The sequence below is a fragment of the Salmo salar genome, chromosome 11 (genome assembly GCF_965601325.2).
Source record: "Salmo salar chromosome 11, fSalSal1, whole genome shotgun sequence".
Lineage (NCBI taxonomy): Eukaryota > Metazoa > Chordata > Actinopteri > Salmoniformes > Salmonidae > Salmo > Salmo salar.
This window is the reverse complement of record NC_138301.1, coordinates 5125845-5262824: the sequence shown is the minus strand read 5'-3', so window position 1 is coordinate 5262824 and position 136980 is coordinate 5125845. Positions and strand designations below refer to the sequence as shown.

The window sequence follows — 136980 nt, the reverse complement described above, 5'->3', positions numbered from 1 at the left end:
GGAACAGTATGTAATTTCAACAATTGAGTAATATTTATTTGAGACATTGATCAATGAGGGTACAACATATTCACCCACTCAAAAAGGCAGGCAAACATTTGATGGATTCCAAATGTGTTATCACTATGCTTTCAACATCTAAAAGCACAACCAAATTCCAATGGAAAAACAATGTCTGAATTTTGGTTAAGTGGTCACCTAAAGTTCAAAATGTGAATACAATAGCAGAAATTTGGTTTATTTATACAATTTAATGTTTTCACTGTGCTTTCTCATATCACAACCAAATGACCTGGATTGCAGTTGAGATTACATGGGTCAAGTGATAAATGTCATTTGAGATTCTGGGCAGATTTATATCAATTGTGAAGATCTCCACAGACCTGCTATCTTAAGCATGCACGCTTTCTATGATTACATTTTATAGTTACACATCCATGGCCAAATTGAGGTTACTGTAACTCGTTTTAAGAATTGGCATTCTGCCCCCTGAACAAGGCAGTTAACCCACCGGTAGGCTGTCATTGTAAATAAGAATTTGTTCTGAACTGACTTGCCTAGTTAAAATAAAATGTTTTAACCTTTTATTTAAGGTTGAAGAAAAACCGTTACATTAGTTTGTAAGAGGCTATTTACTCGATTTACAAAAGTAATATTGAATTGCGTTTGGTTGATAACACAACCAAATATCAACATTTTTAAAGATATCTACTGCTTGGACAGTTCCATCTGAGCCACTAGCTTAATCTTTTATTTTTTTAGCTTTAATTTTTGGTTATGTTGGAGACGTAAATCCAACATACAGTATAATTTGTTAACCTAAGTGGAGATCTCAATTATTCTTGCTATAGTGCATTGCTAATAGTCAGTGACAAATAAAGCTAAGCAGGGCTGGGAGGAAGGACGTGAGCGTTGCGCTACAGCTGAAACCTTGTCCCGACTGAGTCCGAACACAACACCAGGCTCCAGAGCATCAAAGCTATAAAAAAGGAAAATGGACAAGAATTGAGAAAACATTACAACTTTACATCAATTGACCTCCCAAGTTTAGATAAGAATAACTTCATAAAATGCAATTAAAAATGCTAGAGGCGTCACTACAAACACCCTGGTTCGAATCCAGGCTGTAACACAACCGGCCGTGATTGGGAGTCACATAGGGCGGCACACAATTGGCCCAGCGCTGTCTGAGTTTGACCGGTGTAGGCCGTCATTGTAAATAAGAATTTCTTCTTAACTGACTTGTCTAGTTACATAAAGGTTCAATAAAAAAAAAGGATACTGCACCTGCAAACAACATCAGTGAAAGACACGTGCCTGCTTCCCATTTATTTATATATATATATATATATATATATATATATACATACATACATACATACATACATACAAACACAATAATATAATAATAGTGAAGACAACTATGAAATAGCACATATAGAATCATGTAGTAACCAAAAAAAAGTGTTAAAAAAATCAAAATATATTTTAGATTCTTCAAAGTAGCCACCTTTGCCTTGATGACAGCTTTGCACACTCTTAGCATTCTCTCAACCAGCTTCACCTGGAATGCTTTTCCAACAGTCTTGAAGGAGTTCCCACATATGCTGAGCACTTGTTGGCTGCTTTTCCTTCACTCTGCGGTCCAACCCATCCCAAACCATCTCAATTGGGTTGAGGTCGGGTGATTGTGGAAGCCAGGTGATAAGATGCAGCACTCCATCACTCTCCTTATTGGTCAAATAGCCCTTACACAGCCTGGAGGTGTGTTGGGTCATTGTCCTGTTGAAAACAAATGATAGTCCCACTAAGCGCAAACTAAGATAATCCATTCACCTACTCTGGGTCTCACAAAGACACGGCGGTTGGAACCAAAAATCTAAAATTTAGACTCATCAGACCAAAGGACAGACTTCCACCAGTCTAATGTCCATTCCTTGTGTTTCTTGGCCCAAGCATGTCTCTTATTATTATTATTATTATTATTAGTGTCCTTTAGTAGTGGTTTCTTTGCAGCAATTTGACCATCAAGGCCTGATTCACACAGTCTCCTCTGAACAGTTAATGTTGAGATGTCTGTTACTTGAACTGTTTCTGAGGCTGGTAACTCTAATATACTTATCCTCTGCAGCAGAGGTAACTCTGGGTCTTCCTTTCCTGTGGTGGTCCATCAGAGCTAGTTTCCTCATAGCGCTTGATGGTTTTTGCGACTGCACTTGAAGAAACTTTGAAAGTTCTTAATGTTCCGCATTGACTGACATTCATGTCTTAAAGTAATGATGGACTGTCATTTCTCTTTGCTTATTTGAGCTGTTCTTGCCATGATATGGACTAGGTATTTTACCAAATAGGGCTACCTTCTGTATACCCACCTCTACCTTGCCACAACACAACTGATTGGCTCAAACGCATTAAGAAGGAAAGAAATTCCACAAATTAACTTTTAACAAGGCAAACCTGGTAATTGGAATGCATTCCAGGTGACTACCTCATGAAGCTGGTTGAGAGAGTGCAAAGCTGTCATCAAGGCAAAGGGTGGCTACTTTGAAGAATCTCAAATATAAAATATTTGTTTAACATTTTTTTTGGTTACTACATGATTCCATATGCGTTATTTCATAGTTTTGATGTCTTCACTATTATTCTATAATGTAGAAAATAGTAAAAGTAAAGTCAAACCCTGGAATGAGTAGGTGCTTCCAAACTTTTGACTGGTACTGTATATATCATATTATTTTATGTACCTTTATTTTATCTGGGAGACATACTGAGACCGGTCTCTTTTACAGATGAACCCTGAATTACATAAATTACAGAAAATACACATCAATATAAATACAAAAATGCAAGCAGAAAGAAAAACACAGTCATGAAAAACAATCACATTAACCAGTAATACGGTCCTCAATCAGTATAAAGGAGCAAATGTTGCTTGCTTGTTGAACAAAATCAAAACTGTAATGCATCCTGATGTCTTTGCTTGCTGATTCAGTAGGGCCCCCCAGACACAACTGCAGGTCTTGACAGGTGGTCTTGCATGATATCTGTTCTTCTGGCACTGCAAGCACAAGTCTATCCTGGGTGTGGCAATTTTCTCCACAGATTCCTGGAAGAAGACAGCCAGACTACACATACCTCTGAAAAATACACATAATGTGAGATCAATAAAAGTAGTGCCAATCATGTTGGAGGTCAATTAAATATGCTTTACATACCAAGTGTTGCCATTGATTCCTTGTAGAGATGCCACACCGCTGCTTTTGTCACATGAGATGACAGCAGCTTTCCACCAAGGTGTTTGTATCCCGGGTGGTCCTGATAATACTATTGCATTATCCTCTGCATAGTTGTTGATGAAGTTCACAACTCGCTGCAGGTCCTCATGCTTCAGGTGTAACCTGTGCTTGCTTGGGCCAGCTCTCTTTTTGATGGAAGGCATTAGACCATTGTCCTTGTATGACTGGTGGAGGAGAATCAGACATGTTCTACTGATGCTGAAAGACAAATTCAAGATACAATTTTTTTTGCATTATTATTCAATAGACACACATGGCTAACTTGATGGGTCATGTAATCATCTGGCGAAGTGGAGTCTTTTGTTTAGACATGTAGCTAGCTAGCTAAACAATTTTCCATTTACATTTACATTTTTGTCATTTAGCAGATGCTCTTATCCAGAGCGACTTACAGTAGTGAATGCATACATTTCATACATTTTTTTTCTTCTCCGTATTAACCATAATCCCAACCCATAGAATACTAGCAATACAAACCGATTGTCAAAGCTAACCAAGTAGGTTCAACATTAGTTTGCTAGCTAACATTAGGCTATAACTAGCAATGCAAATGGATTTCTGAGATAATATTACCACACAGATCATACACGTAATGTTATCTAACGAGCCAACCAGCTAATGTTAGTTAGCTAGCTAACAGTACGCTTTAACTTGCAATGAAAATTACTTTCTGACAAAATTAGAAATGTATAATATCTGAAAATGTAGCTAGACTCTTACCCATATACATGGATGAATGCTTCACGGCAGACTGCAACCCCTTTCAATAAATAAGACGTCCTGTGTCGTTTCTGTTTTGTATGTACAGCTTTCTTCGCATGTTATGTCAAGTCACTCTGGTTCACACTGACCATGTGCAATGCTATAAGAATCATCAGATCTTTCTCCCTCTCTGTCACAGATGCCATGGTTGCCCTTAGTTGAAGATGTAATCTGAAGATAGGTGTTTAATACAACTGCCTTCTATGTTATTTTTTCGACTCCCTCCATATTTGCAAGCAATCACCAGAATTGTATTATTCTCTGATCATACTCTGCTTCCATCAGGCATTCCACTGATTTAAAAACTCTGTCAATTTTTTTCCGTGACAACGACACTGTTAATCGCCATTTCTTCCCCATCACGGTCATCAGAAGGCTCTACAATGTCTGATTCAATAGAAAATGTTTTTACCTAAATCAAGGATTTCCTCATCATCTGATTCATTTTTAGAGTCAGAGAGAGTCAGAGAGAGTCAGCATGGCACGATCATCCTCCAGAAAGTAGTCCATCACAACTTTTTCCCAGTGACCTTTGTTGATAGTGCCTGATAAATCCAAGGCAGTAATGTTATTGAGAGCAGTAGCAACACTTATGCAGTTCTCCATTATTCCTTTAAAAAAAGCTGCAGTGGAAAAGGATTATCTATACATACCGAGCAGCTCATGTAGGAAGAAGGTGCTACATGGCAGACCAATCCGAACTCCTCTCTCGGCATGTCCAGCCCATTCATTATCTCAGCCAATCATGGCTAGCGGAAAGCTTACTGTCTTTTTCCGTGGCTAAATCAACTATGCTTGTAATTTAACAATGTAATTTGTATTTATAGATGGCATACACGTTTTTATTAAGGCACATGGAAGTTCACATGTTCCAAAAGGCAGTAATACCCAAAAACGCATTTTGATCAACAAAAAAATAAAATGCCTCGCCTTTGAAATAGAGACGTGCGACATACACCTAGTTTCCTGAAAGGAGTCACATATGGCACAACTTATTCCTCATTCATTTTCTTGGCTAGGTCAACTACATGACCATCCCGACTGCTGCTGTAAACTTTAAAATCTAAAGTGGAGCCTGTGTCAGATGAAACAATGACCCATAATTTAAATCTTCACCTATGGCTTCCATTTCATATACTGCTTGAACCCTTTGATTTGACCATGCGCTCATCTATGGCTACATTTTGGTTTGACTGATACAGCTTTTTACAAGTGGTGGTCCAGTAAGGACCGCACTTTTCTAAGCCTATCTGCATTATCCTCAGTGGCAGGATCCACAGTGTAAAGCAGACAACAGAGCTTTGTATTTGTATTTATTATGGATCCCCATTAGCTGCTGCCAAAGCAGCAGCTACTCTTCCTGCGGTTCAGAAAAATTAAGGCAGTTTAAACAATTTTAAAAACATTACAATACATTCACAGATTTCACAACACACTGTGTGCCCTCAGGCCCCTACTCCACCACTACCACATATCTACAGAACTAAATCCATGTGTATGTATAGAGCATACAGTGGGTTGCGAAAGTATTCACTCCCTTGGCATTTTACCTATTTTGTTGCCTTACAACCTGGAATTAAAATACATTTTTTGGGGGGGTTTGTATCATTTGATTTACACAACATGCCTACCCCCGAAGAACATAAACAGAACATTTTTACTTTCACGAGTCCGACAAGAAGGATATCCTGCTTTCACTGGAACAGGCCCAGATCCAGGCATCCTTCTGAGAATCCGAAGGCGAGCGAGACCTACGATTTAAGATTATCCTACCAACGGGACATTAAAAACTGTAACATCTTATGATTCACCGAGACGTGGCTGAACGAAGATACGGACAATATAGAGCTAGCGGGATTTTCTATGCACCGGCAGAACAGAGACGCTACCTCTGATAAGACGAGGGGTGGGTGTGTGTGTCTTTTTGTCAATAACAGCTGGGGCGCGATGTCTAATATTAACCTCTTGACGCACGTTAAGGACAGGGGGCGCTATTGCGAATTTTGAAAAAAATACATGCCCATTTTAAACGGCCTCCTACTCAAACTCAGAAGCTAGGATATGCATATAATTAGTAGATTTGGATAGAAAACACTCTAAAGTTTCTAAAACTGTTTGCATGGTGTCTGTGAGTATAACAGAACTCATATGGCAGGCCAAAACCTGAGACGATTCTATACAGGAAGTGCCCTGTCTGACAATTTGTTCTCCTTCTAGGGCATCTCTATCAAAAATACAGCATCTCTGCTGTAACGTAACATTTTCTAAGGCTTTTAATTGGTTCTTGGAAGGCGCCAGAAAGTGGAATGAGAGCTCTCCATTCTCTGGGCGAAAAACAGCAGGAGTTTTTGTGAGTGGTCCTGCTGAGAGTATTTTCACGGCTGGATAAAAAACGGACCCGATTTAATCTGGTTACTACTCCTGCCCAGTAACTAGAATATGCATATATTATTGGCTTTGGATAGAAAACACTCCAAAGTTTCTAAAACTGTTTGAATGGTGTCTGTGAGTATAACAGAACTCAAATGGCAGGTCAAAACCTGAGAGATTCCTTTACAGGAAGTGGCCTGTCTGACCATTTCTGGAACTTCTTTGCCATCTCTATCTTTTACAAAGGATCTCTGCTCTAACGTGACACTTCCTACGTCTTCCATGGGCACTCAGAGCCTGGGAAAAACCTGAATGTCATCATCCCAGCCCCAGGCTGAAACACATTATCGCCTTTCTCAAGTGGCCGATCAAGGGACTGTGGGCTTAGGCGCGTGCCCTGGCCGCCCCCGTCTTTGTGATTTTTCCTCTGTTTGCCGAAAAGGAGATTCCCGGTCGGAATATTATCGCTTTTTTACGAGATAAATTGCATAAAAAATTATTTTAAACAGCGGTTGACATGCTTCGAAGTACGGTAATGGAATATTTCGATTTTTTTTGTCACGAATTGCGCCATGCGCGCAACCCTGATTTACCATTTCGGATAGTGTCTGGGACGCACGAACAAAACGCCGCTATTCGGATATAACGATGGATTATTTTGGACCAAACCAACATTTGTTATTGAAGTAGCAGTCCTGGGAGTGCATTCTGACGAAGACAACAAAAGGTAATCAAACTTTTATAATAGTAAAACTGATTTTGGTGAAGGCTAAACTTGCCGGGTGTCTAAATAGCTAGCCCGTGATGGCTGGGATATGTACTTAGAATATTGCAAAATGTGCTTTCACCAAAAAGCTATTTTAAAATCGGACATATCGAGTGCATAGAGGAGTTCTGTATCTATAATTCTTAAAATAATTGTTATGCTTTTTGTGAACGTTTATCGTGAGTAATTTAGTAAATTGTTAGCAAATTCCCCAGAAGTTTGCAGGGGGTATGCTAGTTCTGAACGTCACATGCTAATGTAAAAAGCTGTTTTTTGATATAAATATGAACTTGATTGAACAAAACATGCATGTATTGTATAACATAATGTCCTAGGTGTGTCATCTGATGAAGATCATCAAAGGTTAGTGCTGCATTTAGCTGTCTTCTGGGTTTTTGTGACATTATATGCTAGCTTGAAAAATGGGTGTCTGATTATTTCTGGCTTGGTACTCTGCTGACATAATCTAATGTTTTGCTTTCGCTGTAAAGCCTTTTTGAAATCGGACAGTGTGGTTAGATAAAGGAGAGTCTTGTCTTTAAAATGCTGTGAAATAGTCATATGTTTGAAAAATTGAAGTTTTTGTATTTTTGAGGAATTTGTCATTCGCGCCACGCCTATCATTGGATATTGGAGCAGGTGTTCCGCTAGCGGAACGTCTAGATGTAAGAGGTTAAAGAAAAATAATTTGTCCAATTCAAGGTGAGTAATGGCAACAACACCTGACTCCGTACTTCAGGCCGCTGCCACAGATCAAGCAGTACCAGCACACTGAGGGTGTTCTTTAATGGAAGCCTGTCAAAAATAAGCCAGATAGAATCAGGAATTCCCCAGGGTAGCTGTTTAGGCCCCTTGCTTTTACTAACGACATGCCACTGACTTTGACTAAAGACAGAGTTTCTATGTATGTGGATGACTCAACACTATACACGTCAGCTACTACAGCGACTGAAATGACTGCAACACTCAATAAAGAGCTGCAGTTAGTTTCAGAGTGGGTGGCAAGGAATAAGTTAGCCTTAAATATTTCTAAAACTAAAAGCATTGCATTTGGAACAAAACACTCACTAAACCCTAAACCTCAACTAAATCTTGTAATAAATAATGTGGAAATTGAGCAAATTGAGATGACTAAACTGCTTGTAGTAACACTATATTGTAAACTGTCACGGTCAAAACATATTGATGCAGTAGCAGCTAAGTCTATAATAAAGCGATGCTCTGCATTCTTAACAACACTATCAACAAGGCAGGTCCTACAGGCCCTAGTTTTGTTGCACAAAAACTGACTTAGGAAAATTGCAATTGGCTCAGAACAGGGCAGCACGGCTGGCCCTTGGATGTTCACAGACAGCTAATATTAATAACATGCATGTCAATCTCTCCTGGCTGAAAGTGGAGGAGAGATTGACTTCATCACTACATTTATTTATGAGAGGTATTGACATGTTGAATGCACCGAGCTGTCTGTCTAAACTACTGGCACACAGCTCGGACCCCCATGCATACCCCACAAGACATGCCACAAGAGGTCTCTTCACAGTCCCCAAGTCCTGAACAGACTATGGGAGGCACACACTACAACATAGAGCCATGACTACATGGAACTCTATTCCACATGAAGTAACTGACGCAAGCAGTAAAATTAGATTTAAAAAAACAGATAAAATAACACAAACATTGGCGCAAACATATGCATACACACACACACACACACACACACACACACACACACACACACACACACACACACACACACACACACACACACACACACACACACACACACACACACACACACACACACACACACACACACACACACACACACACACACACACACAATACATACACATCGATTTAGTACTGTAGATATGTGGTTGTGGTGGAGAAGGGGCCTGAGGGCACACAGTGTGTTGTGAAATCTGTGAATGTATTGTAATGTTTTAAAATTGTACAAACTGCCTTAATTTTGCTGGACCCCAGGAATGGGGATCCATAATAAATACAAATACAAAATACTTCATCTGATCTGGCAGACTTACTAAACACAAATACTTTGTTTGTAAATTATGTCTGAGTGCTGGAGTGTGCCCTGGCTATCCATCAATAAAAAAAAATTTAAAAAAATTGTGCCGTCTGGTTTAATATGAGGAATTTGAAACAGTTAAGTATGACAATTTAGTACTTTTTCCACCACTGGATGTGGCTGGGGGTTATAGCATTTCTTTCACATGACCCATCAATTTAGACAAGTGTGTCTGGGTAAGCTTCATCTAATATTTATAAAATAATTTTATCTGGACACTTTCTGTTTACCTGGAATTTTTCCTTATTGTAGTCTGCTACCACTTTTAGTCTTAATCTTTACTACACTACTCACTGTTTAGCATATGACCTCACATGTGCATCCTTAAAGAAATGGGTGGTGCTGGTTTAAGAGGGTGTGAATCATGCTGAATGGGTGTAGACAAAGGAGAGCTTTCCAGTAGGTACCAAAAATATTAAAAGGCCCTTTTCTCAAAAGTGAGTTTACAAGTTTATCAACTTTCAAAGCAGAATTACTTTCCCATTGTTCCTCAAAAATGCAGTGTATAATATACCATGTAGTAGTTCTGAGTCTTTACTTTTATTCAATTTAAAAAACGAATTTCAAATTTTGCTACATAAGACTGATTTGAGCTGCTCAGTCACATATTATCTCCTGAAGGGGCAGAGCGCCACCCTGAGGACTGGGATCATTAGTTTATTTTGTCATGCTTGTTTTCATATCCACCACTCTTGACAACCGTGTGTCTGAAAGTGGGGACGGAACTGTGTTTATTATGCCCACACCTGGACAATACCGCACCCTCGATACCCCTGAACACTGAGGAACCTTGGGTAGAAACTCTGTGCTTTCGTGTTACTGCTGTTCTGATTCCCGGCCCACAACGTTTACTTCGGCAACCAGTAACGTGCCGAAGCCACTCGGGAGCACTGTTGCCCCATTAACCTCTCTAGGGGAGGTGGGACGAAATCGTCCCACACTATTCAACAGCCAGTGACAAATCAGAGTGCCAAATTTAAAACCACAAAATGTCATAATTCAAAGTTCTCAAACATAGGACTATTTTACACCATTTTATAGATACACTTCTCCTGAATCGAACCACGTTGCCCGATTTCAAAAAGGCTTTACAGCGAAAGCAAAACATTACATTATGTTAGGAGAGTACATAGACACAAAAAACCACACAGCCATTTCCAAGCAACTAGCATGCATCACAAATACCCAAAACACAGCTAAATGCAGCACTAACCTTTGATGATCTTCATCAGATGACACTCCTAGGACATTATGTTACGCAATACATGCATGTTTTGTTCAATCAAGTTCATATTTATATAAAAAACAGCTTTTTACATTAGCATGTGATGTTTAGAACTAGCATACCCACGGAAAACTTCCGGTGAATTTATTAAATTACTCACGATAAACATTGACAAAATACATAACAATTATTTTAAGAATTATAGATACAGAACTCCTTTATGCAATCGCGGTGTCAGATTTTAAAATAGCTTTTCGGCGAAAGCACATTTTACAATATTCTGAGTACATAGCTCGGCCATCACGGCTAGCTAATTTGACACCCACCAAGTTTGGGACAACCTAAACTCAGAATTACTATTAGAAAAATTGGATTACCTTTGCTGTTCTTCGTCAGAATGCACTCCCAGGACTTCTACTTCAACAACAAATGTTGTTTTGGTTCCAAATAATCCATAGTTATATTCAAATAGCTCCGTTTTGTTCGTGCGTTCAGGTCACTATCCGAAGGGTAACGCGCGAGCACATTTCGTGACAAAAAAAATATTCCATTACCGTACTTAGAAGCATGTCAAACGCTGTTTAAAATCAATTTTTATGCAATTTTTCTCGTAAAATAGCGATAATATTCCAACCGTGCAATGTTGTATTCATTCAAAGGCTGAAAGAAAAAAATGAAAGAAAAAAATGGAGTAGTTTCGTGAACGCGCATCTCCAGTGTCACTGTCCCCAGGCTGACCACTAACATATTTGGCTGCTGTTCTTTGCCCAGAGACAGCAGACACCCAATTCCACTTTCTGGCGGCTTTAGAGAGCCAATGGAAGCCTTAGAAAATGTCACGTTACAGCACAGAGGCTGTATATTCGATAGAGATGCAACAGAAGGACAACAAATTGTCAGACAGGGCACTTCCTGTATGGAATCTTCTCAGGTTTTGGCCTGCCATATGAGTTCTGTTATACCAGATTAAATCGGGTATGTTTTTTATCCGGCCGTGAAAATACTGCCCCCTATCCCAAAGAAGTTAACTGCTTGGGGTGGAGGGCATCCTGTTTTTATTTCTCCTCGAAACGGGCCTGTAAGGACTCCATAGCTGAACCAAACAACCTTGTTGGCGAAACTGGCTCATCCAAATACATCCGTCTGTCACTCTCAGGAATCTGGGACAACGTCAACCAGAGGTGGTGCTGAGCCACAACCGTCACCCCCATACCTTTCCCCACAGCCAGGATAGTACAGCGGGACAGACACAGCACAAAATCAGCCGTAGCACGGATTTTGTCGAGAAGCTCTTAATTACATCTAGATGTTCCGCTAGCGGAACACCTGCTCCAATATCCAATGATGGGCGTGGCGCGAAATACAAACTCCTCTAAAATCCGAAAACTTCAATTTTTCAAACATATGACTATTTTACAGCATTTTAAAGACAAGACTCTCGTTAATCTAACCACACTGTCCGATTTCAAAAAGGCTTTACAGCGAAACCAAAACATTAGATTATGTCAGCAGAGTACCCAGCCAGAAATAATCAGACACCCATTTTTCAAGCTAGCATATAATGTCACAAAAAACAAAACCACAGCTAAATGCAGCACTAACCTTTGATGATCTTCATCAGATGACAACCCTAGGACATTATGTTATACAATACATGCATGTTTTGTTCAATCAAGTTCATATTTATATCAAAAAGCTTTTTTACATTAGCATGTGACGTTCAGAACTAGCATACCCCCCGCAAACATCCGGTGAATTTACTAAATTACTCACGATAAACGTTCACAAAAAAACATAGCAATTATTTTAAGAATTATAGATACAGAACTCCTCTATGCACTCGATATGTCCGATTTTAAAATAGCTTTTCGGTGAAAGCACATTTTGCAATATTCTCAGTAGATAGCCCAGCCATCACGGCTAGCCATTTAGACACCGACCAAGTTTAGCCCTGATCAAACTCCGATTTACTATTACAAAAGTTTGATTACCTTTGTTGTCTTCGTCAGAATGCACTCCCAGGACTGCTACTTCAATAACAAATGTTGGTTTGGTCCAAAATAATCTATCGTTATATCCAAATAGCGGCGTTTTGTTCGTGCGTTCTAGACACTATCCGAAGTGTAAATAAGGGTCACGAGCATGACGCTAAGCAGTTGCTAGGGACTCTTTTGGAAGAAGCTAGCTAGCTAACGAAGAACAACAAAGAATATCTAGTTAACAGAAGAAAAGAAAGAGAAAATCAGGACAGAAGAAAAAGGATATCAAAGTGAAACAGTTCTCTAAAGACACAAGAGACAATAATACAAGAAACAACACTTCTGTAGCTTGTCAACTATGTGTCTGTCTATCCCTGTTCTCTCCTCTCTGCACAGGCCATACAAATGCTTCACACCGCGTGGCCCCTGCCACTCTAACCTGGTGGTCCCAGCGCGCATGACCCACGTGGAGTTCCAGGTCTCCGGCAGCCTCTGGAACTGCCAGTCTGCAGCCAACAAGGCTGAGTTCATCTCAGCCTATGCTACCCTCCAGTCCCTAGACTTCCTGGCGCTGACGGAAACATGGATTACCACAGATAACACTGCTACTCCTACTGCTCTCTCCTCGTCTGCCCACGTGTTCTCGCATACCCCTAGAGCATCGAGCCAGCGGGGTGGTGGCACTGGAATCCTCATCTCTCCCAAGTGGACATTCTCTCTTTCTCCCCTGACCCATCTGTCTATCTCCTCATTTGAATTCCATGCTGTCACAGTTACCAGCCCTTTCAAGCTTAACATCCTTATCATTTATCGCCCTCCAGGTTCCCTTGGAGAGTTCATCAATGAGCTTGACGCCTTGATAAGTTCCTTTCCTGAGGATGGCTCACCTCTCACAGTTCTGGGTGACTTTAACCTCCCCACGTCTACCTTTGACTCATTCCTCTCTGCCTCCTTCTTTCCACTCCTCTCCTCTTTTGACCTCACCCTCTCACCTTCCCCCCCTACTCACAAGGCAGGCAATACGCTTGACCTCATCTTTACTAGATGCTGTTCTTCCACTAATCTCATTGCAACTCCCCTCCAAATCTCCGACCACTACCTTGTATCCTTTTCCCTCTTGCTATCATCCAACACTTCTCACTCTGCCCCTACTCGGATGGTATTGCGCCGTCCCAACCTTCGCTCTCTCTCTCCCGCTACTCTCTCCTCTTCCATCCTATCATCTCTTCCCTCTGGTCAAACCTTTTCCAACCTATCTCCTGATTCTGCCTCCTCAACCCTCCTCTCCTCCCTTTCTGCATCCTTTGATTTTCTCTGTCCCCTATCCTCCAGGCCGGCTCGGTCCTCCCCTCCTGCTCCGTGGCTCGACGACTCACTACGAGCTCACAGAACAGGGCTCCGGGCAGCCGAGCGGAAATGGAGGAAAACTCGCCTCCCTGCGGACCTGGCATCCTTTCACTCCCTCCTCTCTACATTCTCCTCTTCTGTCTCTGCTGCTAAAGCCACTTTCTACCATTCTAAATTCCAAGCATCTGCCTCTAACCCTAGGAAGCTCTTTGCTACCTTCTCCTCCCTCCTGAATCCTCCTCCCCCCCTCCTCCCTCTCTGCGGATGACTTCGTCAACCATTTTGAAAAGAAGGTTGACGATATCCGATCCTCGTTTGCTAAGTCAAACGACACCGCTGGTCCTGCTCACACTGCCCTACCCTGTGCTTTGACCTCTTTCTCCCCTCTCTCTCCAGATGAAATCTCGCGTCTTGTGACGGCCGGCTGCCCAACAACCTGCCCACTTGACCCTATCCCCTCCTCTCTTCTCCAGACCATTTCCGGAGACCTTCTCCCCTTCCTCACCTCGCTCATCAACTCATCCTTGACCGCTGGCTACGTCCCTTCCGTCTTCAAGAGAGCGAGAGTTGCACCCCTTCTGAAAAAACCTACACTCGATCCCTCCGATGTCAACAACTACAGACCAGTATCCCTTCTTTCTTTTCTCTCCAAAACTCTTGAACGTGCCGTCCTTGGCCAGCTCTCCTGCTATCTCTCTCAGAATGACCTTCTTGATCCTAATCAGTCAGGTTTCAAGACTGGGCATTCAACTGAGATTGCTCTTCTCTGTGTCACGGAGGCTCTCCGCACTGCTAAAGCTAACTCTCTCTCCTCTGCTCTCATCCTTCTAGACCTATCTGCTGCCTTTGATACTGTGAACTCTCCGAGTTGGGCATCTCCGGCGCGGCCCACGCTTGGATTGCGTCCTACCTGACAGGTCGCTCCTACCAGGTGGCGTGGCGAGAATCTGTCTCCGCACCATGCGCTCTCACCACTGGTGTCCCCCAGGGCTCTGTTCTAGGCCCTCTCCTATTCTCACTATACACCAAGTCACTTGGCTCTGTCATATCCTCACATGGTCTCTCCTATCATTGCTATGCAGACGACACACAATTAATCTTCTCCTTTCCCCCTTCTGATAACCAGGCGACGAATCGCATCTCTGCATGTCTGTCAGACATATCAGTGTGGATGATGGATCACCACCTCAAGCTGAAATTTGGCAAGACGGAGCTGCTCTTCCTCCCGGGGAAGGACTGCCCGTTCCATGATCTCGCCATCACGGTTGACAACTCCCTTGTGTCCTCCTCCCAGAGTGCTAAGAGCCTTGGCGTGATCCTGGACAACACCCTGTCGTTCTCCACTAACATCAAGGCGGTGACCCGATCCTGTAGGTTCATGCTCTACAACATTCGCAGAGTACGACCCTGCCTCACACAGGAAGCGGCGCAGGTCCTAATCCAGGCACTTGTCATCTCCCGTCTGGATTACTGCAACTCGCTGTTGGCTGGGCTCCCTGCCTGTGCCATTAAACCCCTACAACTCATCCAGAACGCCGCAGCCCGTCTGGTGTTCAACCTTCCCAAGTTCTCTCACGTCACCCCACTCCTTCGCTCTCTCCACTGGCTTCCAGTTGAAGCTCGCATCCGCTACAAGACCATGGTGATTGCCTACGGAGCTGTGAAGGGAACGGCACCTCCATACCTTCAGGCTCTGATCAGGCCCTACACCCAAACAAGGGCACTGCGTTCATCCACCTCTGGCCTCCTGGCCCCCCTACTTCTGAGGAAGCACAGTTCCCGCTCAGCCCAGTCAAAACTGTTCGCTGCTCTGGCACCCCAATGGTGGAACAAGCTCCCTCACGACGCCAGGACAGCGGAGTCAATCACCACCTTCCGGAGACACCTGAAACCCCACCTCTTTAAGGAATACCTAGTATAGGATAAAGTAATCCATCTAACCCCCCCCCCCCCCCTTAAAAGATTTAGATGCACTATTGTAAAGTGGTTGTTCCACTGGATATCATAAGGTGAATGCACCAATTTGTAAGTCGCTCTGGATAAGAGCGTCTGCTAAATGACTTAAATGTAATTGACGCAATTCATGACAAAAGATTTCTAAATATTCCATTACCGTACTTCGAAGCATGTCAACCGCTGTTTAACCTCTCTAGGCTAGGCGGGACGAATTCGTCCCACCTACGTAACAGCCACGGCTATCCTGTGGCGCGATTTTCAAAACCTTAAAAATCCTATTACTTCAATTTCTCAAACATATGACTATTTTACAGCCATTTAAAGATAAGACTCTCGTTAATCTAACCACACTGTCCGATTTCAAAAAGGCTTTACAACGAAAGCAAAACATTAGATTATGTCAGCAGAGTACCAAGCCAGAAATAATCAGACACCCATTTTTCAAGCCAGCATATAATGTCACCAAAACCCAGAAGACAGCTAAATGCAGCACTCACCTTTGATGATCTTCATCAGATGACAACCCTAGGACATTATGTTATACAATACATGCATGTTTTGTTCAATCAAGTTCATATTTATATCAAAAACCAGCTTTTTACATTAGCATGTGACGTTCAGAACTAGCATACCCCCCGCAAACTTCCGGGGAATTCGCTAACATTTTACTAAATTACTCACGATAAACGTTCACAAAAAGCATAACAATTATTTTAAGAATTATAGATACAGACCTCCTCTATGCACTCGATATGTCCGATTTTAAAATAGCTTTTTGGTGAAAGCACATTTTGCAATATTCTAAGTACATAGCCCAGGCATCACGGGCTCGCTATTTAGACACCCGGCAAGTTTAGCACTCACCATAATCATATTTACTATTATAAAAATGTCATTACCTTTTGTTGTCTTCGTCAGAATACACACCCAGGACAGCTACTTCAATAACAAATGTTGGTTTGGTCCAAAATAATCCATCGTTATATCCGAATAGCGGCGTTTTGTTCGTGCGTTCCAGACACTATCCGAAATAGTGAAGAAGTGTCATGCGCTTGGCGCAATTCCTGACAATAAAATTCTAAGTATTCCATTACCGTACGTCGAAGCATGTCAACCGCTGTTTAAAATCAATTTTTACTACATTTTTCTCGTAGAAAAGCGATAATATTCCGACAGGGAATCTCCTTTTCGGCAAACAGAGGAAAAAATCCCAAAGGCGGGGGCGGTCGGGGTCACGCGCATAAGCTAGTGTCTCTTGATGGGCCACTTGAGAAAGGCGATAATGTGTTTCAGCCTGGGGCTGGAATGACGACATTCTGTTTTTTCCCGGGCTCTGAGAGCCTATGGAAGACGTGGGAAGTGTCACGTTAGAGCAGAGATCCTTAGTAAATGATAGAGATGGAAAAGAAGTTCAACAAATGGTCAGACAGGCCACTTCCTGTAAAGGAATCTCTCAGGTTTTGACCTGCCATTTGAGTTCTGTTATACTCACAGACACCATTCAAACAGTTTTAGAAAATTTAGGGTGTTTTCTATCCATATGTAATAAGTATATGCATATTCTAGTTACTGAGTAGGAGTGGTAACCAGATTAAATCGGGTATGTTTTTTATCCAGCCGTGTCAATGCTGCCCCCTAGCCCTAACAGGTTAAAATCAATTTTTATGCAATTTTTCTCGTAAAAAAGCGATAATATTCTGACCGGGAATCTGCGTTTAGGTAAACAGACGAAAGAAAACAAAGCATTCTGTCGACGCGGGCACGAGCCTGAGTCTCACAGTACTGTAACCAGCCACTACCCAAACGCGCTACTTTTTTTCAACCAGAGCCTGCAAAGCCACGATTCAGCTTTTTGCTGCCTTCTGAGAGCCCATGGGAGCCGTAGGAAGTGTAACGTAACAGCAGAGATCCTCTGTAATGGATAGAGATAATCAAGAAGGGCAAGAAATTGTCAGACAGGCCACTTCCTGCATGGAATCTTCTCAGGTTTTGGCCTGCCAAATGAGTTCTGTTATACTCACAGACACCATTCAAACAGTTTTAGAAACTTTGGAGTGTTTTCTATCCAAAGCTAATACTTATATGCATATTCTAGTTTCTGGGCAGGAGTAATAATCAGATTAAATCGGGTCCGTTTTTTATCCGGCTGTGAAAATACTGCCCCCTAGCCATAACAGGTTAAACCAGCTTTCCTGCCTCCACAGTCTTATTCAGCTCCTGCAGCAAATCGACATGATACATCTGCAACATTGTGACCACATACAACAATTGGGCCGCCTGAACCTCAGCCTGGTATACTTTGTCCAGCTGATCCACCAAGAACCGGCACTGTTTATTTGGAAGCACCAAGCTAGGAGTAGCCCCCTTGTTAGCCTTTGGAGCTAAGTAACTCGCCAGCTTTACATCCATCGGTGGTGTGCAAACGAGCCCAGTCTCCTCCATACCATCTACATTCATGAACTCGCCATAAACTGGCCTGGCTGAATGAGGGGTATCCTTTACCTCATTGGCTAAATCTTTAAACAGGGGGTAAGCAATGCTTCATTGCTGCAGGGACAGGAGGTAAATACCTTCCCCCAAACCTGGAGGAACTAGCCAATTCAACCCTTAGTTGATCTGCCACCCTACGACACATCTCCATCAAAGGCACATTAACCACCAATAGTTCACGTTCCCCCACCAAATCCAAAGCTTTAGGCTGATCCGGATTGATGTAATCCGATTCACACTCTAAAAACCCTCTGGAGCCAACCAGGGATAGTATATCATCACTGGAATCCGGACTCTAAACACTGCCTGAGAAAACAGAATGAGCTTCACTCGGCTGGGATGATACTCATATCTACTCCAACCACCGCTGCTGCTTTCTCCTGGCCTTAGATAACCCCATTCCCAAGGTCACTATCACCGGAAGACCCTTCGCCAGCAGCCCTAATCTTTCTCACAAAGTAAGCCCACTGTCAAATGGAAGTTGAACCCAGGCGGAGACAATAGTCACACAAACTGGTCCGAGCCAAAGCCTCCTGGGCATGTTCCCACCCCAGGCAAACAGAACAGCACTCGTGAGTATCTTTAATTTTCATTGTAAAACCACATGCCCTAGGGCATGGTCGGAGGATCAAACTTGGCTGGTTAGTCTTTTTTAACTTACTTTTACCACTAGCCATCTTACGCAAGCAAGGAAGCACTGGCTACACAAGCAGTGCAAAAAGTAGTGGGTTTTAGCAAACACAAATCCTACCCTAGCAAGGAAGAGTTAGCTACACAAGCAGAGCAGAAAGTAGTTCGCTTTTATCAAACACAAAAACCGATACCAAAGACCCAAAACTCACAGCATCTAGGGGGACGAGTACTCTCTCCCCACTAACAGACACCTAAGTGCTGAATCTCATGGTCTTCGTGTGCTTGAAAAGTTTCTAAATTGCGTGACACGTTCTTCCTTCAGGCGAGTTGAAGAGCAAAGAATTGAGGAAATGATTGCAAGCCCTGGTAATATAGCCAGGAAGGTGGAGCTCAATGGCGGGCTCGGCATCCATTGGCCTGTTGGGTGGGATTTCAGTTCTTCAGGTTCAATATGATTGGTCATTGACTCTCCACAGTATGCTATTTAGAGTGACTGACTGAAAGCGAACCTTGTGTTTATGTGGTGTTTTGACCTCAGACGCCAGACCATTAACAGCTTACTAAAGGTGGTGTTTAGTTTAGTTTATTAATTCGACCATTTTAAAAAACAAGCACACATAAAACTTAAAAGCCATACATGCACATAAATAAAATCATTGAGGATAACACACAATAAAGTCAGGGACTTATTTCCATTGTGGTCCTCTTGAGACAACATGGCTACACAAGATCAAACAGTATGGCAGTGAAATAATAAAACAAAAACATAGAAGAAGAACATCTATCTCATCATTCCAGTTATACCATAGGGGTTATTCATATGGGCACAGAAGACATCAAACATATTTTTACTTTATTTTTAAAGCTGTCCAGAGAGGACATTGTTTTTATAGGCAGAGGCAACTCATTCCATTCTGAGGCTCCAGTATACAAGAAAGTACCTTTCCCAGCATTACTCCTGAACCTGTATAAGCACACATCAGCAACACCTGATCTGGTGCTGTGATTGTGTACATCCCTAACACGAGGAAAGTAATCACTTAGATTTCCGGGCTCAGGACCATAAATACTCCTGTAAACCAAACCTAGTCTAATCCGGGACACCCTAGCCTCAACAGGCAGCCAGTTTAGTTCCTGAAAGCAGCTCCTGCCTATGTGAGTACGTGGACTCACCTTCAATACTACCCTGATCAGCTTATTCTGGGCTATCTGGAGCTTCCCCTTCATAAGTTTAGATAAGCCCCCAAACCAGGAAGTACTAGCAGAGTCAAAATGGCATTGAATGAGGGCAGTAGCTAGCACTTTCATGGAGTCCTTATCAAGCAGCTTGGACTTTCTAGCCAAAAACTTAGTCCTGGCATTAACCTTCCCTAGCACCTTATTGGCCATGCTCACACCTCCCAAGCTTCCATCAAGGATACATCCCAAGTAGCCCTAAACGCTAGACCTAAACGCTACTCCGCTCAATCCAGTATTGTCCCCACCTGTCGGGTGGTTATAGTTTATTACACTGTTCAGAAAGTGGGTGTCCCTACTATGCTGGGTAAGCTTATTAAACCAGTGAATAGCCGTATTCAAACCATATCCTCACAGAGGGTCAGAAACGTTATCGTTTCACATTGAGAGGGTAGGCCTAATTATACCCAGTAAGTTTTTATTTTCTTTCTGCTACTTGACCTTCCTAGAGTAATTTGGGGAGTAGAGAAATCTTATATGATTTTGGTTGTCTATAAACATTAGACAAAAGTTGGTGACTTTGGGTGTAATCCACAAGTAGGCTATAACTATGAAGGCCTACATGGCATGTTTTTCTACCTGATGGGTAATTGCTATCCACATTGTATCCTGTTAATATGGGTACAATATGGATAGCAATGGAGGTTTCACCTCCTCACAAATGGAGGTGAAAGTATCAGTGCGATATTGTTCCCCTATATTATGCACACAGACTTTATATTGAAATGCCAGAGTACAGTATGTCTTAGCAGGGTTATTATATTTTGAAACAGCATTGTTTGTAGAGTGGACTGTATCAAGAGGTTTCTCTGAGGGTATTGATTTATTTCTGAATGTTTTTTATTTTATTGTGTATTCATTTATATTTTTTTCTCAGGTCTCCATTGTAAATGAGACACTGGTCTCAATTTGGTTGTCCTGAATAAATAAAAATAAATAATTGTATATACAGTGCATTCGGAAAGTATTCAGACCCCTTGGCTTTTTCCACTTTTTGTTATGTTACAATACCGAAGGGATGGTGCCAAGTTTCCTACAGACGTGACGCTTAGCAATAAGCCCAAAGAGTTCAATCTTAGTTTCAACAGACCAGAGAATCTTGTTTCTCATGGTCTGAGAGTCTTTTAGGTGCCTTTTGACAAATTCCGAGTGTGCCTTTTACTGAGGAGTGGCTTCCATCTGGCCACTCTACCATAAAGGCCTGATTGGTGGAGTGCTGCAGAGATGTTTGTCCTTCTGGAAGGTTCTCCCATCTCCACAGAGGAACTCTGGAGTTCTGTCAGAGTGACCATAGGGACCTCAGACTGGGGCAAAGGTTCACCTTCCAACAGGACAACGACCCTAAGCACACAGTCAAGACAGCGCAGGTGTGGTTTCAAGGACAGTCTCTGAATGTCCTTGAGTGGCCCAGCCAGAGCCCGGACTTAAAAATCTGGTTGAACATCTCTGGAGAGGCCTGAAAATAGCTGTGCAGCAATGCTCCCCTTCCAACCTGAAAGAGCTTGAGAGAATCTGCAGAGAAGAATGTGAGAAACTCCCCAAATACAAGTGTGCCAAGCTTCTAGCGTCATACCCAAGAAGACTCGAGAATGTAATCACTGACAAACGTTCTTCAACAAAGTACTGAGTAAAGGGTCTGAATACTTATGCAAATTAAATATTTCAGTTTAACATTTTTAATAAATTAGCAAAAAATTCTAGAAACTTGTTTTTGCCTTGTCATTATGGGGTATAATGACTCACTAAAATTGATTAAAAGATCAGAGGCATTGGGGATGACCAGGGATGTTCTCTTGATAAGTGCGTGAATTTGACAATTTTCCTGTCCTGTTAAGTATTCAAAATGTAACGAGGACTTTTGGGTTTCAGAGAAAATGTATGGTACATTAAAAAGTGCATTATCTTATTTAGGAATGTAGTGAAGTAAAGATAAATATGGTCAAAAATATAAATATTAAAGTAAAGTACAGATACCCCCCAAAAAATGACTTATTCTAAAATATTTTAACTTAAGTACTTTACACCACTGCAAACCTACCCTCCCGAGGCCAGGCATAGTGAAAACTTGTAAAGAAAGTTGTTTATTTTGATGGATGAGGGAAAAGATCCATTTATCATTTGGAGAAACAACTTGTAAGATACGGTATACATATTGGTAACCATCTGGATGTCACCGTGACGTGACATTTAGCTAACATTACTGTGCTCGGGAAGCACGACAAGCTGTTGTGAATGACCAGTGCCACCGGTGTTGAATCATGGTGAATACCAAAGTCATTTGCTTCCTGCAGCTGTATCACCTTCCGCTGGCAGTAACTAGCATGGCCAATTGTTTCCAGCCCACTATTTGGACAAGGATGGCAGCCTACATGAAAAATAACTTGTAATATTGGTAGTAACAACCTCAACGTCACAGTGATAGTCTATTGCTCAATGGGGGGAGTATGCGCTGCAAGCCGAGACACAATTTGTCCCGCAGTATGGAGATGGAAGTAGCTGTCTAGCTAGTATAGCCAATATCAGGGTGACAGATAAAGCACAGTTATTGCAGTGATTTTCACAAAAAAAATGTATTACTCCATTCAAAACAGAATTATTCTGAACCTGTTGATAATGCTGCCAAATATTTTACGTTGAACAGGAAATTACTGTCTTGGGACCAAGCCAAGACCTCATTGGTTACTTTGATAAAGGTCAATGCGATTGAGTATCGATTGTATGGATTGAGTTGTATCGGCAGAGCTTACCTCTGTGACCGTGCTCTCCTCATAATCAAAAGCTCATCTCTCGAATTGAAGAGGCACATCACAACATAGCTCGAATGTGATATGCACTTGACATAATCATTGGCACTGCTAAATACAAGCATTGTGATTTTGACATCCGAGGTGTGCTTATGTTGTTTATAACTCGACACAGCCCATTCCTTGCACCAAGTTTTCATTATACAATGTTTAAATGATATAGTTGAATAAAAATAGAAAAGCCATAGTCCTGGAATATATGCTCTAGCATGCTTAATGGAGAATCTCCATTGAAATAGCTTTTTATGAGATATCTCTAAACGGTTAAACTAGTGAGAAATATAGGTGATTATTGAGTCTGTTTGCTTCATCCTAAATTAAGATATTGAATTATTTTTGCCATGTCTAATGAATGTATATGATGCTACTTTTCATGATGTGGACAGTATGTGTTATACATTACACAAGCTGATGTTTGACCACATAGAATTGGGCCGAATTACACATCCTTTTTACCTCAGATTTGTAATGTTAGTATAAAAGTTTATAGTCAACACAATGACACAAGATAAATAGCTTAATATGGATCAATATCTTTGTTTTGTTTTTACTTAAATAGCAGCTTACCATTGTCAACAGCGATATCCTATGGCGGGTGGTAATTCGTTGAAGTTAACAGAAAAAGTGGTTTGTTCTGTTTTCTTTGAGAGAAGACTCCCGAAATCAACATCTGACAATCCAAAATATAGATATAAGCATTCTACAAGTTCTCATCTAACCAACAACCATGTATAGTTTATTCAAAGTTACCTTATGGCCTTTGAATTGTGGTAGTTTAAACAGCGCTACACCCCAAACATTTTCCCCTGTTCTATTGATTTCAGCGGGATATTGATGGAAGTCATTAACAAATAAAGTGTTGCATTACACTTACTGCGTTGGTGACCTACTTAAAGCAAAATACAACACTTCAAAATGTAGCTCGCTGTCCTCTACAAATGGTCCTCTAACCAGTGATGTATTACTAGATTCCGTGTGTTTTTTTTTGCCAAAATGGGTTTGCCCTGCCTACTAATGTCTTGGTTAATGTTCTAAGAGTGGACTGAAAGAATATACAAAATTAAACACTAAGACACAAAGTAGTTGTGTTTGATGCCATAGAAATCATTTTTTTAATCAATAATAATCATAAAATACATTCTTACAAATCAAATCTGATCTCTAGTACACAGGTAAGTACAGAAGTACATTTACACACAGTGACACAAAGTTGTAGTAATTCCCAAGAGAAAAATGTAGAGCCGATCGAATCGGTGGTATAGGCAGTTTTTAAAAAGCAAGAAAACTAATCAAAAACTGAATAAAACTACTATGTAAATCAACTAATTGACAAAATAATAATAATGCAAAGCATATAACATATTTGTAAACATGTTACGTTTCAAGCCATGGTAGTGTGAAAGATTTACAAAAAAGGGTGCCATACCTAAATGTTTTCCAGACACACTATTATACAGAACCACTGCAGTAGTGCTATCAAGTACCGGCCGTGGCACTTTCTATGCACCACCAGTGCATAATGCCAGTGGTGGAAAAAGTACTCCATTTTCATACTTGCGTAAAAGTAAAGATACCTTAATAGAAAATTAGTCAAGTAAAAGTGAAAGTCACCCTGTAAAACACTACTTGAGTAAAAGTCTAAAAGTATTTGGTTTTAAATAAACTTAAGTATCAAAAGTAAATGTAGTTGCTAAAATATACTTAAGTATCAAAAGTAAAAGTACGAATAATATAATTCCTTATATTAAGCAAACCAGACGGCACAACTGTCTTGTTTTTATTTATTTACAGATAGCCAGGGTCACACTCCAACACTCAAACATAATTTAAAAACAAAGCATTTGTGTTTAGTGAGTCAGCCAGATCAGAGGCAGTAGGGATGACCAGGGATGTTCTCTTGATAAGTGTGTGAATTTGACAATTTTCTGTCCTGCTAAGAATTCAAAATGTAATGAGCACTTTTGGGTGTCAGGGAAAATGTATGGAGTAAAATGTACATCATTTTCTTTAGGAATGTAGTGAAGTAAAAGTAATAGTTGTCAAAAATATATCAAGTAAAGTACAGATACCCCAAAAAACTACTTAAAGTAGTAGTTTAAAGTATTTTTACTTGAGTATTTTACACCACTGCATAATGCATTATTAATTGTTTATAGTGACTTACAGTATATCACTCCATGCTGCATTATGAGCCCAAATTCCAAGGTGAATTATAAGACTATAAGCATTCATAACACCTTTTATAAAAACATATAGCCCATCAATATATTCAGAAAGAATTACATTCTGCATTCTAAAAACGTTATATACGCTTTTATCACAGTTTATGGCTCCCTATGGCAGCATGTATACTTTAAATACCTATAAATGCATTCGCATTGCGTTACACACAGGCGGGTCGTTGAGTAAAAGACCCCGCAGGCTAATTCAGATTTATCTGTTGTAATGCTGGTGAAAATCTGTGAATTCCGTCTTAACATGACACAAGCAGATGTCTTCTTAGTAGCTGTTTCTTTGGTAACAAAACATTTAGGTCAATGGTGTTATCATTCGAAATGTCTGTCAGTGTCTCACAAAATTTGCTGACACTAGAACTTGTCTAACAATTACAAAATGTATAGGAAATGTGTATCATCGATGTTTCTCATGCAAGGGTACATTGTAATAACAAAATGTGCCATGGGATTTCAGTGCTGGTATTTGTGGAGTCTAACATTTGAGTAGAGTTTTTTTTACTAATCTAAGTAAAAGCCTTCTTGAACTGCATTACCGAAATTTGATCAAATCCTACATATATCAGGGCACTGTTTACACACAGTAAATAGGAAAATACCAGTAGTAACTGTGCAAGTGTGTACATAATGTGTTAAAAATGGCAATAGGATTGGGGTGTTACCTCGTAAAAAATATTGACGTCTTGAGAGACCGTCACTGTATGATTGAAACCTTTGGTGGAGGACTGACACTTTCACTCTCTTTTGTCTTATTCTGGACAAGAAGCCTACACCTCTGATTGAATAGCTTCGCTTTGATCAGACCAAGACATTTCCATGCACCCCTGACAATGAGGAGAGAGAGAGAGAGAGAGAGAGAGAGAGAGAGAGAGAGAGAGAGAGAGAGAGAGAGAGGAGAGAGAGAGAGAGAGAGAGAGAGAGAGAGAGAGGGAGAGAGAGAGAGAGAGAGAGAGAGAGAGAGAGAGAGAGAGGAGAGAGAGAGAGAGGAGAGAGAGAGAGAGAGAGACTGATTTAATGTGCTGGCATACTGTGGGACTTCTTGTGAAAGTTGACTTGACATATTTTCCTTTCATATTTCTTTATCCTTTTTGGGGGGGGGCGATGGGGGTTACAAGCTAAAGAACTGTACAAGAAATACACATTGCTACTCTAAGTAATGCTGACAACAGCACTTAGAGACAACATCACAGTTAGCAACAACATTCCCCCGCATACATTTCGTTTTTTATTTGTATTTTTCAATTCCCTACCGCATCTTATTTTGACAACAACAAAAAAACAAGAAAAGTGTGTTGCTTTGCTCTACTGTTCAACTGTTCAAATTATTTATCCATATATAAAGAAATAAATCAACTAAATTGTTTGAATAACGTACGTGACTAAAAACAACTTCTCACAGAGCTATTTCCCACTATCAATACAAAAATAGATCAACATTTTTTTAAATGTAAAGTATACAGGATGTAACAATCAAGAAGTGAGAAGTATCTTTGCTATAGTCAAATAGAACAGTTAAGTAGTGGAACATATACAGGAATTGTGATACTCCACAGAAAAAGCAAAAACCACGTACCAGCCATACTAGTTATGCACTTTGAAATGTAATACACAATGATTTAATTCTGTCCGGAGTGACCGGTAGTTTCTTTTGTCTCCTTTATTAAGTTTGACTATTCCTTTAAGTTATATGCTTTTTGCAAATTTTGGCACTGTAACTTTGCGTGAGAGTTGTGTATGTGCTCCATTTGTCCTTTACCCCTACAAGAAAGCTCACTGGATTCCATTGGCCTTTGAATGGATCCTACACTAACAGGAGGATCAATAACGGGTAGAACAAGAGCTATAGCCCAATTATCTCTCCTCTCAAAGTGTGCACTTGTTCACTTCCCTTCAATGATTTGAAAGGAAATGACTCGTATAAGAAATATGGTGGAAACTCCCACTGGCCCATGTCTCCACCAATCCAATGCTTTTATATTTGTTGAAGTAGTAAACAACTGCGCGCTTTAGGAGAAAGGAGAAACCTAGACTGTACGGCAAGTGAATGGGATTCTTGTTGTGCCACCACAGCACACAGCATCAGGGGTCAGGGAAAAGAAAAATAATAAAGAACAGATGAGTGACAATGCTATATTAGACAGATAACGGTGTGCAATGTTGAATTCAACTGAAATGGTACTGAACAACCAGATGAAGCGTTGAGATTATGGTGGCCCAGAGGGTGATTACTGTATGGTGTGCTGCACAAGGTTTGCGATGTCAAATGGTCACACCCAAATTTTTTTATTGTAATTTGACCCCCTTTTTCATGATATCCAACTGGTAGTTACGATCTTGTCTCATCGCTGCAACTCCTCAACGAGCTCGGGAGAGGCGAAGGTCGAGTCATGCATACTCCGAAACATGACCCGCCAAGCATTGCTTCTTAAAACACTGCTGTCTTAACCAGTAAGCCAGCCTCACCTATGTGTTGGAGGAAACATTGCTCAACTGACAACCGAAGTCAGCTTGCAGGCGCAAGGCCCGCAACAAGGAGTTGCAAGAGTGCAATGAGCTAAAGAAATCCCCCTGGCCAAAGCATCCCCTAACCCAGACGACGCTGAGCCAATTGAGCGGGCACTATGGGGCTCCCGGTAACGGACGGCTGTGACACAGCCTGGGATCGACCCACAGGGTGTAGTGGCGCCTCAACACTGCGATGCAATGTCTTAGACAGCTGTGCCTGGCACTGGTCACACCCATATTGATCAGGCCACACCTCGCCACACCCAACAAATGGGAGAAAACGTACCTCAAAAGCTGTTGAAGAACAGTGCATACCATTCTAGGGAAACATGTCGTTCAGTACAATCCGTCACACAACGTAGCAAATGTTGAAGCAAACTGAATGCAGGTACAAAGAACCAAGTGACACTTATCATTAGATAAGGCTGCTAAAGATCCCTATCCATCATCGTTAAACGAAGGCTCAGAATTCACTTGCTTTTGTGAAAAACTTGCTTAGTTGAAGGGAATGTGTGTTACTTGCACCTGCTTGATTGACCACCAACAATTCTTCACAACTCCAATTTGCTATTGTTTTAAAAGTAGAAGCTCAAATATCTCCTATTAATATTGTGCACTCACAGCGTCACTTTTTGGTAATATGACAACACACATCAGGAGTGCTATTCCCCAAGCACTTCCAATTAGGAAAAGTGTTGAGAGTACATGTGTAATTAAGTCTGGATCAAAACATGCCACCTTTCTAACTCTAACTCCCCACTTACATTAGGCCAGTAACGTCATTGTGAGAAACAAGCAATGCTTAAAAGTGGTATGAGAGAGTGCAGTCACTTAGCTTAGAGCAGGGCTCTCCAACCCTGTTCCTGGAGAGCTATGGTTCTGCAGATTTTCGCTCCAACCCTGATTCTAATAACTAACTGGTTGATAATCTGAATCAGGTTAGTTACAACTGGGGTTGGATTGAAAACCTAGGGGAGGGTAGTTCTCCAGGAACAGGGTTGGAGAGCCCTGGCTTAGACCATTCACTCATCAGGACAGTTTCCTCTTTTACCATTGTTAAGCCCGGTACAGGTACAACAGCTGAGACGAGACGGTTTTATGCTGTTTTAAAACAACGTTTTCTTGATCTGAGCAGTCTAGTTTTAGAACATCTCAGGTCGGCTTCTGGAGTTTCCAAGATTCAACATGTCAAACCTTGGCTAAAGACTTGAGTTGAGACAGTCTTTTTAGCCAATCAGAGAACAGTGTGCTGAAGTTATGTGTTTAGCCAAGCAGCTAGCTAGTTAGTCAAGCAGACAGCTAGCTAGCAATTTTGCTGCAATCAGTTAGCCTAGTCTCAAAGTGGGCCCTGTTTCTGGAGCATGTATTCCATGATACTCGTTTATTACAGCACCTTGCTACAACAAATGGCAATTTTGTTTCAAACTTTTATTACGTCATTGTAAAGAGGGAACGTTACTGTGGAAACAGTCTTAACTGCGTCTCTTGTATTTTTTACCTGAATGCCCCATCTTTAGTCTGCTGTTCTACAACACAACATTTTAAAATGGGCTAGTTTTTCTAATCTCGCCTCTCATTATGTGGGCTGTTGTATCTGTACCGGGCTTTAGTCTGTTATCCTATTTATAAACATGTTTATATAGGCAAATTTGGATCAGATATTTCACTCTGGGAAAGGGATTAGGCAAGCGCTAGTCAACAATCATCAGACAAGATGCAGTTTTTCTAAACAAGTTGCCACACTTGCAGAAAATTAGCCAGCTGTATGTTGGTCTTGACTCAAAGTGAACCTGTGTATAGTTGGTCCCATGTTTCATGAGCTCAAATCAAAGATCCCAGAAACTTTCCATACACACAAAAAGCTTATTTCTCTTAAATTGTGTGCACACATTCGTTTAGTAAGCACATCCCTGTTAGTAAGCATTTATCCTTTGCCAAGATAATCCATCCACCTGACAGGTGTGGCATATCAAGAAGCTGATTAAACAGCATGATCATTACATAGGGAAATAAAAGGCCACTTTAAAATGTGCAGTTTTGTCACACAACACAATGCCATAAGTGTCTCAATTTTGAGGGAGTGTGCAATTGGCATGCTGAGTGCAGGAATGTCCACCAGAGCAGTTGCCAGAGAATTTAATGTTAATTTCTCTACCATATGCCACCTGAAACGTTGTTTTAGAGAATTTGGTAGTATGTCAAACCGGCTTCACAACCGCAGACCATGTGTATGGTGCCATGTCTGCTAGTAGCTTGCTGATATCATTGTTGTGAACAGAGTGTTCCATGGTGGCGGTGGGGTTATGGTATGACCAGGCATAAGCTACGGACAACGAACACAATTGAATGTTATCGATGGCAATTTGAATGTACAGAGATACCGTGCCGAGATCCAGAGGCCCATTGTTGTGCCATTCATTTGCCACCATCACGCCATCCTGTTTCAGCATGATAATGCAACACCCCATGTTGCAAGGATCTGTACACAATTCCTGGGAGCTGAAAATGTCCCAGTTCTTTCATGGCCTGCATACTCACCAGACATGACACCCATTGAGCATGTTTGGGATGCTCTAAATCGACATGTACAACAGCATGTTCCAGTTCCCGACAATATCCTGCATGTTGCTTACTTACTTTATCGTGTTCTTCTTATTTGTTATTTTACTCGTGTGCTTGTTATTTTTTGTATTACATTGTTATTGATTACTGCATTGTTGGGGTTAGAGCTTGCAAAAAAAGCATTTCACTGTAGTTGTGCATGTGACTTTAAAACTTGAAACTTGAAACTAGACAAACTAGTTCTCTGTATCTGGGCCATTCTTGAATTCTGGTGGCATTTGGGCATGGCATTGTGAAAGAAAATATACTTCATTGTTTTTATGAATTTTGGTACATCTTCACATTCTAAATCAACTAATATGGCAGCTTAATTACTTTAAATAATATTGACTAATTATGAATACATTGGGACAATTTACTAAAGTGATATGATTAAATTTAGCTTACAATGTAATTTACCTTTATTTAAATTGAGTAACACCAATGGCAGTTTGTATTTAGACATACTAGAAGGTTGTGATTAGCAGGGAATGCTCAAAGTCCTTGTATATCTTTGTAATGATCGATTTTCAAGGAATAACACCAATGGCATAAACTTAGGGACACACTGTATTTGTTATTCATAAAAATAAAGGTATTTTAAGAGCCTCCTTGTTTTTATTTATCTATACAATATGTTAAATAATTTTGTTTACTTTCTAGAGTAAAATTGATCGCTATTTCTAAATCCCCAAAACATGTCACTACAAATCTACCAGGTCATTGCTGGGAGAAGCCAATTTGCTTGCCCTATGTACTATAAACAAAGCATAAACATAAAGTTTTGCAATATGAAGGACTTGCATTATATTTTATGATTGATAAAGAGTTCAATATAAAAAACATGTATGATGTGCAACTATTTGCAATTTTAAAGGGTTTTCATGGTTGCAAATGCGAGAGCGCAAATACCACCACAATTCAAGATCTGTTCTTGATGTCAGAATGCAAGCTCACAACTCAAAACACACAATTCCTTTTTTACAGTGCATTCGGAAAGTTTTCAGACCACTAGACTTTTTACACATTTTGTTACGTTACAGCCTTACTCTAAAATTGATTCAATTTATGTTTTTACTTAGTCTACACACAATACCCCATAATGACAAAGAAAAAAGAGGTCTTTAGAAATGTTTGCAAATGTATGAAAAATACAAAACTGAAATATCACATTTACATAAGTATTCAGAATCAGTACTTTGTTGAAGCACCTTTGGCAGCGAAAGCAGCTTAAAGTCTTCTTGGGTATGACGCTAAAAGCTTGGCACAGCTGTATTTGGGGAGTTTCTCCAATTATTCTGTGCAGATCCTCTCAAGCTCTGTCAGGGTGGATGGGGAGCGAGGCGGCACAGTTATTTTCAGATCTCTCCAGAGATGTTTGATCTGGTTCAAGTCCAGACTCTGGCTGTGCCACTCAAGGACATTCAGAGACTTGAAGCCACTCCTGCGTTTTCTTGACTGTGTGCTTAGGGTTGTTTTCCTGTTGGAAGGTGAACATTCATCCCAGTCTGAGGTCCTGAGTGCTCTGGGGCAGGTTTTCATCAAGGATCTCTCTGTACTTTGCTCCGTTCATCGTTCCCTCGATCCTGACTAGTCTCTGACTCACTGCCGCTGAAAAAGAGTCTTGGTGGTTCCAAACTTCTTCCATTTAAGAACGATGGATGCCACTGTGTTCTTGAGGACCTTCAATGCTGCAGACATGTTTTGGTAGCCTTCCCCAGATCTTTTAATACATTTGCAAATATTTCTAAAAACCAGTTTTTGCTTTGTCATTATGGAATATTGTATATAGATTGATGAGGAACATTTTTTATTTAATCCATTTTAGAATAAGGTTGTAATGTAACAAAATGTGAAAAAAGTCAAGGGGTCTGAATACTTTCCAAATGCACTGTAAGTACTTAACAATGCGAAAGAGCACTGCTATTGTCAAGACAGAATGTATTCCTATTCCTCTCATTGTACAACTACGTGAGAGAATCGATGATTCATCCAGGTTTAGCATTAAACAGTGCAGATATGCGATACATACTGTATCTATCTTTGTTTCCCAAATACATGTGGAAACAATAGATGGAGCAGTAAGCACTTGAAGTAATATGGTCTCTTTCAATTACAGTACAGATTTTTGCACTGTAAAAATTTCACCCAATGTGTCCCAAGTGTGTCAAATTGTAAATGTGTTGCAACCATGACAAGATGCTATGACCCTGCAGGGAATTTCGTATCAGCTTTGACAAGTGTTCATCCTAATCAAAGACGATTTAAAACATCTGGCATATTAAGTAACACTGTCAAGTCATTTGCCATAGCCTAGACCACATAACACCACCCACCATGCCCAACCCATCAACCCAGTCCACATAAAGAATGTTTCACCTGAGCAGAGACACCTATGGGCTTAGCCCTGCCCCTGTTCCTCCTGTATTCTGTCGGTCTATGATTCCAAAAGACTGTGCCACCGGCAGACCTGCTGTCCTTTGGACTCTTTCATCTGGGTCCAGTGAGTGAGTTCCTCCTCTCCAGAGCTGTTGAGGCCTAGCGAGATCCAACCGATCATCTCCTTGCGCTTCATGCTGCGCTTGTTGTACACGGAGAGGATGAGCGTCACGTCTGACAGCTGGAAGAGGGCAACCTGGAAGACAAATGTCTCCTTGTATGTAGGGTTGGGCTGGCCATGACAGATCGACGTCTTACACTTGGACATCTCCTGGCCCATTGAGTTCAATAAGGTCAGCTTGACATATGTATCTAAGAGGAAGAAATGGGGAGAATGATTAAGGACTGAAAACTAAACAATTCTATATCTCAAATGCTGAGATATAGCTTATAGTCCAAAAATAACAATTGTGTTAATTTTAGGAAATGCTAGCATTACATAATTTTTTCTTCAAATTAATAAGTTAGATTTCTTGAGGGGTGACAAATATGAAAAAAAATGGGGGGGGGGGGGGTGACATACATAATACAATAAATGGATAAGCTACAGCACGGCAACATGCAAAACTGAACATACCCCATGGCAAAGCAATTACGGAAGCATAAAAAATTTATTAAATCATATCACTAAAGTTATTCCTAGATCATTCTTTATTCAATTACCTCCCAGAAAAACAATGTAGGGATTCAACTCCAACTATTAGAAAGTGAATATTCATCACTTACTTTATTTTGTATTTTATCTACAGGCAAAAAACCCTGAGACCACAACTGACGACATCCAAGGCTGCAATCCAAATTGGAAGAAACAGTGGCAAGCATAGCAATCATAAAGGCTTTGATCATGTTTCGCCTTTGGTCATAACCATTTTCCATAATGTTCCATATTTCTACTGCTGTGAATGAGCGGGTAAGGCATGAATTGACAGGGCTTTTATAACAATCAGTGCCAGCTGCTTTTGAATGCCTATACTGTAGCTCTTTGCCTTGAATTCAGGGGATCTCTTGCGCTCTTTGACACTACCAAAATAGACTTAATTTTATTTTAGCTTGCTGTAGAATGGCTTAAACTGTAGAACTGTTGATGTCTTAAGAGGCCAGTGGTGGTGGAGAAGTTCTTCTACCATTGTCAATGAATGACAGGGATTGTGACAACTGATTAATGTGCCATTTCCATCCTCAACTACTGTGCACTCACAACTTTGCATACAAATTCAAAGCATAATTCATGGCCTGATTCTGACTTCACAGCTTTTAGATTTGTCAGTGTAGCCAGATGTTACTATTTCTGTAAAGTCAATCACGTCTGAATTTTGTCAATATTCAGAAGTCAAAAACTCCCCAGAACACCTGCTGACCGCACAAATAAATTCCCATGTGAAGAGCGATATACTGTAGCATCAAATTAATGTAATAGAGCAATTACAATAACTTTTGGTTGACTGATGAGGTATTTTACTGTTTTATTGTCAATAGATTTTAAGAAGCTTTAACTTCACTGGGAAAGCATTTACGCAAATCTCCAGAATTAACATATTGTAAAATACAACGTTACAATACTATAATAAAACAAAATTGTATGGAGAGACAGACAATTGTTATGAAGTACAGTGGGTTCCCAAAATGATTGACATTTTTGATAAAGATAAGCAGTAATGACTGTATAAAATAAATAGTTCAAATACTGAGCTATATTGTATGCTCCAAAAAATTGGGAAATTACAATGAACAAAAATATAAATGCAACATGTAATGTGTTGGTCCCATGTTTTAATAGCTGAAATAAAAGATCCCAGAAATGTTCCATATGCACAAAAAGCTTATTTCTCACAAATTTCTAGCACAAATTGGTTTACATCCCTGTTAGTGAGCATTTCTCCATTGCCAAGATAATCCATCCACCTGACAGGTGTGGCATATCAAGAACCTGATTAAACAGCATGATCATTAGAGGTGCATCTTAAATAAAAGGACAATGAAAGGCCACTCTAAAATGTGCAGTTTTGTCACACAACACAATGTCACAGTTTTGAGGGAGTGTGCAATTGGCGTGCTGACTGCAGGAATGTCCACCAGAGCTTTTGGCAGTGAATTTTCTGTTCATTTCTCTACCATAAACCACCTCCAACATCATTTTAAATAATTTGGCAGTACGCCCAACCGGCGTACATGCAGATCACATGTATAGTGTCATGTTGGCGAGCAATTTGCTGATGTCAACATTTTGAACAGAGTGTTCCATGGTGGTGGTGGGGTTATGGTATGGGCAGGCATAAATTATGGACAATGAACACAATTGCATTTTATCGATGGCAATTTGAATGCACAGATACCGCGCCATTCATCCACTGCCATAACCTCATTTCAGTATAATAATGCACCACCACATGCCGCAAGGATCTGTACACAATTCCTGGAAACTGAAATGTCCTAGTTCTTCCATGGCCTGCCTATTGACCAGACATGTCATCCATTGAGCATGTTTGGGATACTCTGGTTCGACATGTATGACAGCGTGTTTCAGTTCCCGTCAATATCCAGCAACTTCACACAGCCATTGAAGATGAGTGGGACAACATTTCACAGGCCACAATCAACAGCCTGATCAAATGTCATGCTGCATGAGGCAAATGGTGGTCACACCAGATACTGACTGGTGTTCTGATCCATGCCCATACCTTTTTTTTAAGGTATGTTTGACTAACAGATGCATATCTGTATTCTCAGACATGTAAAATCCATAGATAAGGGCCTAATAAATGTATTTGAATTGACTGATTTCTTGATATGAACTGTAACTCAGCAAAATCTTTGAAATTGTAGCATGTTGCGTTCATGTTTTTGTTCAGTATATATTGTTTTATACTAATACAATTGCTCAGAGAAACAGATTTTGTTTAACAAGTAATACTTTATTTCTCAAAAAAGGTTGGGGGTTAAATTATTGACACCCCTAAAAATTATTTTAAATAAGTAGTCAAAAGCTTAGTATTTGGTCCCACTTTCCTAGACTACATCAAGCTTGTGACTATAAACTTTGTTGGATGCATTGCAGTTTGTTGTGGTTGTGTTTCAGATTATTTTGTGCCCATTAGAAATGAATGGTAAATAATACGATTACAATAATAATAATCGTACAAAAAAAAGTATGAAAATGTATGCGGTCATTATTGTAAGTCACTCTGGTTAAGATCATCTGCTAAATTACAAAACATTTAAATAATGTATTGTGTCATCTTGGAATCACTTTTATTGTAAATAAGATAAGACACTTCTACATTAATGTGGCTGCTACCCTGTTTACGAATAATCCTGAATGAATCGTGAAAAATGATGAGTGAGACATTTACAGAGGGTCAAAGATCATACCCCCAAGACATGCTAACCTCCTCTGTTATTGGTAATGGTGAATGGTTAGCATGTCTTGGGGGTATGATCTTCGACCCATACTCATCATTATTCACAGTTAATTCAGTATTATCCATAAGCATGGTAGCATCCACATTAATGTAGAAGTGTCTTATCTTACTCACAATAAAATCTTATTTAAACAAAATATTTTACTCTGAGTAATTATATTAGTATAAAATAATATAATTTCCCAATTTTTGGAGCATACAATATAGCTCTGTACTTGAATTATTTGTTTTATACAGTGATTATTGCTCATCTTTATCAAGGGTGTCAATAACTCCGGACCCCACTGTAGAAAATGTGCCAAAAGACTGCATTGTTTGTTGAATGGCACCAGCACTCACTAGCATATCCCATTATGATATCACACAAGTCACCAAAAGCAAAAAGTTGGCCTGAATTACTCCTAATATGGAGAAGCAAGCTATCATGATTCCCACAACCCCACATACAATGAAAAAAAGCAGGGAGCAAGGCTCAGGGCTGGACGGAGAAATACATACATGAGAACAATCAGGAATGGGGAGTAAGTGAAAAATACACACACACACACACACACACACACACACACACACACACACACACACACACACACACACACACACACACACACACACACACACACACACACACACACACACACACACACACACACACACACACACACAGACACAGACACTGATACATATACTGTTCAAAGCTTTGAATTAGCAATGTTCGGTAGCACTTTATAATAACTCCACGTAATGAAGTATTTATAATGGATTAGTAAATAGTTTATTCCTCATTTATGAATCATTACTCCCACATTTGTAAATGTTAGTAATGTAGTTATTCACACATTTATAAACAACGTTTAAAATATTGAATAATGATTCATAAGATAATTAATATGATATTTAATATAGGTCCCTATAAACCATTTACTACTCATTAGTGCACTAAATCTAGCAGATTCATTACTTACCAACAACAGCTGCAAATTCCAATAAAAACTACATAATGTTTTGAAGTTCACTTTCCTTGCTTTGTTTAACCACACTATCATGAATCAAGCAAAGAAGTTTTGTGCGTCAGAGAGCAGTATTTATTTAGTTTCATAGAACAAACGTACATCGCATTCGGAAAGTATTCATACCCCTTGACATTTTCCACATTTTGTTACGTTACAGCCTTATTCTAAAATTGATTAAATTGCTTTATTCTTCATCAATCTACACACAATACCCCAATGACAAAGCAAAAACAGGTTTTTATATTTACATAAGTATTCAGACACTTTACTCAGTACTGAAGCACCTTTTATAGCCTAGAGTCTTCTTGGATATGAAGCTACAAGCTCGGCACACCTGTATTTGGGGAGTTTTTCCCATTCTTCACTGCAGATCCTCTCAAGCTCTGTCAGGTTGGATGGGGAGTGTCGCTGCACAGCTATTTTCAGGTCTCTCCAGAAATGTTTGATCGGGTTCATGTCCAGGCTCTGGCTGGGCCACTCAAGGACAGTCAGATTTGTCCCGAAGCCACTCCTGCACATTCTTGGCTGTGTGCTTATGGTCATTGTCCTGTTGGAAGGTGAACCTTCACCCCAGTCTGAGGTCTTGAGCGCTCTGGAGCAGGTTTTCCATCAAGAATCTCTCTGTAATTTACTCCGTTCATCTTTTCCTCAATCCTGACCAGTCTCCCAGTCCCTGCCGCTGAAAAACACATTAAGGATAGTGCCAGGTTTCCTCCAGACGTGACACTTGGTATTCAGGGCAAAGACTTCAATCTTGGATTCATCAAACAAGAGAATCTTGTTTCTCATGGTCTGAGTCCTTTAGGTGACTTTTTGGCAAACTCCAAGCGGGCTGTCATGTGCCTTTTACTGAGGAGTGGCTTCAGTCTGGCCACTCTAGCATAAAGGCCTGATTGGTGGAGTGCTGCAGGGATGGTTTCCTATTAGAAGGTTCTACCATCTCTACAGAGGAACTCTGGAGCTCTGTCAGAGTGACCATAGGGACCTCAGACTGGGGCAAAGATTCAACTTCCACCAAGGCCCTTCTCCCCTGATTGCTCAGTGTGACTAGGGGCCAGATCTAGGTGGAGTCTTGGTGGTTCCACACTTCTTCCATTTAAGAATGATCTTCTTGGGGACCTTCAATGTTTCAGAAATGTTTTGCTACCCTTCTCCAGATCTGTGCCTTGACACAATCCTGTCTCTGTGCTCTAAGGACAATTCCCTTGGTTTTGGCTCTGACATACACTGTCATCTGTGGGAACTTATATAGACAGGTATGTGCATTTCTAAATCATCTCAAAGATTATCAATGGAAACAGGATGCACCTGAGCCCAATTTCGAGTCTCATAGTAAAGGGTCTGAATACTTTTGTAAATAATGTTTTTCTGTTTTTTATTTGCAAAAATTCATTTATGTATGTACAGTACCAGTCAAAAGTTGACACCTACTCATTCAAGGGTTTTTCTTTATTTTCACTATTTTCTACATTGTAGAATAATAGTGAAGACATCAAAACTATGAAATAACACATATGGAATCATATAGTAACCAAAAAAAGTGTTAAACAAATCAAAATATTTTTGTATATTTGAGATTCTTCAAAGTAGCCACCCTTTGCCTCGATGACAGCTTTGCACACTCTTGACATTCTCTCAACCAGCTTCACCTGGAATGCTTTTCCGACAGTCTTGAAGGAGTTCCCACATATGCTGAGCACTTGTTGGATGCTTTTCGTTCACCCTGCGGTCCAACTTATCCCAAATCATCTCAATTGGGTTGAGGTCGGGTGATTGTGAAGGACAGGTCATCTGATGCAGCACTCCATCACTCTTCGTCTTGGTCAAATAGCACATACACAGCCTGGAGGTGTGTTGGATCATTGTCCTGTTGAAAAATAAATGATGGTCCCACAAAGCACAAACCAGAAGGGATGACGTATCACTGCAGAATCCTGTGGTAGCCATGCTGGTGAAGTGTGCCTTGAATTCTAAATAAATCACAGACAGTGTCACCAGCAAAGCACCCCCACACCATCACACCTCCTCCATGCTTCACTGTGGAAACTACACATGCAGAGATAATCTGTTCCCCTACTCTGCGTCTCACAAAAACACGGTGGTTGGAACCAAAAATCTCAAATTTGGACTCATCAGACCAAAGGACAGATTTCCACCGGTCTAATGTCCATTGCTCGTGTTTCTTGGCCCAAGCAAGTCTCTTATTTTTATTGGTGTCCTTTAGTTGTGGTTTCTTTGCGGCAATTCGACCATGAAGGCCTGATTCACGCAGTCTCCTCTGAACAGTTGATGTTGAGATATGTCTGTTACTTTTATTTATTTGGGCTGCAATTTCTGAGGATGGTAACTCTAATGAACTTGTCCTCTGCAGCAGAGGTAACTCTGGACTTTCTTTCCTGTGGTGGTCATCATGACAGCCAGTTACATAATATCACTTGATGGTTTTGCAACTGCACTTGAAGAAACTTTCAAAGTTCTTGAAATTTTGCAGCTTGACTGACCTTTATGTCTTAAAGTAATGATGGACTGTTGTTTCTCATTGTTCTTGCCATAATATGGACCTGGTCTTTTACCAAATAGGGCTATCTTCTGTATACCACCCCTACCTTGTCACAACACAACTGACTGGCTCAAATGCAGGAAATTCCACAAATGTAGGCCCACCTGTTAATTGAAATGCATTACAGGTGACTACCTCATGAAGCTGGTTGAGAGATTGCCAAGACTGTGCAAAGCTGTCATCAAGGCAAAGGGTGGCTACTTTGAATAATCTCAAATATAAAATATATTTTTATTTGTTTTACACTTTCTTGGTTACTACATGATTCCATATGTGTTATATGTCTTCACTACTATTCTACAATGTAGAACATAGTAAAAATAAAGAAAAACTCTGGAATGAGTACGTGTTTCCAAACGTTTGACTGGTACTGTATATATATTTTTATGCAAAAGCGAAAATAGTTGTTGCATAAGTATTCAGCCCCTTTGTCTAGGCAAGCCTAGTTCAGGAGTCAAGTTTGGCTTAACAAAATCACATAATAAGTTATATGGTCTCACTCTGTGTGAAATAATAGGGGTTGACATGATTTTGAGTGACTAAACCTTTCTCTGTCCCCATACATACATCTGTAAGGTCCCTCAGTCAGGTATTTAATACTAAGCACATATTTAACTACAAAGACCAGGGAGCTTTTTGAAAGCCTCAAAAAGAAAGGCAGGGATTGGTGGATGGGTAACAATAACAAAATTAGACAATGAATATCTGTTTAATCATGGTCAAGTTAATAATTATGATGTGGATTATGTATTAAACCACCCAGACACATAAAAGATAAAGTGTCCTTCTGAACTGATCTTCAGAACAGGAATTAAACTGTTCAGGGATGTTATCATGAGGCCATTGGTGATTTTAAAACAGCTACAGAGTTCAATGGCTTAATGGGAGAAAACTGAGGATGGATCAATAACATTCTAGTTACTCCACAATAATGACCTACATGAGAGTGAAAAGAAGAATACAAATATACAGAAAAAACATATTCCAAAACATGCATCTTGTATGCAACAAGGCATTAAAGTAATATTGTATGAAAACACAGCAAAGGAATACACTTTTTGGCCTAAATGCAACGCCTTATGTTTTTGGCGAATCCAACAAAACACATCACTGAATAACTGCCTCCTTACTTACAAGCATGCATCACGGTATGGGTACGCTTGACATCGGCAAACACTGGGGAGAGTTTTAGGATAAAAATGAACATAATGGAGCTAAGCACAGGCAAAATACTAGAGGAACCTTCAGCAGGACAATAACCTACAACACAAGGCCAAATCTACACTGGAGTTGCTTACCAAGGACACCGTGAATGTTCCTGAGTGGAAAAGTAAGTCTTGACTTAATTCTCCTTGAAAATCTGTCGCAAGACTTGAGCATTGCTGTCTAGCCATGATCCCCAACATCTTGACAGAGCTTGAATAGTTTTTTAAATAATATTTTACAATCCAGGTGTGCTATTGTCCTATATGCTTATCCAAGAGGACTCACAGCTGTAATCGATGCAAAAGGTGTTTCTAACATGTATTGACTCAGGGAGCTGAATACTTATGCAATGACTATATTTTAGTTATTTCATTATATATATATATATATATATATACAGTTGAAGTCGGAAGTTTACATATACCTTAGCCAAATACATTTAAACTCAGTTTTTCACAATTCCTGACATTTAATCCTTGTAAAAATTCCCTGTGTTAGGTCAGTTAAGATTACCACGTTATTTGAAGAATGTGAAATGTCAGAATAATAGTAGAGAGAATTATTTATATAAGCTTTAATTTCTTTCATCACATTCCCAGTGGGTCAGAAGTTTACATACACTCAATTTGTGTGTATGTAAACAATGCCTTTAAATTGTTTAACATTGCCTTTAAATTGTTTAACTTGGGTCAAACGTTTCGGGTAGCCTTCCACAAGCTTCCCACAACAAGTTGGGTGAATTTTGGCCCATTCCTCCTGACAGAGCTGGTGTAACTGAGTCAGGCCTCCTTGCTCGCACGGGCTTTTTTAGTTCTGCCCACAAATTTTCTATAGGATTGAGGTCAGGGCTTTGTGATGGCCACTCCAATACCTCGACTTTGTTGTCCTTAAGCCATTTTGCCACAACTTTGGAACTATGCTTGGGGTCATTGTCCATTTGGAAGTCCCATTTGCGACCAAGCTTTAACTTCCTGACTGATGTCTTGAGATGTTGCTTCAATATATCCACATAATTTTCCTCACTCATGATGCCATCTATTTTTGGAAGTGCACCAGTCCCTCCTGCAGCAAAGCACCCCCACAACATGATACTGCCACCCCCGTGCTTCACGGTTGGGATGGTGTTCTTCAGCTGGCAAGCCTCCCCCGTTATCCTCCAAACATAACGATGGTCATTATGGCCAAACAGTTCTATTTTTGTTTCATCAGACCAGAGGACATTTCTCCAAAAAGTACGATCTTTGTCCCCATGTGCAGTTGCAAACAGTAGTCTGGCTTTTTTATGGCGGTTTTGGAGCAGTGGCTTCTTCCTTGCTGAGCGGCCATTCAGGTTATGTCGACATAGGACTCGTTTTACTTTGGATATAGATACTTTTGTACCTGTTGACTCTAGCATCTTCACAAGGTCCTTTGCTGTTGTTCTGGGATGGATTTGCACTTTTCGCACCAAAGTACTATCATCTTTAGCAGACAGAACACGTCTCCTTCCTGAGTGGTATGACGGCTGCGTGGTCCCATGGTGTTTATACTTGCGTACTATTGTTTGTACAGATGAACGTGGTACCTTCAGACATTTGGAAATTGGTCCCAAGGATGAACCAAACTTGTGGAGGTCTCAGCTGATTTCTTTTGATTTTCCCATGATGTCAAGAAAAGAGGCACTGAGTTTGAAGGTAGGCCAAGAAATACATCCACAGGTACTCCTCCAATTGACTCAAATGATGTCAATTAGCCTCTCAGAAGCTTCTAAAGCCATGACATCATTTTCTGGAATTTTACAAGCTGTTTAAAAGGCACAGTCAACTTAGTGTAAGTAAACTTCTGACACACTGGAATAGTGATACAGTGAATTATAAGTGAAATAATCTGTCTGTAAAAATTACTTGTGTCATGCACAAAGTAGATGTCCTAACCGACTTGCCAAATCTATAGTTTCTTAACAAGAAATTTGTTGAGTGGTTGAAAAACGAGTTTTAATGACTACAACCTAAGTGTATGTAAACTTCCGACTTCAACTGTATATATATAAATATAGTTAGATTTTTTCTTCCCAAAAAATATAATTAAATCAATTTTAATCCCACTTTGTAACACAATAAAACGTGAAGAAATCCAATCGATGGTGGGCCGAAGCCGAAAAAAGTGAAGTTGATCGATCCCTGTTGAGGGAGGAGCAGAGTTTTTGTATATGACAGTAAAACATTCTTATGATGACAAAAATGTGTTGGCACCTTCAGTTCTTGCACATTTTCTCATAAAAAGTATATTTCAACACTATCTGCTCAGGCAAATTTGCCAAACTGCTAACCTTGGAACCAATCAACTGCTATACCTAGAACCAATCAGAACTCTCTGTAGCTGTAGGTTTTAAGAAACATTATTTTATTTAACCAGTTAAGTCAGTTAAGAACAAATTAATTATTTACAATGATGGCCTACCCCAGCCAAATCCGGACGATGCTGGGCCAATTGTGAACCGCCCTATAAGACTCCCAATCACAGCCGGTTGTCATACAGCCTGGAATCAAACCGGGGTCTGTAGTGATGCCTCTAGCACTGAGACGCAATGCCTTAGACCACTGCGCCACTCAGGAGCCCCCTATTCAATCATACACTTTGCATAGAAACCCATATAAAAACATGTAGATGTGTGTGTGTCATGTATGCTAGAATGGAGGTTTAAAAATGACAGCTGCATACAGTGCATTTGGAAAGTGTTCAGACCCCTTCCCTTTTTCGCCATTTTTTTGGTTTACAGCCTTATTCTAAAATGTATTAAATAAAAAAGAATCCTCATCAATCTACCAACAATACCCCATAATGACAAAGCGAAAACAGGTTTTTAGACATCTTTGCAAATGTATTAAAAATAAAAAATGTATTCAGACCCTTTAAACCAAGCCATGAGGTTGAAGGAATTGTCTGTAGAGCTCCGAGACAGGACTGTGTTGAGGCACAGATCTGGGAAAGGGTACCAAAAATGTCTGCAGCATTGAAGGTCCCAAAGAACACAGGGGCCTCCATCATTCTTAAATGGATGTTTAGAACCACCAAGACTCTTCTTAGAGCTTGCCACCCGGCCAAACTGAGTAATCGTGGAAGAAGGGCAGAGCTCAAGAGTTCCTCTGTGGAGATGGGAGAACCTTCCAGAAGGACAACCATCTCTGCAGGAGCAACAACATCTCAGCCGCGAAATGGTAGGCCACACAAACTCACAGAATGGGACTGCCGAGTTCTGAAACGAGTAGCGAGTAAAAATCGTCTGTCCTCGGTTGCAAAACTCACTCTGAGTTCCAAACTGCCTCTGGAAGCAACGTCAGTACAATAACTGTTCATCGGGAGCTTCATGAAATGGGTTCCCATGGCCGAGCAGCAGCACACAAGCCTAAGATCACCAATGCACAATGCCAAGCGTTGGCTGGAGTGGTGTAAAGCTCGCCATCATTGGACTCTGGAATAGTGGAAAGTGACGAATCACGCTTCACCATCTGGCTGTCCAATGGATGAATCTGGTTTTGGCAGATGCCAGGAGAATGCTACCTGCCCCAATGCATAGTGTTAACTGTAAAGTTTGGTGGAGTAGGAATAATGGTCTGGGGCTGTTTTTCATGGTTCGGGCTCAGTCCCTTAGTTCCAGTGAAGGGAAATCTTAATGCTACAGCATACAAAGACATTCTAGATGATTCTGTGCTTCCAACTTTGTGGCAACAGTTTGGGGAAGGCCCTTTCCTGTTTCAGCATGACAATGCCACCGTGCACAAAGTGAGGTCCATACAGAAATTGCAGAGAGCCTTGACCTCAAACCCATCAAACACCTTTGGGATGAATTGGAATGCTGACTGCGAGCCAGGCCTAATCACCCAACATCAGTGCCCGACCTCACTAACGCTCCTGTGGCTGAATGGAAGGAAGTCCCTGCAGCAATGTTCCAACATATTGTTTCATGTGAGACAAAATTAAAAGAATGAGTAAAATAAATCATCACAGCAAAGGAATGTAGTTTGTGAGCTAGAAAATGAACATCCTGACAGTCTGAGGCAGGGTGCTCTGCAATCCTCTGACTAACTATTGACAGGGATAATAATGTGGCATTTTTTATTTGTCAGTATGAATTAAATGGGTCCTGCCTTGATGACTGTATTAGATTTACACTACTTGTCTTATAGATTTATGTAGTCTTAAATTATTACTGGAAATAAACTGTTAGCTAAAATGTTCCTTTTTCCGGAATGACATGCTAGCTAGTGATAAAGCTATCTGCTCCAGCTAGCAAACAGCAGTTCTACTTGTTGTAACTAGCTAGCTAACTAGTAAGCTAGCTACATTATTAAGGTTGCCGTGTTCTACGTTGGGAGTAATTGTACAGCTTGCATTGATGGTATCACGTTTCTTCTGGTATACTTTACCTGATAGTTCTTCGTTCGACAAACTGCTATCTCGAGATGTCAGCAGCTGTCTACTACTGTACCTTAGATACAGATAATGTGATTGGCAGACGTGATCAGCAGAGATAGTACCATATATAGTACAGAGTTTTGATTGGTTCACAGTTTAGTACTCTACGGCGTTTGCCTGTCCAACTAGCAGACATAATAATAAGTATTTTGAAACAAATTGCAAGAATTGACATTTCCAACAAAAGACAGAGATTGATCATCTTGAAAACTAAAGCATATAGCTTGCTACGGCCCACCACCTAAAAGGGGTCTGAATACTTTTGCAAGGCACCGTAAAATTGAAATGTTGCTACATTTGCAGATAAAATTCTAATTTACTCAACCTTTTAAGTATTTTATGTGGCCTCATCTTAATTTTGGCCTTTATACGTTATACATACTTTATAAATGTTTTGAGTGTTGTTGATATATAAAATTGTTGATATATTTCTTTTAACATCCAGTGTTGTGTGCTTATTCTTTTACCAATGATATGTTCTAGGCCAGGGGTGGGCAATGATTTTGGCTTGATGGCCACATTGGGATTTCCAAATTCAGAGGAGGGACAATTTTTTTGCGACCAATTTCTTAGTCAAAAGCAATTTGCAGCCTAGAAAAAAGCAGTTACTTGAAAGCATATGGGTCCATTATAATTTATACATACTTTATATCTAGTGTTAGACATTCAAGAGTGGCCTGTAGTGTTTTGCTAACCCAAAATAATCACCCATCCCCCCCAAATAAAGTTTTTACTCAAACCTCCCCCGTATGTTGCCCACCACTGTTTTAGGCTATTTGGAGACCTTAAGGAGCATCTACCAATGGCATGTCCATATTTTTGTGAGAAATTACACTGGTCACTCAAAACATTTATAAAGTACTTATAAAGTATAAATAGTCCACACTTTAGATGAGGCCATGCAACAATGCTTAACTAATGATTATTAAATAGTTTATAAGGACCTAAATTAAATCTTATGAATGGAGTAATGATTAATAAATTATGAATAAACAATTTACAAATCCATAATAAATGCTTTATTACATGGAGTTATTATAAAGTGCTACCCAATGTTCTTCATGGATGAGTCATTTTTACATTTTAGTCATTTAGCAGATGCTCTTATCCAGAGCGACTTACAGGAGCAACTAGGGTTAAGTGACTAGCTCAAGGGCATATTGACAGATTTTTCACCTAGTCGGCTCGGGAATTCAAACCAGCGCCCTTTCAGTTACTGGCCCAATGTTCTTAACCACTAGGCTACCTGCTGCGTTATATGCAGTATGATAAGGTTAACAAATTAAGGCCAAGTATTGCCTATATCTGGTCCTAGGCAGTGATCTTTATCGTTTGTGGTTGGGTGACATTTAATATAATGGTGAGCTGTAGGTTTTTTGGTACATTTTGTAGGTTTTCTCATCTTAGATGTGCCACTGTCAAATCACAATTATTCAACTCACATTTACTAAGAATTGACATTGAAATTGTATATATTTTATTGGCAGCCTGACAACCTGCATCCATGAGAATACATTGCGACTTTCTAGTCTACTTACATCTCAGTGCAGAGAGAGAGAGAGAGTAAGAAAGAACGAAAGAAAGACAGAAACAGAGACAGACAGAGACAGATAGACAGTGTCCAACACTGATAGTTGGGAGCTGGCAGACACCTCAGTCTGCTAGCCAAAGAGACTCACCTCTGATAATATAAACCTGGCCACCTATCAAGTGTTTTAGACAACAGAACAGCCCATCTGACAACAAGGGTTGGTAAGCAGTAAGAGAAACAATGGACCAAGATGTCAATAGTTGGGGTGAGAGAGTTCAGGAGCAGACAAAACAAAGAGAGAGAAAGTGGGAACACAAACAACAGCAGGAGAGAGAAACAGGGTCAGAAGGTCATCAGTATCACACAAACTTCCTGGAGCCTCTGGTCATTTTTTGGAGTTGGAAGGGAGATGAAGGGTAAAGGGGGTAAAAACAGGGGGACAGTTTGCAGCAAGGTAGTGCTCAGACAACTTCATATGGCCTACATATTTGATAATTTCCTGAAATTAAAGAGGTACATGAACTAAATATTTTCAATTGTGGCATAATAATAATAAAACAATAGGAAATGTCAATTTTCAGGGGTGGGGGGTCCCTCGCACTAGCGGTTCTGGGGGGAGGGGGGGGGCAGTGCCCCAGTGACAACAATTTTGGACCCCCTTGTGGCCCCCCTAAATGTGGAGTATGAAATAATTTTTACATAACAAAATTTGCTATCGTTCTTTTTTTACATCCGTTATTAGACAGTGGCAATGATGATGATTATGAACATGGTCTTTTGCCTGCTAATGCCTGCAATGCAGTGAAGGAAACAATATGACAACAGTAACGTCTAATGTAACTGGCCCCTCTAACAGTACAACTGGCCCCAGCTTGGCCCCCCCAGTTGAAATGGTCTAGAACTGCCGCTGGTCCCTCGATGACATGATCTTGCAAGGAATTTGATGGATGTGACCCAAGACACACTAACCTGAGATGTAGGTAATATTATTGTCAAACTCAAGTTCATTCTTTTTGACATGAATCAAAAAGAACTATAACTTATACAATATGTTCTTCAAAAACAGAGTTTACCCTGAATGCGAAGGCCGGGATATTGGTTTTGTCCAAATACCCGTACTTGGGTTCTAAATAGCAGGGATTTTGAATACGCAAAAATAGAAAGCTTTATATTATGAACAATTTTCAAAATGTTGTATGCTTTAAATGCCAGAATGTCTTACTCATTTTGTCTTTTCATCTAGTAGAATGAACGAATAGCGGGATTCAACTGCATTATTTTATCTAACCTTTATTTATTCAGTGGAACCCATTGAGACCAGGGTCTCATTTACAATTGTGCCCTGAAGACAACAATTCAACAATATCAATGGATATTTCCAATAAAATACAAATAAAACAACAATTTATAAATTCAGCACCACAATTTCAACAATACATACACATGTTTATACTCAGTCAAAACAATTACAACTCTCATTTAACACAGAGTCCTAAACTGCTGTAGAGGCACCAGGGAATCAAGAGCCTTATAGGCCATTCCAAAACTTTTCCTAGCTCCGTGGAGACTAGTGGGACTTCAAGAGTTAATTAACCCTGTGTCACGCCCTGACCTGAGAGAGCCTTTTTTATCTCTCTATTTAGGTTTGGTCAGGGTGTGATTTGGGTGGGCATTCTATGTCCGTTTTTCTATGCTTTGTATTTCTTTGTTTTGGCCTGGTATGGCTCTCAATCAGGGACAGCTGTACATCGTTGTCGCTGATTGGGAGTCATACTTAGGCAGCCTGTTTTCCTTTGGGGTTTGTGGGTAGTTAATTTTCTGTTTATTGTTTTGTTATACCTGACAGAATTGTTTGGCTGCCATTTTCTTGTTTTGTTCAAAGTGTCTCGATTACAATTAAATATGAGCACACAACACGCTGCGCCTTGGTCTACTTCTTCAGACAGCCGTTACACCCTGTAAACGGGTTTGGTGCCTCATATTTTTATACCTTAAAAGTGAGGCAAGATAAGCTGGAAGCTTGTGCAGCGGAGCTTTGTAAACAAAAAGGGATTCATGAAGTGATCTTCCGACCTTCTGATACAGGATGCAAGGATGTGTACTGAACCTGTAAACCTGTCACTTGTGATAAAGTGAAGAGCGCTGTGGTAAACGGCATCTAAGGGTTTTAGAGTAGTGGCTGCTGCATTCTGATAGATGGTGTCACCATAGTTGAGAACTGGCAGGACGGTTGGCTGTACAATCTGCTTCCTGGTGTTAAGGGAAAGGCATGATCCATGAAAAAAAGCTCACTTTAAATCCGTATGTTTTTTTAAAGTTAAATCTTTGTCAATCCAAATGCCCTGGGCCCGACTTCCCAAAAGCATCTTAAGGCTATGTTCATCGTTAGAACCTTTGTAGGAGCATCGTTAAATCTTCGAGCTGTTTCCTAAATCATCTATGGTAACTTTACAAGGATTAGCCACACCCGTTTCAATGTTTATTGCCTTGCAAACTACAAAATAAAGCCATGTACAAACGGTAGAAAACAGGAGTGCGATATACGCAACTCAACATGAGGTAGAGTCCCATTAATGCTGTGCCAAATCTGGGTGATGACATCACAGGCATATAAAGGTCAAGGAAAGTCATACCATATAAAAAATCTGTGAGCTGTTGGCTACAGCACACATGCCAAGACGAGAGTAGGCACATTTACTATTTAATGCAACAATTTTTGTAACAAAACTAGCGGTAGAGATGAAAATGTGATGGAAAAACTTAAATTCTTTAGCGGGATATTAAAACGTAGGCGAAAACGTACATTTTGTGTGCACTACCTCATCACGCACTGATTTGTATCTGCAACAAGTTTGTTTGGTGGAAACACAAAATATGCAGATTTTAGAATATATGGAAAACTAGATACAAACTTGCCCATTCTTTGCAAAACAAGAGAAGACGCTTCAAAAGAAAACCGAGATGAGTGTATTAAAAGATAAATACATAGACCGAATATACAAAACATTAACCTGTTAGGGCTAGGGGGCAGTATTTACACCGCCGGATAAAAAATGTACCCGATTTAATCTGGTTACCACTCCTACCCAGTAACTAGAATATGCATATACTTATTACATATGGATAGAAAACACCCTAAAGTTTCTAAAACTGTTTGAATGGTGTCTGTGAGTATAACAGAACTCATTTGGCAGGCAAAAACCTGAGAAGGTTTCATGCAGGAAGTGGCCTGTCTGACAAGGTGTTGTTGTTCTTGCTTCTGTTTATTGAAGAGTCAGGATCTTAGCTGTAACGTGACATTTCCTACGGCTCCAATAGGCTCTCAGAGCCCGGGAAAAACCTGAACGATGACGAGGCAGCCTCAGGCTGAAACACATAATCGCCTTTGCCAAGTGGCCCATCAGAGGACAATGGAATTAGGCGCGTGCCCGATTCGACCCAGTGATATATTTTCCTTCGGCTGTTTATCTAATTGCAGATTCCCGGTCGGAATATTTACGAGAAAAATGGCATAAAAATTGATTTTAAACAGCGGTTGACATGCTTCGAAGTACGGTAATGAAATATTTAGAACTCTTTTGTCACGAAATGCGCCGTGCGTGCGACCGTTATTTACCATTGGGATAGTGTCTAGAACGCACGAACAAAACGTCGCTGTTGGAACATAACTATGGATTATTTGGGACCAAACCTACATTTGTTATTGAAGTAGAAGTCCTGGGACTGCATTCTGACGAAGAACAGGAAAGGTAAGACCATTTTTCTTATAGTAAATCTGATATTGGTGAGTGCTAAACCTGCTGGGTGTCTAAATAGCTAGCCCTGTGATGCCGGGCTATGTACTTAGAATATTGCAAAATGTGCTTTCACCGAAAAGCTATTTTAAAATCTGACATATCGAGTGCATAGAGGAGTAATGTATCTATAATTCTTAAAATAATTGTTATGCTTTTTGTGAACGTTTATCGTGAGTAATTTAGTAAATTGTTAGTAAATTCGCCGGAAGTTTGCGGGGGGTATGCTAGTTCTGAACGTCACATGCTAATGTAAAAAGCAGTTTTTTGATATAAATATGAACTTGATTGAACAAAACATGCATGTATTGTATAACATAATGTCCTTGGGTTGTCATCTGATGAAGATCATCAAAGGTTAGTGCTGCATTTAGCTGTCTTCTGGGTTTATGTGACATTATATGCTAGCTTGAAAAATGGGTGTCTGATTATTTCTGGCTGGGTACTCTGCTGACATAATCTAATGTTTTGCTTTCGTTGTAAAGCCTTTTTGAAATCGGACAGTGTGGTTAGATAAAGGAGAGTCTTGTCTTTAAAATGGTGTAAAATAGTCATATGTTTGAGAAATTGAAGTAATAGCATTTCTAAGGTATTTGAATAACGCGCCACAGGATTCCACTGGCTGTTACGTAGGTGGGACGACCCTAGAGAGGTTAATGTTAATTCATTTTATTGAGTTTTATTTAGCTATTTGTACGCTACTGTCACATTTTTGGCTCAATATATTTCATGATGTGTAATGTATGCAATGATGCCACATCTTGATTTAGTTCATTATTATAGGGCAAGCATTAAAATAAGCCGCCTCAACTTTTGTAGCCATAGGTGATTATATGTCTATAGGAGCTGATTCGTTGTCAGTATTGTGGAATAATTCAAATTTTAAGGTAAGATTGGAAAGGTAGAACACTGATCAGAGAGCAGCCCTGCCTTTCTTTCGATCCTATCAGTGTCGACACATGCCTCAACAGCGCACTTAGCAAACGTTCTCTCTGCATGTTGTTTTGGGAAATGCGTGTTACATCTTCGGCAGTTGTAGGAAAGATGCATCGTTAAAACACGCTAAGCCTAAGTTCCATCGCTATCGGGAAACCGGAGCAAGATATTTTTAGGCGGGAACTGAATCCATGAGAGAACCATCCAATGAATAAATGTATAATCCATTGGAGACATTTTTGCCTGAATAAGAGAACAACATAAGTCCTCATAAGTCCTCAACTGGCAGCTTCATTAAATAGTACCCGCAAAACACCAGTCTCAACTTCAACAGTGAAGAGATGACTTCGGGATGCTGGCCTTGTAGGCAGAGTTCCTCTGTCCAGTGTCTGTGTTCTTTTGCCCATCTTAATCTTTTATTTTTATTGACCAGTCTGAGATATGGCTTTTTCTTTGCAACTCTGCCTAGAAGGCCAGCATCCCGGAGTCGCCTCTTCACTGTTGAAGTTGAGACTGGTGTTTTGCGGGTACTATTTAATGAAGCTGCCAGTTGAGGACTTGTGAGCTGTCTGTTTCTCAAACTAGACACTCTAATGTAGTTGTCCTCTTGCTCAGTTGTCCCACTCTTTTTATTCTGGTTCGAGCCTGTTTGAGCTGTTCTGTGAAGGGAGTAGTACATAGCGTTGTACGAGATCTTCAGTTTCTTGGCAATTTCTCGCATGGAATAGCCTTCATTTCTTAGAACAAGAATTGACTAACAAGTTTCAGAAGAAAGGTCTTTGTTTCTGGCCATTTTGAGCCTGTAATCGAACCCACAAATGCTGATGCTCCAGATACTCAACTAATCCAAAGAAGGACAGTTTTATTGCTTCTTTAATCAGAACAACAGTTTTCAGCTGTGCTAACATAATTGCAAAAGGGTTTTCTAATGATCAATTTTCCTTTTAAAAGATCAACTTCGATTAGCTAACACAACGTGCCATTGGATCCCAGGAGTGATGGTTGCTGATAATGGGCCTCTGTACGCCTATGTAGATATTCCATAAAAAATCTGCCATTTCCAGCTACAACAGTCATTTACAACATTAACAATGTCTATACTGTATTTCTGATCAATTTGATGTTATTTTAACCTGTTAGGGCTAGGGGGCAGTATTTGCACGGCTGGATAAAAAAATGTACCCGATTTAATCTGGTTACTAATCCTACCAGGTAACTAGAATATGGATATACTTATTATATATGGATAGAAAACACCCTAAAGTTTCTAAAACTGTTTGAATGGTGTCTGTGAGTATAACAGAACTCATTTGGCAGGCAAAACCCTGAGACAGATTCTGACAGGAAGTGGATACCTGATGTGTTGTATTACCTTTAAACCTATGCCATTGAAAAACACAGGGGCTGAGGAATATTTTGGCACTTCCTATTGCTTCCACTAGATGTCACCAGCCTTTACAAAGTGTTTTGAGTCTTCTGGAGGGAGATCTGACCGAACAAGAGCCATGGAACGATGATGGCCCATTAGACACCTGGCGCGCGAGTTCATGTTGGGTACCCTCGTTCCAATACGTTATAAAAGAGAATGCATTCGTCCACCTTGAATATTATTCATGTTCTGGTTAAAAAAGGCCCTAATGATTTATGCTATACAACGTTTGACATGTTTGAACGAACGTAAATATATTTTTTCCCCTCGTTCATGAAGTGAAGTCCGGCGGGCTTAGATCATGTGCTAACAAGACGGAGATTTTTGGACATAAATGATGAGCTTTTTTTAACAAAACTACATTCGTTATGGACCTGTGATACCTGGAAGTGACATCTGATGAAGAGAATCAAAGGTAATGGATTATTTACATAGTATTTTCGATTTTAGATCTCCCCAACATGGCGGCTAGTCTGTATCGCAACGCGTATTTTTCTGGGCGCAGTGCTCAGATTATTGCAAAGTGTGATTTCCCAGTAAGGTTATTTTTAAATCTGGCAAGTTGATTGCGTTCAAGAGATGTAAATCTATAATTCTTTAAATGACAATATAATATTTTACCAATGTTTTCTAATTTTAATTATTTAATTTGTGGTGCTGACTTGAATGCCGGTTATTGGAGGGAAACGATTTCCTGAACATCAACACCACAGTAAAACGCTGTTTTTGGATATAAATATGAACTTGATAGAACTAAAAATGCATGCATTGTCTAACACAATGTCCTAGGAGTGTCATCTGTTGGAGATTGTAAAAGGTTAGTGCATAATTTTAGCTGATTTTATGGTTTTGGTGACGCCTGTCTTTGAATTGGCACAACATTACACACAACTCTTGTAAATGTACTGTCCTAACATACTCTAAATGTATGCTTTCGCCGTAAAACCTTTTTGAAATCGTAAAACGTGGTTAGATTAAGGAGATGTTTATCTTTCAAAGGGTGTAAAATAGTTGTATGTTTGAAAAATTTGAATTTTGACATTTATTTGGATTCAAATTTGCCGCTCTTGAAATGCACCTGCTGTTGATGGAGTGCACCACCTAGCCCATAGAGGTTAATGGACAACAAATGTGCTTTTCTTTAAAAAACAAGGATATTTCTAAGTGACCCCAAACTTTTGAACGGTAGTGTATATTTACGCTTAGAAGTCTTTGTCTGTCTGCTCTCTGTTGAAACCACTCGATCCGTCTGTGACGAATAGTTCGACCCAAAGCCTCTGGTTGTGTAAGTCTCTGTTTGTCCACCAGAGGTCACAATGTCCTCAGTTGTAGTTGACCTCTTTGTCTCTGAGCGTTTGTTAGACTGCATACATCAGAAGTACACACGCGATGGTCTTGGTCGATTTTACTAGACTAAAGTACTTAAACAGCTGCAGACTGATGTAGTATTTAACTCCTTCACTCGAAAGTTTGAGTCTTATCATTTTCTGGTCTGGTAGTTTTAAACCATTTCAACATATAGCCACTGCTCCATGCTTTCTGGTCTAATGTAAATTGTTAGCAGTCCTTTTATGCACTCGCCTTGGAGGGCAGTTCCATCACGTTGCCACATTGTCTGTGCTCACATGGACGTGGTCACTGACTCTGCAAAAGCTTACATGAAAAACAATTCTCCTCTAGAAGGTTAAAATCACATTACATATTCACACAAATAGCTTCGTATTGAATCATATAAGTTTTACAACATTTAGATGTAAATCGGCTAACTGGGACGTATACATTTGTAGAGTTACAGTTATTTAGTTATACCGTCCCTTATGATATCACAAAATACACTTTCGATAGGATTTACTGTTAGGATCCCCACCAACCATTTCCCACATTCTTTATTTTAGGAATATTGTTCCATTATCCACTTTTGGATGTTAGAGTTTTGGCGGCAGATTCTCTCTCTACACACAAAGGATTTTTTCCTTCTCCATATTGCAGGTCCAGAGAGAGAGAGTTTACGACTGGTTGTTGAAGTCATAAAACCGGCCCACTTCCCCCCTTCCTCTCTGGTGGGAGAGAGCGGGGGCTCTCTTTGATCCTCACCCAGGAGGGAAAGTCATGACACAGGTATTAAATCTATTGTCAAATGTCAACATTTTTCTCCTTAGAATGCACTCATATATACATTTTCTTATTGTATCAGGTATATTTTTTGGATATTTTGTGTTAAAATAAAGAAATGTGTCGGCTGTATTTGCATACAGTATATGAAACATGAACATAAAAAGGTGGATCAGGGTTGCATCCACCAAACACTTGCTCAAATCAAATCATAAAATCAAAGTTTATTGGTCACGTACAAAGATTTGTAGATGTTATCGCAGGTGCAGCTAAATGCTTGTGTTTCTAGCTCCAAAAGTGTAGTAATACCTAGCTCTGTCTGCCCTACGTACACTCACCTACGCTGTCTAGACTGCCTCATAAGTTACTGTTGTTGTCACGTTTTCTTGCATAATTCAACAAGTGTTTCAATAGCAGGATACCCTCAGATAAAAAATCAACACGCATGGCTCTAGGTTATACCAATCTAAACATATTTTACATTGTTTTGCGAGATCAGACATAATATCACTCACTATAATCCGAGTGTTCATTTTCGGAAGTGTGTAATCTAACGTGAACCATCAGATCCTCCTCTCCACCCACTCCGAGTTGGGCATCTCCGGCGCGGCCCACGCTTGGATTGCGTCCTACCTGACCGGTCGCTCCTACCAGGTGGCGTGGCGAGAATCCGTCTCCGCACCACGTGCTCTCACCACTGGTGTCCCCCAGGGCTCAGTTCTAGGCCCTCTCCTATTCTCGCTATACACCAAGTCACTTGGCTCTGTCATATCCTCACATGGTCTCTCCTATCATTGCTACGCAGACGACACACAATTAATCTTCTCCTTTCCCCCTTCTGATAACCAGGTGGCGAATCGCATCTCTGCATGTCTGGCAGACATATCAGTGTGGATGACGGATCACCACCTCAAGCTGAACCTCGGCAAGACGGAGCTGCTCTTCCTCCCGGGGAAGGACTGCCCGTTCCATGATCTCGCCATCACGGTTGACAACTCCGTTGTGTCCTCCTCCCAGAGTGCTAAGAGCCTTGGCGTGACCCTGGACAACACCCTGTATTTCTCCGCTAACATCAAGGCGGTGACCCGATCCTGTAGGTTCATGCTCTACAACATTCACAGAGTTCGACCCTGCCTCACACAGGAAGCGGCGCAGGTCCTAATCCAGGCACTTGTCATCTCCCGTCTGGATTACTGCAACTCGCTGTTGGCGGGGCTCCCTGCCTGTGCCATTAAACCCCTACAACTCATCCAGAACGCCGCAGCCTGTCTGGTGTTCAAACTTCCCAAGTTCTCTCATGTCACCCCGCTCTTCCACACACTCCACTGGCTTCCAGTTGAAGCTCGCATCTGCTACAAGACCCTGGTGCTTGCCTACGGAGCTGTGAGGGGAATGGCACCTCCGTACCTTCAGGCTCTGATCAGTCCCTACACCCAAAGAAGGGCACTGCGTTCATCCACCTCTGGCTGCTCGCCTCCCTACCTCTGCGGAAGCACAGTTCCCGCTCAGCCCAGTCAAAACTGTTCGCTGCTCTGGCACCCCAATGGTGGAACAAGCTCCCTCACGACGCCAGGACAGCGGAGTCAATCACCACCTTCCGGAGACACCTGAAACCTCACCTCTTTAAGGAATACCTGGATTGGATTAAGTAATCCTTCTAACCCCCCTCATCCCCAAAAAAGATATAGATGTACTATTCTAAAGTGGTTGTTCCACTGGATATCATAAGGTGAATGCACCAATTTGTAAGTCGCTCTGGAAAAGAGCGTCTGCTAAATGAAAATGTATATTTGTAAACATTTCAACTGTATTAATAATAAAAAATCTACACGCTTAGCTCGAGATTACACCTATCTAAACATACTTTACAGTGTTTGCGAGATCAGACATAATGTCACTCACTATAATCCGAGTGTTCATTTTCAGAAGTGTGTAATCTACTACAACTGTATTAATAATAAAAAATAAAGTTATCTTTCTTCTGTTTCTTGTGATGTAAGTGTCAATACAGAGCTTTAAATCTTCGACAAAGCTTTTGCATTCCAATAAATTCAACGGTAAGACAATATATTCTATTTAGCCCATTTCAGCCATTACCAGGGTGTGTTGGACAGGTCATTACAATCTAGAGGCGAAAGAAACGCACACCTATTTAGGCGAGGTGCTGGCTAGCGGAGTGAAACACTTAAAAAATAAAGGAGCGCCGCACACTCTAGGAGCTCAGATGCAAAAATATGTATGTCCAACGTTTCGACAGACAAGCTGTCTTCATCAGGGTATAATGACAGGTCATTACAAAGAATTCCACGGTCGTAATATTAACGGGGAAAAATAAAAGGCACAAGCAAGAATACGATAGAGTCACAGGTGTAAAATTAAAGCAATCAATCAAGTGACAAGTGGATTTTGCACCCCTCAAACACAGGAAATAGATGGCTGAAAAAGTCAGATCCTCAAGTGGGCAGGGCATGCGCGTTGCTCATAATATTGTTGTATATCGACTCGGAAGTTTTAAAATTGATAAATTAGGGGCAGCTGAAGGGGAGAGTAAATTTAACCAACCATGGAAGTAGAGTTGAAGTCGGAAGATTACATACACTTAGGTTGGAGTCATTAAAACTCGTTTTTCAACCACTCCATACATTTCTTGTTAACAAACTACAGTTTTGGCAAGTCGGTTAGGACATCTACTTTGTGCATGACACAAGTCATTTTTCCAACAATTGTTTACAGACAGATTATTTCACTTATAATTCCCTGCATCATAATTCAAGTTGGTCAGAAGTTTACATACACTAAGTTGACTGTGCCTTTAAACAGCTTGGGAAATTAAAGAAAATGTCATGGCTTCTGATAGGCTAATTGAAATAATTTGAGTCAATTGGAGGTGTACCTGTGGATGTATTTCTTGGCCTACCTTCAAACTCAGTGCATCTTTGCTTGACATCATGGGAAAATCAAAAGAAATCAGACCAGACTTCAGAAAACAATTGTAGACCTCCACAAGTCTGGTTCATCCTTGGGAGCAATTTCCAAAAGTCTGAAGGTACCACGTTCATCTGTACAAACAATTGTATGCAAATATAAACACCATGGGACCACGCAACCTTCATACAACTCAGGAAGGAGATGTGTTCTGTCTCCTAGAGATGAACGTACTTTGGTGCGAAAAGTTCAAATCAATCCCAGAACAACAGCAAAGGACCTTGTGAAGATGCTGGAGTCAACAGGTACAAAAGTATCTAAATCCAAAGTAAAACAAGTTCTATATCGACATAACCTGAAAGACCGCCCAGCAAGGAAGAAGCCACTGCTCCAAAACCGCCATAAAAAAGCCAGACTACGGTTTGCAACTGCACATGGGGACAAAGATCGTACTTTTTAGAGAAATGTCCTCCGGTCTGATGAAACAAAAATAGAACAGTTTGGCCATAGTGACCATCATTATGTTTGGAGGAAAAAGGGGGAGGCTTGCAAGCCGAAGAACACCATCCCAACCGTGAAGCACGGGGGTGGCAGCATCATGTTGTGGGGGTGCTTTGCTGCAGGAGGGACTGGTGCACTTCCAAAAATAGATGGCATCATGAGGGAAGAAAATTATGTGGATATATTGAAGCAACATCTCAAGACATCAGTCAGGAAGTTAAAGCTCGGTCGCAAATGGGTCTTCCAAATGGACAATGAACCCAAGCATTCTTTCAAAGTTGTGGCAAAATGGCTTAAGGACAACAAAGTCAAGGTATTGGAGTGGCCATCACAAAGCCCTGACCTCAATCCAACAGAAAATGTCTGGGCAGAACTGAAAAGTGTGTGCGAGCAAGGAGGCCTACAAACCTGACACAGTTACACAAGCTCTGTCAGGAGGAATGGCCCAAAATTCACCCAACTTACTGTGGGGAGCTTGTGGAAGGCTACCTGAAACGTTTGACCCAAGTTAAATAATTTAAAGGCAATGCTACCAAATACTAATTGAGTGTATGTAAACTTGTTACCCACTGGGAATGTGCTGAAATAAATCAATCTCTCTACTATTATTCTGACATTTCACATTCTTCAAATAAAGTGGTGATCCTACCTGACCTAAAACAGGGCATTTTTACTAGGATTAAAATGTCAGTAATTGTGAAAAACTGAGTTTAAATTTATTTGGCTAAGGTGTATGTAAACTTCTGACTTCAACTGTATGTAGATTTAATATAAATTCAAAAACAGAATATCACTTTAAAAAAGTGTGTGCTTGAGCTAATGATAATAATTATCCAAATAAATTGGTAGCGTAGACTTCTGACTTTAGTTTTATTTCAGTATACATGGCAGCTAAAATCTAAATTGCTTATACAATTCAACATATACTGCTGATGACAATGGTGCTATGTGTCAACAGACATTGAATTTATAGTCAATCCACATGGTGGGAATTTATTTAGGATAATTTGATAATTACTTTAGATGATAATGCTATGCACGTGACAATTAGTTCACACATGGTGTAAGAAGGTGTTATATCTGCCTTGTAAGGTGGGATGGAAAGGAATCCCCAAAACAAAGGGCCATACCTATAAATGATGTTTCTGATTGAAAAATAACCTACACACTGAGGAATGCTGTTAGGCCGAAACGTCTGTGTATGCTATCCTGGTGCAGTAAAAAGTAAGTTTTATGCAACATCTTTTTGAGCGTGGACCCATCACACTTTTTTTTTGCTTAAATCAACAGTTGCACAGAAATGTATGATCATGACAAACACATATTACTGCTAGTTACAAGAAAATTCCTCATTCAATGTTGCTTCACTTGATCTATCCAGTGCTAGTCTGGTCCTTCAAGTGACCGAGACCAGATCTGAAAGCCAGGACTCTCATTATCGTTAAATGAAAACTGGACTCAGGTGACACTGACTATTATTGACAAAGTGTTGACAAGCAACCAGAAGAATGTCTTAGTGTACTTACTGGGTGGCTTGTTGGCAGCCAGATTTTTGAAGTGACTGCCTTTGATGATCTCCACTGAGAGACGGCCCGTGGTAGCATTGTAGACGAGCCCTACCAAGATCTCTGGTGTGGAGCCTTGGCTGGCTGACTGGAATGAAGAGGCACTTTCGCTGCAGGACATCTCCGATATACTAGCCTGGGATTCACCGCCCTGCTAGCACGTGGGTGGACAGATGGACCAACAAGAAGGTCAGTGAATTTTCAGGGCCTGCATCTCAGAGTAGGAGTGCTGATATAGGATCAGTTTTGCCTGAATTTGTCATAATTAATACAACTGCATGGACAGGGGGTGACTTGATCCTAGATCTTTATAAATACGGGCCTAGGATTCAATGTTAGTGAAATTTGTAAGGAAGTAAGGTAAGGAATCTACATTCTTATAATAAAAATGCAGAAATACTGTAATAACTGGCAGACATGCTCTGACAAACTTTTGAGAGAGCATTGGACAGTAAAATGTGAAAGTTGTTAGGGTTTGTATGGGTTTCTCTGTTTTGGACTATGTTCATCACCCTTTACAAAGGGCTGACTATCACAGGTCATCAATTTCTCACTATTTAACTACATAACTCAAATCAAATAACTGATGTTTGAAATGTGGAAAAGAATCCAGGCAAATACCAGAATGTAAGAAATAAAGTCTTCATGTATTATCCAGGTAGGTTCTTAGTAAGTACATGACAAAATTACCCCAGGAACAGCATTCTACCATGACAGCTGTTGTGTACAGTAAATGATTGAGGCCTAGCTTTTCCTTTGATCTACTCACCGGGAAGGCACAGCAGGGGTCCAGTATGACCGGCACCGACATCTTGCCTTGCAGGTTGAGCTTGGTGAGGTAGAACACCTTCTCTCCCAGCACCTTCTCTTTCTTCATCCGCCGCACGCTGTAGAGACGGAATCGAATGGAGTAGTTGCCGATCATCTCTGACTCCACGTGACTGAAGCGGAAGGTCTCTGTGAAGACCGGGCAGGGCCCTTTCTGGATGCACGTCTTCGCCCTCTGCTTTTTTGTGGGCAGCAGCACCAGATGTACCTGCCAGGCAACGTTGCCTGTACGCTTGAGGGCCGGGATGTCTGTTGCGGCCGTGACCGTCACCGCTAGCCGCTGGTCCTGGGAGTCGTAGTCGAACACCACGTCCAGGGTGCCATATTTGGCCAGGGGTTCCGGTTCGTAGCCCTTGGGGAGCTGAGACGCTGATCCCCGGGCTGACATGTCCTAAAGAGACACATTACACCACACAAGAAGTAATGTACAAAAGATTGGCAAACACAATACACATTTTTTTAAGTCTACACCGCCATACGTATGATCTATCATACGTTATGCAGTCATAACAGCTCTTGTACTATTTTTACATTGCTAGTCACTTGAACTAGAGAAGTACTGAACATTTGCTTGAAACTGAAAAGCCTTGACTATCACAAACACTTGAGCTACAAAAGAGATCCTAAAGACTCAACCTCTAGTTTCTACTTGGCTGAACAGGGTGAATTGGAGGATTTGAACTATGGGAGGTGAAATGGATCAGGACGATCAAAGTTACCTTATGTTTTTGACGTAGTTTATCGTTGCTCTTGTACCATGACCTGTATAAGGGCTTCTGTCAGATAAAAACATAGCATAAATTTATGAAGGAAATCTATCAGACAAAATCCGGACAGTGGTGTAAATCACATTTATAAGGCTGTTTCAAAGGCTGGATTACAATCTGATAATTTAGTCCCTCCTTCTGCCCTTGTTGGCTCCCCCCTCGCAGATCTGAAAATACTTCTTGATAGCAATATAGCAATAGCTCAACAATGTGGGGTGCCGTTTTCAACATCTTGTTTACATCCATCCAATCCTTCCCAATCTCTGACGGTGAGGGGTTAACAGGGAATTTATTGGATTGGAATTCAAGCAAAGAGAGTGGGACATTTATTGGGAGAAATAGAGGTTGAGAGACTTTGGCTATCTGTGTGCATGTGTGTGTGGTCATGAAGCCCAAAATAAGTGTTTCATTCCGATCATTTCTTCCCACCACGGCAGTCTCATGCATGAAAAATCTACAGGTGCAAAAGGAACTTTAGAATCATATTCTATAGACCCCACACCAGGCATGACTAATATCATAGTCAGAAAATGCAATAATCAGATTACCAAAACAGCTTTACATCATCCTCTGAGCTCTAGTCTTGTCTATACCATAAGGTTTCTCAATCAAAAGACTTCAATAACCTTTCTTCTTTCTTTTCATTTAAGCCTCTTGCTCCTTTGTGAAGGAATGGGGGACTCTGTAGTGGGTCGGAAGAAACCAAAATCATCCGGTTTTCAGGAAAAAAAGAGAGGAAGAGATGAAGCCTTTAAACCGGTTTCTTCCGGTTTCTACTGACCCCGCTCAGGCGTTTCTTTTACACCTGCTACATTCGGTTACTCTGTAGTGATTCAGAGAGAGAAGTTGAAAAGTAAAATGGCCTCAAATGTAGAAATATATATTTTTCCCCCATGTGGTTTCCATGGCAGTTGGTCCTTCTTTTCCATGTGGTTTTCATGGTTTCAGTCATGTATAGAGTGCATTTCTCTTTTATTTTGTTGTTTTGTTGTTTTTTAACTATCGTTTGGCGTACTAAAATATCTGGTAACACTGTATTTTAAGGTACACATCAATGTGGGACTAATGTATGTAGATGAATTAATTTAAACAACTGAACTTCCATATATACTTTCATATACACTGAGAGTAAAACACTACTATTATTGAGTTTTGCCCTCAGAACAGCCTCAATTCGTCGGGCTGGACTCTACAAGGTGTTGAAAGCATTCCACAGGGATGCTGGCCCTTGTTGACTCCAGTGCTTCCCACAGTTGTGTCAAGTTGGCTGGATGTCCTTTGGGTGGTGGACCATTCACAGGAAACTGTTGAGCGTGAAAAACCTAGCAGCATTGCAGTTCTTGACACACTCAAACTGGTGCTCCTGGCACCTACTACCATACCCCGTTCAAAGGCACTTCAATGTTTTGTCTTACCCATTCACCCTCTGAATGGCACACATACACAATCCATGTCTCAACTGTCTCAAGGCTTAAAAATCCTTCTTTAACAAGTTACATCAATAAGGGATCATAGCTTTCACCTGGATTCACCTGGTCAGTCTATGTCATGGAGCAGGTGTTCCTAACGTGTTCCTAACAAAAGAGCAGGTGTTCCTAACGTTTTGTAAACTCAAAATGGGCCAGCATCCCTGTGGAATGCTTTCGACACCTTGTAGAGTCCAGAGGGGTGCAACTCAATATTACGAAGGTGTTCCTAATGTTTGGTATACTCAGTGTGTACGTCATATAGCCAACATTCAAGTCTGATATAAACAACCAGTGGCTACCTGTCAATAAGAGCCCAAACTGTTTTGAGCCCCACCTGTTTAACAAAAGATTAAACAATATTTAAAAAATAAAATGTTTTTGTTGCCCTTTTTTGTATGTTATTTTTGCATTAATATGTGCACATATCAATTTGCAAACAATGTAAAAAAAATGTCTCTGAGTTAATAAAGCCAAAAAAGACAAACATGGTCTCTTTTTTGCTTTCTTGAGTAAGGCAGCTCCAAAATGCAGGTCCAAGCCTGGGTTTAAGGGTCTCTTTTCCAAGCTTAAAAGGACACCTTGGGGCAGAAAAGGTTGAATACATTGGTCATGCTGTCAATTCCCCATGACTTCTGCCACATTCAAAACAACTGGAATCTCAGAACTGGGAAATCCCAGACTTCAGTGAGTTCCCTTTGTCATCAAAGTCTGCCATTCTCTGGATTTATGGTACGTTCAAGACAACTGGGAACTCGGAAAAAAACGAGCTCCGACTAGGAAAATACGCTGTGAACTCGGACTTCCAAGTCGGGAACTATGGCCTCTTTCTAGAGCTCCGACCTGACGACCATCACTGACGTCATGATTCAACCTTTCTTTTGTTCAGAGTTCCCAGTTGTCTTGAAAGCACCATAAATCCAGAGAATGGCAGACTTTGATGACAAAGTTTGATGACAAAATCTGCCCACAAGAAGGATCGCCGCACCACCTTCCTGTTCAAGTGAGCACAGCACAACAGGGTGAGTCCAAATATGAATTGTATGCTACTGCATAAGTTATGTAATATGCCAGGGATATATGTATTCTGTAGCTAAGGAATTAACACTAAGTGTATGTTGTGTAGTAAGCTGTTAGTAGCCCATGTGCCTCACCCTAATAATTTGGTCCCTTTCCCCCTCATAACTTAGCCTACTGTTCTGACTTGGTAGTGCACATGTAGCCTATAGCCTGTTTTAGAAAAATGTCATCATTGAATATTGAGCTATATACACTGCTCAAAAAAATAAAGGGAACACTTAAACAACACAATGTAACTCCAAGTCAATCACACTTCTGTGAAATCAAACTGTCCACTTAGGAAGCAACACTGATTGACAATACATTTCACATGCTGTTGTGCAAATGGAATAGACAACAGGTGGAAATTATAGGCAATTAGCAAGACACCCCCAATAAAGGAGTGGTTCTGCAGGTGGGGACCACAGACCACTTCTCAGTTCCTATGCTTCCTGGCTGATGTTTTGGTCACTTTTGAATGCTGGCGGCGCTTTCACTCTAGTGGTAGCATGAGACGGAGTCTACAACCCACACAAGTGGCTCAGGTAGTGCAGCTCATCCAGGATGGCACATCAATGTGAGCTGTGGCAAGAAGGTTTGCTGTGTCTGTCAGCGTAGTGTCCAGAGCATGGAGGCGCTACCAGGAGACAGGCCAGTACATCAGGAGACGTGGAGGAGGTCGTAGGAGGGCAACAACCCAGCAGCAGGACCGCTACCTCCACCTTTGTGCAAGGAGGAGCAGGAGGAGCACTGCCAGAGCCCTGCAAAATGACCTCCAGCAGGCCACAAATGTGCATGTGTCTGCTCAAACGGTCAGAAACAGACTCCATGAGGGTGGTATGAGGGCCCGACGTCCACAGGTGGGGGTTGTGCTTACAGCCCAACACCGTGCAGGACATTTGGCATTTGCCAGAGAACACCAAGATTGGCAAATTCGCCACTGGCGCCCTGTGCTCTTCACAGATGAAAGCAGGTTCACACTGAACACGTGACAGACGTGACAGAGTCTGGAGTCGCCGTGGAGAACGTTCTGCTGCCTGCCACATCCTCCAGCATGACCGGTTTGGCGGTGGGTCAGTCATGGTGTGGGGTGACATTTCTTTGGGGGGCCGCACAGCCCTCCATGTGCTCGCCAGAGGTAGCCTGACTGCCATTAGGTACCGAGATGAGATCCTCAGACCCCTTGTGAGACCATATGCTGGTGCGGTTGGCCCTGGGTTCCTCCTAATGCAAGACAATGCTAGACCTCATGTGGCTGGAGTGTGTCAGCAGTTCCTGCAAGAGGAAGGCATTGATGCTATGGACTGGCCCGCCCGTTCCCCAGACCTGAATCCAATTGACCACATCTGGGACATCATGTCTCGCTCCATCCACCAACGCCACGTTGCACCACAGACTGTCCAGGAGTTGGCGGATGCTTTAGTCTAGGTCTGGGAGGAGATCCCTCAGGAGACCATCCGCCACCTCATCAGGAGCATGCCCAGGCATTGTAGGGAGGTCATACAGGCACGTGGAGGCCACACACACTACTGAGCCTCATTTTGACTTGTTTTAAGGACATTACATCAAAGTTGGATCAGCCTGTAGTGTGGTTTTCCACTTTAATTTTGAGTGTGACTCCAAATCCAGACCTTCATGGGTTGATAAATTGTATTTCCATTGATCATTTTTGTGTGATTTTGTTGTCAGCACATTCAACTATGTAAAGAAAAAAGTTTTTAATAAGATTATTTCTTTCATTCAGATCTAGGATGTGTTGTTTAAGTGTTCCCTTAATTTTTTTGAGCAGTATATATATCATTGAATATTGAGCTTTCATTGTCTGGCGCCAAAGAACATGGCTGACGTTTCACATTCTCCCAACCAATTGTGCTATTGTTAGTTTTTTTTGTGTTTGTGTATCTTATTTTTTTACTTCATGTGTACATAATGTTGCTGTGACCGTCTCTTATGACCGCAAAGAACGTCTGGACATGAAAACAGCGAATACTCACCGCGGACTTGAAGAAACTTTTTCCTTTAACGAGTCCAACGAGAAGGATATTCTGCTTTCACTGGAACAGGCCCAGATCCACGCCTTTTGCGTGAAGAAAAGACACAGGAAAAGGGGCTGCAGAGAGGGCAGCCTTCTGAGAATCTGTAGGCGAGCGAGTAAACTCCCATTGCCATCCATTCTTCTTGCTAACGTGCAATCATTGGAAAATAAAATTGATGACCTACGATTAAGATTATCCTACCAACGGGACATCAAAAACTGTAACATCTTATGTTTCACCGAGGAGTGGCTGAATGACGATACGGACAATACAGAGCAGGCAGAATTTTCCATGCACCGGCAGAACAGAGACGCTGCCTCTGGTAAGACGAGGGGTGGGGGTGTGTGTCTATTTGTCAATAACAGCTGGTGCGCAATGTCTAATATTAAAGAAGTCTCGAGGTATTGCTCGCCTGAGGTAGAGTACCTTATGGTAAGCTGTAGACCACACTATCTACCAAGAAAGTTCTCAACTATATTATTCATAGCCATCTATTTACCACCACAGGATGAAGCCACCACTAAGACCATTCTCAACCAGCTCTATAAGGCCATAAGCAAAGAATAAAATGCTCACCCAGAAGCAGCGCTCCTAGTGGCCGGGGACTTTAACGTAGGCAAACTTAAATCAGTTTAACCAAATTCTTACCAGCATGTCACATGTGCAACCAGAAAAATAAAAATCCTAGACCACCTTTACTCCACACACAGAGGTGCATACAAAGCTCTCTCCCGACCTCTATTTGGCAAATCTGACCATAATTCTATCTTCCTGATTCCTGCTTACAAGCAAAAACTAAAGCAGGAAGTACCAGTGACTCGCTCAATACGGAAGTCGTCAGATGACACGGATGCTACACTACAGGACTGTTTTGCTAGCACAAACTAGAATATGTTCGGGATTCATCCAATGGCATTCAGGAGTACACCACCTCAGTCAGCGGCTTCATCAGTAAATGCATCGACAACGTCGTTCCCACAGTGACTGTACGTACATATCCCAACCAGAAGCCATGGATTACAGGCAACATCTGCATCGAGCTAAAGGCTAGAGCTGCTGCTTTCAACGAGCGGGAGACTAAACTGGACACTTAAAAACTTCTTAGGGATCAAATCCCTTTAGCAGGATCGATTTGACAACATCCGGTGAAATTGCAGAGCGCCAAATTCCAATACAATTTCTATAAATATTTAACTTTCATGAAATCACAAGTGTAAAATAAAATAAAGCTTAACTTCTTGTTAATCCAGCCGCTGTGTCAGATTTCAAAAAGGCTTTACGGCGAAAGCAAACCTTGCGATTATCTGAGGACAGCACCCCGCATACAAACACATGAAAATCAGATTTCAACCAGGCAGGTGCGCAACAAAAGTCAGAAAAAGCAAAATAATATATGCCTTAGCTTTGAAGATCTTCTTCTGTTGGCACTCCAAAATGTCCCAGAAGCATCACAAATGGTATTTTTGTTTGATAATGTACTTCTTTATGTCCCAAAAATGTCCATTTATTTGGCGCGTTTGATTCAGAAATACATCGGTTTCAACTCGCCCAACATGCTTACAAAGTACCTAATAAGTTACCTGTAAACTTGGTCCAAACATTTCAAACAACTTTCCTAATCCAACCTTAGGTACCCTAAAACGTATATAATCGATCAAATTTGAGACGGGAAATACTGTGTTCAATACCGGATAAAAACAACATGAAGCGCGTTCCAGGTCACGCGCACCGAAAGACTTGAGTCCATCTGAGTGACACATGGAAAGAACAGGACTACTTCTTTTTTTTCAAAAGAAAAACATCAACCAATTTATAAAGACTGTTGACATCTAGTGGAAGCCATAGGAACTGCAACCATATTCCTATTAAAAAGGGCTTCCCATAGAAACCTAATGGAAAACAGATTGACGTCCAAAAAATGTTTCCCTGGATGGATTGTGCTCGGAGTTTTGCCTGCCAAATCAGTTCTGTTATACTCACCGACATTCAAACAGTTTTAGAAACTTCAGAGTGCATCTCCTAGCTTCTGGGCCTGAGTAGCAGGCAGTTTACTTTGGACACGCATTTCATCCGGATGTGAAAATAGTGCCCCCTACCCATAAGAAGATTTATAAAATAAATCTCACTATGCCCTCAGACGAACCATCAAACAAGCAAAGCGTCAATACAGGATTAAGATTGAATCCTACTGCACCGGCTCTGACGCTTGTGGGATGTGGCAGGGCCTAAAAACTATTACGGATTACAAAGGGAAACCCAGACGCAAGACGCCCAGTGACGCGAGACAACCAGACGTGCTAAATGGTTTTTATGCTCGCTTCGAGGCAAGCAACACTGAAGCATGCGTGAGAGAGCTGTTCTGGATGACTGTGTGATAACGCTCTCGGTAGCCGATGTGAACAAAACCTTTAAACAGGTCAACATTCACAAGGCCACAGGGCTAGATGGATTACCAGGACGTGTACTCCGAGCATGCGCTGACCAACGAGCAGGTGTCTTCACTGACATTTTTATCCTCTCCCTGCCCGAGTCTGTAATACCAACATGTTTTAAGCAGACCACCATAGTGCCTGTGCCCAAGAACACAAAAGTAACCTGCCTAAATGACTACTGACCCGTAGCACTCACGTCTGTAGCCATGAAGTGCTTTGAACGGCTCACATCAACACCATCCTCCCAGAAACCCTAGACTCCACTCCAACTTGTATACCGCCGCAACAGATCCACAGATGATGCATTCTCTATTGCACTCCACACTGCCCTTTCCCACCTGGAAAGAAGGAACACCTATGTGAGAATGCTATTCATTGACTACAGCTCAGCGTTCAACACCATAGTGCCCTCGAAGCTCATCAATAAGCTAAGGACCCTGGGACTCAACAACTCCCTCTGCAACTGGATCCTGGACTTCCTGACGGGCCGCCCCCAGGTGGTAAGGATCTGCCACACTGATCCTCAACACAGAGGCCCTGGTGCGTGCTCAGCCCCCTCCTGTACTCCCTGTTCACTCATGACTGCACAGCCAGGCACGACTCCAACACCATGATTAAGTTTGCTGATGACACAACAGTGGTATGCCTGATCACCGACAACAACAGGACAGCCTATAGGGAGGAGGTCAGAGACCTGGCTGGGTGGTGCCAGGACAACAACCTCTCCCTCAACGTGATCAAGAGAAAGGAGATGATTGTGGACTACAGGAAAAAGAGAACAGAGCACGCCCCCATTCTCATCGACGGGGTTGCAGTGGAGCATTTTGAGAGCTTCAAGTTTCTTGGTGTCCACATCACCAACAAACTAACATGGTCCAAGCACACCATGACAGTTGTGAAGCGGGCACGACAAAACCTATTCCCCCTTGGGAAACTGAAAAGATTTGGCATGGGTCCTCAGATCCTCATAAGATTCTACAGCTGCACCATCGAGAATCCAGAGTGGTTGTATCACTGCCTGATATGGCAACTCCTCGGCCTCCGACTGCAAGGCACTACAGAGGGTAGTGCGAACAGACCAGTACATCACTGGGGCCAAGCTTCCTGCAATCCAGGACCTCTGTACCAGGCGGTGTCAGAGGAAGGCCCTGAAAATTGTCAAAGACTCCAGCCACCCTAGTCATAGTCTGTTCCCTACTGCTACCACACGGCAAGCGGTACCGGAGCGCTAAGTCTAGGTCCAAGAGGCTTCTAAACAGCTTCTACCCCCAAGCCATAAGACTCCTGAACAGGTAATCAAATGGCTACCCGGACTATTTGCATTGTGTGACACCCCTAACCCCTCTTTTACGCTGCTGCTACTCTCTGTTTATCATATATGCATAGTCACTTTAACTATACATTCATGTACATACTACCTCAATTGGCCCGACCAACCAGTGCTCCCACACATTGGCTAACCGGGCTATCGGCATTGTGTCCCACCACCCCCTCTTTTACACTACTGCTACTCTCTGTCCATCATATATGCATAGTCACTTTAACCATATCTACATGTACAGTTGAAGTCGGAAGTTTACATACACCTTAGCCAAATACATTTAAAAACAGTTTTTCACAATTCCTGACATTTAATCCTAGTAAAAATGCCCTGTCTTACGCCAGTTAGGATCACCACTTTATTTTAAGAATGTGAAATGTCAGAATAATTGTAGAGAGTGATTTATTTCAGCTTTTATTGCTTTCATCACATTCCAAGTGGGTCAGAAGTTTAAATGCACTCAATTTGTATTTGGTAGCATTGCCTTTAAATTGTTTAAATTGGGTCAAACGTTTCGGGGTACCCTTCCACAAGCTTCCCACAATATCTTGCTCGCACACGCTTTCTCAGTTCTGCCCACACATTTTCTATAGGTTTGAGGTCAGGGCTTTGTGATGGCCACTCCAATACGTTGACTTTGTTGTCCTTAAGCCATTTTGCAACAACTTTGGAAGTATGCTTGGGGTCATTGTCCATTTGGAAGACCCATTTGCGACCAAGCTTTAACTTCCTGACTGATGTCTTGAGATGTTGCTTCAATATATCCACATACTTTTCCTCCCTCATGATGCAATCTATTTTGTGAAGTGCACCAGTCCTTCCAGCAGTATAGCACCCCCACAACATGATGCTGCAACCTCCGTGCTTCAAGGTTGGGATGGTGTTCTTCGGCTTGCAAGCCTCCCCCTTTTTCCTCCAAACATAACGATGGTCATTATTGCCAAACAGTTGTATTTTTGTTTCATCAGACCAGATGACATTTCTCCAAAAAGTACGATCTTTGTCCCCATGTGCAGATGCAAACCGTAGTCTGGCTTTTTTATGGCGGTTTTGGAGTAGTGGCTTCTTCCTTGCTGAGCGGCCTTTCAGGTTATGTCAATATAGGACTTATTTTACTGTGGATATAGATACTTTTGTACCCGTTTCCTCCAGCATCTTCACAAGGTCCTTTGCTGTTGTTCTGGGATTAATTTGCACTTTTCTTACCAAAGTACGTTCATCTCTAGGAGACAGAACGCGTCTCCTTCCTGAGTGGTATGACGGCTGCGTGGTCCCATGGTATTTATATTTGCGTACTATTGTTTGTACAGATGAACGTAGTACCTTCAGGCATTTGGAAATTGCTCCCAAGGATGAACCAGACTTGTGGAGGTCTACAATTTTTTTCTGAGGTCTTGGCTGATTTCTTTTGACTTTCTGATGATGTCAAGAAAAGAGGCACTGAGTTTGAAGGTAGGCCTTGAAATATATCCACAGGTACACCTCCAATTGATTCAAATGATGTCAATTAACCTATCAGAAGCTTCTAAAGCCATGACATAATTTTCTGGAATTTTCCAAGCTGTTAAAAGGCACAGTCAACTTAGTGTATCTAAACTTCTTACCCACTGGAATTGTGATACAGTGAATTATAAGTTAAATAATCTGTCTGTAAAGAATTGTTGGAAAAATGACTTGTGTCATGCACAAAGTAGATGTCCTAACCGACTTGCTAAAACTATAGTTTGTTAACAAGAAATTTGTGGAGTTGTTGAAAAACGAGTTTTAATGACTCCAACATAAGTGTATTTAAACTTCCGACTTCAACTGTACATACTGCCTCAATCAGCCTGACTAACCGGTGTCTGTGTGTAGCCTCGCTACTTTTATAGCCTCGCTACTGTATATAGCCTCGCTACTGTTATTTTTCACTGTCGTTTTACTGTTGTTTTTATTTCTTTACTTACCTATTGTTCACCTAATACCTTTTTTTGCACTATTGGTTAGAGCCTGTAAGTAAGCATTTCACTGTAAGGACTACATCTGTTTAATTCGGCGCACGTGACAAATGAACTTTGATTTGATTTGATTTACCGTCAGTTGCTACTTGCAAGCCACAAGATAATAATGTTTGACAGGCTACAGTTGTCTATTACTGAATGTCACTCGTTTTAGTATTATAACGTTTTGAAAATGTGTGGGATGATTTAAAAGCCCTATTCATGATATTAACGGCAAACAATGTCTGAACTCCAAAGTTTTGTGCTGGATAGCTACTGTGTGTGTTGGCTTATCCCGGAAGGGCTGGCTGCCAGAAGCGGAAGGGCTGGGGCGGTCTTATGTAAAACAATAGATCAAGTTTCGTTCATTTCAAAACGGGGATATTCAACCAGCGTAGGGTGCTGCTATGAAGACTGAGGGCAGAGCACCTTCATTATCATCGCTTCATCCCAACACACCAAAGTGGCCGTCTCAGACTCTCAAGTCAGGGAGGTAGAGAGGCTGGTGTTAGCAAGACGAGGCCATGGCTGCAAGTTTATGAAAGTTCCTTAGGCTTGGACAACACTAAATAACCCCACACTGTTTTACATTTCGGATTGGCTGCGGATCATACTTTTCCCTGACCTTAAAGATCCCAAAGCTTCTGTGCACGTGCGGAACTAGTTCTGCGGATGTGTTTATATTCTCTACTTATATTCTCTACTTCTCGTAGAGGACAGGCTACTCTTGCAAATGTGCTCATTTCATAAAGTTACATCAAAGGTGAATAAATGTCTGCAAGATCATATAATAGTATTCTACATAACAGAACAGAGCATGGAGCTTGCAATGCCAGGGTTGTGGGTTCGATTCCCAAGGGGAAACAGTACAAGAAAGTACGAAAATGTATGCACTCACTACTCTGCATAAGAGCATCTGCTAAATGTCTAAAATGTAAATGTAAAATTTGCTCACTGTACAGCATTCAAAACAACACTGTAGGCTACTTCTAAATGACACTGTATAATCCAAGAAGATCTAAATGCATATCCCCATGAAACTGATTGAGATTAAATGGTTGGTGCAGATGCTGCATGGACATTTCACCGGTAAAACTTGAATAATTATTATTCATGATTGACAGTGAGAAATATGACGGGAAGAAGAGCAGAAAAATGTGTGTGTGAAGTAGGTAAAGAAGCACATGAATGTTATCTTGTATATTATTTAGGAAAGTATGAAACAAAACAGTTTTGGAGAGCCTTTACGCACAAAATATATCAGTGAATCAAAAATACAGTTGTTTCATACTGAAAGTTGCCAAATTCAATTGTTCACACCATGCAATATTGGAAGATGAGAAAAGTATACAAAAGATGTTGAATAGTTGTTCTATAAAGCTGTGTGCAATAAGTGTTTAACATGATTTTTGAATGACTACCTCATCTCTGACCCCACACAGAATTTCAAATACAGATTCAACCACAAAGACCAGGGATGTTTTTTCAATGCCTCTCAAAGAAGGGAACCTATTGGTAGATGGGTAAAAAAAGCAGACATTGAATATCCCTTTGAGCATGGTGAAGTTATTAATTTCACTTTGGATCGGGGGTGTCAAACTCATTCCATGGAGGGTCTAGTGTCCGTGGGTTTTTGTTTTTTCCTTTCAATTAAACCCCAGACAACCAGGTGTGGAAAGTTCCTTACCAATTAGTGGCCTTAATTAATCAATCAAGTACAAGGGAGGAGCAAAACCCCACAGACATTTGGAATGACTTTGACACCAGTGCTTTGGATGGTATATCAACACACCCAGTCACTACAAAGGCACAGGCGTCCTTCCTAGCTCACTTGTCGGAGAGGAAGGAAACCGCTCAGGGATTTCACCATGAGGTCATTGGTGGAAAACAAAGTGGCATAGTTTAATGGCTGTGATGGGAGAAAACTGAAAATGGATCAACCACATTGTAGTTACTCCACAATACTAACCTAATTGGCAGAGTGAAAAGAAGGAAGCCTGTACAGAATACAAATATTCCAAAACATGCATCCTGTTTGCAACAAGGCACTAAAGTAATACTGTAAAAAATATGGCAGGGTGTGTTATGTTTGGAGCAAATCTAATATAACACAAAACTGAGTACCACTCTTCATATTTTTCAGGATAAAAAAACAAACGGAATAGAGCTAAGCACAGGCAAAATCCTAGAGGAAAACCTGGTTCAGTCTGCTTTCCACCAGACACTGGGAGATGAATTCACCTTTCAGCAGGACAATACAATGACACAACAGTTGTTGGCCGTAACCCTACGACGGCCGTAACAGAACTACCCACCACTAAAGGACCAAGCAGCGTGGGCAGGATGACTGGACCTAGGAGGAAATCCTGGATGGGGCAGGACCCTGGACAAGGACTGGGGAGTATCGCCGTCTGCAAGAGGAGATAGAGGCAGCGAAAGCGGAATGGCGATACTGGGAGGAACAGGCAAGGCAACAACGGAAGCCCGAGAGGCAGCGGCAATTCTTTTTTTGGGGGGGGGGGGCACATGGGGAGATTGGCGAAGTCGGTGTGGAGACCTGAGCCAAGTCCCCGTGCTTACTGTGGGGAGCGAGTGACCGAGCAAGCACCGTGTTATGCATGTGTCGCCAGTGCGCACTCACAGCCCAGTGCGCTCGGTGCAAGCTCCTCACAGTTGCTGTGCTGGAGTTGGCCGTCAGCCGGGAAGAAGTGTGCCGGCTCAGCGTTCCTGGTCTCCAGTGCGTCTCTTCGGCCCAGGTTATCCTGCGCCAGCTCTACGCACGGTACCCCCCGTTCACCAGCACAGCCCAGTTCGTCCTGTGCCAGTGCTCCGCCCTTGCCGGGCTAAATTAAACATCCAGCCAGGACGGGTTGTGCCAGCCCTAAGCTCCAGACCTCCAGTGCGCCTCCACGGCCCAGTATACCCTGTGGAGGCGCTGGAAAAAAACTCCCTGTCTCTCCCAGCAGTCCATTGTCTGGACAACGCGGTCCATGGTGGTGCCAAGATGGTGTAGTATTGCTGCATGTTCCTGGACGTGCTCCTCCAGTCCTATGACCGGGGTACCATTTCCTGCTGACTCCATAGTTGTGGTTCGGAGATTCTGTAAGGGTGTTTAACTGGCGGCAGAGAAGTCAGACGCAGGAGAAAAATAACTGTTTCCAACGGCGCAGTTTATTACAAAAACCCACCGGAAAACATAATAATAAAAATCAATGGTTAACATAACCCGACGCACAACAGTACAGACGTACACATACACTTACAATAAACAATCTCCGACAAGGACATGAGGGGAAACAGAGGGTTAAATGCACAACATGTAATTGATGGAATTGGAACCAGGTGTGAAGGAAGACAAGACAAAACCAATGGAAAATGGAAAATGGATCAGTGATGGCTAGAAGGCTGGTGACGTCGACCGCCGAACACCGCCCGAACAAGGAGAGGGACCGACTTCGGCGGAAGTCGTGACAATGGGGATGAGGTAGTTGGATGGGGTATTTACAGATGGGCTATGTACAGGTGCAGTGATCTGTGAGCTGCTCTGACAGCTGGAGCTTAAAGTTAGTGAGGGAGATATGAGTCTCTCAGCTTCAGTGTTTATTGCAGTTCATTCCAGTCATTGGCAGCAGAGAACTGGAAGGAAAGGCGGCCATACGAGGAATTGGCTTTGGGGGTGACCAGTGAAATATACCCGCTGGAGCACGTGCTACGGGTGGGTGCTGCTATGGTGACCAGTGCGCTGAGATAAGGCAGGGCTTTACCTAGCAAAGACTTGCAGATGACCTGGAGCCAGTGGGTTTGGCAATGAGTATGAAGCGAGGGCCAGCCAATGAGAGCGCACAGGTCGCAGTGGTGGGTAGTATATGGGGATTTGGTGACAAAACGGATGGCACTGTGATAGACTGCATCCAATTTGTTGAGTAGAATTTTGAAGGCTATTTTGTAAATGACATCGCTGAAGTCGAGGATTGGTAGGATAGTCAGTTTTACGAGGGTATGTTTGGCAGCATGAGTGAAGGATGCTATGTTGTGAAATAGGAAGCCGATTCTAGATTTAATTTTGGATTGGAGATGCTTAATGTGAGTCTGAAAGGAGAGTTTACAGTCTAACCAGACACCTAGGTATTTGTAGTTGTCCACATATTCTAAGTCAGAACCGTCCAGAGTAGTGATGCTAGTCGAGCATGCATTTATTTTTTCTTGCATTTAAGAGCAGTTGGAGGCCATGGAAGGAGAGTTGTATGGCATTGAAGCTCGTCTGGAGGTTTGTAAACACAGTGTCCAAAGAAGGGCCAGAAGTATACAGAATGATGTCATCTGCATAGAGGTGGATCAGAGAATCGCCAGCAGCAAGAGCGACATCATTGATGTATACAGAGAAGAGAGTCGGCCCGAGAATTGAACCCTGTGGCACCCCCATAGAGGCTGCCAGAGGTCCGGACAACAGGCCCTCTGATTTGACACACTGAACTCTATCAGAGAAGTAGTTGGTGAACCAGGGGAGGCAGTCATTTGAGAAACCAATGCTATTGAGTCTGCCGATAAGAATGTGGTGATTGATAGAGTCGAAAGCCTTGGCCAGGTCGGTCGATGAATACGGCTGCACAGTACTGTCTCTTATCGATGGCGGTTATGATATTGCTTAGGACCTTGAGCGTGGCTGAGGTGCACCCATGACCAGCTCTGAAACCAGATTGCATAGCGGAGAAGGTATGGTGGGATTGGAAATGGTCGGTAATCTGTTTGTTGACTTGGATTTCGAAGACCTTTTAAAGGCAGGGTAGGATAGATATAGGTCTGTAGCAGTTTGGGTCTAGAGTGTCATCAGTGTCATCAGCTATCTGGATTTGGGTAAAAGAGAAATGGGGGAGGCTTGGGCAAGTTGCTGTGGGTGGTACAGGGCTGTTAACCGGGGTAGTGGTAGCCAGGTGGAAAGCATGGCCAGCCGTAGAAAAATGCTTATTGAAATTCTCAATTATCGCGGATTTATCAGTGGTGACAGTGTTTCCTAGCCTCAGTGCAGTGGGCAGCTGGAAGGAGTTGCTCTTATTCTCCATGGACTTTACAGTGTCCCAGAACATTTTTGAGTTTGTGATACAGGATGCAAATTTCTGTTTGAGAAAGCTAGCCTTAGCTTTCCTAACTGCCTGTGTATATTGGTTCCTAACTTCCCTGAAAAGTTGCATATCACGGGGGCTATTCGATGCTAATGCAGTACGCCACAGGATGTTTTTGTGCTGGTCAAGGGCAGTCAGGTCTGGAGTGAACCAAGGGTTATATCTGTTCCAGGTTCAAATTTTTTGGAATGGAGCATGTTTATTTCAGATGGTGAGGAAGGCACTTTTAAAGAATAACCAGGCATCCTCTGCTGACGGGATGAGGTCACTATCCTTCCAGGTTACGCAGGCCAGGTCGATTAGAAAGGCCTGCTCGCTGAAGTGTTTTAGGGAGCGTTTGACAGTGATGAGGGGTGGTCTTTTGACCGCAGACCCATTACGGATGCAGACAATGAGGCAGTGATCGCTGAGATCTTGCTTGAACACAGCAGAGGTGTATTTGGAGGACAAATTGGTTAGGATGATATCTATGAGGGTGCCCGTGTTTACGGATTTGGGGTTGTACCTGGTAGGTTCATTGATCATTTGTGTGAGATTGAGGGCATCAAGCTTAGATTGTAGAATGGCCGGGGTGTTAAGCATGTCCCAGTTTAGGTCACCAAGCAGCACGAGCTCTGAAGATAGATGGGGGGCAAACAATTTACATATGGTGTCCAGGGCACAGCTGGGGGCAGATGGTGGTCTATAGCAAGCGGCAACGGTGAGAGACTTGTTTCTGGAAAGGTGGATTTTTAAAAGTAGAAGCTCGAATTGTTTGGGTACAGACCTGGATAGTAAGACAGAACTTTGCAGGCTATCTCTGCAGTAGATTGCAACTCCGCCCCCTTTGGAAGTTCTATCTTGTCGGAAAATGTTATAGTTAGGGATGGCAGAGTGTGCTAAAGCAGTTAATAAAACAAACATAGGGAGGAGGCTTCTAATGTTAACATGCATGAAACCAAGGCTTTTACGGTTACAGAAGTCAACAACTGAGAGCACCTGGGGAATAGGAGTGGAGCTAGGCATTTTCTAACAAGAGTTTGAATTAAGGTGGGTTCCGCCTACTCATTACTTCACATAGAAGTAGCCAATTTCAGTGTTGCGGACAATTTAAGTTTGAGGCTTTACTGAGCCAGACAAACTTCCCACTTCGAAGACAGGCCTTCCCCGTTTTTTACGCACATCAAGAATACAGACATTTGCTCAGTCTTGCAGGAACTGGCTCATTTTCTAACTGGCGCTCACTTTCTTGCAGTGTTGTTATCCTTCCAAATAATTACTTTGGACATGTTTTCGTTCCTATCAATGTAACTGCCTTATTTTCTGTATGTCATTGTAGAACAATAGGTAAGACATCAAAACTATGAAATAACATATGGAATCATGTAGTAACCAAACAAGTGCTGAATAAATGAAAATATATTTTAGATTTTACATTCTTCAAAGTAGCCACACTTTGCCTTGACGACAGCTAAGGACACTCTTGGCATTCTCTCAACCAGCTTCATGAGGTAGTCACCTGGAATGCATTTCAATTAATTAACATGTGTGCCTTGTTAAAAGCTATTTTGTGGAATTTCTTTCATTAATGCTTTTGAGCCAATCAGTTGTGTTGTGACAAGGTATGGGTGGTATACAGAAGATAGCCCTATTTGGTAAAAGACCAAGTCCATGTTATGGCAAGAACAGCTGAAATAAGCAAAGAGAAATTACATGAAGGTCAGTCAATGCCGAAATTTTCAAGTACTTTTGAAAGTTTCTTCAAGTGCAGTCGCAAAAACCATCAAGCGCTATGATGAAACTGGCTCTCAGGAGGACCGCCACAGGAAAGGAAGACCCAGCGTTACCTCTGCTGCAGAAGATAAGTTCATTAGAGTTAACTGCACCTCAGATTGCAGCCCAAATAAATGCTTCACACAGTTCAAGTAACAGACACATAAACATCATAAGAGGAGACGGCGTGAATCAGGCCTTCATAGTCGAATTGTGCAAAGAAATCACGACTAAAGGACACCAATAAGAAGAAAATACTTGCTTGGGCCAAGAAACACAAGCAATGGACCGGTGGAAATCTGTCCTTTGGTCTGATGAGTCCAAATTTGAGATTTTTGGTTCCAACCGACGTGCCTTTGTGAGACGCAGAGTAGGTGTATGGATGATCTCCTCATGTGCGGTTCCCACCCTGAAGCATGAAGGAGGAGGTGTGATGGTGTGGGGGTGCTTTGCTGGTGACACTGTCGTGATACATTTTTTCAAATTCAAGGCACACTTAACCTGCATGGCTAATGTATGGTGTGACGACCCTCCCACTCTGTCTGCCGTATTCTCTCTCTTTGTTCTTGTTTCTTTATTAGGATGCCGGTGGGCGGAGTTGGAAAGGTCGTCAGCTAAATGGGAAACACCTGGGCTCGGGTGTGTCCCAGGATAAAGGAACCTCTTCCACAGTCATTGAGGAGACTCTCTCCACGCAGACACTTTGTTGATTTTGGTTGTGTAGTTTTGTGGCTTTTTGGTTATTTGCTTTGGCACTTTTCAACACCCTGCATTATTACATTCAGGTATGCAAAACACTCACTTACACTACTGATTACACACACCATTGTTAATTACTTAGTTACTTTATTTAATAAATATATATTTTGATACTCCTTGTCTCCACGTTGTCTCCCTTTTGTTGCGAACTCTGAGCCGGTTCGTAACAATGGAAAGTTATTGAGTGAGACAACGGGGAGTGCAGAAAGATTACATTCTGTCAAAACATGTTAAACCTCATGGCTCCTAAGGAGGGAGGCAAAGGACAACAGTCAGGTTTCAGTCACTGATAAGGTAAGACAGTCGTGGATTAGGGAGGAGCGAGCAAATCGGCCCGAGGTCAGATGAAGTGAGAAGGAACAGTCCTATCCCACACACATGTAATTCCATGCCCACGAAGGTTCTAGCATGAGGCAAGGCCATGACTACACCAGTGAGTGGAACCAATTAAGTTCCTGACATAGATGTATTGGCTATCTAGATGTGCAAGGAGTTGACTCCGCCTAGTAGGGGTGTATAAATATATGTGCTTGTGTAAACATGCATTTGTCTTTGCAGCTGTATGACCCAGTGGGTGGATAAACATGGTTTAAGCTTTTTCTAGTTGTCCGTGAGTGTGTTCAGAACCTAACAATACTTTCAAAATCTTAGCTAGCAAGCTAGGCAAGCAGTCATCATAGGGAATCAAGTCGACAATCTACTTGGAAATCCTTTTCAATCGCTGTCATATGAAGATGAATTATAAATAAAATGTACTGGTGCACATCGGCCATTGGACATAAACATTACAAAACAAGTTGGAAATCGAAATTCAACAATGAATGAATTGGAAGGAATCTGTGGCTAACCGCAAGCATTGCAAAGCCTGTTATTCAGTGGCGAGGGCATGTGGACCGTCATGCCACCTTCCTGTTCAAGTGAGCAGAGCTCAACAAGGTCCAAAAATGTATTGTATGCTGCTGCATAAATCATGTAATATGCCAGGGAGATATGTATACTCTAGCTAAGAAAGAAATACTAACTGTATGTTGTGTAGTAAGCTGTTAGTAGCCCATGTGCCTCACCCTAATAATTTGGTCCCTTCCCACCTCATAATTTAGCCTATTGTTCTGACTTGGTGGTGCACATGTAGCCTATAGCCTGTTGTAGAGAAATGTCATCATCAAATATTGTAAGAGCTTTCATTGTCTGCTTATATGTCCCCTTTATTTATCCTACAGTTTTGACTTTGTGTACAGGGAAAATACTGTAAGAATGTCTCATGTTCTGAATTCTGTCGCTGTACAAATAGTAATATTGACTACGTCCGTCTTAGCTCGCTCATTAATGTCTTAATCGACATTCCGGATTGCCTCTTTTCCTCTCATCATTCCCTTACGCCATAGTTTGTACATCTCAATTGTCAGTAGAAACCACATTTCTTTAAGCAATCAGCCATACAAGCTATGTTTTTTTTAAAGGCAGTAAATGAGGTTGAATGAACAGTTTCGCTGCCAGGCAAGGCTCCGCTGATCCTAGGTGTTAAGGATTCGCTCCATGGTACTGAAATGAAGCTCTGCTGTTGGGATAGCTTTATGTAGGCCAGCACCGTTTGTCACTGTTATAGTCCAATTAATGTATTGTTTAGTGTTGTGTAGTGGGTTTGCTGGCATGCATCTAAAAACATTTTTTTTTTGCCCCACTAAGATTTACATGCTAAAATTGCCACTGGCCTTTATACTTTGGGCGCGAACTTTGTTATTTTTCTCCGGTAATGAACATACTATTCTGAGGCGCTGTCCTCAGATAATCGCATGGTATGCTTTCGCTGTAAAGCCTTTTTGAAATCTGACAAAGCGGCTGGATTAACAAGAAGTTAAGCTTTTAAACGATGTAAGACACTTGTATTTTCATGAATGTTTAATATTCCAAATTTTGTATTTTGAATTTCGCGCTCTGCAATTTCACCGGATGTTGTCGAGGTGGGGGGCTAGCGGCACGCCTATCCCAAAGTTAAGGTCTGAAAATAGCCTAGAACAGGGACAGGAATTTTCGATGGGGGTTGGGGCCACAAAACAATGGAACTCAACATGAGGGGCAGCAATGGCTCATGGGTCTGCGTACCCACATCCATACCCCAATTTTTTTTTTAATAATGTACATCCATAATGTACTTTTTACTGCATACATTTTCCCTGACACCCAAAAGTACTTGTTTATATTTTGAATGCTTAGCAGGTCAGGAACATTTTCCAATTCACGCAAGAGAGCCTTCTTGGTCTGCCCTACTGCCTCTCATCTGGTGGACTCACCAAACACACATGCTTCATTTGTAAATTATGCTGTGGTGTGCCCCTGGCTATCTGTAAATAAATTAAAAACAAGAAAATGGTGCCATCTCGTTTGCTTAATATATTCTTAGAAGTCTAAGCCGTTGAGGGAGGGGGGTTCTAAGCTGACATATAGAATTGGTTTAAGGTCATACCATGGATAATTTAGCTACTTTATTTAGCATTTTAGGACCCCTTTAGATATAAAATATATATATTGAATTTGGCCTTCACTACTATAGCCCAAAGAAACACATTAAATAACACATTCATAAATGGCAAAAAAGACATAAGGTTTTGAAGAGTCTGTCCTATATCTAGGAGATATTAGAAAGGAAATATATATTTTTTCTTTTACACAGGAATTATAGGTATATATATATATATATATATTATTTTCGCACCTATTCATTTGTATGGGTCACCTTAGACCAGTTGGAGAACACCATCGTGTTCGTGAGACTCTCCTTTTCCTACAGGGGGTCATATTTGTTTTTTCTAGGTCTAACCTGTCACAGATTCTCCCGGTACTGCTGCTCATTCCCTGCACCATCTCTGGAGGTCTATTCACCGGCCTCTAGGCGTCACTGAACTGTTTCATTATGCACACCTGGTTCCCATTTCCCCTGTTTAGTAATTGTATACAGTATTTGTGCCCTATGTAAACCATTGTCTTGTCGGTTATTGTTCCCATTTCCGTTGGTCTATGAATAGCTGTGCTTTGTTATTTCGGCTTTCGTGTTGCGTGTACTGTGCATTTGTTATTACAGGTCTCGTCCCGTGTATTGTTGTGCATTTGTTATTACGGGTCTCACCCCGTGTAGTGTATTGCGGGTCTCGTCCCGTGTATTTATTAGAGGTTTTACCTCGCTCTTTTGTTTGGGTTACATCCCTGTGTTTTTGTATACGTGTTTGTTTTGGGCTTCGTCCCCATGCCTTTCATGGCATGTTGTATATTTTGGGTATTTTGAGTATTCAAACCCTAAATTACGTATTCCTGCGCCTGTCTCCAATCATTTATACAACGTAACCATTTTTTTATTTGTATTATGTTACTTATATTATAGAGTCTAGGGGGATTAATATAAGGAATTTGAAATTATTTATACTTTTACTTATGATACTTAAGTATATTTAAAACAAAATAATTTTAGACTTTTACTCAAGTAGTATTTTACTGGGTGACTTCACTTTTACTTGTGTAATTTTCTATTAAGGTATCTTTACTTTTACTCAAGTATGACAATTAGATTTTTTCCACAACTGCTGCCAAGGCACGCTAAACGGACAAAATACATTATTTTACTCAGCATAGAGCTAGTCTAAAGTTATTAAAACAGTATGACTGTTTTAGAATAAAATGTTCAATATATTTAAACATATTCTGAATCGTGTGCTTATTGTTTAACCATTGATATGTTCTAGTGGCCATTTTGAGACCTCCAGGGGCATCAGGTACTGCTGGAATGTCTACCAATGGCATGTCCATCTTTTTTGTGAGAAATTACACTGGTCACTCAAAACATTTATTTAGTCATTATAAAGTATAAATATTCCACACTCAACAGTCACGCAAAAATATGATTAGTGATTTATGAATAAACATTTTACTAATCAATTATAAATGCTTTATTACATGGAGTTATTATAAAGTGCTACCCCAAAATGTTTTTAGCATTAAGGCCTGCAATGAGAACAAAGCATAAGAGTGCAGTGGAAAACTTCACCCTGGAGTATTGATTTACTGCCCGATCTGTAGAGATTTCAGTTTCACTGTCTTCAGTGATATTTTGTGTGCTTCCATGTGTTCTATCTCTCCATTCAGCCGAAGGCCTCTTGTAGGTTCTAGATAGCACAATTTTTTCTAAGAGTGTACAAGGCAAGAGGCTAATCTCATCAGCATTTCATTTCACACCGTTTTCACATTGCACGAGGGTGGAGAGAACTTTTGCGTAAATGCACAAATGCTTCACAATATCTGTGACAAGGTCAGCCTCTTGTTTAGCACTCTCTCTGTACTTTCCTTATTTGCACCACTGTTTATGGTCACGCCATATCACTGAGTCTCAGTTTACACCTTTTTATTTTATGTTAGTGTCTGATCTCATCTCTGATTCAGACATTTTACACCTACATATGATAATCACAAACATACCTCACATCTTTCAAAAATAAATATATTCCAAATAAATGTTGAACAAATGACTATATTATGTTTGATTCACTCTTCAATTTGCATCATTGGCATACAAACTCAAGTGGTCATTTATCTTAGATGTAGCCTATACATACTTTATACGGTATGTTTTATAGAAATGTGGCAAAACACATTGGAGGGTTTCCTGGACACAGATTAAGCCTAGTCCTAGACTAAAAAGCTAAGAATGTCCAATGAAAATAATTTTCAGTCCAGGACTAGACTTAATCTGTGTCCGGGAAACTGGCCCTCAGGAAAAACTCTTTCTCCAATATGTTACTGGTTACGTCTTTCCGGTATGGCCTGTGGTGTCTCTCACCTCTGGGCTGAGCACAGCTGTGCTGTCGCTGGGTACGTCCTCCTCATACCCCTTGTTTAGGTAACTCTCTGTCTCCTGTCCATTGCTGGCCTCGCTCGGACACTTGCCGTAGGAGTGATGGGGACTGTCGCTGTTTTGGGACAGGTTACACTTGGCGTCGCCCAGGTCTGATGGTGTGTAAGACATCCGCGGGGAGCCGTCCTCGTCCTGGTACGGTGGTGGTTGAAGCTCATCCAGCGGGGGCGTTCGCCTCATCCTCTGGATGCAGTTCGCTGGTTGGGGGGGAAGGAGAAGAGATCATCAAACACAAACAAAATGACTTTGGCAGGCTCAAGCCAAAACCTGTCTCTTCCTACACCCTTGTTGAGTGACAATCTCCTACAATTGTAAGGGATTGATTTGGTGTATTGTCACATTTAAGCCAATCTTAAAAATGTGTTTGACAGTTCTATCTAATTTCTGCTAGTCCTTTCTTCGATCACATTTTCAGTGTGAAACACTGATATACAGGCAGTCCCTCCAGGATTTTAAAAATATATGCCCCCCATAATCTGTAGGTACTAAAAATATTAAACCTGCATATCAAATCAAATGTTATTTGTCACATGCGCCTAATACAACAGGAAGGCCCTAAAACCTTACAGTGAAATGCTTACTTACAAGCCTTTAACAAACAATGCAATTTTAAGAAAAATACCTAAAAAAATAAGAAATAAAAGTAACAAATAATTAAAGAGCAGCAGTAAAATAACAATAGCGAGGCTATATACAGGGGGTACCGGTACAGAGTCAATGTGCGGGGGCACCGGTTAGGCGAGGAAATTGAGGTAATATGTACATGTAGGTAGAGTTATTAAAGTGACTATGCATAGATAAAAACAGAGAGCAGCAGCAGCGCAAAAGAGCCATGCAAAATAGTCTGTGTAGCCATTTGATTAGATGTTCAGGAGTCTTATGGCTTGGGGGTAGAAGCTGTTTAGAACCCTCTTGAACCTAGACTTGGCGCTCCGGTAACGCTTGTCGTGCGGTAGCAGAGAGAACAGTCTATGACTAGGGTGGCTGGAGTCTTTGACAATTTTTAGGGCCTTCCTCTGACACCGCCTGGTATACAGTGAGGGAACAAAGTATTTGACACCTGCTGATTTTGTACGTTTGCCCACTGAAAAAGAAATGATCAGTCTATAATTTTAATGGTAGGTTTATTTGAACAGTGAGAGACAGAATAACAACAAAAACATCCAGAAAAACGTATGTCAAAAATGTTATAAATTGATTTGCAAATGTGGGATGGACCTCTTTGTCTGTAAGAAGAGAGCTGCATTCTCTTTTATTTATTTACAAAGCAATCTTACATCTATATGTAACTTCATTAATTAAGATAAGAATCATAAGTTACTAAACCCATTCACAGGAATGGATAACACTCGAGATCCCTTCAGTCACCACAGATGTAAGAAAATCCGCATGTAGTTTTTTTGCCCCTAATTTGTGGAACAATATGCACAGTTCACTGCAGCTAGATTTACTGTTGCCACTCAGGCAGTTTAAATTGAGGACTTCTATGTAGTTGAATGTGATTGCTTTTATTAAATGTTTATTTTTGTTAATTGTGTGCTGAATTATATTGTTTTATACACTTGTATGTTTTAATATTCTGTTTTTATTGTAATGTGTACAGGGCTCTCTTGTAAAATAGATGTTTAATCTCAATGTGACTCCCTGTTTAAATAAAGGTTAAATAAAATAATAAAAACATAAAACTATGAGCCTATTTCACTATTATAGACACTATGTCCTGGGATTTCCTATGATCTTCTATCTAACGACTCTTGTGTAGCTTGTCAGCATCATAGAGCAAAATATGCATTACATGTGCGTGTTCGTGAGAGTCTCAGCATTTCATACATAGCTTTTAATAGTTTGTAGCTCAAACCATTCAGACACTACTGTCACACCCTGATCTGTTTCACCTGTCTTTGTGCTTGTCTCCACCCCCCCCACACACACACAGGTGTCGCCCATCTTCCCCATTATCCCCAGAGTATTTATACCTGTGTTTTCTGTTTGTCTGTTCCCAGTTTGTCTTGTCTCGTCAAGGCTACCAGCGCTTTCCCCGTACTTTTCCCCGTGTTTTTCTCTAGTCCCTGTTTTCTAGTTTTCCCGGTTTTCACCATTCTGCCTGCCCTGAGCCTGCCTGCCGTTCTGTATCTTTCGGACTCTGCCTGCCCTTGACCTGTCGTTTGCCTGCCCCCTGTTTTTGTAATAAACTTTTGTTACTTCGAACTGTCTGCATCTGGGTCTTCTCCTGAGCTGTGATAGCTACAGTTATGTTTTTAAAGACCCCTTCGGGATCTGCCCTTGTCTCACAAACATCGCTCTAGCTCAGACCCCGTTAATCACACAGACTTATGTTGTTGTAATCTACAGATGCAGAAGAAATAGACAAACTCAATGGTAGAACCCAGAAGTCTGTAACCCATTTTAAACACACAATGTTTAAAATGGGTTACAAGTTCAAAATGCTCCAGCGTTAATGTGGGACTCATTGGGTTAAGACATGAATCTTAATTACAGGGCTCCGGGCAGCCGAGCGGAAATGGAGGAAAACTCGCCTCCCTGCAGACCTGGCATCCTTTCACTCCCTCCTCTCTACATTTTCCATTTCTGTTTCTGCTGCTAAAGTCACTTTCTACCACTCTAAATTCCAAGCATCTGCCTCTAACCCTAGGAAGCTCTTTGCCACCTTCTCCTCCCTCCTGAATCCTCCTCCCCCTCCCCCCCCCCTCCTCCCTCTCTGCGGATGACTTCGTCAACCATTTTGAAAAGAAGGTCGACGACATCCGATCCTCGTTTGTTAAGTCAAACGACACCGCTGGTCCTGCTCACACTGCCCTACCCTGTGCTTTCACCTCTTTCTCCCCCCTCTCTCCAGATGAAATCTCGCGTCTTGTGACGGCCGGCCGCCCAACAACCTGCCCGCTTGACCCTATCCCTCTCCTCTCTTCTCCAGACCATTTCCGGAGACCTTCTCCCTTACCTCACCTCGCTCATCAACTCATCCTTGACCGCTGGCTACGTCCCTTCCGTCTTCAAGAGAGCGAGAGTTGCACCCCTTCTGAAAAAACCTACACTCGATCCCTCCGATGTCAACAACTACAGACCAGTATCCCTTCTTTCTTTTCTCTCCAAAACTCTTGAACGTGCCGTCCTTGGCCAGCTCTCTTGCTATCTCTCTCAGAATTACCTTCTTGATCCAAATCAGTCAGGTTTCAAGACTGGTCATTCAACTGAGACTGCTCTTCTCTGTGTCACGGAGGCTCTCCGCACTGCTAAAGCTAACTCTCTCTCCTCTGCTCTCATCCTTCTAGACCTATCTGCTGCCTTTGATACTGTGAACAACCAGATCCTCCTCTCCACCCTCTCCGAGTTGGGCATCTCTGGCGCGGCCCACGCTTGGATTGCGTCCTACCTGACAGGTCGCTCCTACCAGGTGGCGTGGCGAGAATCTGTCTCCGCACCACGTGCTCTCACCACTGGTGTCCCCCAGGGCTCTGTTCTAGGCCCTCTCCTATTCTCGCTATACACCAAGTCACTTGGCTCTGTCATATCCTCACATGGTCTCTCCTATCATTGCTATGCAGACAACACTCAATTAATCTTCTCCTTCCCCCTTCTGATAACCAGGTGGCGAATCGCATCTCTGCATGTCTGGCAGACATATCAGTGTGGATGACGGATCACCACCTCAAGCTGAACCTCGGCAAGACGGAGCTGCTTTTCCTCCCGGGAAGGACTGCCCGTTCCATGATCTCGCCATCACGGTTGACAACTCCATTGTGTCCTCCTCCCAGAGTGCTAAGAACCTTGGCGTGATCCTGGACAACACCCTGTCGTTCTCCACTAACATCAAGGCGGTGACCCGATCCTGTAGGTTCATGCTCTACAACATTCGCAGAGTATGACCCTGCCTCACACAGGAAGCGGCGCAGGTCCTAATCCAGGCACTTGTCATCTCCCGTCTGGATTACTGCAACTCGCTGTTGGCTGGGCTCCCTGCCTGTGCCATTAAACCCCTACAACTCATCCAGAACGCCGCAGCCCGTCTGGTGTTCAACCTTCCCAAGTTCTCTCACGTCACCCCGCTCCTCCGCTCTCTCCACTGGCTCCCAGTTGAAGCTCGCATCAAGACCATGGTGCTTGCCTACGGAGCCGTGAGGGGAACGGCACCTCTGTACCTTCAGGCTCTGATCAGTCCCTACACCCAAACAAGGGCACTGCGCTCATCCACCTCTGGCCTGCTGGCCCCCCTACCTCTGAGGAAGCACAGTTCCCGCTCAGCCCAGTCAAAACTGTTCGCTGCTCTGGCACCCCTATGGTGGAACAAGCTCCCTCACGACGCCAGGACAGCGGAGTCAATCACCACCTTCCGGAGACACCTGAAACCCCACCTCTTTAAGGAATACCTGGGATAGGATAAAGTAATCCTTCTAACCCCTCCCCCCTAAAAAGATTTAGATGCACTATTGTAAGTGGTTGTTCCACTGGATATCATAAGGTGAATGCACCAATTTGTAAGTCGCTCTGGATAAGAGCGTCTGCTAAATGACTTAAATGTAAATGTTTTCTTCCATGATAGCAATAAGAGACAAAATGCCATTTTGGGCTGTTTCTTTTTTTGAACAAACACAACTCTTTTTTGGAACGTAACAGTGGGTGAGAGCCTAGCTAATCTAGGCCTACATTTCAATGTCATTATACATTTCATTGTCCATTTCATCCTCCTTATCCTCCTCAATACCAATAGCTCCACTGCATAGTTGTTGGTTGTGGTGCATGAAGACCAAGGCTCGTAGGTTGTTGTTGGAGGTTGATCGGTGATCAACATGAGCTTGTTTATACTGTTGCTTCAGTCAGCATCAGATGAGTTTGAGACTGCATCTTTGTAGCATTTGGCCAGGTTGCTCATCTTACTGAAGCCTGGAATGGCCTTGTAACTGGACACTCTGTCATCCATAAACGCAATGTGATGTGGATCAAACACCCTCACTTTTTGGAGGAATTCTATGGCAGGCTGTCCATCTGACTTGCACTTTGTGAGTTTTTCTAAAATCATTCCAAACAATATTAAAATAACTTTATAATGTTATAATCCACTAAATAAACCCCACAGATAATGTAGACAATAATTCTGATAACAAAGTACTCTTAAGACCTTAATAGGGTTCATATTGAGGTCATTTTGACCTTAGTGCAGCGGCTTCGTAAAACGGTGGACTTTGTGATAGAGTGTGGTGGAAATGTAATATTCATTGCATTCTATACTGTTTAATTAGACCTACTATGCTGTTTTTACTTAGAGAATTGTCCATTGTTAATGTTAGTATGTTTTGCTGATACAAGCTTGTCTTATGTGACTTAGTCATAAGTCTGGGCATATAGATAAGAGCGGTTTGGGTGCGACCTCAGTATGTGACATCATGTTCTCACAATCTACAGGAAATTAGATGGGTGGAAACATGCAGGAAGGAACAGATAATGGTGGCAATGCCAGGTATCTTAAAAGCTAAATCAGCTTTTACACACCATGTTCCATCCCTGTTTCCACCCATCTGCTAAATTGCCATGTAGACAAAATAGGTTGTACTTTTTCTATAAGAGGAGAGAGAACTCTGTTCGTTGGGCTTTCCTAACGATGCACTGTTGACTGGTTGTTATTGACTGCTTAATTTTTGCAAATTTTATAATAAAGTTGTTGTTAGAGGAATCTACATTCTCTCTTCCTATAGAATTGCTAACACCACCAAATTTCATAAGTATTTTTTGGCTATAGTGCAATATCAGATTTTGTCCATTACCCCCCTGGTCATTTCCAATTTGGCCACTGAAAAATAGGCTAAGAAACCCAAGATAGGTAACTGGTTGGATAGATGTCATCAGGGGTACTCTGCTCCGGTCAGAGTACACAGTAAAAGTGTGCATAATTTACAATGACAAGAAGACCAAGATGAATGGATGCAGATGCTGTGTTAGCGTTGCTACAACATCTGAATGAAAATGATTCAGATGGTGGAGACGAAATGAATCATGACATCTCTGATGATTATTCTTCTGATTCTGAGCCTCAGCCTGAACCTACAACCCCGAGGCGTAAGACAGGAAGGGACGGCAGGCACCCTTTGGATAGAACAAGCCGGTGACAATGCTACAGGCCGATTATCAGCACAAAATGTCATCACTGAGAGAGCAGACCCTACATCAAACAAAAAACAACACCAGCAACGAACTCACCTGTTTTCGTGGCTTATGTGACATGGACATGCTCCAACTAATGCCATTGCGTGAAAACGCACACCATAAGCATGAGCTGAGAATAATTTACTATTTTTGACTGCTGTCATATCAATATTTATATTAATTATTATGCCATTATTGCTTTTTTGCTGATTTTCACTATTTATCAAGCACACGTGGTGCTTATAATTATGTTTAGGCTACTGATGTTTTCATAATTTGACCGCACATCTTGCTCGTTGGGGTAGGTTTTTATTTTGTTGTTATAAAAAGAAGCTGTTCCAACACATATGCTTTCTGCTTCATAGTTGTAACAAAGGCAATTCACAAATAAAGTGTATTGAACACTTGAATTTAGGTGTTTTGTGTTTTTACATTTACCTCACATTACATAAACTAATGAAAATGCTATTGTCTTATTTGAAGCAAAACTAAATCGTAGTCTAAGGTCACCTTAGATCTTCATAAACTCAACCAAATTATTATTTTTGCAATAGTATACATGAAATGTATTAATTGCACTGTTAAGGGCCATCCCACCAAGGACGATAACTATAACAATAAATGATACATAACTATAAACGTTGGCGAGCATCCATGTCAGCTGACCGTTTAGCGTTCTGCAGTATACCTGTCAATCAACTGATCAATGCACACAAGTCAGTATTCGACGTCCATCCATGTCTGAGGACGTCGGGAGATGATGTGGAAACCAGCCATGTAGATTTTGTTTTTTCTTAGGTGTGGTGGATGGGGATAGTGGATAGGCTCAAGCAGCTGCCCCTGATTCCAAAGGTTGCAAGTTTGAATCCAGAAATAGAAAGTTGTTTATATTTTTGTTTTAAGCCTATCCCAAACCTTAACCCTGACCTTAACCATTTGGAGTTAATGCCTAACCTTAAGAATTTGAAGTTAATGCCTGAACTTAACCTTAAACACTTCAAAATTTGACATTTTGAACAACTTTGAAATTTGACGTTTTGAACAACTTTGAAATTTGACGTCTGAGAAACATGGATGAAACATGAATGAGACTGTGAGAGCTGGTAGGTGTATTTGCACCAAATAAATCAAGCGATAAACAACAAACAGATTAAAACAAATAAATAAAATAAAACAGTGTGCAGCTGTGGTTGGAAGCCCAATGACATATGAAAACCACACCACAAAAAACGATATAGAATACATAAGTACAACAAGAACAAAAAGTTGGCTAAAACAGATAATAAAACCTACTAATTATAAGTGTACACATTAATTAATAAGTAATATTTTACATCATGTCATTGCTTGCCTCGTTGCTCAAGGGGTTTGCAAGAAATGTAGAATTCTCTCTGTCCTGTGCAACCATTTGCAATGCATCAGGGTCTTTCTATAAACTAGGGTACCGGTGAGGATTTCCTACACTGGGAAACTTGTTACAGCTGTTGATAATTCATTGATAATAATCTGCCAATTTCTTACATGTCATTACACATATAAGAGGATCATAGCTATATAATTCATGAGTTCATTTAAAAACGTTTTTTAACCCTTTAAATTGTTGGTGTCTTGACAGATCTGTCCAAAATCATGTGACATAAAACATAACTTTACTGACCTTGCATTTATGGCAGTGTTATCATGTATTAAGCATTAATCAGTTAAATTAGACATTGAATTAAGAATCCTGGATCTAGCTGTCGGACAGGTTTTTGTATAGATATCTCAGAAATGCAGTGTACCTACGAATCATTTAGTGTCTTCTTATGTTACATGTTATGGGGTGAAACAGTTTTCATGGGCACACGAATCCAAAATAACATAAGTTTGTAAAATCTAATAATTCGAACCTTGATACATAAAACCTAAATCGATACTGTCATTAAAATGGTTCTTCAATAATTATGCATAAGGGATGGATCGAAATGTACAGAATGGTTACCTGGAGGAAAATGGGTGAGGGTCATGCTTTTTCAATTTCAGTCAAGTGGAGGGTTTAGTATTGTTTTAATCTAGTCCAGGGGAGAGTCATGTAATTTGTAACTGATGAAATGTCAATATTTCTCAGTGTTTTAGAATTAGTTGCTTATTAGGCTACAGTGAGGGAAAAAAGTATTTGATCCGCTGCTGATTTTGTACGTTTGCCCACTGACAAAGAAATGATCAGTCTATAATTTTAATGGTAGGTTTATTTGAACAGTGAGAGACAGAATAACAACAACAAAAATCCAGAAAAACGCATGTCAAAAATATTATAAATTGATTTGCATTTTAATGAGAGAAATAAGTATTTGACCCCCCCCTCAATCAGAAAGATTTCTGTCTCCCAAGTGTCTTTTATACAGGTAACGAGCTGAGATTAGGAGCACACTCTTAAAGGGAGCATTCACTGTCTTGGTAAGCAACTCCAGTGTAGATTTGGCCTTGTGTTTTAGGTTATTGTCCTGCTGAAAGGTGAATCCACCTCCCAGTGTCTAGTGGAAAGCAAACTAAAGCAGGTTTTCCTCTCGGATTTTGCCTGTGCTTAGCTCCATTCCGTTTTTTTTAATCAGGAAAAAGGCCCTAGCCCTTAATAATTACAAGGATACTCATAGCATGATGCAGCCATGTTGGCTTTTCCCCAAAAATAACACTTTGTATTCAGGACAAAAAGTTAATTGCTTTGCAACAGTTTTGTAGTACAGTGTTACTTTAATGCCTTGTTGCAAACAGAATGCATGTTTTAGAATATTTGTATTCTGCACATTCTTTGTTCTTTTTACTCTGTCAATTAGGTTAGAATTGTGAAATAACCATATTTTTGATCCATCCTCAGTTTTTTTTCCTATCACAGCCATTAAACTCTGTAACTGTTTCGAAGTCAACATTGGCCTGATGGTGAAATCCCTGAGCGGATACCTTCCTCTCCGTCAACTGAGTTAGGAAGGATGCCTGTGTCAAAAAGCAGGCGGCAGGTAGCCTAGTGGTTAGAGCTTTGGACTAGTAACCAAAAAGTTGCAAGATCGAATCCCTGAGCTGACAAGGTAAAAATGTGTTGTTTTGCCCCTTAACAAGGCAGTTAACCCACTGTTCCTAGGCCATCATTGAAAATAAGAAATTGTTCTTAACTGACTTGCCTAGTTAAATTAAAAAAATTGTGACTGGGTGAATTGATACGCCATCCAATGCACTGGTATCCATCTCATTCCACGAAGGGCTGGTTTTCACGCATCCCTTGTACTAGATTGATGAATTAAGGTCACTAATTGGTAAGGAACTCTCCACACCTGGTTGTCTAGGGCTGTGACGATCGTCGTAAGGAGTAGACCAAGGTGCAGCGTGTTGAGTGCTCATGATAAATATTTATTATTATACTCAGAACACTATACAAAACAATAAACAAAGAAAAACAAACGTCACATTTTGCAGGCTTTACAGAGCTGTGCAAAAACAAGATCCCACAACACCAGGTGGAAAAAAAAAATCCTACTTAAGTATGATCTCCAATTAGAGACAACGAGGACCAGCTGCCTCTAATTGGAGATCATCCCAAACAAAACCAACATAGAAATACAGAACTAGAACATGAACATAGAAATACAAAACATAGAAAAACACCCCCTGTCACACCCTGACCTACTCTAACATAGAAAATAACATCTTACTATGGTCAGGACGTGACAAGGGCTTAATTGAAAGTAAAAACAAAAACCAGCAGACACTAGGCCCTCCATGGAATGAGTTTGACACCCCTGATCCAAAGTGTAATTAATAACTTCCCCATGCTCAAGGGATATTCAATGTCAGCTTTTTTTTACCCATCTACCAATAGGTTCCCTTCTTTGAGAGGCATAGGAAAACCTCCCTGGTCTTTGTGGTTGAATCTGTGTTTGAAATTCATTGCTCGACTGAGGGACCTTACAGATAATTGTATGTGTGGGGTACAGAGATGAGGTAGTCATTCAACAATCATGTTAAACACTATTATTGCACACCGAATAAGTACATGAAACTTATTAGGTGACTTGTTAAGCAAATATTTACTCCTGAAATTATTTAGGCTTTCCATAACAAAGGAATACTTATTGAATACTTATTGACTCAAGATATTTCAGCTTTTCACTTTTTTATATATATCTTTTTTTACCTCTTATTTCTTTCTTTAAGTTCGTGGCATCCAATTGGTAGTTACAGTCTTGTCCCATCGCTGCAACTCGCGTATGGACTCGGGAGAGGCGAAGGTCGAGAGCCGTGCATCCTCCGAAACACGACTCAGCCAAGCCGCACTGCTTCTTGACACAATACCTGCTTAACCCGAAAGCCAGCTGCACCAATGTGTCGGAGGAAACACCGTACACCTGGCGACCAGGTCAGCGTGCACGCGCCCGGCCCGCCACAGGAGTCGCTAGAGCGCGATGGGACAAGGACGTCCCGGCCAGCCACACACTCCCCTAACCCAGACGACGCTGGGCCAATTGTGCGGCGCCTCATGGGTCTGCCAGTCAAGGCCGGCCCCACGACAGAGCCTGGACTCAAACCAGGATCCCTAGTGGCACACAGCTTAAAATGTTTTATTGATTTGTAACATTTTGACATTATGGGTTATTGTGTAGGCCAGTGACAAAACATCTTGTTCTAAACCATTATAAATTCAGACTGTAACACAACCAAATGTGGAAAAAGTCAAGGGCTGTGAATACTTTCTGAAGGCACTGTATTTATTAGAGTTATTGACCTCACAATAAGCCAGATTTCGAGTAACTTACACTGTGGTGATGAAACTTGAAGCAGCAGCTATGGCACAATCAATTGGAAATGGACAGCTCATGGTGCTGAAAGAAAATTTGAGTAGGCATAATTCATTTCAACTAGCTTAACTTTAATTTGACTTTAATAACAACAACAGGGCTTTGTGTTGGACCCTATTTCCCAAATAAGAGGTAGGCCTACCTGTTTGACAGACTAAATTAGGCTATAGGATACTACAGTATATCCATAGATTTGTCAGTCAATTCCTCTAACCACCATACACTCTTTAAATTGTCTACCGTGTCAGTGAAGGGCTGTCAAGTTAAAACCAATACTCGAATTGAGGGGTTATGAAAGGGGATGCCATAGGTCTACCTTTTATTAAAAAATATTGCAAAAAGCACAGGACTACTTACCCCTTGTTAGCTTAAGATTTTGAAGAAAATAAAACACAGAATACTTTTGCTCTCAATTCCAAGTGAAATTGACCATAGAGCCACAAATGATTTTAAGGATAGCACAATTGTCAACCAGCTGTTTAACAATAAAACCCAATGCAGACATCTTAGAGCGGCTCAAAGCAAACTTGCTCGCTCTTTGGAGTCCATCTCATGCAGACTGGAGTAGGATCATGGCCTGTAAGCAGGGCACAAGAGAACATTTCAAATATGATATTGAATCTAGGACAAGATATCCTAACCAGGCATGTTCCGTTGCATCTAACTATGTTATCCCTAAACAGCACACTAAACAGTGTACTCACTGCAAGCGAACAGGACATGTAGTGAAAACTTGTTGGGATCTTGGGAGGGATCTTGCCCCCAGGCATTTCAGCTAAGGTGGAGACTCTTACAAGTTGCAAGATGCCTGATCTACACTTATTTCAGACAACCTTTGAACAAGTAAGAAATGGTCAACTGCATCAAACGCCTTTGACAGGTCAATAAATAAGGCAGCAGAATGATTTTTATGGTTTAAACAATATAGCACATCATCGAAGACAAGTGAAAATGGCACGGACAGAGAAGGCTGCCTCGCTTCTTGCTCTTAGGAAACTGTTTTTTTATGTATTATTTCTTACATTGTTTTTGTGTTATTACATACAGCCGGAGAGAACTATTGGATATCAGAGCGGCGGTAACTCACCAGGACTACCAGCATCACAACCAGGAATACGACTTTCCCAAAAATCGCCAGCACTACAAGCATCACAACCAGGAATATGACTTTCCCGAAGCAGATCCTTTGTTCGCACCCCCCAGGGCAATTGAACAGATTCCAGAAGCCAACCCAAAACAACGCCGGCAAAGGAGAGGTACTCGGAGTGGTCTTCTAGTCCGATTTAGGAGACACGCACACCAACCACCGCTTCCGGGTATATTACTCACTAATGTTCAGTCTCTGGATAATAAAGTTGACGAGCTCAGGGTGCGGGTCTATTTCCAGAGAGACATCAGGGATTGTAACATACTTTGCTTCACAGAAACATGGCTCTCTAAGGATATACTGTCTGAATCGGTCCAGACAGCTGGATTCTCAGTTCATCACGCAGACAGGAATAAACATCTCTCCGGGAAGAAGAAGAGTAAGGGTATATGTCTCATGATTAACGATTCATGGTGTAATTGTGATAACATACAGGAACTCAAATCCTTTTGTTCACCCAATCTAGAATATCTCACAATCAAATGCCGACCGTATTATCTCGCCAGAGAATTCTCATCGGTTATAGCCACGGCTGTGTGTATCCCTGTCAAGCTGATACAAAGACAGCCCTCAAAGAACTCTAATAACTGGTGCACCCAAAATTGTTATTTTGCAAAGATCACAAACCAATGTAATCTTAGCGACTGTTCAAGCAAGAATCAAAACATCATCGTAAGCGTATGAGAACCCCAACAAGTAATACAAACGTAAATGTAGGCTATGTTGAACGGGCGCAGATGGCAATGGCTTTCTTACTGACGTCAAGAGTCGTGCGCATCTGTGCGTGACGTCAGTGTGTCGTGTACTGGAAAAAGGTCTATTACCAAGGCACACATTTAGGACATTTAAGACACAAATTGCTTAGGGACAGAGGTAATGAGAGATACTGTCACGTTCGTTATAATGAGCGGACCAAGGCGCAGCGTGAGTTGAGTTCCACATACTTTATGACACAGTGAAACTTCCAAAAACAATAAACATAACGAACGAACGTGAAAGCCGTAGTGCACAAAACACTAACACAAACAATATCCCACAAAACAGGTGGGAACAAAGGACAACTTAAGTATGATCCCCAATTAGAGACAACGATAATCAGCTGCCTCTAATTGGGAACCCTACTAAAACACCAACATAGAAATATAACGACTAGAACACCCCCGAGTCATGCCCTGAACCCCGAGGGCTCTCTATGGTCTTGGCGTGGCAGATACAGAAACATTTAAGTTGTCTTCTGTAAATATGGTTACACCTCCCCTCTACCAACTCTGTCAGATCTAAAAACATTATAACCAGTTAGAGACACATCAGTATCCAGCACAGAATTATTAAAATATGTTTCAGATATTACCAGAATGTCTACTTTAGTTTGAGAGGCCAGAGTTATAATAAAGTACATTTTTGTATCAAACTTCTGGCATTTACATGAATCAGTCCAATGACACAGCTGCGGGATTTCAAATCAGACGGAGTCTCTAATATAAGCATACTATTCTCAGTCGGTAACCCCTAATTTTTAAATACCATAGGGCTAGCTTGAATTGGTAAAATACAATCTTTTCTAGAACTGTACCATTGGCCCTATGCCTCGAGTGAGGACGTGTCACGTCCTGACCAGCAGATGGAGCTGTTGTAGTAGTTTGGGGGTCAGGACGTGGCAGTCTTGTGTGTGTCTTGTGACTCCTGATCAGGAACAGCTGGGAATCGTTGTTCCTGATTGGGAGTCATATATGTAGGAGTTGTTTGTCACTGGGGTTTGTGGGTGGTTGTTTTTGCACTGCGTTAGGATAGCCTGCAAAACTGTTGCACTGTCATTGTTTATTGTTTTCTGTGGATGCTTTACTCTTTTTGTTGGGTAATTAAAAATGAGTATTCACATACCTGCTGCGCCTTGGTTCATTTCAGAAGACAGCCGTTACAGGACGTGTGTTAAAACAAGAGTGGGTACCTGTTGCAGGCCTGCAGTATGATGATAATTGTTGGTTGGGATTACCTGAGTGGGACTTGGGTGTTGATAAGTCAATGGCTCAGTGCAGCCTTAAAATGTGAGGACCGAGTCCAGGCACCAAGGTGATTTGGATGGACTCCGTCCTCTCTGTAAAGCATCTTCTCTTTCCGAACGGTGTCAAAGTTATTCACAAAAGTAACTCCAACAGAGCTACAGTAGACACGTAGCCAGTCATGTAGTGTCAGCAACCAACTGAATCTTTCGCTGCCACGACTCAGTGATGGCACTGGGCCTGAAATAATTGGACGATTGTTGGAGTCTTTCATTGTTCCAATCAGTTCTTTAAAATCCCAAAGCAGCCTAGTGATGTCCTGTACCCTAGCCCCAGTATAGCACAAGGTTTTTGCCCCGGGAACTGAGATGTTTCTCACCATAGAGCTGCCGATGATAATGGCTGGTTAGATGGCAGAGGAGGTCAGTCAGTCTTTGTGCCTTGAGCCGGCTGCAAAACCCTTGTGTCTGACGGAGGAGCTAGTGTGTTTGACACCCTTGAGGTCCGGTGAGAGGAAGAGCGCAGCTGATCCGAGGCCGAGTCCCCCTGGGAATGTGGAGGATGGGAGTCCGAGGCAGAATCTCGCTGGGAAGGAGTCCGGATAGGGGGCAATGGCGCTGGAACATCCAAAGCCAAGAGGGCGAAGCTGTTAGACAACTGTGCTTACTATAGAATTCTGTAGTCTACTGTAGAATACTATACTACACACTGTAGTATACAGTGCATTCAGAAAGAATTCAGACCCCTTGACTTTTTTCACATTTTGTTACGTTACAGCCTTATTCTAAAACTGACTACATATTTTTTCTCCTCATTAATCTACACCAAATACCCCATAATGTTTGCAAATGTATTAAAAATAAAAACATAGGTATTCAGACCCTTTCCTATTAGACTTGAAATTGAGCTCTGGTGCATCCTGTGTCCATTGATCGTCCTTGAGATGTTTCTACAACTTGATTGGAGTCTACCGGTGGTAAATCTAATAGATTGGACATGATTTGGAAAGGCCCACACCTGCCTATATAAGGTCCCACAGTTGATAGTGCATGTCAGTGCAAAAACCAAGCCATGAAGTCGAAGGAATTGTCCGTAGAGCTCTGAGACAGGATTGTGTCGAGGCACAGATCTGGGGAAGGGTACCAAAAAAATCCTGCAGCATTGAACCATAACCCAAGAACACAGTGGCCTCCATCATTCTTAAATGGAAGAAGTTTGGAACCACCAAGACTCTTCCTAGAGCTGGCCGTACGGCCAAACTGAGCAATTGGGGTAGAATGGCCTTGGTCAGGGATGTGACCAAGAACCCGATGGTCACTCTGACAGAGCTCCAGAGTTCCTCTGTGGAAATGGGAAGGAAAACCATCTCTGCAACACTCCACCAATCAGGCCTTTATGGTAGAGTGGCCAGACGGAAGCCACTCCTCAGTAAAAGGCACATGATAGCCAGCTTGGAGTTTGTCAAAAGGCACCTAAAGGACTCTCATTTCTCATGGTCTCTCATGGGCTGATGAAACCAAGATTGAACTCTTTAGCCTGAATGCCAATGCGTAATGACTGGAGGAAACCTGGCACCATCCCTACGGTGAAGCATGGTGGTGGCAGCATCATGCTGTGGAGGCATCATGCTGTGGGGATGTTTTTCAGCAGCAAGGACTGGGAGACTAGTCTGGTTTGAGGCAAAGAAGAACGGGGCAAAGTACAGAGATCTTTGATGAAAACCTGCTCCAGATCGTGCAGTGCCTCTGACTGGGGCGAAGGTTCACCTTCCAACAGGACAATGACCCTAGGCACACAGCCAAGACAACGCAGGAATGGCTTCGGGACAAGTCTCTGAATGTCCATGAGTGTTCCAGCCAGAGCCCGGACTTGAACCCTATCGAACATCTCCAAAGAGACCTGGAAATAGCTGTGCCAGGACACTCCCCATCCAACCTGACAAAGCTTGAGAGGATCTGCAGAGAAGAATGGGAGAAACTCCCCAAATACAGGTGTGCCAAGCTCATAGCGTCATACCCAAGAAGACCGGAGGCTGTAATCGCTGCCAAAGGTGCTTCAACCAAGTACTGATTAAAGAGTCTGAATACTTATGTAAATGTGATATTTTATTATTACTTTTTAATTTATATGCAAAAATGTCTAAACACCTGTTTTTACTTCGTCATTATGGGGTATTGTGTGTAGATTGATGGAGGGAAAAAAACAATTTAATCAATTTTAGAATAAGGCTGTAATGTAACAAAATGTGGAAAAAGTCAAGGGGACTGAATACTTTCAGAATGCACTGTACCTCAATCATGTGTAGTACTTACTATAGAATGTTGTAGTATACTGTAGAATAATTTAGTAAATACTACAGTGTGCTACAGACCACAAAAAAACTAAAGTAAATACTACAGTAATGTTTGCAAAAACATTATAGGAAATACTACACTGAACAAAAATATAAACTCAGCATACAATTATTTCAAAGATTTTTTAAAGTTACAGTTCATATAAGGAAATCAGTCAATTGAAATAAATTCATTAGGCCCTAATTTATGGATTTCACAACTGGGAATAAATATATGCATCTGTTGGTCACAGATACCTTGAAAAAAAAGTAGGGGTGTATATCAGAAAACCAGTTAGTATCTGGTGTGACCATTTGCCTTATGCAGCACAACACATCTCCTTTGCATAGAGATGATCAGGCTGTTGATTGTGGTCTGTGGAATGTTGTCCCACGCCTCTTCAATGATTGTGCGAAGTTGCTGGATATGGTGACATGTCTGGTGAGTATGCAGACCATGGAAGAACTGAGACATTTTCAGCTTCCAAAAATTGTGTACAGATCCTTGCGACATGTGGCCGTGCAGTATCAGGCTGAAACATGAGGTAATTCCGGCGAATGAATGGCACAACAATGGGCCTCAGGATCTTGTCATGGTATCTCTGTGCATTCAAACTGCCATCGATAAAATGGAATTGTGTTCGTTGTTAGTAGCTTATGCCTACCCATAACATAACCCCACCACCACCATGGGGCACTCTGTACACAACGTTGACATCAGCAAACCTCTCTCGCAAACATGGCGCCATACATGCTGTCTGCCATCTGCCCGGTACAGTTGAAACCGGGATTGATCCATGAAGAGCACATTTCTCCAGCGTCCCAGTGGCCATCGAAGGTGAGTATTTTCCCACCGTTGTCAGTTTTGGACACCGTTATCAGTTATGGACATCGAAGGTGAGTATTTTCCCACCGTTATGACGCCAAACTGCAGTCAGGTCAAGACTCTAGTGAGGACAAACCCTGAGACGGTTTCTGAAAATATTTCAAGAAATTCTTCGGTTGTGCAAACCCACAGTTTCATCAGTTGTCCGGAGGGCTGGTCTCAGATGATCCCGCAGACGAAGAAGCCGGATGTGGAGGTCCAGGGCTTGCATGGTTACACGTGGTCTGTGGTTGTGAGGCCGGATGGTGGTACTTCCAAATTCTCTAAAACGACATTGGAGGTGGCTTATAGTAGAGAAATAGACATTTAATTCTCTGGAAACAGCTCTGGTGGACATTCCTGTAGGCAGCATTCCATTTGCATGCTCCCTCACAAATTGAGACATCTGTATCATTGTGTTGTGTGAAAAAACTGCACATTTTAGAGTGTCCTTTTATTGTCCCCAGCACAAGGTGCACATGTGTAATGATTTTGCTGTTTAATCAGCTTCTTGATATCCCACACCTGTCAGGTGGATGGATTATCTTGGCAAAGGAGAATTGTATTTTTATTTATTTCACCTTTCTTTAACCAGGTGGGCCAGTTGAGAACAAGTTCTCATTTACAACTGTGACTTGGCCAAGATATAGTAAAGCAGTGCGACAAAAACAACAACACAGAGTTACACATGGGATAAACAAATGTAAAGCCAATAACACAATAGAAAAATCTATATACAGTGTGTGCAAATGTAGTAAGATTAGGGAGGTAAGGCAATAAATAGGCCAAAGTGGCAAAATAATTACAATTTAGCATTAACACTGGAGTGACAGATGTGCAGATGATAATGTGCAAGTAGAGATACTGGGGTGAAAAAGAGCAAAAAAGAAATAACAATATGGGGATGAGGTAGTTGGGTGGGCAATTTACAGATGGCTGTGTACAGGTGCAATGATCGGTAAGCTGCTCTGACAGCTGATGCTTAAAGTTAGTGAAGGAGATATGAGTCTCCAGCTTCAGTGATTTTTGCTATTCGTTCCAGTCATTGGCAGCAGAGAACTGGAAGGAAAGGCGACCAAAGGAGGAATTGGCTTTGGGGATGACCAGTGAAATATACCTGCTGGAGCGCATGCTATGGGTGGGTGTTGCTATGGTGACCAGTGAGCTGAGGTAAAGCGGGGCTTGACCTAGCAAATACTTTTGCTGACCTGGAGCCAGAGGGTTTGGCGACGGATATGTAGTGAGGGCCAGCCAACGAGAGCATACAGGTTGCAGTGGTGGGTAGTATATGGGGCTTTGGTGACAAAACGGATGGCACTGTGATAGACTACATCCAATTTGCTGAGTAGAGTGTTGGACGCTATTTTGTAAATGACATCGCCGAGGTCAAGGATCGGTAGGATAGTCAGTTTTACGAGGGTATGTTTGGCAGCTGAGTGAAGGATGCTTTGTTGCGAAATAGGAAGCCAATTCTAGATGTCATTTTGGATTGTAGATTATTAATGTGAGTCTGGAAGGAGAGTTTACAGTCTAACCAGACACCTAGGTATTTGTAGCTGTCCACATATTCTAAGTCAAAACCGTCCAGAGTAGTGATGCTAGTCGGGTGGGCGGGCGCAGCCAGCAATTGGTTGAAGAGCATGCATTTAGTTTTACTAGCATTTAAGAGCAGTTGGAGGCCATGGAAGGAGTGTTGTATGGCATTGAAGCTCATCTGGAGGATTGTAAACACAGTGTCCAAAGAAGGGCCAGAAGTATACAGAATGGTGTCGTCTGCATAGAGGTGGATCAAGGAATCATCAGCAGCAAGAGGGACATCATTGATATATACAGAGAAAAGAGTCGGCCCGAGAATTGAACCCTGTGGCACCCCCATAGAGACTGCCAGAAGGCCGGACAACAGGCCCTCCGATTTGACACACTGAACTCTATCTGAGAAGTAGTTGGTGAACCAGGCGAGGCAGTCATTTGAGAAACCAAGGCTGTTGAGTCCATGGTGATTGACAGAGTCGAAAGCCTTGGCCAGGTCGATGAAAATGGCTGCATAGTACTGTCTTTTATCGATGGCGGTTATGCTATCATTTAGGACTTTGAGCGTGGCTGAGGTGCACCCATGAACAGCTCGGAAACCAGATTGCATAGTGGTGGGTAAGGTGGGATTCGAAATGGTTAGTGATCTGTTTGTAAACTTGTTAACTAGCTTTCGAAGACTTTAGGAAGGGAGGGCAGGATCGATATAGGTCTGTAACCGTTTGGGTCTGGAGTGTCTCCCCATTTGAAGAGGAGGATGACCGCGGCCACTTTCCAATCTTTAGGAATCTCAGACGATACGGAAGAGAGGGTGAACAGGCTAGTAATAGGGGTTGCAACAATTGTGGCGGATACTTTTAGAAAGAGAGGGTCCAGATTGTCTAGCCCAGCTGATTTGTAGGTGTCCAGAATTTGAGGCTCTTTCAGAACATCAGCTATCTGGATTTGGGTGAAGGAAAAGTGGGGGGGGCTTGGGCAAGTTGCTGTGGGGGGTGCAGAGCTGTTGGCTGGGGTAGGGATAGCCAGGTGGAAAGCATGGCGAGCCGTAGAAAAATGCTTCTTGAAAATCTCGATTACCGTAGATTTATCGGTGGTGACGGTGTTTCCTAGCCTCAGTGCAGTGGGCAGCTGGGAGGAGGTGCTCTTATTCTCCATGGACTTTACAGTGTTTCAAAACATTTTGTAATTTGTGCTACAGGATGAAAATATCTGTTTGAAAAAGTTAGCCTTTGCTTTCCTAACTGACTGTGTATATTGGTTCCTAACTTCCCTGAAAAGTTGCATATTGCAGGGGCTATTCGATGCTAATGCAGAACGCCACAGGATGTTTTTGTGCTGGTCAGGGGCAGTCAAGTCTGGAGTGAACCAAGTGCAATATCTGTTCTTAGTTCACATTTTTTGAATGGGGCATGCTTATTTAAGATGGCGAGGAAAGCACTTTTAAAGAATAAACAGTTATCCTCTACTGACCGGATGAGGTCAATATCCTTCCAGGATACCCGGGCCAGGTCGATTAGAAAGGCATGCTTGCTGAACTGTTTTAGGGAGCGTTTGACAGTGATGAGGGGTGGTCGTTTGACCGCGGACCCATTACGGACGCAGGCAATGAGGCAGTGATCGCTGAGATCCTGGTTGAAGACATCAGAGGTGTATTTAGAGGGCAGGTTGTTCAGGATGATATCTATGAGGGTGCCCATGTTTACGGATTTAGGGTTGTACCTGGTAGGTTCCTTGATAATTTGTGTGAGATTGAGGGCATCTAGCTTAGATTGTAGGATGGTCGAGGTGTTAAGCATATCCCATTTTAGGTCACCTAACAGTACAAACTCTGAAGATAAATGGGGGTTAATCAATTCACGTATGGTGTCCAGGGCACAGCTGGGGGCTGAGGGAGGTCTAAAACAAGTGGCAACAGTGAGAGACTTATTTCTGGAAAAATGGATTTTTAAAAGTACAAACTCGAACTGTTTGGGCACAGACCTGGATAGCATGACAGAACTCTGCAGACACTCTCTGCAGTAGATTGCAAGTCCGCCCCTTTTGGCAGTTCTATCTCGGCGGAAAATGTTATAGTTGGGGATGGAAAGTTCAGAATTTTTGGTGGCCTTCCTAAGCCAGGATTCAGACACGGCTAGCACATTAGGGTTGGCAGAGTGTGCTAAAGCAGTGAATAAAACAAACTTAGGGAGGAGGCTTCTGATGTTAACATGCATGAAACCAAGGCTTTGCGATTACAGAAGTCAACAAATGATAGCACCTGGGGAATAGGTGTGGAACTGAGGGCTACAGGGCCTTGGTTAACCTCTACGTCACTAGATGAACAGAGGAGGAGTAGGATATGGGTACGGCTGAAGGCTATAAGAACTGGTTGTCTAGTGCGTTGGGAACAGAGAATAAAAGGAGCAGATTTCTGGGCATGGTAGAATAGATTCAGGGCATAATGTACAGACAAGGGTATGGTAGGATGTGAGTACAGTCAAGGTAGACCTAGGCATGGGGTGACGATGAGAAAAGTTTTGTCTCTGGAGGCACCAGTTAAGCCAGGTGAGGTCTCCGCATGTGTGTGGGGTGAGACAAAAGAGCTATCTTAGGCATGTTGAGCGGGACTGAGGGCTCTACATTGAAATAAAACAATAAGAACTAGCCGAGACAGCAGTAGACAAGGTATATTGACATTAGAAAGAGGAAGAAAGCAATTACAGGTGTTGATCAGGAGAACTAAGACAACAACGGGTAAATAACGTTGAATGGGCAGAGCAGGTCAATTAGGTACATACAGGACCTGAGTTCGAGGCTGGGGCCGACAGATAAACAAAATGAGGTACAGTGTTATTGAAACAGTCCAAGGGGCATCAGCTGTGTAGCAGAGTGATCATAGAGTCCAATGAGCAGTAATAGGCGAGTCAGGGAGCCGTTCGGGAGTCACTACTACGCTAGGCGAGCGGGAGACACGGCGTTCAGAAAGGTAGCGGGCCGGGGCTAGCAGATGGTTCTTCGGCGACATCGTAGCCTGTTGAGACAACATCGGGCGATTACGTCGGCAGACCAGTCGTGATGAATCGGCAGGGCTCCGCGTCGACAATAATAATGGGTGCAGGCCAATTGGCAAAAGAGGTATTGTAGGCCTAGAATTAGCTTATATATGGGCCTAGCTCGAGGCTAGTTCAAGGCTAACTGATGCTTGCTTCGGGACAGAGGCGATAGTAGCCACTTGTTTGCAGCTAGCTAGTTGCGATGATCCGGTGTAATGATCCAGAGTGGCAGGAATCCGGTGATGTGGTAGAGGCGCAACAACTTCCAAATTTGTTCGACATTTGAAGCAGCACAAAGAAGGGTAAGTCGTGGCTAATATAGCTGACAGCTATATCATTCATAACTTTGCTAGTGTAGCATGTTGGCTAACGTAACATTAAATCAATGAGCCTCCACATAGTCAGTCAGTGCGGGAACGTGATCATTGCACTACAACTGGCTAGGCAGTTGGTAGCCTAAATCCTGCCTGATGTTACTGCTGTTCCTAAAGCCATTGACATAGGTTAGCCTATTGTAACTTATCTTACTTATGGCTACCCATGTATTTCCATGGAAATATAAAGTTTATTGGAAAGTAATAAATATATTTTTAAAAGCATTCATGATTTGCGTATATGTAATATACTAACTATTACTGTTGTTAAAAACATGAAATGGTATTACATTTGGTGAAGAGCACATTATGACTTGTTTAGGACTCGAAACTCAAAGTTTAGGACTTGAGATTTGACTTGAGACTTGTTAGTCTTGAATTGAGATTTGACTCGGACTTGCCTGTCTTGACTTGAGACTTACTTGTGACTTGTAAAACAATGACTTGGTCCCACCTCTGGTATATACTACAGTATTTAATTTGCATATAGCCTGCCCATTCCCCTCCCCATGTCCAAATTTGTGCCACCTATCAGTGAGAAACCTACATGCCAAGTAAAGGCCATATATTGTGTGCCCTACAGGTTATAAAAAAGAGCTAAAGCTAGGAGCTATCTGTTCAGACCTCAGTTCTACCTATCTACAGGTTATGGAAAATTAGCTCTTTGAGTATTTTGTCCAGTAGGTTTCCTCAAGGACAAAGCCCCCACTGCTATGTCAAAGATCAGAAAATACAAACATTATAGTAAATACTACAGTGTACTACAGTCCGCAAAAACAGTTATTACTATAGTATGTACTACAGTTTTTTTGTTACTACAGTAAAGACAGCAAAACATGTAACCATAGTATACTATAGTATTTCTTCATGTGGGAGGTGTGCGTGATCTAATCATTATGAGTGCTGTTGGGGGCTGGGCGCGGCCTGCTGAAGAATGGCGCTCCCCACTGCCGGATGGTTCTGAAATAGAATCTACAGTGCACTGTTTGATGGCCGCACTCTTGTGGCTTCCACAGGTTAACATTACATTTTTAAATGAGCCTTTTCAATGTAGTTACAAAAGACTGCACCCACACTGTGCCCACCGTTGCCCTAAGATTGCCCACCTTTGCCCTATAGACATAACCTACCGTCCTCTGCCGAGGCCTCGCTGCTGTAGCCGTCATACTCGGCTGATAGGGGGCTGTACTTTTGCCTCATCTCCCAGCCGTAGCCATTTGACTGGCTGCCGCTAGCCCCGCCTCGGAGACCCTGCGAACGGTTGACTGCTTCTTGGTACTGGCCCATCACCTCATCCTCGCTGTCTGATGACGAACCCTTCAGGTCACCGTCAGGGTAGATCTTTTCTAGAGGTGGAAGATAAAAAGGGAAATAGATATGGATTTCTGTGGATTTCTGTCCTTAAGATCAAATGTAGGATCAGCTTTAATTACCAATTTTTATTTTTTATTTTAACCTCTCCTTGATCGGTGCCCCCCCCCCCCGCGTTACGGTTAAGCTAACATAGGCTAATGTGATTAGCATGAGGTTGTAAGTAACAAGAACATTTCCAAGGACATAGACATATTTGATATCGGCAGAAAGCTTTAATTCTTGTTAATCTAACTGCACTGTCCAATTTACAGTAGCTATTATAGTGAAATAATACCATGCTATTGTTTGAGGAGAGTGCACAGTTATGAACTTGAAAATGTGTTAATCAACCAATTAGGCACATTTGGGCAGTCTTGATACAACATTTTGAACAGAAATGCAATGGTTCATTGGATCAGTCTAAAACGTTGCACATACTGCTGCCATCTAGTGCCCAACATCTGAATTGCGCCTAGATTCCTAAGTCATATATTGGCCTTTCTCTTACATTTCAAAGATGAAGAAAAAAATTAAGTAATGTTTTTTTTCTTTGTATTATCTTTTACCAGATCTAATGTGTTATATTCTCCTACATTAATTTCACATTTCCACAAACTTCAAAGTGTTTCCTTTCAAATGGTATCAAGAATATGCATATCCTTGCTTCAGTTCCTGAGCTACAGGCGGTTAGATTTGGGTATGTCATTTTAGGTGAAAATTGAAGAAAAGGGTCCGATCCTTACAACAAACGGGCCTCAGGATCTCGTCACGCTATCTCTGTGCATTAAAATGGCATTGGTAAAACGCAATTGTGTTTGTTGTCCATAGCTTATGCCTGCCCAAACCAGAACCCCCCCGCCAGAGTGTGCTCTGTTGATCTGAGCATTCTGACCTAACAACAACAGTCAAGCACCCAAGTTAACTGGCTAACGTTGGCTAGCTTGCTAGCTACAAATGAGAGCTACAAATGAGAGTAGCTAGCTACAAATGAGAGTACAGCTCACTCTGAACATTTTACTCATCCTAGCAGAGCTCGTTAGGCTGTTTTCATGTTATCCAGAGTGTTGGTGTCTGCAACTGTGCTGCTGGTGACAATTTAAAACGCTTTTTTCCCAACGTTTACTGACACCGTCCATATTCAACAGGTGTTGAGAGCTTGTAAATTTGTCAGTTGTCATTCTGCGCTCTGGCACACTCAGACGAGCTCATGAAACATGCGACCAACACTGTTGCGTTTATATTTTTGTTCAGAGTAGAAAGGCTATGCCACCACTGTACAGTGGGGGGAAAAAGTATTTGATCCCCTGCTGATTTTGTACGTTTGCCCACTGATAAACAAAGGATCAGTCTAATATTATAATGGTAGGTTTATTTGAACAGTGAGAGACAGAATAACAACAACAAAATCCAGAAAAAAGCATGTCAAAAATGTTAGATATTGATTTGCATTTTAATGAGGGAAATAAGTATCTGACCTCCTCTCAATCAGAAAGATTTCTGGCTCCCAGGTGTCTTTTATACAGGTAGCGAGCTGAGATTAGGAGCACACTCTTAAAGGGAGTGCTCCTAACCGCAACTTGTTACCTGTAAAAAAGACACATGTCCACAGAAGCAATCAATCAATCAGATTCCAAACTCTCCACCATGGCCAAGACCAAAGATCTCTCCAAGGATGTCAGGGGCAAGATTGTAGACCTACACAAGGCTGGAATGGGCTACAAGACCATCGCCAAGCAGCTTAGTGAGAAGGTGACAACATTTGGTGCGATTATTCGCAAATGGAAGACACAAAAGAACTGTCAATATCCCTCAGCCTGGGGCTCCATGCAAGATCTCACCTCGTGGGGTTGCAATGATCATGAGAACGGTGAGGAATCAGCCCAGAATTACACGGGAGGATCTTGTCAATGATCTCAAGGCAGCTGGGACCATAGTCACCAAGAAAACAATTGGTAACACACTACGCCGTGAAGGAATGAAATCCTGCAGCGCCCGCAAGGTCACCCTGCTCAAGAATACATATACATGCCCGTCTGAAGTTTGCCAATGAACATCCGAATGATTCAGAGGACAACTGGTGAAAGTTTTGTGGTCAGATGAGACCAAAATGGAGCTCTTTGGCATCAACTCAACTCGCCGTGTTTGGAGGAGGAGGAATTCTGCCTATGACCCCAAGAACACCACCGTCAAACATGGAGGTGGTAACATTATGCTTTGGGGGTGTTTTTCTGCTAAGGGGACAGGACAACTTCACCGCATCAAAGGGACGATGGACGGGGCCATGTACCATCAAATCCTGGGTGAGAACATCCTTCCCTCAGCCAGGGCATTGAAAATGGGTCGTGGATGGGTATTCCAGCATGACAATGACCCAAAACACACGGCCAAGGCAACAAAGGAGTGGCTCAAGAGGAAGCACATTAAGGTCCTGGAGTGGCCTAGCCAGTCTCCAGACCTTAATCCCATAGAAAATCTGTGGAGGGAGCTGAAGGTTCGAGTTGCCAAATGTCCGCCTCGAAACCTTAATGACTTGGAGAAGATCTGCAAAGAGGAGTGGGACAAAATCCCTCCTGAGATGTGTGCAAACCTGGTGGCCAACTACAAGAAACGTCTGACCTCTGTGATTGCCAACAAGGGTTTTGCCACCAAGTACTAAGTCATGTTTTGCAGAGGGGTCAAATACTTATTTCCCTCATTAAAATGCAAATAATTTTATAACATTTTTGACATGCGTTTTTCTGGATTTTTTTGTTGTTATTCTGTCTCTCACTGTTCAAATAAACCTACCATTAAAATTATAGACTGATCATTTCTTTGTAAGTGGGCAAACGTACAAAATCAGCAGGGGATCAAATACTTTTTTCCCCCACTGTACATGCAGTAACTTTTCATAATATTGTTTCATAAATTATGTATACTTTTTACTTTTTGCCCCATATCAGGTTGAATGTTTCACAACAACAATCAAGAGTGAAATTAGAGGCTGCTTTGAGCCAAGATGGCAGTGGACAATCATCTGGTAGCGGCAACAAACTACCCAAAAGAGTTGACCTTACTAGGAAAACCCCTGGCCCTACTAGTATACAGTATCATATGCAGTGGTGTAAAGTACTTTAGTAAAAATACTTTAAACTACTACTTAAGTAGTTTTTGGGGGTATCTCTACTTTACATTACTATTTATATTTTTGACAACTTTTACTTTTACTTTACTACATTCCAAAAGAAAATGATATACTTTTTACTACATACATTTTCCCTGACACCCAAAAGTACTTGTTACATTTTGAATGCTTAGCAGGACAGAAAATTGTCCAATTAGCACACTTACCAAGAGAACATCCCTGGTAATCCCTACTGCCTCTGACCTGGCGGACTCACTAAACACAAATGCTTTGTTTTTAAATTATGTCTGAGTGTTGGAGTGTGACCCTGGCTATCCGTAAATAAATACAACATTTTGCTTAAAATAATGAATTTTAAATTATATGTACTTTTACTTTTGATACTTAAGTATGTTTTAGCAACTGCATTTACTTTTGATACTTAAGTATATTTAAAACCAAATACTTTTAGACTTTTACTCAAGTAGTGTTTTACTGGGTCACTCACTTTTACTGGGTGACTTTCATTTTCTATTAAGGTATCTTTACTTTTACTCAAGTATGAGATGTAGTACTTTTTCCCACCACTGATCATGAGGGAAAAAATGGCAGCACCCATACTGCCCTACCAAGCAAAAGAGCAGTGACTCAGTGAAACTGAGAATAATGACAACAAAGTTTTGTTTATTGTCCAGCCAAATTAATTGTAGGCAGATCAATGGTGATGTGGTTATCTGATGTCTTACTATGACGTAATTTTTTATTCATTTTGACCCTGACCACTGACATGACCTTTGACCCTAGAAGGCAGTTACTGCCTTCTTGCTTGGTACAGCCACTGGAATACGTTTCCATGACGATTTAAAAAAAATACAAACTTGTGTTACTATATTTATTCGTATGTGGCAGTCAGTGTCATATTTAAGTGATAATGCCCAAGAAGCCAGTGTTTGGAGGATATATTGGCATGAGTGTTAGGCCGAGATTAAGTCGAGGGCCAGCAAACTGTGCCAATATATCCTCCAAACACCGACTTCGAGGATATTATCACTTTTATACAACAGGTTACCAACACATTCAAATAATGATTGACATATTTTGATGAATTTATTCATACTATTTCATCCTTCCACAAGATATAGTCCCGAAACAAATCTAGGGTTGCTACTCAAGCTGGCTAGTCATTCGTTCTATTGGTTCAGTTGTCAGAGACGAGATCAAATCAAATCAAATGTATTTATATAGCCCTTCTTACATCAGCTGATATCTCAAAGTGCTGTACAGAAACCCAGCCTAAAACCCCAAACAGCAAGCAATGCAGGTGTAGAAGCACGGTGGCTAGGAAAAACTCCCTAGAAAGGCCAAAACCTAGGAAGAAACCTAGAGAGGAACCAGGCTATGAGGGGTGGCCAGTCCTCTTCTGGCTGTGCCGGGTGGAGATTATAACAGCACATGGCCTAGATGTTCAAATGTTCATAAATGACCAGCATTGTCAAATAATAATAATCATAGTAGTTGTCGAGGGTGCAACAAGTCAGTAACACAAGAGTAAGTGTCAGTTGGCTTTTTCATAGCCTATCTTTGAGAGTATCTCTACCGCTCCTGCTGTCTCTAGAGAGTTGAAAACAGCAGGTCTGGGACAGGTAGCACGTCCGGTGAATAGGTCAGGGACAACAGGTCTGGGACAGGTAGCACGTCCGGTGAACAGGTCAGGGTTCCATAGCTGCAGGCAGAACAGTTGGAACTGGAGCAGCAGCACGGCCAGGTGAACTGGGGACAGCAAGGAGTCATCAAGCCAGGTAGTCCTGAGGCACCGGCTAAATCTTACCACCGGCTAAATCTATGAGGTTAAAATACATATTTACTCTGTTCCATCTGACTACGCAATCCATTGTCTCATCAGCCCAGGCAGGGAAGTTTTAAACTTGATCTTCACTATAAAAAGCATCTAGACATTCTCTCACATTTCTTTTAGACTAACATTTCGTTTTCAACAGAGCCTGACAAACCGGCCGAGGCATGGGAGCTGGCCGATGTGAGGGAGGCTGACGAGCCGGCCGAGGCACGGGAGTCTGCCGAGCCTACTGAGTCTTGTGAACCAGTTGAGCCAGCTGAGGCATGGAAGCCCGTCATGCTAGCTGAGGCATACTCGGAAGACTCGGCAACGGATGCTTGATGGGCCAACCGGATCTTGCAAACCTCAGGCATGGAAGCCTGATGAGCCAGCTGAGGCTTCCCCGGTTGCTCCAGTAGCGACGTCACCTACACTAAAAAAAAAAAAACATGCTTCCCTTTGGTGAGGCGTTATTCTGTAATGTGTATGGTGGGAGTCGGGAAGCAAGTTCAGCGAGTGGCTTTAATAATAAATAACACAAGGAACAAAACAAAAAACACGAGTAGCGTACAGATATGAAACAAGAAACAGAAACAATAACACCTAGGGAAAGAACCAAAGGGAGTGACATATATAGGGAAGGTAATCAGGCAGTGATTGTGTCCAGGTGAGTCTGATGAGGCGCTGATGCGCATAATGATGGTGACAGGTGTGCGTAATAATAAGCAGCCTGACGACCTCAAGCTCCTGAGAGGGAGTATACATGACAGTGCCGTTACTCACAATTTTGATTGTAAGTCCACATAATTTACAGTGATGAAATTTGGAGACCCAACCTACAGGCTTCTGTAGCGCCGAACCTACTGAGTTGATTTATGCAATCTGGAATGTTTTAATTACTACATATGTGACGTGCTCTATCATACTCATTCATAAGTAACGCTGGCTATTTAGCATAACAAATGTCGTAAAAGTATTGACATGGTCTGTTTTAGGATTAAATCAGAATTCAGTAGAGCAACATGTTTTCTAGCCAACCAGATTCGTTTGCATGTCAATATCATAGTGTAAATACACTTTAGTAGGGCAGGCATGGCATTTTAATACAGGAGAATTCCACCACGTGCTTTTGCAGCATGTGCTTTTCACCACGTGTTATAACATATGTTTTGGGTCTTTGATGTTTTGGATCTTTGATCTGAGGTGAATGTCTGTGTGTCTGTGGGTGTGTTGTGAGTGTGGGAAATGGTTTTGAGTGTTATTGGGGATTCATTCAGGTGGTGTTTGGTTCCTGTAGGTGGTCACACAATCATATTACCCAGCTTTTGGTTCTATGATCATGTGTTTTCATGGAACGTCGACTATTTAACATGTCCAAAAAACAGGCAGTTTGTTCATACTGGTTCGAGTCGAAATAGGTATTCCCAGTCAACTAACTGCCAGTGAAATCTAGCAAAATATGTCAAATTTGGTGCACTTCACCAAGTATCCCGTTGAATGTTGAAGACACAGCAAATGTGGGTGTACCCGAGAAGCCGGTGAAGTGTTTCCCGCATATTCTTCAACAACGTGGAGAAATGTCAAAACAGTATGATGGTATTAGAAGACAGTTATTCCCGCCGGGTGATGACGATGAATTACAGTGTGACTATGGGGCATGGCACGAATGGTATGGCCCCGCCTCGACATCCCAGTTTTAAAAATGGACATGGAACAATCATCAATAGACAAGTTGACAACATCGCTTTGTAGAGAATGTCTAAACAATATTCACAAACCGCCTCTTAAGACCCAACACCTAGTGACAATGCAGAGACCTGCTATCCTACATCATACCTTAAACAAAATCCTGCGACTCTGGACTCTTTTCCACCAATGAACTAACACTGGCTAGATTAGTTTGCTTCAGAATTAGGGCCTCTGAATCTACCATATATACCAAAGCCTGTGGAAGGGGGTGATGAGCCAGACAGTTGTCTCACCATCCCCGCTATAGGGATTTTCAAAGCAACGTTTGGTCTCAAGCTAAAAATTCATGCCTGGGTTTTGTGGTGAGTCACCTTAGTGAAATCAGACACTCATATTTATTTGAGCCAGACACTTATTATTTTGAGAGTTACTTTCATGACATCGCACAAAAGCATTTTATACCAAGACTGAAACATGCATTGGCCAGAGCTCTGAAATAATGTGTTTTTCTTCCACCACTGTCCAAGGTTCTTGTGCGATGTCAACATTTGGATGAAAAACAAATTATTTCAGAGCTCTGGCCAACAATTTTCAGTAATCTCAAGGAATTAAAGGATGTCAGGGGGAAATTCCTTGATCAGAAGAATGAGAAAGCTGTGGGGACCGCTGCAGACTATTGGTATGACAATACTGAATCGAACGCAGAGTCTGAGAAATAAGGATTGGGAACCTGCTATGCAGCTTTGCCAACTATCTATCCAAAGCTTACATGGCTTTAGAGATATAATTGTTGTTTTACAAAGCTATTCCTGTTCGAGTTGGTAATGATCTTTCATATTTACCACTATGTTCGGAATCTTCTCAGGTTTTTGCCTGCCATATGAGTTCTGTTATACTCACAGACACCATTCAAACAGTTTTAGAAACTTTAGGGTGTTTTCTATCCAAAGCCAATAATTATATGCATATTCTAGTTACTGGGCAGGAGTAGTAACCAGATTAAATCGGGTACGTTTTTTATCCGGCCGTGTCAATACTGCCCCCTAGCCCTAACAGGTTAAGCAGTATGCTTAGGGTCATTGTCCTGCTGGAAGATGAACCTCTGACCCAGTCTCAAATATCTGGAAGACTGAAACTGGTTTCCCTAAAGAATTTCCTTGTATTTAGTGCCATCCATCATTCCTTCAATTCTGACCAGTTTCCCAGTCCTGCAGATGAAAAACATCCCCACAGCATGATGCTGCCACCACCATACTTCATTGTGGGGATGGTGTTCGCGGGGTGATAAGAGGTATTGGGTTTGCACCAGACATTGCATTTTCCTTGATGGCCAAAAAGCTACATTTTAGTCTCATCTGACCAGAGTACCTTCTTGCATATGTTTGGGGAGTCTCCCACATGCCTTTTCGTGAACACCAAATGTGTTTGCTTATTTTTTTCTTTAAGCAATGGCTTTTTTCTGGCCACTCTTCTGTAAAGCCCAGCACTGTGGTGTGTATGGCTTAAAGTGGTCCTATGGACAGCTCCTTCAGGGTTATCTTTGGTCTCTTTGTTGCCTCTCTGATTAATGCCCTCCTTGCCTGGTCCGTGAGTTGTAGTGGGCAGCCCTCTCTTGGCAGGTTTGTTGTGGTGCCATTTTCTTTCCATTTTTTAATAATGGATTTAATGGTGCTCTGTGGGATATTCAAAGTTTTGGATATTTTTTTTATAACCTAACCCTGATCTGTACTTCTTCAGAACTGTCCCTGACCTATTTGGTAAGCTCCTTGGTCTTCATGGTGTCGCTTGCTTGGTGGTGTCGCTTGATTGGTGGTGTCCCTTGCTTAGTGGTGTTGCAGACTAGGGGGCCGTTCAGAACAGGTGTTTATATACTGAGATCATGTGACACTTAGATAGCACACAGGTGGACTTTATTTAATTAATTATGTGACTACTGAAGGTAATTGGTTGCACCATATCTTATTTAGGGGCTTCATAGCAAAGGGGGTGAATACATATGCACGCACCACTTTTCCGTTTTTGATTTTTTTAGAATTTATTTAAACAAGTTATTTTTTTCATTTCACTTCACCAATTTGGACTATTTTGTGTATGTCCATTACATGAAATCCAAATAAAAATCCATTTAAATTATAGGTTGTAATGCACCAAAATAGGAAAACCGCCAAGGGGGATGAATACTTTTGCAAGGCACTGTATATTTACAAAAGTAGGTGGACACCCCTTCAAATTAGTGGATTCGGGAATTTCAGCCACACCCATTGCAATTTCAGCCACACCCACACCCAATTTCAGCCACACCCAGTTTTATACAGGTGTATAAAACTGAGCACACAGACATGCATTCTCCATAGACAAACATTGGCATTGGAATGGCCTTACTGAAGAGCTCAGTGACTTTCATTGTGGCACCGTCATAGGATGCCACCTTTCAAACAACTCAGTTTGTCATATTTCTGCCCAGCTGTAGCTGCCCCGGTCAACTGTAAGTGCTGTTATTATGAAATGGAAACGTGTATGAGCAACAACGGCTCAGCCGCGAAGGCGTGGGCCACAAAAGTTCACAGAACGGGAACACAGCGTGCTGAAGCGCGTAAAAATGTTCTTTCCTTGGTTGTAACACTCACTACCAAGTTCCAAACGGTCTCTGGAAGCAACTTCAGCACAATAACTGTTCTTTGGGAGCTTCATGAAATGGCAGAGCAGAGAATGCTACCTTCCCCAATGCATAGTGCCAACTGTAAAGTTTAGTGGAGGAGGAATAATGGTCTGGGGCTGTTTTCATGATTCGCACTAGGCCCCTTAGTTCCAGTGACGTGAAACCTTAACGCTACAGCATACAATGACATTCTAGACGATTCTGTGCTTCCAACTTTGTGGCAACAGTTTGGGGAAGGCCCTTTCCTGTTTCAGCATGACAATGTCCCCGTGCACAAAGCGAGGTCCAAACAGAAATGGTTTGTCGAGATCAGTGTGGAAGAACTTGACTGGCCTGCAAAGAGCACTGACCTCAACCCCATTGAACACCTTTGGGATGAATTGGAACACCGACTGCGAGCCAGGGCTAATCGCACAGCATCAGTGCATGACCTTACTAATGCTCGTGTGGCTGAATGGAAGCAAGTCCTCGCAGCAATGGTCCAACATCTAGTGGAAACCCTTCCCAGAAGAGTGGAGTGTTATAGCAGCAAAGGGGGGACCGACTCCATATCAATGCCCATGGTTTTGGAATGAGATGTTTGACGAGCAGGTATCCACATAAACTCAGCAAAAAAATAAACGTCCTCTCACTGTTAACTGCGTTTATTTTCAGCAAACTTAATATGTATAAATATTTGTATGAACATAAGATTCAACAACTGAGACATAAACTGAACAAGTTCCACAGACATGTGACTAACAGAAATGGAATAATATGTCCCTGAACAAAGGGGGGGTCAAAGTCAAAAGTGACAGTCTGTATCTGGTGTGGCCACCAGCTGCATTAAGTACTGCAGTGCATCTCCTCCTCATGGACTGCACCAGATTTGCCAGTTCTTGCTGTGAGATGTTACCCCACTCTTCCACCAAGGCACCTGCAAGTTCCCGGACATTTCTGGGGGAATGGCCCTAGCCCTCACCCTCCGATCCAACAGGTCCCAGACGTGCTCAATGGGATTGAGATCCGGGCTCTTCGCTGGCCATGGCAGAACACTGACATTCCTGTCTTGCAGGAAATCACGCACAGAGCGAGCAGTATGGCTGGTGGCATTGTCATGCTGGAGGTTCATGTCAGGATGAGCCTGCAGGAAGAGTACATCATGAGGGAGGAGGATGTCTTCCCTGTAATGCACAGCATTGAGATTGCCTGCAATGACAACAAGCTCAGTCCGATGATGCTGTGACGCACCGCCCCAGACCACCTCCAAATCGATCCCTTCCGGAGTACAGGCCTCGGTGTAACACTCATTCCTTCGACGATAAACACAAATCTGACCATCGCCCCTGGTGAGACAAAACCGCGACTCATCAGTGAAGAGCACTTTTTGCCAGTCCTGTCTGGTCCAGCGACGGCGGGTTTGTGCCCATAGGCGACGTTGTTGCCGGTGATGTCTGGTGAGGACCTACCTTACAACAGGCCTACAAGCCCTCAGTCCAGCCTCTCTCAGCCTTTTGCGGACAGTCTGAGCACTGATGGAGGGATTGTGCGTTCCTGGTGTAACTCGGACAGTTGTTGTTGCCATCCTGTACCTGTCCCGCAGGTGTGATGTTCGGATGTACCGATCCTGTGCAGGTGTTGTTATACGTGGTCTACCACTGCGAGGACAATCAGCTGTCGCTCCCTGTAGAGCTGTCTTAGGTGTCTCTGTACAGACATTGCAATTTATTGCCCTGGCCACATCTGCAGTCCTCATGCCTCCTTGCAGCATGCCTAAGGCAAGTTCACGCAGATGAGCAGGGATCCTGGGCATATTTCTTTTGGTGTTTTTCAGAGTCAGTAGAAAGGCCTCTTTAGTGTCCTAAGTTTTCATAACTGTGACCTTAATTGCCTACTGTCTGTAAGCTGTTATTGTCTTAACGACCGTTCCACAGGTGCATGTTCATTAATTGTTTATGGTTCATTGAACAAGCATGGAAAACAGTGTTTAAACCCTTTACAATGAAGATCTGTGAAGTTATTTGGATCTTTTGTCAAAATGGTTTAGAGTTTAAGGTGTAATGATATTAATGTGGCTGTAAAAGACATGTGGTCCTACAATAAATAAAATAAACATTTGTGATTTTCAACCAGATTCGTCAACAGGACCTGGTGAAATATATACAATTCATGTGTTTATAAATATAAAACCATGTGATATTTTAAATTACCAATATGAATAACACTAGTGTAAACAACTGATCAAATCTGACCAATCCTTAAACACATATTACATTCCTTAAACAAAATACAGAGAGTGAAATAATCTACTTACTTTGGCTGTTTTCAATGCTTGGAAGATGGTCTTCTTTTTTTTCTTCACTCTCTTAGTGATAAAAAATAGAGCTGGGTAACCGATTAGTCATGTACCAACCAACGCACAGACGTCTATTATGACAGACCAGACCACTTCTTCATACCATGGTCGCCTTTGAACACACCCACAACCCCTTACACTTTAAGACTACGTCTGTAAGAGCAGCATTCAGGAGAGTTGTGATTCGCTCAAGTAATGTGAGAACTCCATGAGCCTGGGTACAACCCAGTTCATCACAAACCATTATGTTCTAAAACTTTTCCATGGCATGTTTTCATAAATACCCCACATGAATGTGATATTGCATTTGTACACACTCAAAACATCATTCATCTTCTGAGTAAAGATTGTGTGATCACATGGATACCAAACAGTACAATCTTATGTGGATGAATAAATACATTACCTGATAATTTCTTTTAACCTTTATTTAACTAGGCATGTCACTTAAGAAGAAATTCTATTTACAATGACGGCCTACAACGGCCCAACCCAGACGACGCTGGGCTAATTGTGCGCCACTTTATGGGACTCCCAATCACGGCCGGTTGTGATACAGCCTGGATTCGCACCAGGGTGTCTGTAGTTAAGCCTCAAGCACTGAATTTACTCAAACCCTTTAAAACTGGTATTTTTAATTAATTTTACACTTTTTCCTTTCAGGTAAAGCACATTAAGACATTTTGAGGATGCACCACTTATTATCCACTGGATAGAGTCATTTATAATTCTACACAAACTTGCTGTGAGTATACCCACATATCCCCACGCTCTACTACCATTGAATGGTGTACATGTATTTTCACATTATTTCCCAGGCGTCTCACATGATTGTCTGACCACCTACTCGAACCAAACACCACCAATAATTCCCAATAACACCCACAGGCATTTCCCACACTCAGACCACACACTCACATACACCCCAGATCAAAGACCCAAAACAGCATTGACATTTTAGCAGACACTCTTGTGGCGAAATCCTGAACGGCGCCTTCACTGTGTGCTGCCACTTTAAGAGCGCAACAGCAGTAAGGAAGGAGGAAATAAAGACAGCTCTTTCAGCTCTCTGGGAGAGGAGCTCTTTGTTGGCGCGACAGTTTGATTGTGTGGGCTATGCTGCAGATTAGAGGTCGACCGATTATGATTTTTCAACGCCGATACCGATATGGATTGTTGGAGGCCCAAAAAGCCGATATCAATTAATTGGCCGATTTTGATTTTTTATTTATTTATTTGTAATAATGACAATTACAACAATACTGAATGAACACTAATTTTAACTTAATATAATACATAAATACTATCAATTTAGCCTCAAATAAATAATGAAACGTTCAATTTGGTTTAAATAATGCAAAAAAAAGTGTTGGAGAAGAAAGTAAAAGTGCAATATGTGCCATGTAAAAAAGCTAACGTTTAAGTTCCTTGCTCAGAACATGAGAACATATGAAAGCTGGTGGTTCCTTTTAACATAAGTCTTCAATATTCCCAGGTAAGAAGTTTTAGGTTGTAGTCATTATAGGACTATTTCTCTCTATACGATTTGTATTTCATATACCTTTGACTATTGGATGTTCTTATAGGTACTTTAGTATTGCCAGTGTAACCGTATAGCTTCTGTCCCTGTCCTCGCTCCTACCTGGGCTCGAACCAGGAACACATCAACAACAGCCAACCTCGAAGCAGCGTTACACATGTAGAGCAAGGGGAACAACCACTCCCAAGTCTCAGAGCGAGTGACGTTTGAAACGCTATTAGCGCGCACCCGCTAACTAGCTAGCCATTTCACATGGGTTACACCAGCCTAATCTCAGGGGTTGATAGGCTTGAAGTCATAAACAGCGCAATGCTTGAAGAATTGCGAAGAGCTGCTGGCAAAACGCACGAAGGTGCTGTTTGAATGAATGCTTACGAGCCTGCTGCTGCCTACCATCGCTCAGTCAGACTGCTCTATCAAATATCAAATCATAGACTTAATTATAACATAATAACACACAGAAATACGAGCCTTTGGTCATTAATATGGTCGAATCCGGAAACTATCATTTCGAAAACGAAACGTTTATTATTTCAGTGAAATACGGAACCGTTCCGTATTTTATCTAACGGGTGGCATCCCTACGTCTAAATATTCCTGTTATATTGCACAACCTTCAGTGTTATGTCATAATTATGTACAATTCTGGCAAATTAATTACGGCCTTTGTTAGGAATAAATGGACTTCACACAGTTCGCAATGAGCCAGGCGGCCCAAACTGCTGTATATACCTTGACTACTTGCACGGAACACAAGAGAAGTGACACAAATTCATGTTAGCAGGCAATATTAACTAAATATGCAGGTTTAAAAATATATACTTGTGTATTGATTTTAAAGAAAGGCATTGATGTTTATGGTTAGGTACATTGGTGCAGCGACAGTGCTTTTTTCGCAAATGCGCTTGTTAAATCATCACCCGTTTGTCGAAGTAGGCTGTGATTTGATGAGAAATTAACAGGCACCGCATCGATTATATGCATCGTAGGACACGTTAGATAAACTAGTAATATCATCAACCATGTGTAGTTAACTAGTGATTATGTTAAGATTGATAGTTTTTTATAAGATAAGTTTAATGCTAGCTAGCAACTTACCTTGGCTTCTTGCTGCCCTCGCGTAACAGGTAGTCAGCATGCCATGCAGGCTCCTCGTGGAGTGCAATGTAAGGGAGGTGGTTAGAGCGTTGGACTAGTAACTGTAAGGTTGCAAAAACAAATCCCCGAATCCCCCTGAACAAGGCAGTTAACCCCCGTTCCTAGGCCGTCATTGAAAATAAGAATGTGTTCTTAATCTGACTTGCCTAGTTAAATAAAGGTGTAAAAAATTATATATTTTTTAAATCGGCGGCCAAAAATACAGATTATCGATTGTTATGAAAACTTGAAATCGGCCCTAATTAATCGGCCATTCCGATTAAATCGGTCGACCTCTACTGCAGATGTCCTTGTTTATTTTCAGTGTGTGTAGTTTAGAAAGTATTTAACTCAATCATTGGTGTGACCGCTCTAGGCCGTGGTTGTTATCGTTTGGGACCGCACCGGTTATTGATCGCATGGATTAGTAGCAACATTGTTGCGAAGCTTTAACCTACAAACCATCAGACAGTACACCGGCATGCCTCAAGACCACAGCTAAGATCTCTCTTGTTCTCTTTCCCTCTTTCTCTTCCCTCTATCATTCCAGTGCTTTACTCTGCAACAAGACTTTCTATTTTTCAAATGCACTTCCCATTGATGTTCATTAGAGCTGGACTATTATTGCCCTGCCAGAGGTATTTGGGTGGACATTTTAGTTAAAAGGGAGGTTGCTTGCAAGTTGTGTATTGTTATTTGAACTGTATTGAGGTGGGGTGTACTAATGTCATGTGGCTGAGAAGATTGTGGACATTTTTAAGGCCTTTGTTTTGTCTATGAACACCCCTCACATTCATACCATCTGCACTCCTCCACCGGAAGGTAATACAGATTATTGCAAATACGTGTGTTGATGACTGGGTTCTTTCTTGTAAATTGTTTATATGAAGTTGCCATTCAATTGCTCTGCCATTATGCTGTGACATGGTTTTATATGGTGTGTCTTCTCTTTTCTCTGTACTGGCTATCTGGCAAACAGGCTACACTCTAGGCAGTCTCTTCTGCTGATGTGTGTGGGTCTGGTAGTGGTACTCTCTCTATTCTACTCTTTTCCTTTCGGCAGGGTTAATACCTGCCTAGCGCCCGAACAAAATCTTTATATTTACCCCTCTCTAATAAATACCGCTACACTCTTATCCAGTAGTGAGTGCATAGATTTTTGAACCCACAACCCTGGTGTTGCAAGCACCATATTCTACCAACTGAGCCACAAGGGACCACCCAAAACATATGATGTAACACGTTGTGAAAAGCACATGCTGCATAAGCACTTGGTGGAATTCCCCTGTCATAAAAATACTACAACCCCTCATAAAATGTTGGACAGAAGTTATCATAGATAGACTACTCACTTTTAAAGCCTCAGATGATGAGAATATCCAACTTTCAAAATTAATCATTGACTAGCTAACAGTCAACTGTCAAGCTATCTAACCAGCTGTTTAGCTTGCTAGCTGACCGACAAATATATTTTTAAACACATTAACCAACTAGGTAGCCTATTTTCTTTTAAATGAGATGCAAGGAAGCTACACGTTATACCAAATAACAGACATAATGTCTTCTACAGTAGCACTTGCGTTGCGATGTGCAGAACACATACCATGCTGAATACAAACAAACTTCAGTGGTAATTTTCTCTAAACAGCAGATCAGGAATATCTCCGGTGTAATTAGCTCTGCTGCGCTCAATTTTTGTCAGTTTTGAAGATTGGAATCTCATCTTTTCAACCCTATATAGAGCTCAAAATGTTTGTTGGGTGTCCCCTCTTTTGTATTTTTATTTTTTACAATTTGTATCATGTTAAATATTAGCCACTATCGGTAGCTACTGTCAGTAATACCCACATACAAACATTTATAACTGTCACTCTAGTGTTAGTTTCCTTCAATTTGTAGCCTACATCATTCCATTCTATTCTGTTTACCTTTTCTCTCACGTCCGTGTAGTTGTTCCTGAGGTTTGTTAGCAATAGTGAATCATATTAAGCTAATGTTGTGCAATAATCTGGGTGCAATAATTTTTGCATATTTTAATCATTATGGATCTCAGACCACATGTAGCAGTTTAAATCTGGAGCCTGGCACACGGTTCACAAGTGCTCCGTTTTCATCGTCATGATTGGTGAGGATTAGGGTAGAGACTATTGTTCAACCCCTATTGTACACTTTTCTCACCTTCCAATATTTCATCATTTGAACTGTATTTTCGATTCATTGCTTTTTTTGCGTAAACGCTCTTCAAATGTGTTTTTTATTATTAATAAATACCTTCCTAAGCCTTCTAAGAGAAATTAAAATGTTCAATTATATTCCATGATATTCTTAAGATATATGTGTTGACTGAATACAAGCAAGTGATGTCTGCTAAATAATCAAGATGATGGCGCAGTCATATAGCCTCGGCACCTACATAAAGCTGAGTGACGCACTCATTCATGGCTTTGGATCAAAATAAATAAGTACCAACATTCTTTCTGATAGTCTTTTTAATAATGTTTTGGTTATCCTGACCTGGACACCATGTATTATGGTCTCTAAAAGGAAAAATATTACCACCGTCTCGTGTGCCTTCATTTTCCATATGGACCCATAACGATTTACTATGGGAATAAGTATCACTGAATGACAGAAATATTGGAACAACGTAGGCTAATGAAGGTAAACAAATTGTTGCTTACTGGAAAATACTCTTTTTCACAATTAATGGAAGAGGCAAGTGGAAGGGGGAAAAGACAGCATTCAGAGGTCAAGACAGCGCTGCTCTGAGACAAGTATGGGGACTGATCTTGATAAATCAATGAGATTTTTATTTTCACTGAATCTCTGTTTGGGTATTGGTTTGACTACAATTAGGGTGCGGAAATGTTAGGATTATTTTGCTCTTACTGTAGCCTACTCCCGACTGGTCACGTTGTACAACGCCATTACAGGCTATTAGCAGGACAATAGACTCTTGCCAAGAAGGAGGGTAGGGGGAGAATTGTATGATCAAAGGTATTTCTTAGTTAGGTTGGTTGTATCACAACCGGTCGTGATTGGGTGTCCCATAGGGCGGCGCACAATTGGCCCAACATCGTCCGGGTTAGGGGAGGGTTTGGCCGGTAAAAACACCTCTCTGACATAGGGTCCAGCATATCTCTTTCTGATGTCATTGAATGTCTCTGTTTAAGTAGTATTTTTGTATTTTGATACTTTGTGCAAGGCAATTGATCAACATTAAAAACTTTCAGAATGGGACCTCCCGAGTGGCGCAGCAGTCTAAAACACTGCATCGCAGTGCAAACTGCGTTGCTACAGATGCTGGTTCGATACCTGTGCCGGGAGACCCATGAGGAGACGCACAATTGGCCCAGTGTCGTCCGGGTTAGGGGAGGGTTTGGCCGGCTGGGATGTCCTTGTCCAAAAAATAGGCATGGTGGCCTTTAGGTTTCTCTCCCTCTAAAAACAGAAATAAATAATTCTAAATAACAAACTGGCTTACATTTTGAAATTAGTAAGAATGTCTCTCCCCATGTTCAAGAATGGCCTTTTTCCCTTTATTCAGATTACAATCGCTCACTTTCGGTTATTTGAAAAAATGAAATAATCTCCAAAATATTGTTATTTTTAAAACAAGGAACAGAAAGTTGGTTGCAATTTCAGTTTAATCCACCAGAAAAGACAGAACAAATAATACAACAAATATTGTGGTTAAACTCAAATATACTAAATGATAAAAAAAGTTATCAATTGGAACCTTTAACAAGTGGAAGGAGGAAAAAGTATTATTATTAACCCTGCATTATAATTATATAAAAGCTCCTCGGGTTCTCTCGGCAATGAGAACGTCGGGAGCTTCCGGGATGACTCGGAGGCAAGGTGGGATCCCTGGGTGTGTGAGCAAAATCGAATTTCCTCTCCCTCTGTCGTTCCCGTAATCGCCCAACGATACGGATGGTCAAAGCGATGAGGGAATCGAGCTCTGTAAGTAACTCCTGGGCTGCAAGCTCATCCTTGACCTCCTCCAAGATTCCGTGCAGGAACATATCGAACATTGCCTCTTGATTCCAAGCACTCTCTGCTTTCAATGTGCAGAAATCCACTGCATTATCAGCTACACTGCGGGAGTCCTGCCGAAGTTGGATTAGCTTCCAGGCGGCCTCTCACCCGGGGAGAACGGGACATCAAAAACCTTCCTTACGTCTCCCACGAACCCCTCCAGAATAGCGCATTTGGCCAGCTGTTGTCCCCAAACGGCAGTAGCCCAGGTGAGAGCCCTCCCGGACATCAGCATGATGAGGTAGGCTATCTTGGAGCGATCTGAGTGGAAGGAGGAGGGCTGAAGCTTGAAGACTAGGGCACACTGAGCTAGGAATGCCTGATAAGTGCTCGGCTCTCAATTGAAATGTTCTGAAGGAGGTAAGCGGGGCTCCCGAAAAGGTGGAGTGACCGATGAGACGGTGCTGCTAGCAGCTAAGTCGCTGAGGAGCTGTGGGGTTACCACCGTGGTAGGCGGCCTCCCAGACAACCCATGGAATTGTTCCAGCAAACTGTCCAAAGCCTGGTCATGGCGTTCAGCCAACATTTGGACCCCCTCCACAAGGCCACAAAGCAATTCCTCGTGCCTACCAACGGTGGTTCCCTGGGTGGAGATGGTGTTGCGCAGCTGGCCCAGGTCTGCTGGGTCAGTCATGGCCAGTTTGTACTACCAGGAATCAAGGTAAGACCCAGATGCAGACACGTCGAATTGACAATGGTTTAATATTCCAACAGTGGCAGGCAATAGACGGGTCAGTAAACCAGAGGTTGGGTAAAGGTACAGGTTGGCAGGCAGGCTCAGGGTCAGGGACAGGCAGAGTGGTCAGGCAGGTGGGCTCAGAGTCAGGACAGGCAAGGGTCAAAACCAGGAGGGCGAGAAAATGAGAGACTGGGAAAACCAGGAGCTGAGAACAAAAATGCTGGTTGACTTGACAAACAAGACGAACTGGCAACAGACAAACAGAGAAGACGGGTATAAATACACAGGGGATAATGGGGAAGAGGGGGTGGAGGGGGTGGAGACAATCACAAGGACAGGTGAAACAGATCAGGGTGTGACAGTGAGTCTATATTGCGTTCATAGAGGAAAATTAGGACTCGCAGGTGTAAGTCGATCCGAACATTGTTAGCACATAAAATGCAAGTTTCTTTATTGTGCTGGATTCCTCTGAGCATGCCACCCACAACTCACACAGGGACTCGGCACTCCTGAGTGCATCCCTGATTTGGCTCGATGTCTGGAATTCAATCAGCTCAGTTTGAATCGCTGCCTCATCCAGCGAGGGTATCGTTTTCTTATCAAGGGAAGAGAATTCTCCACCTGGGCAGAGGTCCAGATTGCAGATTTAAGAGGAAACTTCATGCTTCAGTGTACAATGACACAAAGCCCTGGATTTCTAGCCCCCGGTATTATAGTTGGATATTTTTTAATAGCTAACATTTTGATGGCCATAATAAATATATTGAACAAAAATATAAATGCAAAATGCAACAATTTCAAGATTTTACTCAGTTACAGTTCATATAAGAATATCAGTCAATTGAAATAAATACATTAGTCCCTAATCTCTGGATTTCACGTGACTGGGCAGTGGCGCAGTAGTTGTGTGTTCAGTAGCTGTGTGGTTGTAGTTGTGTGGTTGGAATCAGTAATTGTTGTGGTCAGTAGTGGTGGCCAGGTGGTTGTGGTCAGTAGTTATGTGGTTGTGGTCAGTAGTTGTATGGCCAGTAATTGTGTGGTTGTGGTCAGGAGTTGTGTAAATGTGGTCAGTAATTGTGGTTAGTAATTGTGGTTCAGTAGTTGTATAGCCAGTAGGTGTGGTTATGGTCAGTAGTTGGTATCAGTAGTTGTGAGGATGTGATCAGTAGTTGTGGTTAATAGTTGTGGTCAGTAGGTGTGTGGTTGTGGTCACTAGTTCTGTGGTTGGGGTCAATAATTGTGGCCAGTAGTTGTGGTCAGTAGTGGTGGTTGAGGTCAGTAGTTGTGTTGGACAGAAGATAAGTGGTCAGTTGCTTCGTGGTTGTGGTCAGCAGTTGTGCGGTTTTGGTCAGAAGATGTGTGGTTGTGGTCAGTAGTTGAGTTGTCAGTAGTTGTGTGGTCATAGCTTGTAGTGATTAGATGAGTGGTTAGTTGTTGCATGGCTGTGTTCAGAAGTTGTGTGGTTTTGGTCAGCAGTTAGATGTTTTTGTGCTTCAGTATTTGTGGTCAGTAGTTGTGGTTAGTCGTTGTGTGGTTCAGTATTTGTGTGGTCAGTGGGTATGGTCAGTAGTTGCTCGGTTATGGTCAGTAGTAATTGTCAGTAGTTTTGTATTTGTGAACAGTAGTTTTGTGGTCAGATGTTGTGGTCACTAGATGTGGTCAGCAGTTGTGCGGTTTTGGTCAGTAGTTGTGTGGTCAGTAATTGTGTGGTTATGGTCATCATTAACCCACTGCTAGCTAGCCAACCGTTACCGACTAGCAGCGCTGTAGATACTAATACTTTACAACGGAACGATTTGACTAGTGCAGTGTTAGCTAGCTAGCTACATAGTTGTCTTTGTCATAGCTTGATAATTGTGTAGTTTAGTAATTATCGAGGTTAGCTAGCCAGCTATTTCCGTCCCCCGCGACGCCATTTTTCCTAACCCAGCCAACTATTACCGACGAGCAGCATTGTAGAAACTAAATACATTACAAAGGAACGTCTTGATTAGTGTTATGTTAGCTAGCTAGCTACAAAGTTGCTTTGTATCATGACAAGGTGTAGTACTGAAACTATCGAGGTTACCTAGCCAGCTACACGTTCAAAGTCAACAACGCAGCCACTGCTAGCTAGCCTACTCCACCAGCCAGCAGTACTGTATCATTTTTCGTCATTTTAGTCAATAAGATTTTTGCAACGTAAGCTTAACTTTCTGAACATTCGAGACGTGTAGTCCACTTGTCATTCCAATCTCCTTTGCATTAGCATAGCCTCTTCTGTAGCTTGTCAACTATGTGTCTGTCTATCCCTGTTCTCTCCCCTCTGCACAGTCCATACAAACGCTCCACACCGCGTGGCCGCTGCCACTCTAACCTGGTGGTCCCAGCGCGCACGACCCACGTGGAGTTCCAGGTCTCCGGCAGCCTCTGGAACTGCCGGTCTGCGGCCAACAAGGCTGAGTTCATCTTAGCCTATGCTACCCTCCAGTCCCTAGACTTCCTGGCGCTGACGGAAACATGGATTACCACACATAACACTGCTACTCCTACTGCTCTCTCCTCATCTGCCCACGTGTTCTCGCATACCCTTAGAGCATCGAACCAGCGGGGTGGTGGCACTGGAATCCTCATCTCTCCCAAGTGGACATTCTCTCTTTCTTCCCTGACCCATCTGTCTATCTCCTCATTTGAATTCCATGCTGTCACAGTTACCAGCCCTTTCAAGCTTAACATCCTTATCATTTATCGCCATCCAGGTTCCCTTGGAGAGTTCATCAATGAGCTTGACGCCTTGATAAGTTCCTTTCCTGAGGATGGCTCACCTCTCACAGTTCTGGGTGACTTTAACCTCCCCACGTCTACCTTTGACTCATTCCTCTCTGCCTCCTTCTTTCCACTCCTCTCCTCTTTTGACCTCACCCTCTCACCTTCCCCCTACTCACAAGGCGGGCAATACGCTTGACCTCATCTTTACTAGATGCTGTTCTTCCACTAATCTCATTGCAACTCCCCTCCAAGTCTCCGACCACTACCTTGTATCCTTTTCCCTCTCGCTCTCATCCAACACTTCTCACTCTGCCCCTACTCGGATGGTATTGCGCCGTCCCAACCTTCGCTCTCTCTCTCCCGCTACTCTCTCCTCTTCCATCCTATCATCTCTTCCCTCTGCTCAAACCTTCTCCAACCTATCTCCTGATTCTGCCTCCTCAACCCTCCTCTCCTCCCTCTCTGCATCCTTTGATTTCCTCTGTCCCCTATCCTCCAGGCCGGCTCGGTCCTCCCCTCCTGCTCCGTGGCTCGACGACTCACTGCGAGCTCACAGAACAGGGCTCCGGGCAGCCGAGCGGAAATGGAGGAAAACTCGCCTCCCTGCGGACCTGGCATCCTTTCACTCCCTCCTCTCTACATTTTCCTCTTCTGTCTCTGCTGCTAAAGCCACTTTCTACCACTCTAAACTCCAAGCATCTGCCTCTAACCCTAGGAAGCTCTTTGCTACCTTCTCCTCCCTCCTGAATCCTCCTCCCCCTCCCCCCCCCCTCCTCCCTCTCTGCGGATGACTTCGTCAACCATTTTGAAAAGAAGGTTGACGACATCCGATCCTCGTTTGCTAAGTCAAACGACACCGCTGGTCCTGCTCACACTGCCCTACCCTGTGCTTTGACCTCTTTCTCCCCTCTCTCTCCAGATGAAATCTCGCGTCTTGTGACGGCCGGCCGCCCAACAACCTGCCCACTTGACCCTATCCCCTCCTCTCTTCTCCAGACCATTTCCGGAGACCTTCTCCCCTACCTCACCTCGCTCATCAACTCATCCTTGACCGCTGGCTACGTCCCTTCCGTCTTCAAGAGAGCGAGAGTTGCACCCCTTCTGAAAAAACCTACACTCGATCCCTCCGATGTCAACAACTACAGACCAGTATCCCTTCTTTCTTTTCTCTCCAAAACTCTTGAACGTGCCGTCCTTGGCCAGCTCTCTTGCTATCTCTCTCAGAATGACCTTCTTGATCCTAATCAGTCAGGTTTCAAGACTGGGCATTCAACTGAGACTGCTCTTCTCTGTGTCACGGAGGCTCTCCGCACTGCTAAAGCTAACTCTCTCTCCTCTGCTCTCATCCTTCTAGACCTATCTGCTGCCTTTGATACTGTGAACCATCAGATCCTGCTCTCCACCCTCTCCGAGCTGGGCATCTCCGGCGCGGCCCACGCTTGGATTGCGTCCTACCTGACAGGTCGCTCCTACCAGGTGGCGTGGCGAGAATCTGTCTCCGCACCACGTGCTCTCACCACTGGTGTCCCCCAGGGCTCTGTTCTAGGCCCTCTCCTATTCTCGCTATACACCAAGTCACTTGGCTCTGTCATATCCTCACATGGTCTCTCATATCATTGCTATGCAGATGACACACAATTAATATTCTCCTTTCCCCCTTCTGACAACCAGGTGGCGAATCGCATCTCTGCATGTCTGGCAGACATATCAGTGTGGATGACGGATGACCACCTCAAGCTGAACCTCGGCAAGACGGAGCTGCTCTTCCTCTCGGGGAAGGACTGCCCGTTCCATGATCTCGCCATCACGGTTGACAACTCCCTTGTGTCCTCCTCCCAGAGTGCTAAGAGCCTTGGCGTGACCCTGGACAACACGCTGTCGTTCTCCACTAACATCAAGGCGGTGACCCGATCCTGTAGGTTCATGCTCTACAACATTCGCAGAGTACGACCCTGCCTCACACAGGAAGCGGCGCAGGTCCTAATCCAGGCACTTGTAATCTCCCGTCTGGATTACTGCAACACGCTGTTGGCTGGGCTCCCTGCCTGTGCCATTAAACCCCTACAACTCATCCAGAATGCCGCAGCCCGTCTGGTGTTCAACCTTCCCAAGTTCTCTCACGTCACCCCGCTCCTCCGCTCTCTCCACTGGCTTCCAGTTGAAGCTCGCATCCGCTACAAGACCATGGTGCTTGCCTACGGAGCTGTGAGGGGAACGGCACCTCCGTACCTTCAGGCTCTGATCAGGCCCTACACCCAAACAAGGGCACTGCGTTCATCCACCTCTGGCCTGCTCGCCTCCCTACCTCTGAGGAAGCACAGTTCCCGCTCAGCCCAGTCAAAACTGTTCGCTGCTCTGGCACCCCAATGGTGGAACAAGCTCCCTCACGACGGAGTCAATCACCACCTTCCGGAGACACCTGAAACCCCACCTCTTTAAGGAATACCTGGGATAGGATAAAGTAATCCTTCTAACAACCCCCCCCCCCCTCTCCCTTAAAAGATTTAGATGCACTATTGTAAGTGGTTGTTCCATTGGATATTATAAGGTGAATGCACCAATTTGTAAGTCGCTCTGGATAAGAGCGTCTGCTAAATGACTTAAATGTAAATGTAAATGTAAGTTGTGTGGTTTTGGTCAGCAGTTAGGTGTTTATGTGGTTCATTAGTTTTGGTCAATGGGTGTGGTCAGTAGTTATGTGGTTGTGATCAGTAGTTGGGGTTTTTAGGTGTGGTCAATAGTGGTCAGTTTGTTTGTGGTCAGTAGTTGTGATTCAGTAGTTGTGTGGTTGTGGCAAGTAGGTGTGGTTGTGGTCAGTAGTTGTGCTGGTCAGTAGTTATGGTGATTAGATGAGTGGTCAGTGTGGTCAGAAGTGTTGTTGTTGCGGTCAGTATTTGTGTGGTTGTGGCCAGCAGTTGTTTGGCTGTGGTCAGTATGTGTGGTTGGAGTTGTGTGGTTCAGTAGCTGTGTGGTCAGTAATTGTCGTCAGTAGTTGTGGCCGTCAGTAGTTAAGGTCATTACGGCCTGTCGTTTGATTCCTCTGCCTGGTCACCCTACGGCTCTGCAGACCGAGGAGGCTTTTTCTCTCACGTCTTCCGGCACTACGTGATACCGGAGGACATTGTGTCTGACCGTTGCCTTCAAGTTCCACTGGAAGACCCGTGTCTGGAAGGCCTTCGTGGAATGACTGGGGGTCATGGTCAGCCTCACCTCCGGGTACGGTCCCCAATCAAATGGGCAGGTGGAAAGGGTAAATCAGCAACTGGGTAGATACTTTCGTAGTTACTGTCAGGACCGGCCGGGAGAGTGGGCTACGCACAAAACTCCCTACGTCACTTCTCCACTAACCTCACACCCTTTCAGGGTGTTCTAGGCTAGCTGGCCCTGGCACCGGAGTGAGATCGAGGCTCCTGTGGTTGTCGAATGGCATCGTGGGGGGCTTCTCCATTACCTGGTCGACTGGGAGGGGTACGGTCCCGAAGAGCAGTGCTGGGTTCTGGCACGGGACGTCCTGGATCGTTCTCTCATTCGGGACATCCACAGGCGTCGTACCGACCAACCCACACCGCGTCTCCGGGGTCATCCCCAAGGTCAGCGGCGGCCTGGAGCGGGGGGGAGGTGGTGGTGTACACCAGCCTTCGCTTTGGCTCCCCCTCCTGTCCAGCTCAAGCATTCGACTTCGCCGGCCTTCTAGCTGCTGCCAAGCCTCCTGCTGGCAAATGCACTTATCATCCCCGGACTTGTCTCGTAATCATTACACACACCTGGTTCCAGTCCCCACTCTATTACTGTGTATATATACTCCCTCTGACATTTGTCTTTGTCGGTCATTGTAAATGTTACTTTGTTTTCCTGAGAGGAATCTCTCCAACTAATCTCCCTGTGCCTTTTTGTTTATGAAGATATATTTTGAGCACAACAGCGTTTGGGTTTCGTCCCACTTTGATCTATGGTGCTTAAATACATTCAGTAGTTCTAAACCTATGGCTGCCTCCTGCCTACTCCTCTCAGCACCAGTGACAGGTATTGTCAAAGGTATTGATGCATTTAATCACCATTTTATTTGAGCGGGCTATCTCTGAAATAACTTCTAATCCATGATATTGGGCTGGATGCTGATAGGGGAAATTGCTGATTGACTAGAAAGATTATAGACAAAGCTTTTCTTTTAAGCTATTTTCAGAAAAATAAGTCATGGATGCATTGCCAGCAATAGACAACAAGAAATCCACAGGGGGCAATCAATTGGATCCTGGTCTGCTTAAGATTGCAGTGCCCATTATGGTTGACTCGATAACCCACATTTTTTATTTAACATTAAAATATTCCACTCCATAAGCGCACGGATAGTAGTGATCTTAATAATTATCACCCCATTTCAAGGCTTCCTTGAATAGCTAAGATTCTTGAAACCCTGATAAATGTACAACTATGCTATTTTTTTCTGAGCAATGTTCAATACCATTCAAAAGTTTGGGGTCACTAAGAAATGTCCTTGTTTCCATGAAAACATACATGAAATGAGTTGCAAAATGAATAGGAAATACAGTCAAGATGTTGACAAGGTTATAAATAATGATTTTTATTTGAAATAATAATAGTGTCCTTCAAACTTTGCTTTCATCAAAGAATCCTCCATTTGCAGCAATTACAGCCTTGTAGACCATTGGCATATTAGTTGTCAATTTGTTGAGGTAATCTGAAGAGATTTCACCCCATGCTTACTGAAGCACCTCTCATCAATTGGATTGGCTTGATGAGCACTTCTTACGTACCATATGGTCAAGCTGCTCCCACAACAGCTCAATAGGGTTGAGATCTGGTGACTGTGCTGACCACCACATTATAGACAGAATACAAGCTGACTGTTTCTTCCCTAAATAGTTGTTACATAGTTTGGAGCTGTGCTTTGGGTCATTGTTCTGTTGTAGGAGGAAATAGGAGCCGTCCACAGGATATGGCATGGCGTTGTAAAATGGAATGATAGCCTTCCTCCTTCAAGATCCCTTTTACCCTGTACAAATCTCCAACTTTACCACCACCAAAGCACCCCCAGACCATCACATTGCCTCAACCATGCTCCTCCAGCATCTTACAATGTTTTCTGCGTCTCACGAATGTTCTTCTTTGTGATCCGAACACCTCAAATCTGTACATAACACTTTTTTCCAATCTTCCTCTGTCCAGTGTCTGTTGTTTTGCCCATCCAAATCTTTAGTTTTTATTGGCCAGTCTGAGATATGGCTTTTTCTTTGCAACTCTGCCTAGAAGGCCAGCATCCCGGAGTCGCCTCTTCACTACTGACGTTGAGACTGGTGTTTTGCGGGTACCATTTAATGAAGTTGAGGTCTTGTGAGGCGTCTTTCTCAAACTAGACACTGTAATGTACTTGTCCTCTTGCTCAGTTGTGCACAGGGGCTTCCCACTCCTCTTTCCAGTTTGCGCTGTTCTGTGACGGGAGTAGTACACAGCATTGTACGATATCTTCAGTTTCTTGGCAATTTCTCGCATGGAATATACTTAATTTCTCAGAACAAGAATAGACTGACGAGTTTCAGAAGAAAGTCCTTTTTTCTGGCCATTTTGAGCCTGAAATCGAACCCACAAATGCTGATGCTCCAGATACTCAACTAGTCTTAAGAAGGCCCATTTTATTGCTTCTTTAAATCAGGACAACAGTTTTCAGCTGTGCTAACATTATTGCGAAAGGGTTTTCTAATGATCAATTAGTCTTTTAAAATTATAAACTTGGATTAGCTAACACAACGTGCCATTGGAACACAGGAGTGATGGTTGCTGATAATGGTCCTCTGTGCGCCTATGTAGATATTCCATTTAAAAAATCAGCCGTTTCCAGCTACAATAGTCATTTACAACATTAACAATGTCTACACTGTATTTCTGATCAATTTGATGTTATTTTAATGGACAAAAAAAGTGCTTTTCTTTCAAAAACAAGGATATTTCTAAGTGACCCCAAACTTTTGAACGGTAGTGTATGTTGAATGTATACCAATCAGGGTTTAGGCCGGAGAATAGCACTATTACAGCAACCACTTTAGTTATTAATGATCTTGTCAATGCTTCCGACACTAAAATGAAATGTGCTGAATTGTTTGTGGACCTGTCGAAAGCTATTGATACTGTTAATCATGCTATTTTATTTAACAAGTTGTCCTCGATATGCCTGTTCTCGGTTTCATGATTATCTTAGTGACAGAAGTCAGGCCATCGTGATGGATGGGGTTAAGTCTTAATTTCTTGAAGTACATAAATGTGTACCACAGCGGCGATTTTGGGACCTGTTCACTTCACTATTTACAGTAAATAAACAGTAAATAAACACCATTGGTCAAACTACATCTATATGTGGATGGTACTATTATGTATGCTATTGCCCCGACTGTTGGTCTGGCCGTGTCAAAACTATAGTCCGATTTTATAGCTATGCAGGAATCCCTTGCTGATTTAAAACTTGTGTATAATATGGGGAAAATGAAATAGTTGTTTTTAAACTCTCGTAAGAATGTTTCAGAATAATTATATAGTGTGTGTGCCACACTCTACTGCCACGCCCATCTTACTTTTTAGTGTTGTTGATCAAACCTGCTTTACTAACCTGAGTTACAATACTCTACTCTGCTATTAACTTTTTACATCGTGAATTTTACAATAATGCTAATTAATCGTGTTTGGTGTAGGCTTAACTTGGCCTGCTGTTTTGATAGCGTTGTAATACTCTCTCGGACAAGTTGGGAATTCCCTGTCAAGAAGAGAGACACGGAAGCCCAACTAGCCTAGCAAGCCTGTAGCCTCAAATGGAGGAAGTTAACAAACATTTTCAATGCTGCAGGAGCTGTGTTTATTTTTGCTCTATTCCAGGACAATGTGGACTGCCCTGACATTCAATGTAGCAAGTGTTTGCTTGCAGAGGACTACAGGGGCAAAATGGCTACTCTAAGCAAACAAGTAGCAAATTTACACAAGCTACTGGGGAATCCAA

The 136980-nt window shown here is 42.1% G+C and overlaps 1 protein-coding gene across 1 annotated transcript; it reads right to left on the bottom strand.

Moving 5' to 3' along the window:
- Positions 1-26179: 26179 nt before the first annotated feature.
- Positions 26180-127184, bottom strand: syt14a (synaptotagmin XIVa). The gene is made up of 8 exons (XM_082957615.1): positions 127121-127184; positions 126693-126811; positions 113325-113577; positions 107990-108205; positions 84520-84791; positions 60945-61394; positions 60137-60326; positions 26180-33044 (listed from the first exon to the last, which is right to left on the bottom strand). Exons 1-8 carry the CDS (start codon positions 127182-127184, stop codon positions 32731-32733), a joined length of 1878 nt encoding a protein of 625 aa, XP_082813741.1. The 3' UTR covers positions 26180-32730.
- Between the last annotated feature and the right edge of the window lie 9796 nt (positions 127185-136980).

Excerpts from the sequence above, each read along its gene's own strand:
- syt14a (XM_082957615.1), bottom strand. The coding sequence starts at position 127,184 with ATGACTGACCCAGCAGACCTGGGCCAGCTGCGCAACACCATCTCCACC. Across the intron at positions 113,578-126,692 it reads TGGAGGGGTTCGTGGGAGAC|GTGACGTCGCTACTGGAGCA; the intron begins GTAAGGAAGGTT and ends TTTTTAGTGTAG. Across the intron at positions 33,045-60,136 it reads GGCTGCCAACAAGCCACCCA|ATACATATGTCAAGCTGACC; the intron begins GTAAGTACACTA and ends TCTTCCTCTTAG.